General features: G+C 35.3%; 1 protein-coding gene across 1 annotated transcript; it reads right to left on the minus strand.

Annotated features, from left to right (window-relative positions):
* Nucleotides 1-2297: 2297 nt before the first annotated feature.
* On the minus strand, nucleotides 2298-114744 carry Polr2G (DNA-directed RNA polymerase II subunit Rpb7). The gene is made up of 8 exons (XM_090395806.1): nucleotides 114689-114744; nucleotides 98821-98930; nucleotides 68751-68910; nucleotides 59187-59237; nucleotides 39614-39679; nucleotides 18659-18730; nucleotides 9074-9107; nucleotides 2298-3169 (listed from the first exon to the last, which is right to left on the minus strand). The coding sequence occupies exons 1-8, from the start codon at nucleotides 114698-114700 to the stop codon at nucleotides 3159-3161; spliced, it is 516 nt and encodes a 171-aa protein (XP_090251932.1). The 5' UTR covers nucleotides 114701-114744; the 3' UTR covers nucleotides 2298-3158.
* Between the last annotated feature and the right edge of the window lie 29435 nt (nucleotides 114745-144179).

Consider the following 144179-nt stretch of genomic DNA (forward strand, 5'->3'; position numbering starts at 1 on the left):
AGGGACCATAGCTAAATCCCGTATATATGCGAGATAGACTGCAAACGCAGTTCGAGTTAAATTTATAGCTCATAAATAACTTATATTTATTAAACTCTAAGTTTGTTTGCATATACTGCAGTTGCCTTTTGTTTTATAAAACAAATTTACTAAACAACAATAAATTTTTTGTGAATTTGGATTATTATTCACATACATCTATTATATTTGAAAATCAGTTAATTGTTTCATTTTAGTTAACATGAAAATATATAAATCTCTTATTGAAATTTATTTGCTTGTTCGGGTTCCTTTGTAAAAATATTAAATCTCTATGTTAATTTTCAAAAAATACCTAAAATGTAAGCATATTTATTATTCAAAACATTTGAAAAAAAGAGTCATTTTTAAGGTGAATGGCCCAAGACTAAGGGAAAATTTCAGTGGACAACTTTTAAAGTCTAACCAAGTGAGTTAACCTCTAGATGTTATCTGGTGCACAAAACAGGAAAAGACAATTACAACTGGAACATATGACAAGTAACAGACTGATTTGGAGGAAAATTGTAGATAGTAATGATGTAATATTTATCCTGTACACCCCTTGAGGGTACGTGGCAGGAATTTGATGATGACATAAATTGGCTGGATCGCTGAATAAATTTTTAACTTCAGGACCACAGAAAATTCTGACAAAGCAAGTACTCCGTGTAGCTCTACTACAGAAAAAGAGATGACACAAGATAACTATGAAGAAATATTGGATTCCGTTCAGCGAAACCTTTAATGATCCAGGTACTTAGCCGAATCATATAACTGCCAAAGTTAGAGATTGTTTAGTTGAGCATTGCCCGCATCAAGTAGTTAATTTCCCAAAGATGAATCTGGCCTCAAGTTTTCCTATTCATACTATTATCGAACTTTAGAGAAAAACTTTTACGAAGTTGTTTAAGTTCATTCGGTTTTGTTATTATTGCAAAATATTTGGTAGTCAAAATTCCCAACTTACTGACAAATATGGTTGTAACGATTGGCAACATTTGAGTCATATACCAAAAATACATGAGACAAGTTCTGCACACATTAAAAACTGTTCAAAATACGTTGGTTAAGAAATGCACTATTGATTGCACACAACAAAGATTATACGAAACTGAGAAAAAATATTGGCAATCTGTTATAGAATGGTTAATCTACATAACACAATATTTATCAAGACAGTGTATAGCTTTTAGAGGTTCTTCACAAAAACTGCCATTATCATTTTCAAGTTAGTAGAAACTGTCGCTAAATTTGATTCGATAATGGCAGAACACTTGCATCGCATCCAAACATCACAAAAAAAAAAGGAACATTGCTCATTATTTCTTAGGTGATAAAATGAAATCATCCGTATAATTTCTGAAGCTATAAAACAAAAAATTTTAGAAATCATTAAAGAGGTGAAATATTATTCATTAATTCTTGACACTACTCCCACCCAGAACAATTATCTATTGTTATTAGATTTGTTAATCAAAATAAAGATACAAATATAGCAGAAATTCATGAAAATTTTTTTTGCGTTTTCAATTTATAAAAAATTATTGAATATTAACATTTCGAATTTACGCTGCCAAGTATGATAACGATTCAAATATGTGAGGCAAACATGGACTGCAGAAAAAAATCCTAAATAAATTTAAGGGCTTTTCTTATTCCATGTGCTGCTCATTCATTAAATTTGGTAGTTAATGATGCAGCTAAGATATCCTGTGAAACTGTACATTTTTTTGGGTAATACAGGAATTATATAATTATTTTTCAATATCTGTGAAGCAATTCGTGTTTTAAATTTGAAACCACTTTCCCATCTAGTAGAAGCAATAAAGCCACTTAATATCAAGGAAATTTACCAGGCTCTTTTTGATATTACGGAAGATGAAACTAAAGATATCGATTCTAGAGTTCAGGCAGACAACTTAATTCAAAGATTTATTTGCTCTGTTCATGTTTGGTACAAAATCTTAAGTCTCATAAATGTTGCAAGCAATAATGCAGAATCAGACATTTGATATAGGAAACATTACAGAAAATCTTGATTATGTTATACAAGAATTAAATACTCACCGAACAGACCAATATTATTAGAACTGCAAAAGTAGCAAGCAATCTTAATATTGATCCTATTTTTCCAAACATTTGCAAAAGAACAAAAATGTTTGGTTATGAAGCATCAGATGAGACAACGCATGATCCTAAAATAAATTTTTCTTTGTGATTTTAGACACGACAATAACTTCAGTCACGGAAAGATTCATACTCTTAAAACAACATAGCGTGGACTTTATATAAGAGACATGGAGCGATGAAGATTTAATGAAACATTGTAACGATTTGCACTTAAAACCGAGCGACAATCACAGTATTGATGGTATGACTTTTTTTATTTGAGGAATTAAAAGAGTCAGCTCCTCAGGATGTTTTAAATTATATATACGAAAATAAATTAACCAACGCGATTGTGATGTGTATTTATTTAACATTATCAATATTCGTAGCATCAGGGGAAAGAAGTTTTTGAAAACAAACTAATAAAAAAGCAGAAATTTATTAGGAAATGATGCTTTCCGTATTCACAGAACAACTACAATGAGAGGATAATTTAAATATTTATAACTTTACTTCATGACCAAATCTCAACTGGAAGAATGGTCTTATTTTACATGTTTGAAATCCAAAACCAGTGTGATCTTAGTTAGTGGAGTATATCACAGTTAATTCCCTCATACTACTGCAACTTCTATTCTTCCCATCAATCTAGTATAAAGGAGCATTCAACGCAGAGGCCAGATGTGTATTGTTTTGAGGATACCATAAATATTTGACTTCCATAAGATCTGGGAGACAATTAGTGGTCTTAGATTCCAAAACTTAACCTATATTTGGCTTCTACATACATTTTTGCCACTGAAGCACTAACCACAAAACTATATTATAATAATGTTTAAATGAAATATTTGTGTCTTTAATACTGCAATAGACAACAATATTTTTTTTTAGATAAGTGATTTTCACAGTCAGTTTATTTGTTATGCAAGATTTCTCAAAACAATAAATGTACATTTTTTTTTTACAACTTGGTCCCCATTATTTACATAGTCAATGATATATCCTCCATTCATCCAGAACTAGCTTTCTCAACTTAAACCTGAAAAAAAAAAAAATTCTTTCATAAACTGATCAAGAAATGGACTAATTAATGATAAAAATTTTGTATCTATAGATAAAATATGGTGTTTCATTTTTTTTTTTGACCACTTACTCAAGGAAGAGAACTACTGTTGGTCAAAACCAATCAATATTCTGAAAAAGCTATTTTGGTGAAATCACATAGGCTACTTCAGCATTGATTGAAAGGAAACCATTCCTCTTAAGATATGCTACAAATTTTTCCAATTTGTCATGAGGCAAAATCCCAAAAATTGACACATGACTACAGTCAGAGTACATTATACCTTTTGTAAGAAGGGCAGGATCTGTCAGGTCTGATATTCCACACCAAAGGGATATCAGAAGAGTTCAATGCTACCAGACACATCCCTAAGGTTGTAGATAATAGGTTTGTGTGGTAAAAACCTAGGCTTCCTCACAAATTTGAAGATGACAAGAAACAAGTTTTTCTCTCTCTTAGAAAAAATAATGATCCTTCAAGATTAAATATTTGTCTTGCTAAAACTCACTGGAGAAGGTTAGGAACAATGCTATCAAGTTGTGATGGTTGATAGCTACTCCACTGTACTTAGATGTTGGGAAAAAATTCAACAATAATCCCAGAGTATTTTAGTCAAAAGGTGTCGTACCTTATTACTGCTTGTATATAGGAAATATACAACTGCAGCCTGGGTAGTAGCCCTTTCTATAACCCAAAGCATTATGGTATACTAAGATAATTGACAACATCTACTGTTCCATGTTTCCACCTCTCTCATATTGAAGTAACGCAATCTTAGGATAAAGCTCATTTTCTTCTGACCAAAAAAAAAACTATGTTGTGGTCCATAGGCAGACTTAAATAAAGATTTTTAATTTGTTTGGATTACTGAAATATAATGGATACATAAAAAATAGCAGCAGATAATACAATCTCATTCTGCTGCTACAAACAATATGGTTTTATTGCTTCCGCCTTACCTTGCCATTTTGAATTGAAGTAAACGTGTTACCCACATTTCAACCAATTGTTTATTATTGAAAGTTTTCCTCCTTCAACAAAGGCTCAATGATACTTGGACAAAGTGTGTCATGAGTTAACCCCGGTATTTATATATTTTTCGGAAAAGTGGCTTAGAACTGGGACTTTGAAAAGCAAATTAATAGTATCACTTGTTTCTTCTACTTGAAATATAACAGTTCATATTTGGAATTCGGGTTTACTTGGTGTGGAGATTAAAGTGAACAGAAACCTCAATGTGTTTTGTGTTGTCGAACGACTACATGAAACTCCGAGGACATTTAGAAACTAAATAAGCCGATTGAATTTTTTAAGCGATGCTTAGTGACATTACATCATGGGAAAGATATGGTTTCGGCCATGGGTTTGATTAATAGCAAGGCACTGGAAGCATCCTATCTCTTAAGTTTGCACATAGCAAAACCTCATTCTATCAGGGAAAATTTACTACTTCCAGCTATAAAAGATGTTGCTTTCTCTTTCAAATGACACTGTTGGTCGCAGAATTAATGATATGGAAGGTGACATAGAATCTCAGTTAAGAGCCCTTATTATGCGTTACAAATGATGCGCAGTTAATATGCTACATACAATGACTATATTCTGTTTTGTAGAACTTTGTCATTCCGAACAACTGGAGAAGAAACATTTCACACACTCAATAACACACAGAGGGGGAAAAAAATGTATGGAGCTAGTGCCTTTACAGGCAAGCATAGTGGAGTTGTTTCTAAGGTCAAGAAAGTAGCTTCAGTTATGAATTCAGTATACTGTTTCACAGGGAAGCATTAGCCTCCAAAGGAATGCCACCAGAATTTTAAACTGTGTTGTAAAACTAGTTAATTTTATTACGGCATGACTTTTAAATAACAGGTTATTTTCAATACTCTGCGATGAAATGAGCAGTGAATATATACAACTTTTGCTTCATTCTGAAATTTATTAGTACTTTGCCCCTGGAAAGTCAGCGAAGTTATTTCAATTAAGGCACGAAGTTTTATTGCTTGTAATTCTGATTTTGCATCACTCCTTGTTGATGAAGCATGGTTATCAACACTACCCTACCATCTTTCAGACATTTTTTTCAAAATTAAATGAACTAAATCTCTCCCTTCAGGGAAATTCTTCAACTGTTCTTGATGCTTACAACAAAAAAACTGGTGTTATGGATTAGTTATGTAAAAGACAATTTGCACCTTTTCCAACATTGGAATCCTTCTTAGTGGAAAATGATATTTTTATTGATTGAGTTTATGGAAAGGGTTTGTGACCACCTCAAAACTCTGAAACATTTTCCAAATAACTTTGATAAGAAATTTTTGTGTGTTTGCGATCCATTTCAGGCTTACAGTCATGAGAACAACCTTTCGTTATCGAAAAAGGAACAGTTAATTGATCTTCGGGGAATTCACTTCTGAATTCCCTGAAGCAGCACTGAAATTCGTCATGCACTTTTCTACAACCTATCTTTGTGAGAAAGGATTTTCATCGCTCCTTCAAATAAAAACAAAATACAGAAATCGTCTTTGTGTGTGCTGATCTATAACTGAAGTTGGCCAATATCCAGCAAGGCTGAGACGCTCATCCATCTCATTAAAAGTAAACAGTAACCTAATTATATTATTTATTTGTTTAATAAAAATTAAAACTTTGTTCAACGATGATACACCTTTAATCGTTTACTTTAATTATGTTTCCATATGTAGTCAAAACATGCTTTTAGATTTATTATGTTATAAATGGCACAGTTTTTCCCAAATGTTAGTAATTCCCACATAGGTATTTAAAAAAATTACATAACTTAGTGGTCCGTAGAATTGCTTTAGACATTTTACTGGTCCTTGGGCTTAGAAAGGTTGAGAAATGCTTCTAGTCAATATGGTATTCAGATATTCATAGTATATATATCTAACTTAGGACTCAAGTCCAGAAAGATTTATAGAAACTTATAGAGATTTATCTTACATCCTTTGGCATTACCTGGAATTCAACTATCCAAACCTTTCATTAGTATCAATATATTCCTGATTGGAAAATGATTTTCAATCACTTAAACATCCAGAATACTATTTTTAACATCACTTTTGATTCTTACTCTTTTATAGTTTAGCCATATTTATCACTTAGCTTTCCTACCTGCTAGAATTTGTCATTAGGTCTCTTAAAACAAGAATCACATTTTTCCCTATTAATATTTGTATATTTTTATGCTGCTCAGACTTGAAATAGAAAAGGATCACAAAAAAAAAATAACAAACACCAATCCTCTCATTTCCTTAACTGTTGATAATGGTATCTTCAGGTTCCACTATCAACAGTAACATAATTACAGTTTTCTTCTTGCATGCTGAAATACTTACGTTATCAATCTTTAAATATTTCTGTGTTTCTCTTAGCCAAATTATCTATATCCACTTCATAACCTGAAGTACAAATGTTCATCAGTCAGTGGAGAAGAAAATTTATTTTTTTTAAAACTCATGGCAAAAAATGTTTGTGATTATCATCTTCTTTGCAAAACCGATTAATCGATCTTACATTTTACAACACTGCCAATTTATCAAATCATCTTATAAGATATCAGCAAACAAGTGAATGCACCCCACAAACTTTTGGATATTTTCTAACAAAAATGCATTCTTTAATGTTTCATTGTGTTGTAATTCCAAAACAGTCGGATAAAAAAAAATGGATTATGTCTCTTGCATTTATGGTAGATATTACATTCCTTAATGAACCTGCATGGCCAAGGTAAATTATTAGCAGAACTGTTTTCTGACATAAAAGCTTTTGAAGGAACATCTGTAGTTGGCTTTGTACATTATCAATGTTAACATTAAAAAATAATCACATTTCGATGCTATTTTTATGAAAATTGTAGATTTTCTTCCATCATATGTTCCTTCAAAAGCTTTTATGTCAGAAAACAGTTCTGCTAGTAATTTACCTTGGCCATGCAGGTTCATTAAGGAATATAATATCTACCATAAATGCAAGAGACATAATCCATTTTTTTTTATCCGATTGTGTGACAGTATCTATTTCTTCCCATAAAATCTTTAAGTCCTAGCAGATAAACTAATATCTTGAAATAACCGTCTTCTTTTCTGGGCACATTTGTTCTATTAATAAACATCGTTTAATAAATTCTGAATCTGTATGAGGCCTTCCTTCTTTCGCAACCAATAATTTTTCAAGAAGGACAGAAGAATCCTGAATAGCTGGGTACCAACAAGTCTTCTAGTTCAGATTATCTCTCAACAACTGCACTCCAGAATTATTGCTTATTCTATCCTATGATAAGTTTGATGATTAATATTACAAAAGTCAGTAATCAAACTGTTGTCTCAAAAACAATGATGAAAGTTATTAACTGCCAACATCTTGAGGTGCATGCATTCTGTTACTCCATACTAGCTAAGCTACGGAAAGATCTCATATATGGTTTCTCTACACATTTCCAGGGAATTTGAGATCTAAGATAGAGGCACCAAATTCCTGATATGTATGCTTGGGGAAGGGGGAGATTCAGGTATTATGATATAAAAAAAAGGGTTACATCATTAATTTGAAAGAAGACTGAAATATGTTAGTTATTTGTGAAGACCAAGGCATTTCTTACTACATCAAGCCACCTAGATCTTTTTCCTGCCATCCAAGAAAAAAAAACTTTTGCTAATGTTTCTACTTCATTTCTGTTTAAGTAAGCAATACTAACAATGTCAAGATCCTTCTAATAATGGTCTATCTTACACCCTCTGCAATGAGTTACCAGTTTCTTCACTTCAAACTTCTACTCCAGCATTGGTGAAAGATATGTAACTTTCACTTCTTCACTTGATAAAGCAATGCTGCTTCTTCAGTGGGATAAGGGCTACCTTAATACAGTACAAATGTCTTATTTCTCATAGGGAAGATTTCACTTCATTCCCTTACCTAACACAAACACATTGCATCTACACCCTCCAAAAAATTCTCATCTGATATTCCATAACTTGTGTATCAAAAATCTCTCGTGGCATCCAGAAGAGGACTACTGTTGTTTTGGAAATACAGCTAAGGCTATAAGGACAGTGTATTATGATGTAAATTTTTCATGTAGTACTATCATATCCTGTACACCCCTTGAGAGTACATGGCAGGAATTTGATGATGTGGTGTGCCTGTTTTGCAGAAGGAAAAACCTTGTGAGAGACCAGCTAACTTATCTTCAAATGCAACACAGATTCTTTGTGTCCTAAATAGGATTCAAAACCCACTGCTGATATTAACTGAATCACAGAGGCTCTCCAGAAGAGAGCAGTACTCAATAGATGACCTCTCTTTTACAAATTTATCTAATCACTTTTCTACAGGTATTTTCACGAGTACTGCTGCACTATATGCTAACTACATGTTCCTCTAAGCATGCTAAAACAGTTGTTGGTTGATATCCATACTCAGTTTTGCTTCTGCTATCTTTACACTATTTTTCTAAAGGATCATGTCCCTTTTCCCACAATCACCACTTGTTATAAGTTGTGCAGCTATAAAAAAACAGCAAGTTAGGTATACAAGACACTATTTAAATGAATTTTAACATGTGGATCAGAATATTCTCAAGAATAGATGGTAGAAACATGCTAAAAACAAAGATTCAGAAGAAATGTGCACTACTTAAACAGAATGAGAGATTACAAATTAGTGTAACAGGTTTGAGCAACAATGCATAAAAAAGATCTAAAAGAAGCCCAAAATATGGGTGGGTTGACAACATCAGGAGTGGTTAGGTTAGCCTTTTAAAAGGCTATTTTATGAAATGTGTTGGATTTATGATATCTGATACAGCAGGCAATGATGAAGATCAAATTGTACATAAGTGTATAAAAAAAGCATACTCACCAAGATAATCATCCATCAATGTTCCTATGGCAAACTGCAAATAATCCATGAATTAGTCAGGAAAATATATAATAAAGACCCATAAAAATTTACGTTAAATCTTAATAAATTCCTCAGAATTAACTCTAAGTAATACCCACATTTTACACAATGCCAAATCACAAACTGCTAATATGCAGAGTATTCTGAGCATGCCTGGGGAATGAATGGCTTTGAAACATGTCCAGATTAGATTTGTTCCTGCATCCTTCCACTACATTTCAAGTTGTATTTCTCATGTTATTACATGTACCCCAGAAGTAAGAATGTAATAATCAAATTTTTAATGCTCAAAAATGTCTATAACAGACCACTACAATAAATATTACTTTTGACACAGCAAAAGCAACATTTACCAGAAATGACAAATCTGCAATAAACACAAAGATCTTGAGAAAGATTAATTTGTGCTGAGGAACAGCCATTGCTTCTGAGACTAAGCAGGGTCATCTACTTTGATCCTATCTGATGGTTTTTCAATATAGTGCTCAACAAGACCAGTACTTTGCATAATGCATTATATTTGAGATAACAGAAAACAATGTGCTAGATGCATAGCTTTTAAAATACTGTGTCTCCTATACATGTTTCTTTAACATGTATAGTACAGATATTTTTATAACAGCTGACACAATTAAAGAAAATTATAATTTCTTAAACTCCAATTCCCTCAACAGCTCACTTTAGTGAGTACAGGAGTGGCAAACCCGAGGTACCAAATACTGGACTCTTACTTCAAGTAATAAACATCTGTTATATTATATGTAGACTGTACCCCCCCCCCCCAATGCTATTAGAGTATTCAAGGGCTAGGGGTGAATCTTTGCCATTACATTTCGCCTTATACAGTGGGAGCCTGCCTTCTCTCCTAGTAAGCTGAAATCCCTGGCCGACATAGAATAAAATAGGACCAAAACCTTCAAGATATGTGGAAAGGGCCTCTGCAATCCTGTTATTTTATTCCAAAATGCTAATATGGTTTTACCTTATAATACATCTCATGCAAAAGAATGGAATTATAGAGAAGGTCACTTCAAAAGACAGGATGGAAAGGTAGATGTGATAATGAAAGACAGTTCAGGCAAGAGCCCTTGGTTATAATCCCGTTAATGACAGAATACTTTGTATCATCCTACCACAATTCTATGAAAACTTACAAATTGTTTTGAACCATCTACCAAGGAGAGAGAGAGAGATGTACTTTACATCCTAGGGAACTTTAATGCCAAAGTGAGAAAGAGTATGAGAGTTTGGTCTGGGTGAACATAACCCCCATGTTAACAGATTAGTTTGCTACCAATATCTGCTTCCAGAAACACCCACGACAGACATATACTTGGACATCTAACATTGGTAGGTCAAGATACCAGATTGATTACATCCTGCCTCTCCAATGGTGAAAGAAAAGCATCTCTGATGTGCATACTTGGTCTGTACTACAGTCTGCTCCAGGACATCAATTAGTATGAGCCAAAGTAAGACTAACCCTCTGCAACCTTCCAAGTCCCACTAGACTGGATGTCAGAGTAATTCCTAGTGAGAACTCCCATGAAATGCTTTCGGAAGTAGTCAAAGTTACACTAAAGGATACAGCCAAGAAGTATCTCAGCCCAAGAGACCCAAAGATATCATCGAAAGAAGATGGTTGGAGAAACAAAGAGGCACAGGGTCTGAAGAATATAATATAAAAGATAAACATGAAAAGACACAATTATAAAAGGATGTTTCATTTAGTTCATGACCTGAAGCACAAGTTAACCCCAAACTGAATGTCATCAAAGACAGAAATGGAGTAGTACTAACAGAAGAACTGAAAATCAAAAAATGCTGTGAGGTACAGCAGAAAGGATAAGGAAAATTTGAAGAATCCCTCTGACCAGGAAAGCTTTAATTTGGATCCTCCTCCACTTAGGCATGACAAGGAAGAACTATGGCAAATTCTTTGCAAACTTAATGAGATCAGTAAGAACAGAGGACTTAGCTCAATCCTAGCAAGAAAAAGATTATGGTTCTCAAAAGAAATACAAACAGGGAAGCGCTTGAAAAACAAGTGTACCTTAATGAAGAAAGTCAGGAAGTTCAAGTATCTGGGATCTATTATTAACCACCCAATCAGCCATTACGTGTATGCACATCAAAGTTACTATGGATGTGAAGTGCATATTAAAATTGTAATATCATTTTTTATATGATGGATACAAAGCATGAGGAGTGACATATTTTATCCATATTGACATCAATGTGGTTAATGTGAAGAATTGCTTTTCAGAAGATTAGGAATGGCTAAAACAACACCCAGAGACTTATCTGAAAAGATGGATCTATATGCACAGGAACAAAGTAAGGATTGTGGATGCAGCTGTTTTTCCAACAGCAACTCATGGATAGGTGGTAGATTAGAACCTAAAGAAGTCTGATGGGGTAAAGGCTCCTTAACCCATTAACTTCCATGATCCCCATTTGGGGATCAGCAATATTTTTTATGTTGACACCACTAATTTTAAACTTTTTGAGTATTTTTAAGGTTATGTGTGTATATATCAGTCTGCAGTGAAAGTTTTTAGTTTGATTTGATTAAAAAATCAAATGTGAAAAAAGCATCACCAGTAAGTGATGCTTTTTTCACATATTCGATAATTGAAAATCTCATTTTATGTCGAAATAAATCATTTTCCGTTATGGAGATTATGTGCACATGTGTTCTGAATAACATAGTACGAAATTTGAGCAAGTTTCAAATTTCATTACTTGATAAGCTGAAAAATATGATGGTGCCCATGGCTAGTGTAATGTAAAATGATTTACCATTTCGACTTATATCAAATATTATCTTATGAATACCGAGATTGCGATTTTTTATTACTTCTATGACAATTATTACTCTTAAGAATATTTTTATAGTTATTCAATTTATTTTTCAGCATAATCATGAGTAGAAAAAAGTTCTTAACGCTAAGAGAACTTGAAGAATATTTGGACAATGAACTTGATTTGACAGATGATGAAGACCTTGATGGTACTATTAATATAGTGGAACTATCACCGGATTGAGTGGATGATGTTTCAGATTTTGAAGATACCATTCCAGGCGCGAGATGTAATGAAAAGAGCGTAGTTCCAAGAAATAAGAAACCTAAAAAGGAAAAACCCATATCAGATTGGAATCAAGAAAGAGCATCATTCAACATTTCTTTCATCATTCCGAAATCCGTGGGTCTTTTGATTATAGGTTTGACAAAAGAAATTGGTCTTGTTTGGAAAGATAACAACACTGTTAAAATTTTATCAAATCATTGGGACGAGTGTCAAGATGGTCTAGAGCTGAGAAGAAACAAGTGATAATTCCACAGCCTAGTGCTATTGCAATAAGTACATGGCGGTGTTGATAAGCTTGACTGGAATATACAAATTATCGAATAAAAATTAGAGGCAAGACATGGTATTTTCCAATTTTCACTAATGCAGTGGATATGGCTATAGTCAATGCTTATGTCATATACTGCAGTGCTAATGGAAAAATGCCACTATTGGATTTCAGAAGAATGGTTGCAAGGTCCTACTTGAATATACACTCTCAAACTGATCCCAAAAATAGTGGAAGGCCATCCTACAGTGTGAATTCACAGACACATGTACCAGAAGATGTGAGAAAAAATCCTGCAGGGCATTATTTAGACAGAACATTAGATGGAAAACAAAAAAAATGTTAGGTTAAGTGTGATGTCGGGTTACACGTAAATGTGTTGTTCAATGGCATTTATAAAATAATGATATAATTATTTACATGTCATGTACCATGATCCCCAAATGGGGATTTTTTTTTTAAATCAATAAAAATCATATTTTTACTTACTATATTATAAAATTAGATATCCCATGTTTGTTTACATTCAAAAAACTAATTTAAAAAAAAAATCTGACAGGAAATTGGTTAAGGATATTGACAGAAGAAAGTTGAAATACTTTAGACACATTGGAAGGAGGACTTATCAAAACAGTAATAGAAGATAGATTGCTAAATGTGGTAAAATAACTGTTGCATCTATTTTAGAGAAATGAGACAACCTGTTAAAATGGATAATGATTTAAACAGAATTGCAGTAATCCCACATCTCCTCAATTTGAATGGAGCGTGTGACTGCTATCACTTATGCAGAACAACTTTTCTGTAGCCTCTGTGCATACTTGACTGTCATAGCTATTTGAGGCTTTTCCATATCCAAAAAAACTGATAATAAGTGATCTGACGTATAACAAATTTTTATGGAAGCCAGATCATCTCTTCGAAAAATGGGTGAAGTGAAAAAAAATTGTACCCATCCCCCCCAACACCTATTCAAAACCAGTGAACAATGACTTGTTGAAATTTTCAGACACTTGCCTGGATTTGGAAAGGAAATAATTATTACCCTTTGACAGAAACTCATCCACATGGAAAATTGTGTTGTGGAGACAAAGTAGCTGATCCATGGAACACGATGATAGATGCATGAGCAAAATGAATGTCAGCGAGTCCTATGAATTCTCAACATTGAAAATAAGTAGGGTTTTTTTTTTTTTTTCAGCCTGTAAAAAGAGACCAAATGGAATATTTTTCTTCTGCATATTTTAAAAGCAGTAATTTGTGCAGATAAGATGAAGCAGATGTTTTGGCAAAGCCCTAGAAGCATCCTGGAAGCAATTCTGAATATGAAACCAATGTATTATTTGTCAATTATGTGTTCTTCTGGCTAGTTTGCCTTTTGTGGAATGAAAAATATCCAGGTTTCCTCCCAGAACCCTGGATTTCATTCAAACGAAAAGCCCTGAAAAAGGTTCTTTACATCCTGAATAGGATTCACACACAGGCCTTTCCAACCAAAAGGCATCAATATTGACTGAACTATGGAGACTCCCAAGAGACTATCTAAAACGGTATACATCCATTGTATTCCAGAACTGATCTTCATGATTTTGCAAGGGGACCTTAATGCATTGATTTTTGGCAGATCCAACAATTCCACTGTAAGAATGTATTAATTATTCATTTTTGGTAGATCTATCTGGCTTTTACCACACTGTTTTTTTTTTTTTTTTTTTGGGGGGGGGGGGATTTCTTCCCAGCCAGGAAAACATTACTGCTTAGTTTTTGTTTTCTTATTTTCATGTATTGGTATAATTTTAGCATGTTTTATGGAATGAGGTAATATTTCTTAGATGAACTGAATTGCTTTAATGAAAGCAGATTATATCATTTAAGGATGTCATAACAGCACTAAAATACACAAAGATTATTGAAGAAAAAATGAAAGAGTTTGAGAACAGGAATCAAACCTTGGAGATTCAGTGGCAAACTCTGAAGAAAACATTGATTGATTCTGCCAGAGAAGCATGTGGTGAGGTTGTGTGCAAGGATCAAAAAATCAGAACTCCCTGGTGGACACAGGAAGTTAAAGAGGCAGTGAAGGAAAAGAAGAAAGCATATCAAAAGTTCCTGGCAAATAAGTCAACCTTTACTCTTACAGAATACAGAGACAAATGTAAGAAAGCTAAACAGTGTGTAAAACTAGCTAAACAAAAGTCATGGGAGGACTTTGGCAAGAATATAGAAAATAAATATCAAGAAGGTGGCAAAATATTCTGGAGGTTGTTGAAGAAGCTTAGGAATAGAGGAAAGAGTGCTGTAAAAGGAGTTAGAGATGATAAAGGTGAAATGAAAACAGGAGAAAAAGATATCCTTGAAGTATGGAGTAATTACTTTGAAAAACTGCTAAATGAAACAAGCAGTGATGACAGCACAGTGATAAAAAACACTGACCAGGCATGCAGTCAGGAATACATATCCATACTTGAAGTAGAAAAAGCCATCAAAGGCTTGAAATGTGGAAAGGCAGCAGGAGTAGATGATATTCGACCAGAAATGCTGAAGTATGGTGGTATAAAAGTCTTACAGTGGCTGCACTGCATAGTTCAGAAAGCCTGGACTGAGAGATGAATTCCCGAGGATTGGAGTAGAGCTCTCATAGTACCCATATATAAAAAGGGAAATAAAACGGAATGTGAGAATTACAGAGGTATTTCCCTACTAAGTGTTCCTGGCAAGATCTATGCAAGTATACTTGAGAAACGGTTGAGAAGAATTGTGGAAGAACAAGCTGGATTCAGGCCAAATAGAGGCTGTCAGGATCAGATCTTCACTTTACGACAAATAGTCGAGAAAGCATGGGAATATAACAAAGATCTGTATTTAAGTTTTGTCAATTTGGAAAAGGCATATGACAAGGTGCCAAGAGAGAAGCTATTCAGTACGCTGCAGTTATATGGTGTCAATGGGGCATTATATCAAGCAATACTTAGTCTTTATTTGAGTTGTAAGTCAGCAGTTAGAATTAAAGGAAGTACAGGAAGATGGTTTAATGTTAAATCTGGTGTGAGACAAGAGACAAGGATGTACATTATCCTCTCTGTTATTCATTATCTATATGCATCACATTATGAAGGAAAGTGGTATTAAACCTGATATCAAAATTGGAGATGTTAATGTCAGTTCTTTGCTTTATGCGGATGATGTTATACTTCTAAATAAATCCGCTACAAGTCTGCAAGATTCTCTGACTAAATTGAATAGATATGGTATGAAGGTCAGCAATAAAAAGACAAAGACAATGAAAATAGGCAGAATCATTGAAAATGTCAACTGTGTTGTGAATGGAGAACCCGTGGAACAAGTAAAACATTTCAGTTACTTATGCACGATTTTTACTGAAGATGGTAAATTAAATATAGAAATAGACAACAGAATCAGCAAAGCTGGTATGGTGAGAAGTTAATTGAATAAATTCATATGGAATAAGAGAGAAATTAGTCGGAACACTAAATTAGCTGTATACAAGACAGTTTTCAAACCTTTGAATACAAGACTGTATTCAAACCAGTTTTAACTTATGGATCTGAGAGCTGCATCAGAAGTAAAACACTTGACCAAAGACTAGAGACCGCAGATATGAGAGTCCTGAGAAAGATTAGAGGCATGAACAGATGGCATCAATGGCAATATCATATTAAAAATGAGGATATTAGGAAAGAACTTGACATTGTCAGCATCCAGGAATGCGTTAGCAGAGCTAATCTCAGGTGGTATGGTCACTTAAATAGAATGGGAGAGGAAAGATTAGCAAAACAAGTGTTCTCTGCCAGGTTGGCAGGAAAACGACCCAGAGGAAGACCAAGATATAGGTGGATTGATACGGTACAAAGTGCCTTAGACGATAGAAATATAAGATCTGATAATGTTGGAGTCTTGACAAGTAACAGACTGATTTGGAGGAAAATTGTAGATAGGAAGTTAGTAATGATGTAAATTTTTCATGTAGTACTGTCATATCCTGTACACCCCTTGAGGGTACATGGCAGGAATTTGATGATGATGAGGGATGACATAAGAATGTGGTCATACAAGCTAATGTCACTTTTTTTTTTTTAACTGTTGCATTTCAATCATGCAATGAACTTTCTTGTCACTTCCATATGCAGGAATCTTAGGATCTCTTTCCTAATCCTTACAATTATAACATGCTCAGGAGTAAGCTTAAAGTTCTTCCTTGCGGTTGATGCATTTAGGTGTTTAAACCATTCACTTATTCACTTTATGCTCATTATTGACAGAGATTGCAGAAACAGGAAAAATAGTTTGAACATGACCATACTTCTGGTACTTGAGGAGTCCCAAAGGATTCAGGATGCAGTCATACACAGGATAATTCAAGCATACCACTTTTACACTACTCAGAGATTTTTGATGTTCACTGTAAGAATGATATTACTTGATGGAATTGATTTACCATTCCCACATACAAAGATTCTTATGACACTCCTTGATCATTTAATTCAGAGCACACCTCCTTATCTAGAATACTGAGGAGGCTCCACTCTTAGATAGTTTTTGTAATGTTGTTTTTTCAATGCAGTTTTCACACAAGAATATCTCCTGAATGGAGTTTTTTTAGCAGGATTCCCAAAATGAAAACACTTCTAAATCTTTCTTTGATAGGATGGCCACCTGTTGAATGCATCACAAGTAAAGATAGTGTGGTCTGTTTCTTATTCTTAATGTCATCTGATATCCAGTAAGCACTAACTGCACTTAGAAGTGGAATGCCAGAGCTATCCTGGATGACATACTAGCAATGCAGCAAGCAAGCTTTGGATCCTGTCCACAATAACAACAGAAAAGAAACTTACTACAACATTCATGACCCTTGAAGACAAAGTCTACTAACAGAATGATCATGGTAAGGATACAACATAAGATCATCTATCTTGCTAGAGCAATGCACTTGATTCTAACAATATAGCCTGGAGAACAGGAAAGTAAAGCAAAGAATACAACAAGAAAATGAAAATGTGAAAAAAGAGGAAGAATGAAAAAGGCCAGCACTATCACTGGGAAGTCCTCTCTAATATAATATAGATGACCCACATGGAGGGAGTTGAATGACAGACTAAAATCATATTGGAATGCTTTAGGCAAACAGTTTTTTTTTTTATCACAGTAAAATAATTAGAATGGAGCATGTGCTATAGGTTCTACAACTTTTTGTGACAGGAGTGATAAAAATATTTTACCAAAAGTAGCAACTGTAGAGTAATAAACAAATATTATGGCTGAATTTGTTAAATTCAAAATTAGTCTTAGTTTAGCACATTTTGTAGTATGCTAAACAAACTAAGGTTATTTTATCACATTGAAGGCATTTTAGGGTTGATAACAATGTAATGTGAGGTGAGGACAGGTCTTACATCCACCACTTACAGGGGAAAACAAGTTATGAGTGCGAGGTGTGTATATAAAATAATGAAATGGATGTTGATCAGCATTATGAACATACTAGTAAAAGAGCATTAACAAATGAAAAAGTGTATTTATGCACTTTACATAGGAAGTAGTACAAAGTTGCAGTTTGCTTATGCTGATACAATTTTTTCTATTTTTTTTTACTGAAATCCAGTGATAAATTATATTAGAAGCAATGCTGAAGGTCATGAGTGAAATAAACTCATCTAAATCATGGGGCTACTATCAGTTCATAGGCACTGTGAATCTAAACAGCTGCTTTAGTGCATGACACATGCACTAAAGCAGTTGTTTCATATTTTCACTGTTTCACATACAGAGATGTGAGATACGATAAATACCATCAACTCACTATAGCACATTCATGGGAGATAAAGGTGATAGTTTGACATAATAAATTTCCTTACAATGGCAATGATAGTGTGAGCTCCTTCAGATATTCACGAAGGAACAAAATCAGCAATAAAAAAAAAAACTTATGAAAATAGGCAGGACGTGGAAAACATCAGCTGAATTACCAGAAAACTTATATTCTGTACACATCAGAAATCAGATGATGATGATGACTATAGTTAACTATCATATCTCCATACAAAAAAGAATTTTCTATCCAGTTCTCTTTCCTAAGTTTGTACTTAATCCCATTCCTGTGTTTCAACTAAACATGAAAAACAAAAATTTCACTTTATCAATGCAAATATTCATATACTTACAATATCTGTGGCATCAACACGTGTCCCAACAATCTTTAATCTAATTTCATCATCCTGCTGGATAACTACATCCTGGAAATATTTAAAAGAATTCTAATGTTCTGCAACATAAATCACAGTTAAAACTTTTTATATTAACATATCTTTTAATTCTTTAAACAAATGCTGACAAAATCTACACCTGCACTTTTGAAGCAGTCCAGGGAAAAATAAATAAACTGTTCCTAAACACAGGTACAAGGTGTTCCTTCAGTTTGCTGCAGGGGAAAAAAATTGGTCTGTGCAACTTCCTGAAATTTTGTCAATTATGCTTTATTTGCATATGATAATTGGTCACTTCACGTGACTCTTAATGATAAGCAGATAAAAAAAATAATATCCACAAAATGTTTTTATGTTTTTAAAAGAAATATTTTTACATTAGAAATCTGCCACCAGTCACAAGGGTGGTTGAAGTATATAACTAGTGGTGTGCCACAAGGCTTTGTGCTTAAACCACTGCTGTTTAATTTGTAGATATAGATATATGATACAGAAACTAATTTGAAGGGAGCTATTCAGATAATGCAAAAAATAAGTTTAGTAGAGAACTTGTAGGATGATTTAAACAAGATGACAGTAGGAAAAAACATAATGGATATCAATTTAATGTGTGAAAATTGTAATGTTATGCGGTTTGGGACAGATTATTGGTGGTGGTGGTGGTGGGGGGTCTGATAAACATCTAGAATAAAAATATTAAAGCAACTGATATAACCACAAGAAAGAACAAATGAGGATATAAGAACATTAGTTACCTTCATAACTCTGCTACTAGTATGTTCTTTCTTGTGGTTATATCAGTTGCTTTAATATTTTTATTCTAGATGTTTATCAGAACTTTCCAGATCTGCCCTCATACAAGTTGTACCAAACTGAAGGAACCATAATTGGAAAACTGATAATAAAAGCAAGTAGCAATAAGGGAATTTTAATTCCTCTTTATAAAGTCTTCATAATAATACCACATCTGGATTGCTGTGCTCAGCCGGTATCTTGGAGGATGTGGAAGTGGTGGAGAGGATCTAGCGGCAAGTGACCAAGATGGGGAGTAGTCTGTAGAATGCTCTTTATTTGGATAGATTGAGGGTTTGTGGGTTGCAAAAGTTGGATGATAGGCAAAAAAAAGAGGAGATGTGGTAGAAACATTTAAGTTATTTATAGGATTAATACAGAGAACATATTTCAGTGCTTGGCTAGAGAGAGAGTAAGACAAGAGGTCACCCCTGTAAGCTGGATAAGAGTGTGATGACTAGATTTTTCACTTGTAGAGTAGTGAATAAATAGAATGAGTTGTGAGTGCTTTGTCTGTTAACAGATTCAAGGAGAGGTACAATAAATGTTGTGTGAAGAGTTGGGTTTCCCACAATGAGGCTTCAGATTCCATGGATGTACCAATGCAATAATAATTAGAAGTTACTTAAATATAAAGAGCTAATAAGCTTCATTTCGGCAACAAAAACATTATTTAAATTAAGGGGATATTAAATCCCACATTGTTTTAAAACCGAATAAGAAACTCAAAGATTGGAATCAGAGAGTTTCTTGCCGAATATAGTATAGTAAACTATAAAGTATCGGCGATCACTAAGCGTCCGCTAAATGCAAGTGGCCCAGCACGTAGTGCAATACCGGAAATCTCGCAGCAAAGTCGGTAAAGTTCTGATCACTATTCTTAGGTATTTACCATAATGTAAAAACACATTTCCTAGGAAATGTATGCTGTTATTACATTATGGTGGTGAGGTCACTACCCAGACCGGTTTCAGCCTTTTTTGAGGCTTCATCAGTGAGTAGCTAGACCGAGTTAATACCAAAGTGTATAGCGAAAAGAACTTTATACTCTGCTATACGAGTTTCCGAACAGGTGCAACCATTAAGTTACTTAAATATAAAGAGCTAATAAGCTTCATTTCGGCAACAAAAACATTATTTAAATTAATATTAATAAAACATAATTTAAATAATGTTTTTGTTGCCGAAATGAAGCTTATTAGCTCTTTATATTTAAGTAACTTAATGGTTGCACCTGTTCGGAAACTCGTATAGCAGAGTATAAAGTTCTTTTCACTATACACTTTGGTATTAACTCGGTCTAGCTACTCACTGATGAAGCCTCAAAAAAGGCTGAAACCGGTCTGGGTAGTGACCTCACCACCATAATGTAATAACAGCATACAATTTCCTAGGAAATGTGTTTTTACATTATGGTAAATACCTAAGAATAGTGATCAGAACTTTACCGACTTTGCTGCGAGATTTCCGGTATTGCACTACGTGCTGGGCCACTTGCATTTAGCGGACGCTTAGTGATCGCCGATACTTTATAGTTTACTATACTATATTCGGCAAGAAACTCTCTGATTCCAATCTTTGAGTTTCTTATTCGGTTTTAAAACAATGTGGGATTTAATATCCCCTTAATTTAAATAATTAGAAGTTTTTCTAAAATATTTATAGATACATAGAATGCAGAAGATTAATCCTAGCTTTAAATGAATTCAGAGTATGCAACACATCAATTGATTCAGAAAATTTTACTACCACGTTCCACAAGGACAAGTCAAATGCATCAGCATACAGTTTAATTTGCCAATATAAAAATTCAAATATTAGAAAAATGGCATGCAATCATAAATCCATAAACAAATGATAATCAATGAAATGTGTTTTTTTTTTTTAGATTCTCAGTGAGAAATGCAAGTTGATCATATTAAACAAAGAAAATCCCATTGATGTGTGTGTGTGTGTGTGTGTAGTTTAAGTTTCTTTGAAATATGGCATTCTTCCATCATTGGAATGTTGTTTGGAATTGCAACTGAAGAAACAAACCATGAGCCCAATGTTTAAGCATATTAATTGCATGTGCATGCCTGTTTTGTAGGATATATGGATATTTCATTCTGTTGAATGAAAGATGTGTAGCAAAGTGTTTTGAATGTATTTAAAGTAAGCAGTGAGTATTACTTCTGAAGGTATTAGCATCTAAATGAAATTATTAAAGGAGATATCTTACCTTGGATTGGATTATATATCCCTCACTAGGGGGGCTCAACCAGTCCTAAGAGATGGTGGAGGAATGGGGGGGGGGGGGGGGAAATCCCATACAAATAAATAAATAAAATCCTGGATTTTTCATATGGTCCTTGGAAAGAATCCATCCATATCATGCATGTTCCTCAGGTGAGAAATGAGGAAAGCCTTAAGGGTGCTTTTAATAAAGAATAAACAGAAGTGGATCAATGGGATTAGTGAGCATTTCACCCACTCTAAGAAAAGGGACTCTGCAATCTTGCCATCTCTTCTAGCAATGACTTCAGTTCAAAAAAATAACATCACTGTGTCTTATAATTAATCTGATGCTACTTCACTGTCATGCAAAATAATCTGAACTGCATTCAGGGCTTAGGCAGAGGGTCCTGTTCAAGAAATATATTAGTCTCCAGTATAGGTTAGTTATTGTTATAGTTATAGTTAGTTATAGTTAGTGTTATTGGAAAGAAAATTTTGAAAGAGGATTAAGGATACAGAGGATATGAGATTAACCTCAGTGATAAACTTTGCTGTGCATGGAATGTCCTTCAGATGAATTCTCTTGATAGTGACTACAGAGAAAGAAAGACGGAGAGCTACAGAATTAAAATCCAGAATAACAGACCAGATGGAATAGAAGATATTTCAGAAAGCAAGATTGGTAAGCTAATTGTTTTCTTAAGAGAGATTCAGAGCACCACAGGATAGTTGTAATTTTAAGGACAAGTCAGGCAAGATCATTGTGATGGCACCTATTTTCAATTTGACTGTGATTAAGGTTTTTACAAGGGCTAACTTTATAGTTTGCTTCTCTGACATAGAAACAAGCTGTGGTTTAAGAATGAAGGTTTATTTTCTTGATGCTGAGAATTAGTAAGAATATTTTTGATTAATTAATTAATAATAATATATTAGTAATAATAATACTAATATATTTTAACAACAGCAAAGATGATCTATATGATTTTCTCAAAAAGATCAACTCCTTCCATCATTCTATTAAATTTGCTCTGGAACTTGAAAGAGAAAAACAATTATTGTTTTCAGACATCTTAATCAAAAAACAAACTGATGGCAGTATAAATCTATCGTTGTACAGAAAACCGACCAGTACAGGTCGCTACCTACATTTCAGCTCCTCTCACCACATCTCACATAAACTCATCATTGTACACATGTTAAAGAAGAGAATGATTTGCATCACAACAGACAACGAGACCCTTCAAGATGAGTTAACATTAATTTCCAACAATCTGTACTTGAATGGCTATCCAAGAAGACTAGTCAACAAAGTCCTTTTCTCTGAACCACCACAAAAAGAACAAGAAGATATTCAATATATAAAAACTATCACAATTCTGTTTGTAAGTGGCATCTCCTACAAGTTCGCCAGCCTCCTCAAACAACATAAAATAAGAGTAACATTTAAACCAATAGAATCTATTTGTAAACTACTAAGATTTCCAAAAGACAACCACCCTTTCTATAAATATGCTGGAGTTTATAATATTCCATGCTCGTGTGGCTCTAGTTACATCGGACAGACTTCGAGAAGCCTTGAAATCAGGCATAAAGAGCACATTGGCTATGTCAAAAACAACAGACGGGATATTTCTGGCCTATTGTCTCATTTCTCCACAACTAACCATGTAATTTAGTGGGACAAAAGTTGTTCTCCTTATTTAGAGGAAGATTGAAAATTCTTGAATGGTAAAGAAGCAGCCACAGTCGCCCGTTCTACTGTCAAGCTTAACAGAAATCAAGCCCTAATACTCCCAGAGATATGGAAAACCCTAATCAAATCTTTAAAAACAAAAGAAATGATCTTTAATACAAACTACAGAAAGTTCCTCAGCAACAGCTAGCTAATCTTGTACACGCGACACGTGTTTCACGCACGTTCGATACTATTTTATTTGTAATTATTCTAGTCAGTTTTATAGTTACACATATGTTGAAACAATCTCACAATTATATGTAAGTGCCCTGACAACGCCAACAGTTAAAGTTTGGCGAAACTAGTTGGTTAAGTTAATAAAATTGATCAACACTTGATCTGTAAACCAAAAATATTATTACCAAGCTGTGGTTTGTTTAACAGTCTATAGATCTCTTTATCTACCCTCATACAGACAGGTCTGATGGAGAAAATGAAGAGAATGAAACCCCAAACTCATGCCCACTAAGTAGACATGTTCTCTTCATTCTAAGAAATTTCAATGCAAAAGTGGGAAAAAGAATGACTATTAAGGCAAATGTGGCAGGTTTCGCCTAAGAGACATAACATTTGTGGTGAAAGACTATTGGAATTTGTCAAAACCAACAGATTAGTTATTACTAATACCTACATAACATAACTATATTTGGACATCAAATATTGATGGGTCAATGTGCCAGAAGGATTGTATGTGGACATTGCAAAGGCAGAAGACAAGCATCTTGGATGTGCAGATTGTGACACAGGCCAACTAAGAACAAAGTAACACTGAGACAAATTAACCCTCTCATGCATGAATTTTTATATTTGTTTATAAAAAATTACTATGATGATACAGTACCATTTAATCTTACAGAATTCATGAATTTTGCTAAATTTGTGCCCTGTATATGTTAAAAATGATGTCCTCATCTGAGGACATCATTTTTGTGTCCTCATAAGAGGCCCTTATGTATGAGAGGGTTAAACCTAGCAAAGGAGTCCCCATCACACTAGAGAGATCCTAGAGGGTTCACAGATGAAACATCAATCACCTAAAATGCACTGGGTTGTCAAACACATAAAATCAGATGCAGCCAAGATACATCTATGCTCAATTAGAAGACCAACACTTTATCTATCCTCTTGATACTAATTAAGAGGGTAGATAAAGAATCTATAGACTGTTAAACAAAGCACAGCTTGTTTCTATGTCAGAGGCAAACTATAAAGTTAGCCCTTGTAACAATCTTAATCACAGTCAAATTAAAAATAGACACCATCCATATGTCTACCCACATTAAAATGAACTATCCAATTTGGTTATAGTTTGGTTACATAGAAAAATTCCTCAAGGTCAGTAAGATTCAATTCCTAAGAACCAACTTTCTGAGCAAACATAGGTTAAGCACTAGCAGAACTACAAGAGTTCCTTGCTTGATGGGAGAAATCGTGACAATGTTAGTTAACTGTGTTAATGATGGGAATGGTTATTATTATGGAAATGATTATGAAGAGAGAGAGAGAACAATTCTGTGTTTGTCCGGTTCAGACCTATCAAGTATGCGTAATGATGTCTGCATAAGTAAGGAACTAGATAAGAATAGAGATCTGCAAGTTGTAGAACTGTGTCATGCAGACCACAGACAAGTGTATGCAAAACAGCATGCAGGTAATTTACTGTCTGTACACAAATGCTAGGAGTATCAGAAACAAAAAGGAGTAGAGTTTGTTGCCTTGGTTAATATATTGGGGCCTCATGTTGTAGGCATTATTGAAACTTGTGTATCAAAAGCAAACATACTAGCTAGTATCGAATGCAAAGAGTACAGTATTTTTTAGGAAGGAGGAGTGGTCATGCTACTAATGATATCAAATGTCTTGAATCTACTTAGAGTTGAGACCTATGGTTGCAATACTAATAACAATTTTTCATGTGGCAATGAGTTTGAAGCCATCTGGTGTGGGGTGGAATCTAACCAGATTAAATACACATTGAAGTGTTGTTACAGACCTGATGGATCAGTTGCTAGTGACAAAGAAATGCATCAACAAAAAAATACAATGAGTGTGAAAAAAAGTAATCATAATGAGGGGACTTTAATTATCCAGACATTGATTGGGTAGCTATGAAATTGCATGAGAAGAATAAAACTGAGTTTACTGAGCTGTTGCAAGACAATTTCCTCAAGCAGCAGTAACAGAAGGAACTCAAGGATCTGATTATAGTGAGGGGTTTAGTTAAAGATGTAACTATTCTACGTCTAGTAGGTAGGTGACAGTGATCATGCAGAACTCACTTGGGAAGTGGCTAAGTTTATGAATGTTCCATTCAGAAAAGGTTACATGCCATGGTATCAGTTACTGGATGGGAAGGATATCAGCAGCGCAGGGGAAGTGTTTAAAAAATACTTAAATGATGCAATATCAGAATGTGTCTCTCGAGTTCAAAGAATAAATAAAGTACGAGTGAAATGGATGTGTAATCTAATTAAGCAAGAGATTCTTAAGAAATATATGATGTGGAAGGAATATTGTGTACATAAGAATGATGCCAGTTATGATAATTATAAGCAACAGGCCAGAGGAGTCACAAGTGGTGTACAGAAAGTTAAGTCCAAGGATGAAAAGAAACTGGCTTTGCAAGTTAAAGACAACCAAAAAGAATTCTATTGTTGTGCTGCAAGTAAAAGAAAGAATGAATTTGAACTACTGAATGCAGATAATATGTGCGTGACCGATGCTGAAATGATTGTTCAACTAATGAGCAGCCATTTTGCTAAAAGCTATCAATCTGATATAGGTAACATTGAACTCACTGCTATCTCTTCACTGTATGAAAGAAGTACTAGAGCTCTTGCACAAACTGAATAAGAATTGTGCAATAGGAACTGATGGGATATCAGCACAGATGTCAAAAGCTATTCCCTTGACCAGGCTATATAGTTTAAGCCTCAGAACAGGGATGATTTCACAAGAGTGGAAAGAATGTATGGTAATTCCCTTGCACAAGTGTGGTGCAAGACCAATGTATCAAACTATTGATCAATCAGCATCTCAGGAGTGGTAGTAAGGATTTTTAAAAAGTTGGTTAGGGCTTGAATTCAGAAATGGGTTGACAGAGAATCTCTATATTGCAACGAAGAGCATGGGTTTAATAAGGGAAGGTCATATTTTAGCAACTTGCTCACATTCTACAATAATGTTACCACTCAGACAAGAGGAATGGATACACCATGATACTTTTGGATTTTACTAAGGATTTTGATAGAATACAGCATAGAAAACCATTGCATAAATTGGAGAATAAGGGTTTGGATTATAAAATATTAGCATGGATAAGATGACAGCAGACTGACAGATATCTAAAAGTGGTATACAGGGGGATGGGAGTCTGCAAGATTTAAGATAGTGTACCACAAGGATCAGTGCTTGGTCCACTGTTATTCAATCTCTACATTAATGATATTGGGAAGGATTTGACAAAGAGACATACAGCTATTTGCTGATGATGCAAAGATAGGTAGGGTAATCAGGAATGCTGAAATGGAGTACTTGCAGAATGATTTGAATAGGCTGGACTGTTGGATTTCTGCTCAGGACATGGACTGGTTATTACTACCATGTTCCTACATAAAAATGTGCACAAATTCACATGGAGAGAAGAGGCAAGGAATAAGAAAAGTCTCATTGACTATGTTATTGTTGATAGTGATGTTTTCTCCCTGGTGCAGGACACCAGAGTGTACAGAGGATTTGAAATTGGAAGTGATCACTATTTAGTCTTGAGCAGGATAAAATTGAATTTCATATTCAAAAGAATAACATGTAAGAAAGTTTTAAAGCGAATAAAAGTTGAGCAGCTCTCAGATGTGAACTGTAGACTAAAATACACAAAGATTATTGAAGAAAAAATGAAAGAGTTTGAGAACAGGAATCAAACCTTGGAGATTCAGTGGCAAACTCTGAAGAAAACATTGATTGATTCTGCCAGAGAGGCATGTGGTGAGGTTGTGTGCAAAGATAAAAAAATCAGAACTCCCTGGTGGACACAGGAAGTTAAAGAGGCAGTGAAGGAAAAGAAGAAAGCATATCAAAAGTTCCTGGCAAATAAGTCAGCTTTTACTCTTACAGAATACAGAGACAAATGTAAGAAAGCTAAACAGTGTGTAAAACTAGCTAAACAAAAGTCATGGGTGGACTTTGGAAAGAATATAGAAAATAAATATCACGAAGATGGCAAAATATTCTGGAGGATGTTGAAGAAGCTTAGGAATGGAGGAAAGAGTGCTATAAAAGGAGTTAGAGATGATAAAGGTGACATGAAAATGGGAGAAAAAGATATCTTTGAAGTATGGAGTAATTACTTTGAAAAACTGCTAAATGAAATAAGCAGTGATGACAGCACAGTGATAAAAAACACTGACCAGGCATGCAGGCAGGAATGCATATCCATACTTGAAGTAGAAAAAGCCATCAAAGACTTGAAATGTGGAAAGGCAGCTGGAGTAGATGATATTCGACCAGAAATGCTGAAGTATGGTGGTATAAGAGTCTTACAGTGGCTGCACTACATAGTTCAGAAAGCCTAGACAGAGGGGCGAATTCCCGATGATTGGAGTAGAGCTCTCATAGTACCCATATATAAAAAGGGAAATAAAACTGAATGTGAGAATTACAGAGGGTATTTCCCTACTGAGTGTTCCTGGCAAGATCTATGCAAGTATACTTGAAAAACAGTTGAGAAGAATTGCGGAAGAAAAGCTGGGTGAAGAACAATCTGGATTCAGGCGAAACAGAGGCTGTCATCATCAGATCTTCACTTTCTGACAAATAGCCGAGAAAGCATGGGAATATAACAAAGATCTGTATTTAAGTTTTGTCAATTTGGAAAAGGCATATGATAAGGTGCCAAGAAAGAAGCTATTCAATAAGCTGCAGTTATATGGTGTCAATGGGGCATTATATCAAGCAATACTTAGTCTTTATTTGAGTTGTAAGTCAGCAGTTAGAAATGAAGGAAGTACAGGAAGATGGTAAATCTGGTGTGAGACAAGGATGTACATTATCCCCTCTGTTATTCATTATCTATATGGATCACATTATGAAGGAAAGTGGTATTAAACCTGATATCAAAATTGGAGATGTTAATGTCAGCTCTTTGCTTTATGCGGATGATATTATACTTCTAAAAGGGGTGCTTAAGGGTCAAAGCTGTATAACTGAGAGGAGACCTCCACATAGCCTTTAAAGGAATGCGGAGAACCGACCAGGGCTTCTGACCTAATGTCCAATCCTCACCTTCTCGTGGTGCACCCTGTTGGGTATCTACTTTGATACTGAACGAACGAGGATGGGCTGGCAATTTGGGATTTAGCCGACCAAATTGTATTCTTATTGGTTAAACCAAAATAAAAAATGATGGTACAACATGACAAAATTTCATGCCGGCTGGGGCGTCGCCCGGTTAAACAAGGCCCCCGTTGTTTTTGCCAGGGAACCAGGGCGAACAGCGAAAAGTCAGCTACTGGAACAAATCTGAAAACAAACCCCAACTCAACATCCCCAGATTTAAAGATCGGTACTATCAACGTAAGAAGCCTGAATGGCAAAGAAATGGAGCTAGCTGAGGAATTAGATAAGTACCAGATCGACATAATAGGGGTGACTGAAACAAAAAAGACCAAAACTGGTGAGATCTTTCTGAGCAATAAATACAAAATGTTATATTCAGGCAATAACAATCAAGGAAAAGAAGGAGTAGCCATAGTATTCAACACAAAATATGAGGCTAATCTTCTTGAATGGCAGTCAGTCTCAAGTAGAGTAATGTGGGCAAAAATGAGAATGGGGAACTGAACAATGAGACTTATTTGTGCCTATGGTCCCACAGAAGGTTCTACTAAGGTAGAAGTGGAGGAATTTTTTGAGGCTTTAGAAAAAGCAACTGACACAATGAAAAAGGGAAAGTTGGTCCTTGTTGGGGATCTAAATAGTAGAATAGGAAATGATTGTGAGACATACAAAAATATTTTGGGAAAATTTGGAGAAAAGAGCAAAGCTAATAATAATGGCAAATATCTGTTGGATTTCTGCTCAGGACATGGACTGGTTATTACTAACACCATGTTCCAACATAAAAATGTGCACAAATTCACATGGAGAGAAGAGGCAAGGAATAAGAAAAGTCTCATTGACTATGTTATTGTTGATAGTGATGTTTTCTCCCTGGTGCAGGACACCAGAGTGTACAGAGGATTTGAAATTGGAAGTGATCACTATTTAGTCTTGAGCAGGATAAAATTGAATTTCATATTGAAAAGAATAACATGTAAGAAAGTTTTAAAGCGAATAAAAGTTGAGCAGCTCTCAGATGTAAACTGTAGACTAAAATACAGAAATATTATTGAAAAGAAAATGAAAGAGTTTGAGAACAGGAATCAAACCTTGGAGATTCAGTGGCAAACTCTGAAGGAAACATTGATTGATTCTGCCAGAGAGGCATGTGGTGAGGTTGTGTGCAAAGATAAAAAAATCAGAACTCCCTGGTGGACACAGGAAGTTAAAGAGGCAGTGAAGGAAAAGAAGAAAGCATATCAAAAGTTCCTGGCAAATAAGTCAGCTTTTACTCTTACAGAATACAGAGACAAATGTAAGAAAGCTAAACAGTGTGTAAAACTAGCTAAACAAAAGTCATGGGAGGACTTTGGCAAGAATATAGAAAATAAATATCAAGAAGGTGGCAAAATATTCTGGAGGATGTTGAAGAAGCTTAGGAATGGAGGAAAGAGTGCTGTAAAAGGAATTAGAGATGATAAAGGTGAAATGAAAACAGGAGAAAAAGATATCCTTGAAGTATGGAGTAATTACTTTGAAAAACTGCTAAATGAAACAAGCAGTGATGACAGCACAGTGATAAAAAACACTGACCAGGCATGCAGTCAGGAATACATATCCATACTTGAAGTAGAAAAAGCCATCAAAGGCTTGAAATGTGGAAAGGCAGCAGGAGTAGATGATATTCGACCAGAAATGCTGAAGTATGGTGGTATAAGAGTCTTACAGTGGCTGCACTGCATAGTTCAGAAAGCCTGGACAGAGGGACGAATTCCCGATGATTGGAGTAGAGCTCTCATAGTACCCATATATAAAAAGGGAAATAAAATTGAATGTGAGAATTACAGAGGTATATCCCTACTGAGTGTTCCTGGAAAGATCTATGCAAGTATACTTGAGAAACGGTTGAGAAGAATTGTGGAAGAAAAGCTGGGTGAAGAACAAGCTGGATTCAGGCCAAATAGAGGCTGTCAGGATCCGATCTTCACTTTACGACAAATAGTCGAGAAAGCATGGGAATATAACAAAGATCTGTATTTAAGTTTTGTCGATTTGGAAAAGGCATATGACAAGGTGCCAAGAGAGAAGCTATTCAATACGCTGCAGTTATATGGTGTCAATGGGGCATTATATCAAGCAATACTTAGTCTTTATTTGAGTTGTGAGTCAGCAGTTAGAATTGAAGGAAGTACAGGAAGATGGTTTAATGTTAAATCTGGTGTGAGACAAGGATGTACATTATCCCCTCTGTTATTCATTATCTATATGGATCACATTATGAAGGAAAGTGGTATTAAACCTGATATCAAAATTGGAGATGTTAATGTCAGCTCTTTGCTTTATGCGGATGATGTTATACTTCTAAATAAATCCGCTACAAGTCTGCAAGATTCTCTGACTAAATTGAATAGCTGTTGTAATAGATATGGTATGAAGGTCAGCAATAAAAAGACAAAGACAATGAAAATAGGCAGAATCATTGAAAATGTCAACTGTGTTGTGAATGGAGAACCTGTGAAACAAGTAAAACATTTCAGCTACTTAGGCACAATTTTTACTGAAGATGGTAAACTAAATATAGAAATAGACAACAGAATCAGCAAAGCTGGTATCGTGGGAAGTCAATTGAATAAATTCATATGGAATAAGAAAGAAATTAGTCGGAACACTAAATTAGCTGTATACAAGACTGTGTTCAAACCAATTTTAACTTATGGATCTGAGAGCTGGGTCAGAAGTAAAACACTTGACCAAAGACTAGAGACCGCAGATATGAGAGTCCTGAGAAAGATTAGAGGCGTGAACAGATGGCATCAATGGCAATATCATATTAAAAATGAGGATATTAGGAAAGAACTTGACATTGTCAGCATCCAGGAATGCGTTAGCAGAGCTAATCTCAGATGGTATGGTCACTTAAATAGAATGGGAGAGGAAAGATTAGCAAAACAAGTGTTCTCTGCCAGGTTAGCAGGAAAACGACCCAGAGGAAGACCAAGATATAGGTGGATTGATACGGTACAAAGTGCCTTAGACGATAGAAATATAAGATCTGATAATGTTGGAGTCTTGACAAGTAATAGACTGATTTGGAGGAAAATTGTAGATAGGAAGTTAGTAATGATGTAATTTTTTCATGTAGTACTGTCATATCCTGTACACCCCTTGAGGGTACATGGCAGGAATTTGATGATGATGATGATGATAAATCCGCTACAAGTCTGCATGATTCTCTGACTAAATTGAATAGCTGTTGTAATAGATATGGTATGAACGTCAGCAATAAAAAGACAATGAAAATAGGCAGAATCATTGAAAATGTCAACTGTGTTGTGAATGGAGAACCTGTGGAACAAGTAAAACATTTCAGCTACTTAGGCATGATTTTTAGTGAAGATGGTAAATTAAATATAGAAATAGACAACAGAATCAGCAAAGCTGGTATGGTGGGAAGTCAATTGAATAAATTCATATGAAATAAGAGAGAAATTAGTCGGAACACTAAATTAGCTGTATACAAGACAGTGTTCAAACCAGTTTTAACTTATGGATCTGAGAGCTGGGTCAGAAGTAAAACACTTGACCAAAGACTAGAGACTGCACATATGAGAGTCCTGAGAAAGATTAGAGGCATGAACAGATGGCATCAATGGCAATATCATATTAAAAATGAGGATATTAGGAAAGAACTTGACATTGTCAGCATCCAGGAATGTGTTAGCAGAACTAATCTCAGGTGGTATGGTCACTTAAACAGAATGGGCGAGGAAAGATTAGCAAAACAAGTTTTCTCTGCCAGGTTGGCAGGAAAACGACCCAGAGGAAGACCAAGATATAGGTGGATTGATATGGTACAAAGTGCCTTAGATGATAGAAATATAAGATCTGATAATGTTGGAGTCTTGACAAGTAACAGAGTGATTTGGAGGAAAATTGTAGATAGGCAGTTAGTAATGATGTAATTTTTTTTCATGTAGTACTATCATATCCTGTACACTCCCCTTGAGGGTACATGGCAGGAATTTGATGATGATGATGGAATTGTGGGCATGGGAAAATGGATGTCAGTAAATGTGAAGTCATTCACTTTTGCATGATTAGATATCTAATGTTGTATTATATCAGTGGGATTATGCTAGATGAAACCCATGAGGCAAAGGATCTTTGGAGTTTTACTAGACAGGAAGCTGAAGTTCAAGGGTCATATAGCAAAACTCAGAGAATAATGGGAATGATAATAAGAAACGTGACATGTAAAGACAAGGCAGTCATTTTTTCTCTTTGCAAGGCCTTAACAAGACCTCACTTGGACTATTGAATGCAGGTCTGGTTTCCGTTGCGATTCTGATACAGTGGAAGGAGAAGTACAAAGGAGAGTATCAAAAATATCAGAATTGTGGAATAGATTATGAAGACAGATTGAGAACTTGACTGCAGACACTAACAAACAGGAGAAAGAGAGGTGATATGATTGAGACTTACAAACTTCTGAAAGGGTTATACTGAATTTCAGTAATGTAATTTTTCATTTTATGGAAGGTGGGGAAAGAACACAAGGGCATCCATGAAAGTTGAGAATGAATGGTCAAGAAGGGGGGGGGGGGGGTTAGGGCTAGATTTTTCTCTCATACTGAATGGATTGTCATTGGATGTTGTGTGTGCAAGAGTAGCACGAATGAATTCAAGAACAGGTATGGCAGCTGGTACAGATAGCATGGCCTCTCTCGACGAGTTCCTGACTCCCTAGAGATCTCTGTTAATAACAACACAATTTCTGTTACTTAGATACAAAGTATACCAAAACAGAAGAGACTCTCTTAAATACGATAGGCTGGGGGAAAAAAGTATTACCTTATAAAATGAGATCTTCCTTAATTTTTTACTGAAAAAATTTTGATGTTTCTTTTCTATAAAAGCAAATATATTTTTGTTGCAGGTTTTCACGGTAGCCAATCCACGTGATGTCTGAATGCAGCAGCAGATCGTCATTAAGTTCTGAATCTGAAAGCTGTGGAAATTCATCAAAACCTCAATGCATATAGAGCAGAAACATATCAACATCAGAAGGGTTAACAAAATAAAAATGGGAAAATATACTTTTAGAAGATCAGCATAGATTGCAGATCCTAGCACCACAACTGGCAAAAGCAGCAGAAAGGGGATGAATGGATTTCTAATGACCATTGTATGACTGACTGCCAAATCTCTAAGTCTTGATTGTTCTCTGTCAAAGTGATGAAAGAATGACTCAGATATCAAATCAACGGCAACTTGGCTGCTTACAAGAAACACAAGATTTTTCAGAGTTTTTTGAGGCCTACTGCAAACGTCCTTCCTTATTTTGCAAAAGGTGATGAGATTTAGATCTATGAGTCAGTATCCAAGTGCCAATCCCAAAAATGGAATAAATCACCTGGATCAAACAAAATACTTTCCAAGCTACACACAAAACTCTTGGCAATCATCCTTTGGGATAGCAAAACCATTATTATTATTTTTTTTTTTAAATCTAGGTTCTGTTAGAACTCTGAAAAAGACCTAACCTGAATCATCAGTACATCAAAATTATTCTAGACCACATTGTACTCATCACAACAGTATTCCCAATTTGGGTAAACAATCACACTATATCCATCCTTACTTCCAAGTGACTTATTTGTTACCTTCTAGAGTCATTTATATAGACATCATTTTTAACACTCATGATGAAAAGATCAGAATGCCAGAAAAATTTCTGCAAATGATACACCTCATTACAATAATAATAACTTTCCAAACTGCTTAAATGTCTGGATCCAATGTAATACAGAAAAAATATATCCAGAATCAAGATATCATTGGAAGACTGCATGTGTGTGTGGCTAACTGGTATCTTTAATTTGTATAAGAGACAAATTTTTGGCAGTGATAGGCTACTGAGCCTAACAGGAAAAGGAAGAGGAGATAATTTAACCTATCCCATCTCCCTTTCACATTAGACTTAATAGTCTACTATACACAAGGAACTTCATTTTTTAGAAACCTCCTCATTGTTATGATAGTAGACAATACAAATTGGGTTAACCACCTTACGTCTGTAAATTGCACAAGTTCTTCTCACCGAATTTGCCTGTTTTGTGGAATGAAAATCCGGAGTATCCAGGGGGACCCTTACCATCTAACCCACCTTCAGCTGAAAAACTCTGATAAAGGTTCTTCACATCGTAGATGATTCGAAAACAAATCTTTCCAACCAAAGACATTGTTGATACTACTGACTGAGCTAGAGAGGCTCTATTACTTAAAGAATTTCTAGTATTATTCAAAACAGGCATTACTTTTCAGTCTTTTAAATGAACTATTGTATGCCCACACTTCATATAACCGAGTCTGGCAATGTGCCAAGAATAGTCAATTCATGCTGAAGAGGAGAAATAAATAAAGGATGTATGAATTGGTCAGCAACACGCCAACTGTTGTATAAGCAGAATAGTTACCACTTTAAGAATTAGAATTTTCATTCATAAAAGAAAAACTAATTTTCTAACGTATAATAATAAATACTCATCCCACGAAACACATTGATTACCCTAATATCGGAATGAATTCTCCTTCTTTTGACATGCGCAGAAGTGTCGAAAGGTCTGCGCATCTGTGGGCGTACAGTATTTAAAATAAAGAGACTATGTCCAGACCCATATATTTGTCTCTTATCTGTGCTTTCAGGTTTCACTCACTTGATTGATGTTTGAAACTGCTGGTTCTCATCAAATATCAGGCAGAATCATTAAGAGTACAAAAACCCTTTCTTCAATACCATAGTAATAAATGTCAAAAAGTTATATATTTCATAAGTGAACTCTTGGTATGTCAATACATAAAATAGCAGAATAGAGCTTAAAAGGCTTCAATCTAACAAGTTAAATGTAAACTAATACAAAGGATATTATTAATACATCATTGTTAGAGATGGGGTGCTTAAGAGTCAAAGCTGTATAACTGAGAGGAGACCTCCACATAGCCTTTAAAGGAATGCGGAGAACACGACCAGGGTTTCTGACCTAATGTCCAATCCTCACCTTCTCGTGGTGCACCCTGTTGGGTATCTACTTGGATACTGAACGAACGAGGATGGGCTGGCAATTTGGGATTTAGCCGACCAAATTGTATTCTTATTGGTTAAACCAAAATAAAAAATGATGGTACAACATGACAAAATTTCATGCCAGCTGGGGCGTCGCCCGGTTAAACAAGGCCCCCGTTGTTTTCACCAGGGAACCAGGGCGAACAGCGAAAAGTCAGCTACTGGAACAAATCTGAAAACAAACCCCAACTCAACATCGCCAGAGTTAAAGATCGGTACTATCAACGTAAGAAGCCTGAATGGCAAAGAAATGGAGCTAGCTGAGGAATTAGATAAGTACCAGATCGACATAATAGGGGTGACTGAAACAAAAAAGACCAAAACTGGTGAGATCTTTCTGAGCAATAAATACAAAATGTTATATTCAGGCAATGACAATCAAGAAAAAGAAGGAGTAGCCATAGTATTCAACACAAAATACGAGGCTAATCTTCTTGAATGGCAGTCAGTCTCAAGTAGAGTTATGTGGGCAAATATGAGAATGGGGAACTGGACAATGAGACTTATTTGTGCCTATGGTCCCACAGAAGGTTCTACTAAGGTAGAAGTGGAGGAATTTTTTGAGGCTTTAGAAAAAGCAACTGACACAATGAGAAAGGAAAAGTTGGTACTTGTTGGGGATCTAAATAGCAGAATAGGAAATGATTGTGAGACATACAAAAATATTTTGGGAAAATTTGGAGAAAAGAGCAAAGCTAATAATAATGGCAAATATCTGTTGGATTTCTGCTCAGGACATGGACTGATTATTACTAACACCATGTTCCAACATAAAAATGTGCACAAATTCACATGGAGAGAAGAGGCTAGGAATAAGAAAAGTTTCATCGACTATGTTATTGTTGATAGTGATGTTTTCTTCCTGGTGCAGGACACCAGAGTGTACAGAGGATTTGAAATTGGAAGTGATCACTATTTAGTCTTGAGCAGGATAAAATTGAATTTCATATTGAAAAGAATAACATGTAAGAAAGTTTTAAAGTGAATAAAAGTTGAGCAGCTCTCAGATGTGAACTGTAGACTAAAATACAGAAAGATTATTGAAAAGAAAATGAAAGCGTTTGAGAATAGGAATCAAACCTTGGAGATTAAGTGGCAAACTCTGAAGAAAACATTGATTGATTCTGCCAGAGAAGCATGTGGTGAGGTTGTGTGCAAGGATAAAAAAATCAGAACTCCCTGGTGGACACAGGAAGTTAAAGAGGCAGTGAAGGAAAAGAAGAAAGCATATCAAAAGTTCCTGGCAAATAAATCACCTTTTACTCTTACAGAATACAGAGACAAATGTAAGAAAGTTAAACAGTGTGTAAAACTAGCTAAACAAAAGTCATGGGAGGACTTTGGCAAGAATATAGAAAATAAATACCAAGAAGGTGGGAAAATATTCTGGAGGTTGTTGAAGAAGCTTAGGAATGGAGGAAAGAGTGCTGTAAAAGGAGTCAGTGATGATAAAGGTGACATGAAAACAGGAGAAAAAGAAATCCTTGAAGTATGGAGTAATTACTTTGAAAAACTGCTAAATGAAACAAGCAGTGATGATAGCACAGTGATAAAAAACACTAACCAGGCATGCAGTCAGGAATACATATCCATACTTGAAGTAGAAAAAGCCATCAAAGGCTTGAAATGTGGAAAGGCAGCAGGAGTAGATGATATTCGACCAGAAATGCTGAAGTATGGTGGTATAAAAGTCTTACAGTGGCTGCACTGCATAGTTCAGAAAGCCTGGACAGAGGGACGAATTCCCGACGATTGGAGTAGAGCTCTCATAGTACCCATATATAAAAAGGGAAATAAAACTGAATGTGAGAATTACAGAGGTATTTCCCTTCTGAGTGTTCCTGGCAAGATCTATGCAAGTATACTTGAGAAATGGTTGAGATGAACTGTGGAAGAAAAGCTTGGTGAAGAACAAGCTGGATTCAGGCCAAATAGATGCTGTCAGGATCAGATCTTCACTTTACGACAAATAGTCGAGAAAGCATGGGAATATAATAAAGATCTGTATTTAAGTTTTGTCGATTTGGAAAAAGCATATGCAAGGTGCCAAGAAAGAAGCTATTCAATAAGCTGCAGTTATATGGTGTCAATGGGGCATTATATCAAGCAATACTTAGTCTTTGTTTGAGTTGTAAGTCAGCAGTTAGAATTGAAGGAAGTATAGGAAGATGGTTTAATGTTAAATCTGGTGTGAGACAAGGATGTACATTATCCCCTCTGTTATTCATTATCTATATGCATCACATTATGAAGGAAAATGGTATTAAACCTGATATCAGAATTGGAGATGTTAATGTCAGCTCTTTGCTTAATGCGGATGATGTTATACTTCTAAATAAATCCGCTACAAGTCTTCAAGATTCTCTGACTAAATTGAATAACTGTTGTAATAGATATGGTATGAAGGTCAGCAATAAAAAGACAAAGACAATGAAAATAGGCAGAATCATTGAAAATGTCAACTGTGTTGTGAATGGAGAACCTGTGGAACAAGTAAAACATTTCAGCTACTTAGGTACGATTTTTACTGAAGATGGTAAATTAAATATAGAAATAGACAACAGAATCAGCAAAGCTGGTATGGTGGGAAGTCAATTGAATAAATACATATGGAATAAGAGAGAAATTAGTCGGAACACTAAATTAGCTGTATACAAGACAGTGTTCAAACCAGTTTTAACTTATGGATCTGAGAGCTGGGTCTGAAGTAAAACACTTGACCAAAGACTAGAGACCACAGATATGAGAGTCCTGAGAAAGATTAGAGGTGTGAACAGATGGCATCAATGGCAATATTATATTAAAAATGAGGATATTAGGAAAGAACTTGACATTGTCAGCATCCAGGAATGTGTTATCAGAGCTAATCTCAGGTGGTATGGTCACTTTGAATTGGAGAGGAAAGATTAGCAAAACAAGTTTTCTCTGCCAGGTTGGCAGGAAAACGACCCAGAGGAAGACCAAGATATAGGTGGGTTGATACGGTACAAAGTGCCTTAGACGATAGAAATATAAGATCTGATAATGTTGGAGTCTTGACAAGCAACAGACTGATTTGGAGGAAAATTGTAGATAGGAAGTTAATAATGATGTAAATTTTTCATGTAGTACTGTCATATCCTGTACACCCCTTGAAGGTACATGGCAGGAATTTGATGATGATGATGATCATTGTTATAGATAGAAAGAACTGAAACTTAAAAAAATTTACAAAGAGTTCACTTATGAAATATATAACTTTCTGAGATGGGACTGCTACTTCATTGAACAGAAGATTTTTACCCTCTTAAGGTGCATGGTCTTTGATGAGAACGAACAGTTCAAACAGTTATCAGGCCAGTAACACCTAAATGCAAAGGTCATATTTTCATAAATAAATTTTGAAACTTTTCATGTTTCAGCTCTATTTAGCTAGCTATAACAATGATGGATGAAGAATGACATGTTATTAATATCCATATTAATAACATGTCAGATTGAAGCATTTCAGGCTCTGTGTTCTAATACTTTGGTTAAAATTATTGCATAGTTTATAATAGGAAAAAACTTTTGGTGATGTGTTTGCTACAAGATGAACCAATCTTTTTTTTTTCTGCAAATTTTCCTTACAATGTGAGTCACTGAATAAAAATCCGTTGTATTGATTCTGTGAACTGACATTATGATAATTACAATAATTATGTAATATAGAAAATTTGTAAAAATTACAGGAAGTGCTTAAACATACCTCATCCTGTGTTCTATAGCAGGGAGGATTTGTATTAGGATCAAACTGCATATCAGATGGAATAGACTGAAAAAAATAATAAAATAAATATACATATGTACACTCATCACACACACTTTTTTTTTAAGATAAGCATGTTTGTTTACACTTTTGGCTTAAAGAAATTAATATAGCAAACAGGTTATAAATGAATCTGTTTGCTATATTAATTAAGTAAAAAAAGAGTTTACTTCATAACAAATGTTTATACTGTTATGGAAAGAGAATATAAATTATGATCATAATTTATACTCTTAGGTAATCAAACTGTAAATCCCAAATAACTATTTCCTTCCTGTGTTCTGCAGTTTTGCAAAGTACAATTTGTCAAGCAAAGAAAACTGAATTCAGATCTCCATTGCAATGGGACAGATTTTCAGCCTTTTCCTCACCAAAAAAGGCCTAGAAAAAAAAATGTTTTTAGTCTATTTCATTTCATAAGATGGAAAAGTTTTTGTTCCTTCTCCTTAGTTTGATAGTAATTATGTCTAATGCAACAAAGGCAATGAATGTGTATCATGTCTGATTACTGAGTGTATTCTCCTGTCTTTGAAGGAAGGACTTTGCTTCCCTCCATACAGAGTTGTGAATGGAGAACTCACCTCATAAATATTCTTCACATTATCGATGTGTATCCTTCTACAACTCAATAACAACAACGGTCTTTCTGATAGGTAAAAAACCTGTTTGAATTCCATCTAGGATAGTGATGGCGAACCTTTTTACCCAGGTGTGTCAAACATCTTTTATTTTTAAATATTGATGTTGTTGATGTGCCACTTGCATACATGCATTATAAATGTAACTACGTAATCATAGATGGTGACTTATACATATCATATTAGGCTATTTATTTAATAGGACACTGATATAAAATCTATGAATTCATATTATACAGTTCATTTAATAAAGTTAAATTACAAACTTACATTACATTTAATGACTTTTCTGTTGCTGAGCACTGATAGAAAGCTGCTTTATAGAAGGGCTATAATGTGTACATTTTAAAGCTACACAGGCAGTGCTCAAATCATTGCTCAATCTATTTCTTCCTTTCGAATTGATATTATTTAAGGCAGAAAATAGAGTTTCACAAGAGTATGTAGAAAAGAAAATTGTTAGAAGAGCTTCAGCAAAGATTTTAAGAGCATGAAAATTTTCGGGAAGGCTATTCCACACGCTTAGAATTTCACAGTGTGAAATTTTACAAGCGGTATCATGCAGACGTCCCGCTCAAGTTCTTCTAATTCATTTCTAAGAGCAGTAAACTTTCTTTTCCAGATAGGATTACACTGGAAGTCGGCTAATTGCATTTCTAGATCTTTTAAATCCAACCACTCAAAGCCATCTAATATTAAGATCCATGAATTCTGTTTCATTAGGATACTTTATGAATTGGATTGTTTGTTCCAGCATTCGAAATTGCTCAAATCTAGAAGACAAAACTGCTCAGTTACTGACTTTAGAACGATAGATTAGTCAATACGTTGTTCACGATTTTTGGGGCTGGCTTCGTTAAAAAAAATTTTCTTGGGAAATATTTAAAATTGTTACTTTCTAAATCACGTTGAAATATTTTGAGTTTATTCTCAAAGCTTTTGATCGTGCGAAACATAACATCGACAGATTTTCCGAAATCTTGCAGTTGTATATTGCAAGGTTTCAGCTGAAATGAAAAATCTGTGAAAAAACATCAGCTTACTGAGCCAAGCAGAATTGTTCAACTGAGAAAATTCGTGCTCCATGCCCTTCGTATTTAAATATAATTTAATTTCATTTAAACATTCGACAAACCGTTCAAGTACTTGGCCACGACTCAACCACCGAATATTATTGTATGTTAATAGACCATTGTACATACACTGATTAAACTTCGCTTAAAAGTGAATTAAATTCTCGTTTGTTTAAAGCCCTGGCAGCAATAAAATTAGTTACCTTTATCACAATTCTCACCACATCATCCAAATCCTTTCAGCCTGATTTCGCACACAGTGTCTCCTGATGTATAATACAATGAAAACAAACCAGGGGATGACCAACATATTCTGTAAATTGTTTGATGAAACCGACATTACGGACAACCATATTAGGCACGCCATCAGTTGTAATCGAAAATATTTTCGATAAATCTATCTGTTTCTCACAGAACACTTTAACAACACAATCGCATATGTATTTACCTGTCGTGTTTTGAGGCCAATTTTCTAACTTTATCAATTCCTCATGCATAGAATCACTGTGAACATACCTTGCAATAATAGCCAATCGAGCTGATGACGTAATATCTGTAGTTTCGTCAAGACAAATGGAAAAACAATGGATGAGTTCAAGTCTTGTTGTATTTGATTTTCTATACTAGCATTCATTGATATAACTCTGTCTTTAATAGTATTCCTACTTAATGGTAACTCTTTCATGTGCTTTACTATAGCTTCCTTATTATGAAAGTCGGCAAATAAAAATGGTGCACACTTTACGAAAGCTTCTTTAATATAATCACCATCACTAAGTGGTTTCCCATGTTCAACAATAGTATGTGAAATACTGTAACTTCCGGCTACTAAATTTGAAGGTCCTAAAACAAATTTAATTAAAGTCCCGGATTGTGATTCTGCCTGTTTTAGATGTTGCAATATGTATTCTTTGCATTCTTCAAAAGTTTTTTTCTAGGAGCCATTTGTGCTTAGTTTCAAAATGTCTTCTTACATTCCAAATTCTACTCACAGATAGCTTTATCACCTCTATCAATAACACCATATTGTTCAGTCCAGGCATCTTGGAAATTTCTTCCACTTCCTTTCTGTGATAATTTTAGTTTCTTATTAGTGCTAGCTGCCACTGTAAAAGGGTTCACAAATTAAAAAAAGATCACAATTATATACAGCGGTAATTAAGCAGTAATAATTAATAAGAAATAACAATTACTGGAAATGAATTATATACCAGCAACTCAAATTACTTAAGTGGCAGACCATGCAAGACTACCACTACTTCTTTCAGCAGGGTTCCCAGATTTATTATCGGTACATTCGTAGCAACCTTGTTGCATTTTACTCTCTATCATGCTACTAAATAGCAGCTATTTAGTAAGTTTTGTTGCAACGTCATCGTAAGTTGTTACCATTTGCATTATTTAACAAAATTTACTTAATGGTCAAAGCTGTATAACTGAGAGGAGACCTCCACATAGCCTTTAAAGGAATGCGGAGAACCGACCAGGGCTTCTGACCTAATGTCCAATCCTCACCTTCTCATGGTGCACCCTGTTGGGTATCTACCTTGATACTGAACGAACGAGGATGGGCTGGCAATTTGGGATTTAGCCGACCAAATTGTATTCTTATTGGTTAAACCAAAATAAAAAATGATGGTACAACATGACAAAATAATTTCATGCCGGCTGGGGCGTCGCCCGGTTAAACAAGGCCCCCATTGTTTTCGCTAGGGAACCAGGGCGAACAGCGAAAAGTCAGCTACTGGAACAAATCTGAAAATAAACCCCCAACTCAACATCACCAGAGTTAAAGATAGGTACTATCAACGTAAGAAGCCTGAATGGCAAAGAAATGGAGCTAGCTGAGGAATTAGATAAGTACCAGATCGACATAATAGGGGTGACTGAAACAAAAAAGACCAAAACTGGTGAGATCTTTCTGAGCAATAAATACAAAATGTTATATTCAGGCAATGACAATCAAGGAAAAGAAGGAGTAGCCATAGTATTCAACACAAAATACGAGGCTAATCTTCTTGAATGGCAGTCAGTCTCAAGTAGAGTAATGTGGGCAAAAATGAGAATGGGGAACTGAACAATGAGACTTATTTGTGCCTATGGTCCCACAGAAGGTTCTACTAAGGTAGAAGTGGAGGAATTTTTTGAGGCTTTAGAAAAAGCAACTGACACAATGAAAAAGGGAAAGTTGGTCCTTGTTGGGGATCTAAATAGTAGAGTAGGAAATGATTGTGAGACATACAAAAATATTTTGGGAAAATTTGGAGAAAAGAGCAAAGCTAATAATAATGGCAAATATCTGTTGGATTTCTGCTCAGGACATGGACTGGTTATTACTAAGACCATGTTCCAACAGAAAAATGTGCACAAATTCACATGGAGAGAAGAGGCTAGGAATAAGAAAAGTCTCATTGACTATGTTATTGTTGATAGTGATGTTTTCTCCCTGGTGCAGGACACCAGAGTGTACAGAGGATTTGAAATTGGAAGTGATCACTATTTAGTCTTGAGCAGAATAAAATTGAATTTCATATTGAACAGAATAACATGTAAGAAAGTTTTAAAGCGAATAAAAGTTGAGCAGCTCTCGGATGTGAACTGTAGACTAAAATACAGAAATATTATTGAAAAGAAAATGAGAGTTTGAGAACAGGAATCAAACCTTGGAGATTCAGTGGCAAACTCTGAAGGAAACATTGATTGATTCTGCCAGAGAGGCATGTGGTGAGGTTGTCTGCAAGGATAAAAAAATCAGAACTCCCTGGTGGACACACGAAGTTAAAGAGGCAGTGAAGGAAAAGAAGAAAGCATATCAAAAGTTCCTGGCAAATAAGTCAGCTTTTACTCTTACAGAATACAGAGACAAATGTAAGAAAGCTAAACAGTGTGTAAAACTAGCTAAACAAAAGTCATGGGAGGACTTTAGCAAGAATATAGAAAATAAATATCAAGAAGGTGGCAAAATATTCTGGAAGTTGTTGAAGAAGCTTTGGAATGGAGGAAAGAGTGCTGTAAAAAGGAATTAGAGATGATAAAGGTGAAATGAAAACAGGAGTAAAAGATATCCTTGAAGTATGGAGTAATTACTTTGAAAAACTGCTAAATGAAACAAGCAGTGATGACAGCACAGTGATAAAAAACACTGACCAGGCATGCAGTCAGGAATACATATCCATACTTGAAGTAGAAAAAGCCATCAAAGGCTTGAAATGTGGAAAGGCAGCAGGAGTTGATGATATTCGACCAGAAATGCTGAAGTATGGTGGTATAAGAGTCTTACAGTGGCTGCACTGCATAGTTCAGAAAGCCTGGACAGAGGGACGAATTCCCAATGATTGGAATAGAGCTCTCATAGTACCCATATATAAAAAGGGAAATAAAACTGAATGTGAGAATTACAGAGGTATTTCCCTACTGAGTGTTCCTGGCAAGATCTATGCAAGTATACTTGAGAAACGGTTGAGAAGAATTGTGGAAGAAAAGCTTGGTGAAGAACAAGCTGGATTCAGGCCAAATAGAGGCTGTCAGGATCAGATCTTCACTTTACGACAAATAGTCGAGAAAGCATGGGAATATAACAAAGATCTGTATTTAAGTTTTGTCGATTTGGAAAAGGCATATGACAAGGTGCCAAGAGAGAAGCTATTCAATACGCTGCAGTTATATGGTGTCAATGGGGCATTATATCAAGCAATACTTAGTCTTTATTTGAGTTGTGAGTCAGCAGTTAGAATTGAAGGAAGTACAGGAAGATGGTTTAATGTTAAATCTGGTGTGAGACAAGGATGTACATTATCCCCTCTGTTATTCATTATCTATATGGATCACATTATGAAGGAATGTGATATTAAACCTGGTATCAAAATTGGAGATGTTAATGTCAGCTCTTTGCTTTATGCGGATGATGTTATACTTCTAAATAAATCCGCTACAAGTCTGCAAGGTTCTCTGACTAAATTGAATAGCTGTTGTAATAGATATGGTATGAAGGTCAGCAATAAAAAGACAAAGACAATGAAAATAGGCAGAATCATTGAAAATGTCAACTGTGTTGTGAATGGAGAACCTGTGGAACAAGTAAAACATTTCAGCTACTTAGGCACAATTTTTACTGAAGATGGTAAACTAAATATAGAAATAGACAACAGAATCAGCAAAGCTGGTATCGTGGGAAGTCAATTGAATAAATTCATATGGAATAAGAGAGAAATTAGTCGGAACACTAAATTAGCTGTATACAAGACTGTGTTCAAACCAATTTTAACTTATGGATCTGAGAGCTGGGTCAGAAGTAAAACACTTGACCAAAGACTAGAGACCGCAGATATGAGAGTCCTGAGAAAGATTAGAGGCGTGAACAGATGGCATCAATGGCAATATCATATTAAAAATGAGGATATTAGGAAAGAACTTGACATTGTCTGCATCCAGGAATGCATTAGCAGAGCTAATCTCAGATGGTATGGTCACTTAAATAGAATGGGAGAGGAAAGATTAGCAAAACAAGTGTTCTCTGCCAGGTTGGCAGGAAAACGACCCAGAGGAAGACCAAGATATAGGTGGATTGATACGGTACAAAGTGCCTTAGACGATAGAAATATAAGATCTGATAATGTTGGAGTCTTGACAAGTAACAGACTGATTTGGAGGAAAATTGTAGATAGGAAGTTAGTAATGATGTAATTTTTTCATGTAGTACTGTCATATCCTGTACAGCCCCTTGAGGGTACATGGCAGGAATTTGATGATGAACAAAATTTACTGAATTTATTGCAACTATAAAAATGTTTTCATTATTTACTCAGATAAATTCAATATTTAATGCTGCGAATTATATTTTCTGTTAAAGTGGTTTTTAAATATGTTTAGAACTTGTATTGCCCAGTCGAGAGACTTGGAATGCATGCATGAATGAATTTCACACAGAAGTCAAATGAAAACTTTAAGTTTATAATATATTATACGATACAAACTTATTTATAAGTTTGTATCGTATAATATTGATAATAATTTTATAAGTTTTTATAATATCATGACTATGCAGAAATTATGATTAAGAAAGAAAACGTAAACTTAAAACGCTGGTTGTTTATAGGTTAGTTAGAAAATAAAATTGAAATAAGCTAATTGCAAAATTAAATAGAAATAGGCTAACTATAAAATATAATTCTTTCAATGAACCGAAACCTGCCTTAACTGAGACCGATCTTACACGATTTATCGCAGTTTTTTCATCACCAATATCTTTCAACATCCAAGGTGTGTCACCTGAAACCCTCGTGTGTCATAGGTTCGCCATCACTGATCTAGGATGTGAAAACCCTCTTTAACTGAAAAGTTCAGGCATTTAACCTTTTAACTGCCGAGATACTAAATAACCAGTATGACCCTCCTTGCTGAGTTATTTTCACAATTATAAAATATTTTATAATAATATGAATAGTTACTATAATGTATTACACATTTTTGCACTGTTTTCTTGTATAAATTGAAGTCACTGAACAAAACTGTTATATAGGAATTTTATTTTCAAGTTAGGGAAGTCCAAAATTTATTTGTTTATTCCATGTCAAATAATGTCACACACAAACTCAAGTGAGAAACACCTCCCCAAAAATACTTCACTACTTTAGTAGTGTGTGGTAATTTTGAAAGCAGGGGTGTACACATAAGGCTATGCCACATTTGGCACACATATACCATCTCTCTTCTCTTTTTCTTTGCCCCAATGTGGTATTTGAACACTCATGACAATGCCTAGTGGGATTTGCTTTCTTGGGTGTGGGTGGCACAGGTATTAGGAAATGTGTTTCCCTCAGTCTGAAGGGTTCATCACCCTGTGATGGTCATCCAGATGTAGTGGTCGGTCTTGCCATGTGGAACTTTTGAAAAATTTCTCTGATAAGAGTCAATTGAAAATTAGCATGTGTGATATTTTCACCAGTATGTACATTATACAAAATATTTGAATTCAGAACAGTGAGATCCAAGAGATGGAAAAAGAATTTTCTATACCATTTGAAGGACTTTCGCACACATTCAAGAGAACCGACCATCATGTCTGTCCTGTCCACGGCCCCCATATTCCTATTATAATCCATGACACATTCAGGTTTCATTATTGGTGTGTTTGTTGTCCTGTCAACTTTCCCTGATTGTTTCATAGAGTCTGTGTGGAGTGTGATCAACATACAAACTTCTCGTTTATCAATCCATTTTACTACCATCATATTGTCTGGATTCTACCTGTCCTTTGTCTAATTTTTTGTTCAGTTTTGGCAATCCTTTCCTGTTTTATCTAACAGTTCCACATGCCTTGGTACCATTTTTATGTAGCCAGTTGTACAGACGAGGGCCAGAATACCAATTGTCTAACCACAATGTGTGCCCTTTCTGCAAATACTTTGCCACTAGGGTTTGCACCACGGCCCCAGAAATCCCAAATTCACGTTCTGGAATAATGTCTGTAGTTTCCCCTGTGTACACTACAAAATCTAACACATATCCAGTCTCACAGTCACACAACACAAAAACTTTGATCTCGAATCTATGGCTTTTCGAAGGAATGTACTGTTTGAACTGGAGGCGGCCCTTGAACAATACTAAGCTCTCATCAATACATATATTTTGAAAAAGGGTAAATACTTCACTGTAGGTTTTTCTCAGATGATTGATAATTGGTTATAGTTTGTGTAGTCTTTGTCCAGGAACCTGAGTTTCATTGTCATTGAAATGTAAAATACGTAAAAGTAAAAGGAATCTGTTCCTGGACATGTAGTCTGTGAACTGTGGAGTAGCTATGAGGGGATCCTTGGACCAATATTCTGCTATTGTTAGTTTTTTTACCCTAGCCATAAGCATTATGATTCCAAAAATATATATATAATTTCTCTGGGGGTAGTATTTTTCCATTTTTGCAAACGAGATTGGGATGCTGGTGGTAGTTTCCGAGTCAAAAATACGTAATATTTATTAGTTTCGTCAGCAATATGTTGCATTATATGAAGGGGGGAAAAATAGTTTGAAAAAATCAAAAACAGTTGAACCATCATCCATAATTGCTGAAATACCTGAATTATCATTATTGAATTGGTGGACTGTTGGATGAAAATTTGTATTGCGCCATTGAAACAATGAAGCGTCAATATGATTTCTTTTTCACAGATGCACTGGTGCTGGTGGTTCGTTATCTGAACTGTCACTATTTTCTAAAAAATAAATATCATCATCACTGAAATCTAATAAATCAGAAGGTAAAGTTTCTAATACTTCTACTAATTCCACCTCAGTAAGAGAATGCTGCTTCTGCTTGTCGAAGTCATTTTTACTAACCCTGGAATCATCGCGTCACGTGTTCGCCTAGCTCCTATTATCAAGGATGGCTCTGATAACAATTTTTTACGGAGATAGCACAACAAAACAAACAGAAGTTTGAAAATTAGTTCCTTCTAATCTTAAGAGATGGCACTATAAGCCCCCCTCAATTCAAATGCTTTCACAAACTAAATTAAATAAGTATTACACATTGAAAGTTCAAATCAAGTTAACTCGATCGTAGCAAGGTCGCCATTTTTTTCCGCACTTGAGTTAACTTGACCATAACTGTTACAGTTAAAGGGTTAACTGAAAGTGAATTAGCTAATCTCATATAGAAAGTTTCATTTTTCTTTTCAGAAACTCAGGCTTTTCATCTTACTAATTATACTTGATTAGTGAAAAATTAATTCATCCTATCAAAAATTAAGTTTTGAAAGCCAGTGATGCCCATTAAGCATAAATAAAATGAGGATGGTGGTAATATTCAATTATCAAAGAATTTCTTGAATCAGATCAAACTATCCAGTTTTACTATCAGTAGAAGGAAAAAAAATCATCCACCTCCATCTCCAGACGGGTAGCTTTCTATGATCAAGTTTTATGAGTATTTTAACCCAACTGAACATTATGAAATGTGCAGCCTGTCATAGGGGACTTCTGAGCAAGCTCTCTAGCACCATTGGTGGATCAATGTTGTTTTTTTTTTAAATTTATTTTTACACAATCCAGAAATTCTGCTCTAGAGACTAAATGGAAACAATTTCAATACTTCAGGCTCTCCAATAAAATACATCCGGTGGCATTTTCAAATCCAAAGCCTGTAAGTTTAGAGTACTTATGTTAATTACTTGGCCAACTAGGCCGGCACTTTCACCAATGATTTTTTTAACTGACTGCAGATCCTATCCATAGTTGTGATGACAGTGTCATCACAGCTATGGCAAAGTTGATGTCCACAACCAAAATCATATTTATGGTTTTGGTTGCTGATTCCCCCTCCCCTTCCTTTCAACAGTTCAATGGACCATTTGAGTCTAATGCTGCAATCACTAGGTTTCTTCATCTGGTGTAAAGTGTTAATCCAGCTATCTTAGGTCTTTCATTACCTTACCACATGTATCCATTGTGCTTATGATCTTCTTGTATGTCTTTACTTGTCTACTGATTTTTCATACATCCTTAATTAAAAGGGAAGGAGAAATGAAGATATTGTAACAGCAAACTCATAGCAATTCCCCCTCCCCCAATGTTTTTTTTGCAGTGGAAGATTTGTTATAGCAAAAGTTGACTTTGCAATGAAACTTTGCTGCCATCGTGCAAAAGTAGAGCACTTTCCCTATCTTTATCTAGCATAATATCCAAATCATTAATCAAGAACTACTTTCACTTCTTGGATTTATATTAACTTTTTTTTTTTCTTTTGGATAAAAGTACTTGAGATTTATAGCTGTTATGGCCTCCATTTTTGGTCATAGCAATTACTTCTAAGCCAAATAAGTAATTACTCAGCAGTGTGCTAAATTTGTCTTACTTTAGACTTCTGTTGCCATTTAGAAATAATTCCACATCCCAGGCTAGAGGAATGACTGTTGGCAAATATAGAATTATCAACACTTTGGTCCATAAACCCACAGCTATCTGCTCAGATGACATTACTCTGAACTAACTCTACCCAATAGTAACAGTCTTCACAATACTGATAACACTCTATCAGAAGAATATTAAAGCACCCTCCCATTGGAATAATATACTTCTATTCCATATGCTGGTCTATCTTAGAAAAGACAGCAAAATAAAGCAAATACCAAAAACTTAAACTATGCACACACACTTTCCAATAGTTAAGTATACTTTCCCAGAGAACAAATAACACAGACTGTGTATGCCACATGCTCCCCCTCCCCCCCATATTCTACTGTTAACGGGTTGACTGAGAAATGTTTCCTCTTCCAAGGATTCTCTTCATCCTTATCACATTTAGGAGTGTATAAGATACCAAGTATATGCAGTAAATATGCTAACTCTCAATATATAAACACCACTATAACAAAACTTTTAATATACAGAAAAGTGCTGACCAAACCCAGCAAGAGGTACAGTTCTATGCTACAATGGCTTCTCCAAATTAACATGTAGTGAGAGTCAACTGTGTATAAATGATCTATTTTGGAAAAAAAAACTGCAGAATTCTGAAGACCCACTTTTTCATTTGATTTATGTATATTATATAAATTTAATTATCACTACACTAACTAAAAAAATGAACAAAAATATAATTTATATTAAAAATATGTTTGAAATTGTTATAAGGGAAGTTTACATGTATTAGATTAACATTACACATGAATCAATAATTAAAAACAGATGGAACTCTAAAAAATTATAACAATGCAATAGTCTTATTAAATATTCTTAAAACTACACATAACGGTTCCATTTTGACAATCCTCTCTTAAGTCAGAAATCCTTACACAAACCATAGTTAATAGTTGAACAATTAACATGTCTGAATGCTAAAAAATTGGAAGCCATCCAGAATGGTGAATAAACTTAATGAAATTTGGAAAATCAACAAAATTCCTACAACTCAATAAAATTATATGAAAGTATAATACTACCAACAGCTCTCATGGAGCAGAAACTTTGACCTTAAAAAAAAGAAGCTGAGAGGAAATGGTCAGTTTCTCAAATGAAATGCTTCAGAAAAATCAACTATAAAAATCAAAAATCAAATTTTCCCAACAGACCATACTGGACAGAAGAACATAAGACTAATTCTAGAAGATTTGAATATCTGTAATTCAACAATTCTTAAGATTAAAAAAGCATCAACTCTGTTGGCTTGGTCACGTTGTGTGAATGGAAATGGACAGAATTCTTCCCCTGGTATTTGAGGTCACTATGGAGGGTACAAGACCCAATGGAAGACCAAAATTAACATGGCATAAAGTCTTTAGAAATGTAATGGACTTTCTACAATAAACATCCTAAATCAGTATAACAAACTAAATTACACTTTGGTTTGTTACAATGGTTCTCTATAAGAAAATACTAGCCCCATTAGGCCTGGATTTTCCCAAAAGGCAGATCATAATGTGCACACTGACTACATCATGAAGTGAGTGAACAGCAGTGTATACACTGGGTTAGCTCTACATTAGGAACACCCACCCTAATAACATGTTGGTCCACTTCTCTGTGCAATCACAGCTCGCAGATGTCTAAAAACAGATTACACAAGGTGTCAAGTATCTTCCGTATGTAAATCGACCATGTCCTCTGCAGCAACTCAGTCAGTTCACAAACATTCCATGGAAGAGGATTGCGCCCTTCAATTGGAATAGGCCTAAGCTCGATTCTCGTCATGACGGGAGAAATCTTTGTGGACTTTTTCAATCGAATACGAGTTAGCCGATCTCGTACGGTGGTAGCAGGGTTTTTTCTCTCGGAAACTCGGGTTTTTCATCCTGCATGCAGACAAATCGGCCGTTCAGAACACACGCAATTTACAGACAAAAAATACTAGTTATGGGGGTGGGCGGTAGATGGCGTTGATTGGTTGTAGAGGTGTAGTGGTGGAGACAGTTGTACAGTGGGTGTCCTCCCACAATGAGTCCTCGGACTCCTTGGAGGTGTCACGAATAATAATAATAATATAACAGTTCTCACACTCCATTCTAGTATATTCCACACATGTTAAATTGGGTTACAGTCAGGGGAGTTTGAGGGCCAAGGCAATGTGAATTTGTCAGTAGTTGTATGAGCCCAATGACAAGGTATGTTGTCCTATTGAAAAATGGCACTGTGGTCAAGGTAGACCTCCTGCAGATATGGATGGAGATGGTCGGCTAACAGTTTCCTGTAGTGTTCACCATTTCGTGTTTATGGGATTGTTAGGAATATTGTTATCTCTTAAATTTTCCAGTAGCTTATTATGATTGACTTTATCAAAAGCCTTTTATAATCAATGAATAACACATGGGCCTCTAAATTGAATTCTCTTCTTTTTTCGATCAGAAGCTTGAGAGTGAAAAAAGGTGTCTGTGCAGGATCTGCCTTTACAGAAACTGTTTTGTTCCTCTCCAAAAATATTTGTTTAATTTAGTCTTTAAAAGACTTGAATATATTTTATATCCAGTATTTAAAAGATTAATGCCTCTATAATTCTAACATTCATTAACATTGCCTTTTTTCTGGTGGTAACTAGCCATTTAGGCAAAATGAGTGATAATCTTTTTCCAATCGGTACCTTTAGCTGGTTAGGGTCATTTCCATTTTGAGCAGTCCTTGAATTCTTTCTTTGAGACTTAGTAATTAGAATACTTGTGAATTGGTTACTAGCCAAAGCACAGGGTGCCCAATGATAGGGCTGCCTGTGCTTTGGCTGATTAATTTTCTAATTTTCATATTATTTAATATTTAAATTTACATCTTTGTTGGTATGTACCCTCCAGGGTACATACCAACAAATATTATGAAAGTAAGACAATTAAGATTTCATGACTAAGAAATAAGCTTCCAAATTGGTTTATTTGCCAGATCTCTGATTTGGTTAGCTGTTACATTTCAATCTTTTAATCTGCATTCACCAGCCTAGTTAACATATTAACTAGGCTGGTGAAAGTTCTCCAACCAACAGGCTGTAGATTCGAATCTCGTGATTGGCTTCAGGTAGGTGAATTTTTGTCCTGTGTAAGACCACGCTGTAGGCCCAGCTCAACAGAACCTGAAGTAGCTTGAAAAATTACATTTCGTCTCTAGAGCGGGGATTCCAGATTTTAAATACAAATATATATATATATATATGGGGGAGTCACTTAAGGAAAGGGTAGCAAAACGTTTAAGCCAAAGATAGCAGGAAAGAGACCCAGAGCAAGGCCAAGTCTAGATGGATTGATTCAGTCAGAAGTCCCTTAGAAGCACAAAATTTTAGATACAACAATAGTGGAGTGCTGACAAGTAATAGGGGTGTAAGGTATGGGTAGCACCTCTGCCTGCTCTGCAGTCACATCAAGATTTTTGGTGGCTGGCAAGATTTGATCCCCACTGCTCATGCAACTCTCACTTATGGCTCCAAATAGCTGGTAGAGTGCACCAGCAGCCACATCCTGGGACTGTGCCTCGACTGGCATTCAAAACTAAGTGAGGGTATCAGCATTTTATGCTGTAGTGAAGGATAGTGTCTCCTCATTGAAGACTGGAATGGCAGAGTTAACAGACAACCAAAATTTAATTTGACAATGGTAACAAAGGAATGACACAGCACTCTGTGTGACATAGTCCAGGCACACTTCAAGACAGAGCAGAGATGTGGCCAGTCACCATGAAAGAGACAGGAAACTCACCATGAAACAAAAAACCATGTCGGATTTAAGCAATAGAGCGATAAGATTTGACCCTCTGAACTTCTGTCTCTTGGAAACATTCCAGGGAAGAAGAGAAAGAAACTGGGGAATGTAAGACAGATACTATGAAAATAGCATATGAACAGGGGCACACCAGTAATGTTTGGCACTTGTGTGCAAAACTTTAGTTGGCACCCCTATCCCCCCCCCCCCCCTCCAATAAAAAAATCACTTTAAAAAAACGTTTTTTTTTAAAAAGTATTTCCTCTTCTTTGGAACCTGTGTGTATCGCACACATTGCACATATGGCTGGCACGCCCTTGCATATGAAGAAGATAACCCTCCAGGGAGGGTATCTCCTGATCTTTTATGTATGAAAACCAAGAATCTTCTCTTAAAGTTTTCAACCTGGAATGTAAAGACCTTATATGAAGCTGAGAAGTTAGATAATCTTATACAAGAACTCAAAACAATGAAAATTGACATTGCTGGTATCAGATATCAGATGGACTAATAGTGGAAAAATAAACAGTCACTCAATTACATATTCATGCAGAGACAGTCATAGGAATGAAGTAGCATTTGTACTGAAAAAAAAAAAAAAAAAAAAAAAAAAAAAAAAAAAAAAAAAAAAAAGATTGCCCAATCCTTACTTGGATTTTGGCCCGTAAGTGACAGAGCACTTTTTGGGTATCTAATTTGAAAAAAAAATTTTCTGGTTAAAGGTCAGAGGCAGCATTGAGTGTTGATTGCTTGTTTGGAATGGTTGGAGGACATTTATCAAATCATTTATGCAGCATTTGAGACAAAATATGATGCAAAGAGATTGGCTTTCTCTGTGGGTGCCAATGCAGTAGACCCATTTGAGTCAACTGCATTAGCACCTTCTCGCAGTGCAAGGTATTCTACCTGGATACTAAATTTCGGATTTAGCCGACCAAATTGTATTCTTAAACCAAACCAAAATAAAAAATGATTGTACAACATACATAATTTCATGCTAGCTGGGGCATTGCCCGGTTAAACAAGGCCTCATTGTCTTCGTCAGGGAACTAGGGCGAACAGCGAAAAGTCAGCTATTGGAACAAATCCTGAAACACACCCCACTTTTTACCAGAGTTCAAGATTGGTACTATCAACATAAGAAGCCTGAATGGCAAAGAAATGGAGCTAGCTGAGGAATTGGATAAATACCAAATTGACATAATAGGGGTGCCTGAAACAAAAAAGATTAAATCTGGGAGATTTTTCTGAGCAGTAATTTTAAATGTTATATTCAGGCAATGACAATCAGGAAGAAGGTGTAGCTATAGTATTGAACACAAAATACAAGGCTAATCTTCTTGAATGGCAAGCGATATCATGTAGAGTGATGTGGGCAAATATCAGAATGGGGAACTGGACAATGAGACTTATTTGTGCCTATGGTCCCACAGAAGGCTCTACTAAGGTAGAACTGGATAAATTTTATGAGGCTTTAGAGAAAGCAACTAACACAATGAAAAAGGAAAAGTTGGGGATCTAAATAGCAGAGTAGGAAATAATTATTTGGGAAAATTTGGAGAAAAGAGCAAAGCTAATAATAATGCCAAATACCTGTTTGATTTCTGCTCAGGACATGGACCGCTTATTACTATCACCATGTTCCAATGTTTTCTCTCTGGTGCAAGACACTAGAGTGTACAGAGGATTTGAAATTGGAAGTGATCATTATTTAGTCTTGAGCAGGATAAAATTGAATTTCTTATATGTTCTTCTTTACAATAAAAGTTTTAAAGCGAATAAAAGTTGAGCAGTTCTCAGATATGAACTGTAGACTAAAATACATTATTCAAGAAAAAATGAAAGTTTCTGAACAGGAACCAAACCTTGGAGATTCAGTGGTTTCAGACAGAGAGGCATGTGGTGAGGTTGTCTGCAAGGATAGAAAAATCAGGACTCCATGGCGGACACAGAAAGTTAAAGAGGCAGTGAAGGAAAAGAAGAAAGCATATCAAAAGTTCCTGGCAAACAAGTCAGCTTGTGCTCTTAGAGAATGCAGAAACAAAGCTAAACAGTGTGTAAAACTATTTAAACAAAAGTCATGGGAAGACTTTTAAGAACATAGAAAATAAATATCAAGAAGGTGGCAAGATATTCTGTTAGTTGTTGAAGAAGCTCAGAAATGGAGGAAAAAGTGCTGTAAAAGGAATAAGAAATGATAAAAAGGTGACATGAAAACTGGAGAAAAAAATATCCTTGATGTATGGAGTAATTACTTCAAAAAATTGCTAAATGAAGTAATCAGTGACAGTACAGTGGTAAAAAAAACACTGACCAGATAAGAAATCTTGAATACATATCCATACGTGAAGTAGAAAAAGCCACGAAAAGTGTGAAATGTGGGAAGCCAGCTGGAGTAGATGACATTCAACCAGAATACTCAAGTACGAAGACATAAAAGTCTTATAGTGGCTGTACCACATATTTCAGAAGGCTTAGACAGAGGGACGAATTCCAGATGTTTGGAGTAAAGCCCTCATAGTAGCCATATATAAAAAGGGAAATAAATTGAATGTTCCTGGTAAGATTTATGCCACTATACTTGAGAAATGGTTGAGAAGGATTGTGGAAGAGAAACTTGGTGAAGAACAAGCTGGATTCAGGCCAAATAGAGACTGTCATGATCAGATTTTCACTTTACGACAAAAAGTTGAGAAATCATAGGAATATAACAAAGATCTGTATTTAAGTTTTGTAGATCTGGAAAAGGCATATGACAAGATGTCACGAGAGAAGCTATTCAAAACACTACAGTTGTATGGTGTCAGTGGGGCATTATATCAAGCAATACGTAGTCTTTATTTGAGTTGTAAGTCAGCAGTTAGAATTGAAGGAAGTACAGAAAGATGGTTTAATGTTAAATCTGGTGTCAGCTAAGGATGCACATTATCCCCTCTGTTATTCATTATCTATATGGATCACATTATGAAGGAAAGTGGTATTAAACATGATATCAAAATTGGAGATGTTAATGTCAGCTCTTTGCTTTATGCAGATGATGTTATACTTCTAAATAAATCAGCTACAAGTCTGCAAGATTCTCTGACTAAATTGAATAGCTGTTGTAATAGATATGGTATGAAGATCAGCAATAAAAAGACAAAGACAATGAAAATAGGCAGAATCATTGAAAATGTCAACTGTGTTGTGAATGGAGAACCTGTGGAACAAGTAAAACATTTCAGCTACTTAGGCACGATTTTTAGTGAAGATGGTAAATTAAATATGGAAATAGACAACAGAATCAACAAAGCTGGTATGGTAGGAAGTCAACTGAATAAATTTATATGGAATAAGAGAGAAATTAGTCGGAACACTAAATTAGCTGTATACAAGACAGTGTTCAAACCAATTTTAACGTATGGATCTGAGAGCTGGGTTAGAAGTAAAACACTTGATCAAAGACTAGAGACCGCAGATATGAGAATCCTGAGAAAGATTAGCAGCGTGAACAGATGGCATCAATGGCAATGTCATATTAAAAACGAGGATATTAGGAAAGAACTTGACATGGTTAGCAGAGCTAATCTCAGGTGGTATGGTCACTTAAACAGAATGGGAGAAAAAGATTAGCAAAACAAGTGTTCTCTGCCAGGTTGGCAGGAAAAAGATCCAAAGGAAGACTAAGATATAGGTGGATTGATACAGTAAAAAGTGCCTTAGAAGATAGAAGTATAAGATCTGACAATGTTGGAGTCTTGACAGGTAACAGATTGATTTGGAGGAAAAGTGTAGATAGGAAGTTAGTAATGATGTAAATTTCTCATGTGGTACCATCATATCCTGTACACTTCTTGAGGGTACATGTCAGGAATTTGATAATATTATTCATTAATATTAATTTCTAGCACACGGCAACAGTTTTTAATTGTTAAACCACCGACTGCTGTATGTACCTTGTATTTCATTCCTTTGATTTGCTTGTTTCTACACATTGATAATATAATGTTATTTTCAGTATGAAATATCTGTACTTTCATTTCTTTAAAGTTAATTACTGTGGTTATTGTGTAATTTATTGTTTATAATCATGCCACAGGTACCTTAAAGTTCAGTGATCCAAATTAAAATCAGACATATGTAACAAAAGAATCATAAAAGAAATTCAACCTACTATAACAATCCCAGTTCAAAATGAATATAATTAATCTACAACTTTTATTTGACAGTTAATTAACGTCCCTAAGAATTTCAAGACAACCAGACTAAATCCATTGCAGACTTCAATGAGTTACTTCATTCAAAGTGATTTAAAATAATTTAGAAATATAACTTGACAAGAAATTATATTATTATTTCATCCTTCATCCAATTGTAAGCAAACAAAGTTTGCAAGTGAAGTAACTTCACGACTAGGCTACTTGTATAGAGATTAATGTATCCCATAATGCAAAGCACTCCCCCCCCCCCTCGGTAGATGTGTATAATGCTATGCATTATCAAAAGGACTACTACTAGACCAGTTTCAACCTTTTGTGAGGTCTTATCAGTGTTTGCTTCACTTGGATAACGGGATTAAACAAGAACATAATTTCTTGTCAAGTTAAATTTATATTACAAGCAAGTGAAAAAAAATTTTTACATAAATTTAGAAATGTACAGTTGCTTTGTGCTTTCAACATTCCCCTGAGACACCCACTTTGGGTCATATAATTCAAAAAGTTCTGGTTGGTTACTACAGTAAAATACACCTCATATGAAAAAAAAAAAAAAAAAAAAAAAAAAAATCCAATAGAGGTCATTCGATTTAAAAAGTATCAAAAAGGGGACAATGTTAGCCAAGTACTGCTTCTAAACTGTAGACAACTTCCCACTTCCTTGGTATTTGACTCATGTTTTATATGAGTTTAGATTTCATCTTACAATATATTTCTTAAAAGTAATGTTCTAATATAACAAAAGCAATATATATATTTATATATAGGTTTCTTGCAACAAAATTAATACTAACTAGGAAATGTGCTAAAGGTTTTCTCCTTTTCAGTAAAAAGTTTCATACTACAGCATCAACTGAATATTAACTTCAATTTGCAGTCAATTAGTTATTTTTTATAAAACAATAACAAATGATACTAATAATTCATAATATTATACATACATGCCTAGAAATAAAACAAGACAGTGGTCCAATTTCAGTGAACAGTCCAACCTAAATGTAAAAAAGTGAGTCAATACTGTTATAAAACAGCAAGCTAAACAATCATAACTAATATATATATATATATATACTATTCAAATAACAAAAATGATTCTACACTTACGAAATTAGTCTGTATATATTTTTTATATTCATATTTATTGTAACAAAAAAAATCTAGCCATAAAAAAACATCAAAAATCCAACCAAAATAATCATAAAAAACAACAGAAATTCAATCAAACAACCCACTAACATTAATTCTTACTCCCACATCCAAAAATTTCCACATCCGTGGCCTAAACAGTAATATAAATAATGTGCACCACCACCTAGTCATCTAAACCTGAAGTACTATTCCTATCAGAACTTCAACTAGCAACCTCAACAGCCCAAACTACACATTACATAGCTCTTTCTGCCACAAGAGTGGCACTTGTGCATCCATCAGAACTGATATACCATGCCAGAGACTGCAAATCTTTCAAGCCCCACTGTTTGATCTACCTTGGCTCAAAATTTCTCTACCAAACTAACCTGCCCTTTCCATATGCTCCCTCTATCGCTCTCCAAGCTCTGTCAACCACCCTGACCTCTTCAACTATCTCTCTCTCTCTCTCTCTCTCTCTCTCTCTCTCTCTCTCTAAAGCTTGACTTTCTGCAGTCAAAATACCCCAATAGCGAGGTCATTCTTCTTGGGGATTTCAATGTCCACAACTCACAATTGGCTTCCCCTCTCCAGTTTCACAGATTAAGCAGGAAGGGATGCCGAGATGTTTGCCACCAGCAATGACCAATCTTCCGACTAGACTACCTGACAACCCTCTTCAATTTGCCAACACATTTGACCTCTCCCTAACAAGCTCCCCTTCCAGGAATACTGCAGTTGTCATTTCTCCTTCTGGTAATGCAGACCACAACCTCATACAAGTCTCTTTTGCCACAGAACTACCTTCACCCATCAGTTCACAGTCTCATGTTCTTTGACACTACAAGGGTGCCAACTGGGAGGAACTCCATGACTTCTATGCCTCCTTCCCATTGTCTGACTACTGCTTTAGTTCTTCTGATCCAAACATCTGCTCAGACTGAATAACAGAAATCATCCTCACAGGAATGAACGCTTTCATCTCTGATTCCACCCACAAACTCTCAGTCACCATTCAAGGTTTGGTTCTTTAAAAAAAAATGTGCCAATAGAATGTAAAAGGAACATCAAGTCCAAGTCAGACTTTGAAAGGGCCAAATGCCACAAACTTGCCTCTTGTCCAAATGGCAGTCACTCCTTCTAGTCCCTTGCCAAGGTCATTAAGCACAACTTTTGCCCACCCAGGTTTCCATCACTCTCACATCTGGGTGGTACTGTATTTACATCACCTAAAGATAAGGCCAACTTACTGGCATCACTTTTCTCTTCCAATTCCTGCATTGATGACCAGGGAAAAGTTTCCTCCACTCTATGAAGAACAGCTCCCTTCATGTTGCACATAATCTTCCTACAAAAAGAAATCCAAAGAATCCTAAATATCCTGCACACAAACAAGAGCATCTGGTCCTGAATGTTTCCCAACTATTGTGTCCCAGAACAGAACTAACACTTGTGCTGTATCACCTCTTCAATCTATCCTATCAACTGGAATTTGCCCTACAACATGGAAACACATTCAACCCATCCCAAAGAAAGGTGGTGAAAGTCAGCCAACACACTACCATACAATTGCTCTCCCTTCTGTTCTCTCTAAAGCTATGGAGAAGGTCATCAATAACCAACTCTTGAAATACCTAGTCATATCAACTAATCAGTGACCAGCATCATGGATTCCACCACTCACCTCTGGACCCAATCCATGGAGAAATTCATGTGGTTGCCATCGACATTTCAAAGGCATTCGATTGGGTTTGGCACAGGGGGCCTACTTAACAAAATGCCATTCTATAGTCTATCTTTCTTACTCTGCAACTGGATCTCCAACTTTCTCACTGATCGCTCACTATGTCATGGTGGACGGTTTACTCTCCTCAGATTTCCCCATCAATGAAGGAGCACCCCAGGGTTCTGTTCTTTCACCCACTCTCTTCCTCTTGTATATAAATGACCTGCTTCCTCAGACTTCCAATCCTATCCATAGCTTTGCTGACAAAAGTACACTCCATTCCTCCTTTTCATTCGACAAATAATTCTCAAGTATTAGAATCCTCAAGATCTACAACCAGCGACATGAACTCAGATCTCCTAGCTATATCTCAGTGGGACAAGGACAACTGTGTAAACTTCAATGCCACCAAAACTCAGTCCTGTCTGATCTCTCTGAAGAAAGAGCCCCCCCCACCTTCAGTAATACTGAGATATCCACACACAATCAGATTTTTCTTCTTGGACTGACCTGCACCAACCTTTCCTAGCACATTCCAATTATGGCTTCTGCACCCACCAAAAAACTTGGTGTACTTTTTTGCACAAGACACTACTTCACACTTTCACAGCTTCTAACTCTTCTTCTTTCACTACGTGTTATTCCCGCTTCCTATGCAGCGTCTGCGTGTTACTTAGATGCGACTACTTGTTAGTACCACTCCCAACCAACCTGTCGCCTAGTCTGCAGCTGGGGGGAATATATATATATATATATATATTTTTGGCTGTAGAAGCATATGTTCACGGGGCCGGTTTGCCTGCTTGTGGAATGAAAAAGCCAGATAAACTGGCGGAAAAAACCCTGCTGCCCGCACCCAAGACTGGCTAACTTGGTTATGCCCGAGGAAGATTCTCAAGTTTCCTCACGTCTTCGACGGGAATCAAACCTGGAACACTCCTTCCCCAGGCATATGGTTGCGAAGCGCAAAGCCACTACGCTAACCGCTCGGATTCACAGCTTCTAACTCTATCAAGCCCAAATCCACACAGCCATGGAATATTGCTGCCATATATGGGGTGGCGCACTAAAATACGAAGCCTCCATAGCTCAGTCAGTAGAGACGAAAGGAACGAAAGACATGAGGAACCTTTATCTAGTCTCTTTCAACAGAAGCTGAGTTAGCTGGTCTCATATGGAGGTAGGAGGTTTTTTTCACCCAGAAACTTGGGTTTTTCATCCTCCAGAACAGACAAACCGGCCCCATATACACACCTGGATTACAGTGATGAATACATCCCAGTCATATGCTGGTCCTGAGCCCGGATAAAACTGATAGGGTTGGGGTAAGCAACGGCGAACTACTCTGTAAAAAATCTCACTATGAAAACTTCATGGACAATGCCTACAAAGTCGCCTAGGGTTGGAAACGACTGAAAGGGATAAACCACTACTACACTAAAATCCTCTCTAAGATTATTCAATTCTGTAGAGAAGAGGGCAATCCAGTTAATGAATGATCCAATGATCCCTATCACACAGACATTCAGTTTCTGCTTTGTACCTCTTCTGCAGATACTTTCATGGACAGTGTTCTGCTGAATTGGCCACTATTGTTCCTCCAAAATCATTAAAATAAGAGCCACTGCTAACCAACACCCTTTTACAGTCCATCTTGAAACTCACTACTGCAACTTCACTGCCTACTCTTTCATTCCATCTACTTCTGTCCCTTTCACTCTACCTTCCCCAAAGATTACTACCCTCAGATGTTCAAGAAAAATATGAACAGATTGCTTCTTTCTTCTATTCCTCTTGCCCACACATGGCACTAATGTGCTATAGGTCATGTGGCCTTTCGTATGTAGATCAGATAGAAAAAATAAAATAAAATTGAGAGGATAATTGCAAAGCTAAAATGAACATTAAGAAGTAAGGATAAGGGAATCATCCTGCTATTTTACAAGACCTTAAAAGTCCACACATGAGCTTTTGTGCATGGATTTGGTCACCTGGTTTCTGAGGTGCTGCAGAGAAAACCATATAACTTTTTTTATATGATTTTCCATTTTTTCAAAGTCCCCTTCTTCAAATTCCCACGTCAAACAGAGCTCTGCTTTTATTTATCCTTGAAAGTAACTTCACTACATGCTGCTCCTGGATGAGACAATCAATGTCCTGGTCTCTAAAGTTTGAGTCTCGGATATGTGGCAGTGCTTTTCTTCTGGGGAACTCTGGTTTTTCATCCTCAGAACAGGTGTATAATCCTTGGTTTTATCTTTCAATTAATTTGCTGTAACATTTTATTGATGAATATAACAAGGAAAACAATAATTTTCCCTATGATAAAAATCAGGTTTCTATCTGGTTTCAGAAATGCATAAACTATTCGGCAATAAACTGATGAGGTCCTGACTAACTAAACCAAGAAAAAGATAATTTATTTACAAATAAGTAACAAGTAAATACGAAATGATAATTTAAATACTCAGTAACTCTCTCACTTCACTTTAAATATATAATTGAATAAATGTTCATAATTGTACCTAATTTTTAAAACAAATGAATACATTGTATTCATAATCTGGATCATCGTATATGATACTGATTCAGCCTTAACAAGAAATGGCTGAATATAATCTAAAGTTTAATGGTGTTACATTAAAATTTAACACCTTAGAACTTTATCTTCTGTTACATTTTTACATATTTAAGTACTAGACAACAAATTTTCATCATTGTTCCAAAAGAAGAATTTGTTTGCAAAAGTAGTTGAAGAAAAATTTATCCTCAGTCAAATAGATGACCTCCACACGGTTAAGATGGCTCCTACTTCCAAAATAATGAGGGAAAAAAAAGTGAAATACTTTTTTGTTTACAAATGATTTTCAATAACGCAATGATTTAGGAAACATCTCAAGTGTAAAATTCCACTGCTAAAAATAAAGGTAGCACTGTATGACTTTCAAAAATAAATCAGAAGAGGAATTTTACACGGAGAAGTTCCTATGCCTCAATAGCAAAGGATGTGTGGCAGGTGTGGTGCTTAATTTCATGGCCAACTTATCCAAGTTTTTAGGCAGCATTTTTACACATAATTCTTAAACAAATATCTTATTACAAAACAGAATAAAATTCCTATACTGAAAAAAAAAAATTAACCTGGAGTGAATGGTTGATGCAAAACAGAAGCTAGAACTATCCCCCCCCCCCTCTTCCCCAGAAGCTGCAGGATGGATAAGAGTCGATAACTTTCTTTTCGAACTTCAAAGCTTTCCGTAGCAATTAAAGACAAGATTTGCCTCTGTCATAACTTCAAGATCACATATGATCTTGTTCTTTTCAACAATATCACTGTCATATCAAAGTAGCCGGAATCCCATTTTTATTGATGCAGAATTCTAATAGATTTCATCAATACAGGACTCATTCTTATTTGCTGTTACTGCAGCATCATTTAAGGTCTTCATTAGTTAGCTTCTCCATATATGAGTATAGCAATACTCAATATTGCATTCAGCAACCTCATTAAAGCCCACATGAGAAAACAAAAAACAATAAAATCTTTATCAAACATCTGGAGGACTCAATATCAACGTCAATAACATGCACCACCACCACTGCTCATACATATCCAAACCTATCACTGAACCTCAGTGTACAGTAGTTGTGTACATTAGTTTATACCATTGGGATGTTTAAGGGTCAAAGCTGTATAACTGAGAGGAGACCTCCACATAGCCTTTAAAGGAATGCAGAGAACCGACCAGGGTTTCTGACCTAATGTCCAATCCTCACCTTCTCGTGGTGCACCCTGTTGGGTATCTACTTGGATACTGAACGAACGAGGATGGGCTGGCAATTTGGGATATAGCCGACCAAATTGTATTCTTATTGGTGGTGCCAAAATAAAAAAGGATGGTACAACATGACAAAATTTCATGCCGGCTGGGGCATCGCCCGGTTAAACAAGGCCCTCATTGTTTTCGCCAGGGAACCAGGGCGAACAGCAAAAAGTCAGCTACTGGAACAAATCTGAAAACAAACCCCAACTCAACATCACCAGAGTTAAAGATCGGTACTATCAACGTAAGAAGCCTGAATGGCAAAGAAATGGAGCTAGCTGAGGAATTAGATAAGTACCAGATCGACATAATAGTGGTGACTGAAACAAAAAAGACCAAAACTGGTGAGATCTTTCTGAGCAATAAATACAAAATGTTATATTCAGGCAATGACAATCAAGGAAAAGAAGGAGTAGCCATAGTATTCAACACAAAATACGAGGCTAATCTTCTTGAATGGCAGTCAGTCTCAAGTAGAGTAATGTGGGCAAATATGAGAATGGGGAACTGGACAATGAGACTTATGTGCCTATGGTCCCACAGAAGGTTCTACTAAGGTAGAAGTGGAGGAATTTTTTGAGGCTTTAGAAAAAGCAACTGACACAATGAGAAAGGAAAAGTTGGTACTTGTTGGGGATCTAAATAGCAGAATAGGAAATGATTGTGAGACATACAAAAATATTTTGGGAAAATTTGGAGAAAAGAGCAAAGCTAATAATAATGGCAAATATCTGTTGGATTTCTGCTCAGGACATGGACTGGTTATTACTAACACCATGTTCCAACATAAAAATGTGCACAAATTCACATGGAAAGAAGAGGCAAGGAATAAGAAAAGTCTCATTGACAGTGATGTTTTTCCCCGTGCAGGACACCAGAGTGTACAGAGGATTTGAAATTGGAAGTGATCACTATTTAGTCTTGAGCAGGATAAAATTGAATTTCATATTCAAAAGAATAACATGTAAGAAAGTTTTAAAGCGAATTAAAGGTAAGCAGCTTTCAGATGTGAACTGTAGACTAAAATACACAAAGATTATTGAAGAAAAAATGAAAGAGTTTGAGAACAGGAATCAAACCTTGGAGATTCAGTGACAAACTCTGAAGAAAACATTGATTGATTCTGCCAGAGAGGCACGTGGTGAGGTTGTCTGCAAGGATAAAAAAATCAGAACTCCCTGGTGGACACAGGAAGTTAAAGAGGCAGTGAAGGAAAGAAGAAAGCATATCAAAAGCTCCTGTCAAATAAGTCAGCTTGTGCTCTTAGAGAATATGGAGACAAATGCAAGAATGCTAAACACTGTGTAAAACTAGCTAAACAAAAGTCATGGGAGGACTTTGGCAAGAATATAGAAAATAAATATCAAGAAGGTGGCAAAATATTCTGGAGGTTGTTGAAGAAGCTTAGGAATGGAGGAAAGAGTGCTGTAAAAGGAGTTAGAGTTGATAAAGGTGACATGAAAACGGGAGAAAAAGATATCCTTGAAGTATGGAGTAATTACTTTGAAAAACTGCTAAATGAAACAAGCAGTGATGACAGCACAGTGGTAAAAAACACTGACCAGGCATGCAGGCAGGAATGCATATCCATACTTGAAGTAGAAAAAGCCATCAAAGGCTTGAAATGTGGAAAGGCAGCTGGAGTAGATGATATTCGACCAGAAATGCTGAAGTATGGTGGTATAAGAGTCTTACAGTGGCTGCACTACATAGTTCAGAAAGCCTAGACAGAGGGGCGAATTCCCGATGATTGGAGTAGAGCTCTCATAGTACCCATATATAAAAAGGGAAATAAAACTGAATGTGAGAATTACAGAGGTATTTCCCTACTGAGTGTTCCTGGCAAGATCTATGCAAGTATACTTGAAAAACAGTTGAGAAGAATTGCGGAAGAAAAGCTGGGTGAAGAACAAGATGGATTCAGGCCAAATAGAGGCTGTCAGGATCAGATCTTCACTTTCTGACAAATAGCCGAGAAAGCATGGAAATATAACAAAGATCTGTATTTAAGTTTTGTCGATTTGGAAAAGGCATATGACAAGGTGCCAAGAGAGAAGCTTTTCAATACGCTGCAGTTATATGGTGTCAATGGGGCATTATATCAAGCAATACTTAGTCTTTATTTGAGTTGTAAGTCAGCAGTTAGAATTGAAGGAAGTACAGGAAGATGGTTTAATGTTAAATCTGGTGTGAGACAAGGATGTACATTATCCCCTCTGTTATTCATTATCTATATGGATCACATTATGAAGGAAAGTGGTATTAAACATATCAAAATTGGAGATGTTAATGTCAGCTCTTTGCTTTATGCGGATGATGTTATACTTCTAAATAAATCCACTACAAGTCTGCAAGATTCTCTGACTAAGTTGAATAGTTGTTGTAATAGATATGGTATGAAGGTCAGCAATAAAAAGACAAAGACAATGAAAATAGGCAGAATCATTGAAAATGTCAACTGTGTTGTGAATGGAGAACCTGTGGAACAAGTAAAACATTTCAGCTACTTAGGCACGATTTTTACTGAAGATGGTAAATTAAATATAGAAATAGACAACAGAATCAACAAAGCTGGTATGGTGGGAAGTCAATTGAATAAATTCATATGGAATAAGAGAGAAATTAGTCGGAACACTAAATTAGCTGTATACAAGACAGTGTTCAAACCAGTTTTAACTTATGGATCTGAGAGCTGGGTCAGAAGTAAAACACTTGACCAAAGACTACAGACTGCAGATATGAGAGTCCTGAGAAAGATTAGAGGTATGAACAGATGGCATCAATGGCAATATCATATTAAAAACGAGGATATTAGGAAAGAACTTGACATTGTCAGTATCCAGGAATGCGTTAGCAGAGCTAATCTCAGGTGACATGGTCACTTAAACAGAATGGGCGAGGAAAGATTAGCAAAACAAGTGTTCTCTGCCAGGTTGGCAGCAAAACGACCCAGAGGAAGACCAAGATATAGGTGGATTGATATGGTACAAAGTGCCTTAGACAATAGAAATATAAGATCTGATAATGTTGGAGTCTTGACAAGTAACAGACTGATTTGGAGGAAAATTGTAGATAGGAAGGTAGTAATGATGTAATTTTTTTCATGTAGTACTATCATATCCTGTACACCCCTTGAGGGTACATAGCAGGAATTTGATAATGATGATGATGAGTTTATACCTTTACAATTTAGAGTTGTGTTCTATATGCTACCATTTTTAATAAAGTTGAATTGCATTTATTTAATGTATTATTTTTCAATTTTTGCATTGCTAATTTCATTGGTGGGCATTCAAGCCACTCAAAAAGAAATGTTCTTTTCTTTTCTCTTCCTTTTAGATGACAGAGCAACAAACAGATATCTAAATGTAATCAAATGGTCACGACAAGAGCCAGTCAATTGTTTTAGATAACACCAGTGCTCGTCCATCTAAGGTACTTCACCCCCCCCCCCCAGCAAGTCTGACACAATGGCAAACTCCCAGTGAGATATGGATTGCAATGGATAGATTAAAGATAAATATAAATGTTTGCATTCGTCATAAAAATAATGTTGAATTTCCACTGTTTACAAAAGAAAGCTTGAATTAACTACTGCTATGGAACTTAAGTTGAAATTTAGTTGTCTATTCCATAATGCATTAATTTGTTGAATCATTGTTCACTACAGTACAAATTGATTAAGCTATGTTATTGCTCTGAATAAGGTTCCATTTACATCATTTACAGTTTTGATGTTAGTTATAAATATGAAGTATGATACAGAGTTAAGCATAATAAAATAGGCATTAATTTCAAAACATTATTTTCTACAACACAATCCACACCTTATTCACTTGTGTTACAACAGCATCCAACACTTCTCCCTTGAAAGGACGAAAAACAATAGCTTTATACTTCACAGGGTAAACGACAAATCCCCTTCCTGGCTGAATCAGACCAGCACCAATGTTGTCAATAGTTGTAACTGCTATAACAAATCCATGCCTGGAAAGCAATTAATAGCACTGATTAATAATATGCAGGAAATTCTTAAGTAAATGAAATAAGGCAATATTCTTATGGAGCTACAATAATTTTGATTTGCAATGCATATACATTACATTTTTAATGTATACACATATGCAACTAAAGCGTGCCTTAAGCCGAAGGCTTTCAGTTTTTTAGCTAAGTAGTTTAAATGAAAACTCTGCATTGTGATTTAGAAATGTGGATATATAAATAGAGGACTTTTCCTGCTTTAAGAATCTAATGTACTGCTTGAACAGCGGCAATCATTTTCTAGTATTATAGCTACATGAAAATTGCACTTAATTTCCTGTCATTTTGTATCTGATTAAAATACAGAACGTCATATCGATGGAGACTATCTAAATTCCAGGATAACTGGTCAATTTTTTGCAGAATGTAAAAGGCCATTATATATTCTATGTAAAATACGGCTACAGTGTGATCAAAATTAAAGTATCACTGTTTAAGGCCTGTGGAGTGCCACCCAGTGATCCAAATGCTGCCAAACTTTGCAAGTATATATTGTGCATCATGCAGAAGTGATATCTGAGGGAAAAAAAAGTAGTTCCAAAATTCATCATCATGTAGCACTATATGATGCACCAAATGTAGATGACAAATTGAAGCAGCATGACAATATACACACACATATACAATGTACATATATATATATATATATATATATAGAGAGAGAGAGAGAGAGAGAGAGAAGAGGCATGAAGCAAAAAAAGAACATCTATGAGAAGGTGAAAAGTTGCAGGAGTTGAGTGAAATTCTGTGTATAGCTTACCTAGTCTAGCCATAAATACTGTTACAACTTAAACAGCGCATAAACCATTAATCTATCAGTAAACTATTTACAGATTTCGGCACATATGAACGTGTCTAACGTTCATATAGCAGCATTCAGTGTTTGAAATAGTCCCATTTGCCTTCACACACCCGCGAAGTCTGTGAGGTGGCATGCACAACATCCACCTGTAGGTTGGCGATGCCGGGGTTTTGTTTCTTGCAGGCTACTCTCTCAAGCTCCGACCACAATATAAAGTCCAACAGATTCAGATCAGAACTTCAAGACGGCCAATCAGATGGTGATATCTGGTAGGGCAAATTTGCCTCCAATCACTGTTGTGTGGTCCTCGCCTTGTGTGTGCAGGGACTAAATCTTATTGGTAGGTCCACTGCCTACCATGAAACAAGGTGCTGTCCAGGGAAAGCCATTCATAGGTTCCAGCATGGTGTCATCCTCACCAAACCATCACTGACACGGGGTGCTATGGCACGTGTTGTACAACCACCTGAGACATATATCCAATCATTTTTGGCAGCTAAATGACCTCCAATGGTGAAAATCTTCTACATGTGAAGAGAATATCTGTCTCATGTTCGCGTACACCAAAGAAGAGTCTTTGATTTTATCACTCTTTGCTGCATAAGTTGTGGTGTTAGGAAGTGTCCAGTAGAACAATGATAAGCTCTTACCCCCAGGTCATCAGTTAGTATATGTGACATCGTTCTCTGTGAAATGTTCATGATGGCCTTCACAGCCATAACAAGCTGTAATGCAGCATGGTTGACCTGTTCTTTGGCAGTCAAATACATCTTTTGTATCATTATAATGGTTAATAGTCCAATGCACAAACATCCTACTGATCCCAAGTGTTTTTAGCATGTTGAAAATAACAGTTAGCTGCATTCCAATCTTGTGAAGTGCTATTACAGATACATGGTTCTCATAATCTCCCCACTGCATGTTAACTCATACAGCTCTTTCTCTACTGATAAGCATGTGAATGTTGGCTGCACACAGTGTTACTAACAGAACTGAGTTCGTGCAATTCTGTGGGTAGTGCATGGGGGGGGGGAGTTGTAAACAGTATTTATGACAAGACTGTGTAGAAAAGAATCCATTGCCAGATATTTCATAAGAAATAATAAATATACATAAGAAAAAAAATTTCATATCTTATCTAAAACTAAAAAATAAATATTTCAATCCAATGTTTTGTCTATAGTAACAGGCATTGTCAAAGTTTAATAACAAAATAGACAAACTAAGCATAACTGAACAAGAAATTTCAAGTATTCAGATATTTCTGACTACTCTCTGGTAGTAGTCAAAGATGGCTTTTTCTTTCCCTGACAATAGTACTGACAACAAGTGAACTTCAAACTTAAGATAGTAGACAAGAGAAGAGTTTAAATATTGATTGATAAATAGTAATTAAATTTTTTTTTTCAGAAATTAACTGTTTCCTGTTAGTCTACTTGTTATCGAGTGTCAGAGATTAATAATCTTTTTTTTTTAGGATTATATCTATTATTAGTGAAACAATTTAAGATGTACTGTAAATCTTTTTAGAAAATGTCATCATCTGAACAAATCACTCTAGCTCTGTACACAGTGTTTTTATTATGCCCGAGCCATTTGCTCAAATGACATTCAAACAAATTCTTCTCTTAATACTAATGTGAAATTTAAGTTTAGTTGTAATTCGAAACTGTTCAAGCTTTATACAATCTATTACCTCCAATAGTACAAAAAATAATTTTAAAAATTTACAAGTTCAGAGACTAGCCTCAAAACACACTCTTATTACTAAAGCTGACAAAGGAAAAAATACTTCTTCTGAATATTGTTGGAAAATGTCTCTTATTAATGGAGCTACTTATAGACCACTTTTTAATGACTGTACTAAATTGCAAATTAAGAGAATGAACAAAATTTTAGATAACTTCATAGGATCAGCAAATCTATCTTTCATGATGGACCAAGGATTTATGGATTGCCACAAATCCATAATTGAAAATTGTACCTACATATAAAGTTGTGAATTACTACCAATACATATATTTAGTTCTGGAACTTATCCTTTCTATATAAAAATGCTCCTAATTTTATTTTAAAATTGAAACAACATATTAACCCAAAAATACTTCATGACACATTCTGATGTTATATCACTCTTTACTAATATATTTTTACCTGCAACTTTTGAACAAGAAATTTTGCTACTGACATTATTAAGCTTATCTGTTCAGATCATTTCTATACAAAAAGAAATGTTATCAACAAGTAGAATGAGCAGTCCAATTTTGCATGACCTAACTAAATTTATATGATTTGTTTTGAACATCAAATTTTTCTGAATCCCTTCTTTGTTAGTATTTTATGGAGGTTTTTGCCACAAAATAGTACGAGAAAGAATGAAGGAAATTTTGATACTAATTCTCTGGTTCACAGAATTTCCTCCATAAGATCAAGAGCAACCATCAGCATATCCAAGTGATAACTCTTTGCCTTATTCAGAAATGTCTCATACATTGTTTTCCCGATGAATCTTTAAATTTTTCATGTTTATAAAAATCCCACATTTGCGTAACTCTATCATCCTTTCAGCCAAAATATTTAACAATGTTAAAACTTGCCAACTGAGCTCACATTATTTGTTCTTATGAGAATATATGAACACACAAGTTGATCTGTTTAAATATTCATAAAATACTAAATAATTATTAGCTTAAATAACCCTCTGATATATATCAGAATCAGATAAGTGTTTAATGTTTCAAAACAAGCTGCACATATCTCCCCTCTCACACACACACACAAAAAAAATCCAGTTTTCTACCTCTTACTCTCCAGTTCAAAACCTCTTTTCCTTTTTTTTTTTCTTTTACAAAAAATAAAACGCATTCTTGGTATCTTTCTTGCATGCCTTGCTGACATGGCCTCAAACTACTACAGTCAAAATCATTCAAGCTCAGGTTATGTAAGAACAACATATGAATTACATCTGTTTCTGATAACTTGATATGTTCAGATAACCATGGAATTAACACTGACTGCTATATTAAATTAGCAGGAAATTTTTGAATGATTCAAAAGAATCCTGTGAACATTTTCTACATTAACAATATCTTAACAAACCTAATTCTGTGTCAATTTCATTTGTGAAATAGTTAAGTGAAATATGAACATCCATAACTGTTCTTAAAAAACATTAGTGTATATATATATATATACACACACACACACACACACACACACACACACACACACATATACATGAGAGTGTGCTGAAAAGTTGTGATAATCATCATGAAGGAATTGATTTAAAAAAAAAAATCCTAAAAGAAAAAGAACAAATTATTATAATTTGATGAAACAAGGGGGAAGAGGGTTGAAGGTTTCAAGATATGCTTTTTCTTGTGGTTATATCAGCAGTTGCTTTAATATCATTTTTGTTCTACGTCAGTGATTCTCAACCACTGTGCTGCGGCACTTCGGTGTGCCGCGAGATTTTTTAAGTGCCGCCACTGTGAATACTACATAAGCGGCGTCAGACAAATGGTTCAATCAGTTCTACCTTCCTAGCAGGGACTGGCTGAACTAATGCGCATGGCTGTTATAGTTCTGGCTACTGGCTAACAAAGCTACATATTAGTTTAGTCTACTAGTCGCCTGCTTGATGTGTGCATATGGTTAGTTACAACTTATATATTCGTTTTCGTACATGCAATACCACAATATTGTGTAGTCAAACTTAATTAAAACGGATGCAAAGGCAATATACAATATGTAGTTTTTAATAATTTTTTGACAAAATTATTTTTATTTTCAATGAACCCCCTAAAATGGAAAAATGGATAAAAAAAAGAAAGCTTAACGACGATAATGATGATGCTAGCGATCATGCTAACGAGCCCAGTACAAGTAAAGATGTTTCTTCTGCCAAAAAATGTAATGTTCATTGTAAGTATAATGATGACTTCTTAAAATTTGGATTTACATCTACAATGGAAAATTATAAAACTGTTCCCGAGTGTGTGGTATGTGGTTGTAAATTATCAAACAGTGCTATGGTTCCGAGCAAGCTCCAACGTCACCTGCTCACTAATCATCCTTCGCTAGCATCAAAAGACAAAGCCTACTTTCAAAATTCATTATCTGCAAGATCCAAACAATTAAAGATTTTTAAAAAACAAATTAGTGTGTCTGAAAAAGCTCAGATAGCTTCTTATGAAGTGGCTGAATTAATTGCTCTCAAATTAAAATCTCATAATTTGGCTGAAGAAATTATATTACCTGCTTGTCGTAAAATTGTAAAAAGAATGATCAGTGAATCAGCAGAAATTGATGTTTGTAAAATACCACTTTCAAATGACACAATTCATCGCAGAATTATAGATCCCAAAATATTGAAGAAAATACTGCTAAAACTCTTGCAAATTCAAATTTTGCTTTACAAATCGACGAAACAACTGATATTACGGGAAAAGCACACTTAATTGCATTCGTTCGATTCATTCGCGAAAATGATATAATTAATCAATTTTTATGTTGTCGTGAATTATCTGATTTCACAACAGGAAAACATATTTTCGATGAAATTAATTCTTATTTACAAGAAATTAAAATTTCGTGGAATTTGTGCATTGGCATTTGTACAGATGGTGCTCTGGCTATGACAGGATCTATAAAAGGATTTGTAACACATGTAAGAGAACATAATGCAGATATATTAGTTACCCATTGTTTTTTGCATCGGGAAACACACATTATGCCAGGCTATGGAGTCTAAATACGAATCATTGTTACTACACACAGAAGTCAGGTGGTTATCCAGAGGGAAAGTTTTGTCTCGCGTGCTTGAATTAAAAAAAGAGATAAAGATATTTTTTGAACAAGATAATAATGATTCTGTTGGTTTGTTGGATGACATAATATGGTGTGCTAAGCTGGCTTACTTATCTGATATTTTTATTTTATTATATAATAAAATAAAAAGAGTTTGCAAGGACCGAAAGAAAATATTTTAAACTCAACCAATAAATTGTTGGGATTTCAAAAAAAATTACTTTATGGAAGAATAAAGCACAAGAAGGTAGTTTAGAAAAGTTTGAGTCAGTTTTAAAAGATTGTTATAAAATAATTCATAAAATAGTTATCGATCATTTGACAATACTAGAGCAAAAAATTGTTCATTACTTTCCAAATTTAGAAATAAAAAAATTTGATTGGATTCGGAATCCATTTGTGATAAATGACACATCGGTGTATGAACTAACTTTGAAAGAAGAAGAAGAACTGATTTCTGTGTGTAATAACCGAGATTTAATTTCAAAACATTCAGAAGAATCAATTAATTCGTTCTGGATTAATCTTAGATACAATTATCCAACAATAGCACAAAAAGCTTTAAGTGTGTTATTACAATTTTCCACATCTTATTTCTGTGAATTCGGATTTTCGGCTTTGACTGATATAAAAACGAAAAAAAGATCCTGGATCACGAAATGAGAGTAGCATTATCATTTATACGCCTAAATATAAATGAAGTTATCAAAAAAAAAAACATGCTCAAATTTCGCATTAAATGTAATTTATCATTAAATAAACATTTTGTTTACTTTGTAATGCAATTTCATTTTATATTTAATTGCAAATTATTATTGTATGCTATTTTTACAAAATATATTATAGGTACATGAATTAATTAACCAAGTAAAATTCTTTTAAATTTATCTTATTGTTAGTGTGTCGTCAAATTTTAAAATTATTAAAAGTGTACCGTGACGAAAAAAAGGTTGAGAATCACTGTTCTAGGTGTTTATCAGAACTTTTCAGTCCTCCCTGCCCATATACACTCACATTTAATGTCACTTCTAAATTTTAATGTTTATTTAACTGATTCAATTTTACATGTGCTGTTTACCTCACAAATCACTTTTGGTCTGGTAATGCTAGTGTTACACAAGAGAATAAGCAATTAAGTAATAAGCTTTAGTTTCATCGTTCACATTTTTTATGAATTTAAATTTATTGTAATAATGTTACAAGAACACATAAGCTTGAAAAGTACAATTAAGTAAATAACTGAAGATTTGCTTGTTTGCTTTGGCTTTTAATGACATGTTAGCATGTATGCTTAAGCATTACAGACCGAACATTAAAATTTAGCAGATAACAAAACTACTGGCAGAAAATTAATATATTTCTAAATAAAATTATACAAGATGTCTAAGTAGTTCTGTGGAAATGGTATTTGCATCAACAGGCACTAGTCAATTATAATCACCCTTGTTAGTAGGTATTCATTGGGTACTGAACGAACAATGGGCTGGCAACTTGGGACTTAGCTGACCAAATTGTACTCTCTATTTATTGACTTGACCACAAATACATATGATGATATAACGTAAGGTTTCATGTTAGCTTGGGGGGGGGGTCACCTAGATAACAAGTATCCTACTGTTTTCATCAGGGAATCATCTAGAAGAAGACCAAATGCAAAGTCTGAAGATGTCAAAGTCAAAGAACTGAAGATGGAAATCATCAATATAAGGAGTATTAATGGAAAGGAAATCAAACTTGCAGAAGAGCTATTAAAGTATCATATGGACATAACTGGTATTACTGAGATGAAGACAAAAACAGGTGCAAGCTTACTAAATAAGCATAGGATGTTATATTTAGGCAATAATAATCATGAAAAGGATGGAGTGGCGATAGCATTCAACATCAAACATGAAGATAAACTTCTTGACTGGAAGGTAGTTTGAAGTAGGGTTGTGTGGGCTAACTTCAAAATCAATGAAACATCTGTGCCTATGCTCACACAGAAGCTTCACCTAAAGAAGAAGTGGAGAAATTTATTGTGGAGTCATTAGAGAAGGCAGCTGACTAAGAAAATGGAAAAGTAGTCCTTGTTGGAAATCTAAACAGCAAAGTAGAAAATAAATCCCACGAGGCATATAGGAACATTTTGGAGAAAAGGACAATGCTAATAATAATAATGGTAAGTATCTGCTGGATTTCTGCTCAGGATATGGACTAATCATTACTAACACCATGTTCCAACATAAAAATATGCACAAGTTTGATGGAAAGAAGATGCAAGACATGCAAAAAGCCTCACTGACTATGTCATTGTTGATAATGATCTTCATGCTGGTTCAGTGTATTGTAGAGAGGATTAATATAAGTGGAAGTGACCATCACTTAGTGCCAAAGTAGGATAAAAATGAAGATATCAACATTGAAGAGAATAGTATGTAAGAAAGTTTTAGGAATTAAAGTGCAACACTTTTACAGGTAAACTGTCAGCTTAACTATACAAACATTATTAAAGAAAAAAATAAAGCATTTTGAAAAAACGGTGAAGTCTCCATGGTAAAATGAAAAAAACACTGATATCCTAGGGAGGTATGTGGTGAAGTTCCCTGCAAGGATAGAAAAATAAGAACACTGTGATGGACAACAAGATGTTAAAGAAGCAGTCCTGGAAAAAAGAAAGTATACTGTAAGTTTCTAGCAAATAAGTTGGCAGATGTCCTAAAGGAATACACAGAAAAATGTAAGAGAGATAAGCTATGTTTAAAAGTAGGTAAACAAAAGTCATGGGAAGACTTTCGTAAGAATATAGAAAATATATATCAGGAAGGTGGCAAAATGTTCTGAAGGCTATTGAAAAAACTAAGTAATAGAGGAAAGAGTCTGTAAAAGGAATCAAAAATATGATAAAGATGACATGACAACTGAAGATAAGGGAATCATTGATGTCTGGAGTAATTACTTTGAAAGACTGTTAAACAAAACAAGCAGTTACAGAACAATAGTAGAAAATTAAAATTTTCAAGAGAAATGCAAATAGGAGTGCACATCAATACTTGAAGGCTAGACTTGATGTAGAAAAAACCATCATAAATTCGAAATGTGGAAAGGCAGCTGGAATAAATATTTGCCCAGCAAAAATATGAAAGTATAAAAGTTTTTTAATGGCTATACTACATAATCCAGATGATTGGAGTAGCACTCTCTCATAGTTCCCATCTATAAAAAAAAAAGGAAATAAAGCTGAATGTGAGAGAGAGCTGAAGAGGAATTTCTCTAAGTGTTCTAGGTAAAATTTATGCAAGTATACTTGAAAACACATTGAGAAAAATTGTGGAGATACTTCAAGAAGAACAAGCTGGGTTCAGGCCAAATAGTGGTTGTCAAGTTCAGATTTTCACTTTATGACAAAGAGTTAGAAATTATGGGAATATGACAAGGATCAGTATTTAACTTGTGTAGATCTGGTCAAGTGCCTAGAGAAAAGCTTTTCAGAACACCACAATATTATGGGGTAAATGGAACATTATACAAACCAACATAGTTAAGTTGAAGTTCAGTAGTCAGAATAAAAGGAAGTACAGGAAGATAGTTTGATGTGATAACAGGGGTATGACATGAATGCACATTATCTCCATTCTTATTCATCATCTATATGGATTGCATTATTAAAGAAAGTAACATTAAACCTGATAGTAAAATAGGAGATATCAAACTTGGTTCTTTGCTTTATGCAGATGATGTTTTACTCCTAAATATATATCCGCATGTCTCCAGGATTCTCTAACTAAATTGCATAACAGCTGTAACAAATTTGGCATGAAAATCAGCAATAAAAAGACCAAAACTAAGGAAATGGGCAGAAACAAATTCAGCTGAATTCTCAATGAAGAAGTAAAATATTTCAGCTATTAAGGCACAGTTTTTAGTGAAGATGGCAAATTAAATTTGGAAAGAACAACAAACAGGCAAAGCCGGTATGGTGGACAGCCAGTTGAATAAATTTATTTCAAACAAGAAAGAAATTAGTCAAAACATGAAACTAGCAGTATACAAAACAGTGTTCAAACTAGTCTTAAGTTATGGATCTGAGAGTTGGGTTAGAAATAAAGGACTTGATCATAAACTAGAGACAACAGATATGAGGATTATGAGAAAAATTAGAGAAGTGAACAGATGGCAGAATCATATAAAAATGAAGATATTAGAATGGAACTTAACACTGTTAGCATTCAATAATATGTAAGCACAGCTAATCTGGTGGATGGTCACTTATATAGAATGGGTGAGGAAAGATTAGCAAAATGTGTTTGATGCCAAGATGGCAGGAAAGAGAACAAGAGGAAGACCAAAGTCTAGGTGGATCAATACAGTCAGGTTAGAAACAACGAAATGTTAGATACAACAATTTTGAGTGCTGACAAGTAATAGACTAATTTGGCAAAAAACTGTTGATAGGAGATTAGTAATAATGTAAACTTAATCATGTAATGCTGTCATAGTAGCCTGAACACCAGATGAGGGCACATATCAGGAAATTGATGATGGTGATTATAATCATAAAACAGAGGACTTTTCTAAACCTTTGACTGGTTCCCAAATTTGTCACTTTCAGGCACACAATAGGGTCTTTTCTCCCTAGAGACTCCAGTTTTTTTTTTTTTTTTTTTTTAATGATACACATCAAAAAAGTGACCACAGAAATCGCTATAGTACAGATAAAATAATATAAATGTTACGGTCCAAGTCCACAAGTGGGCTGATATGAAAAGCTTATTTCACAAATAGCCTGGATTCACTATGAATGAAATCTTGAAAGATGAAGACTGGCTGCCCATTTGTCTTTAATTCATTTGGGACAAATGGAAATCTACCTGTTCCCTTTGAATAATAAAAAGGCAAAGGATTTATTTTACACTACACACCCACTGAAAGTACATATCAGGAATTTGATGTATAATTTACATTATTGCTCACTTCCTATCAACTATTTTCCTCCAAATCAGTCTATTATGTGTAAGAAATCCACACTGTCAGATCATATAGCTAAGTATTTAAGATGCTTCTAACTGTGTGAACCAAACTAGATCTTGGTCATCCTCTTGGTCTTTTACTTGCTATGGTAATGTTTCCTCTCCCATTCTGTTCATACCACCAGCAAATAGCTCTGCTTACACATTCCTGAATGCATGATTAGATATCCAATGTCATATTATATTGGTGAGATTATGCTAGAAGAAACTGATGAGGCTAGGGATCTTGGAGTGTTAGTAGATAGGAAGTTAAAGTTCAGGGGCCAGGTAGCAAAGATTGCAAATACAACTCAAAAGATAATTGCAATGCTGAAAAAAACATCCACATGTAAAGATATCATTTTGCCTCTTTACAAGACCTTGATAGACACTTGAACTACTGAGCGAATGTCTGGTCTGCTGATTTCTGTTGTTGTGATTCTGATATACTGGAGAGAGAGTGTTAAAAATGATATCAGGATTGTAGAATACTGATTATGAAGACAGATTGAGAATTTATAGACTGCAAACACAAGCAAACAGGAGAAAGAGGGGTGATATGATTGAGACTTACAAACTTCTGAAAGGGTCATACAGGACCCTTTATTTATGGAGAGTGGGTAAAGGACAAGAGGGCATCCTTGGAAGCTAAGAATGAATGCCACTAAGAAGGGAGTGAGGGCTAGATTTTTCTCTCACAGGGTGGTTTGTATGATTGGAATGGATTGCCATTAGATGTGAGTGCAAGCAGTGTGAATGAATTCAAGAATAAGAATGATAGCTGGTGCATGTAGTATGTAGCCTCCCTCGATGAGTTCCTGACTCCTGGAGGACTCTCTTAATAATAATAATAATAATAATAATACCAAGTTACTTTTTCCTAATATCTTCATTTTAAATATGATTCTGTCACTGATGCCATTTGTTCATTTCTCTCATTTTTCTCAAACTCTCAAATCTGTGGTTTCCAGTCTTTGATGAGATGTTTTATTTCTAATCCAGCTCTCAGGCCCACTAGATACAACTGATTTGAATGGTGTTATTCAAGTTCAGTATTTAGTGTTTTGAGCGATTTTTATCTTTACTTTATGCAGATAATGTTATACTTCTGAATAAATCCAGTACAAAATTGAATAATTGTTGTAATGAATTTGGTATGAAAATCAGAAATAAGTAACACATTTCAGCTATTTAGGCACAATTTTCAGTGAAGGTGGTAAATTAAATATGGAAAAGGACAACATAATTAATAAAGCTGGTATGGTGGGAAGTCAGCTGAATAAATTTATATGGAATGAAAAAGAATGTCAAAACACTAAATTAGCTGTATACAAAGACAGTGTTAAAACCAATTTAAACTTATGGATCTAAGAGCTAAGTTAGAAATAAAACAATTGATCAAAGACTGGAGACCTCTGACATGATAGTTCTAAGAAAGATTAGTGAAGTGAACAGATAGCCTCTATGGAAGTATCGCATTAAAAATGAGGACATTAGGAAAGAATTTGCTATTGTTATTCAGGAATGTGTGTTAGTAGAGCTAATCTTAGTTGGTATTGATCACTTAAACATTCTGTTTAAGTGATCAATACCAACTAAGATTAGCTGAACAGAATGTTTAGCAAAATAAGTGTGTTCTTTTCCAGATTGGCAGAAAAAATGTCCCAGAGAAAGACCAAGATGCACATGAACTGATAAAGTAAAAAGATATATAAAATCTGATAATATTGGAATCTTGACAGATAACAAATTAATTTGGAAGAAAATCGATCGGAAATTAGGAATGGCATAACTTTTTCATTTAGTACTATCATAATTATCCTATGCATCCAACCCCCAAGAGACACATCAGGAATTTGATGATGATGATATATGATATGCCATCTTTGCTAAATATCATAACTAAATTTGCCCGGTGTTGTACTACCTTACCCCCAGTCCTGAAGATACTTTCAGGTACAACTTTGTTTGCTCACACTTGGATAAAGGATTAAACTAAATTTAGTATCATAACTAAATGTTTTTCATTCAGGATACTGATGTTTTCTCAATGTTGCTGCTAATCTTCATACTCTTTTTATTGCCAATATTGCTCTTTTTTTTTTAAATTATTTTATTGCTCTTTTTATAAAAAGACAAAGACAATGAAAATAGGCAGAAACACTGAAAAACATCAACTGTATCCTCCTGAATGGTGAACTTACAGAACAAGTAACACATTTCAGCTATTTAGGCACAATTTTCAGTGAAGGTGGTAAATTAAATATGGAAAAGGACAACATAATTAATAAAGCTGGTATGGTGGGAAGTCAGCTGAATAAATTTATATGGAATCAGAAAGAATGTCAAAACACTAAATTAGCTGTATACAAAGACAGTGTTAAAACCAATTTAAACTTATGGATCTAAGAGCTAAGTTAGAAATAAAACAATTGATCAAAGACTGGAGACCTCTGACATGATAGTTCTAAGAAAGATTAGTGAAGTGAACAGATAGCCTCTATGGAAGTATCGCATTAAAAATGAGGACATTAGGAAAGAATTTGCTATTGTTATTCAGGAATGTGTGTTAGTAGAGCTAATCTTAGTTGGTATTGATCACTTAAACAGAATGTTTAAGTGATCAATACCAACTAAGATTAGCTGAACAGAATGTTTAGCAAATAAGTGTGTTCTTTTCCAGATTGGCAGAAAAAATGTCCCAGAGAAAGACCAAGATGCACATGAACTGATAAAGTAAAAAGATATATAAAATCTGATAATATTGGAATCTTGACAGATAAATTAATTTGGAAGAAAATCGATCGGAAATTAGGAATGGCATAACTTTTTCATCTAGTACTATCATAATTATCCTATACATCCAATCCCCAAGAGACACATCAGGAATTTGATGATGATGATATATGATATGCCATCTTTGCTAAATATCATAACTAAATTTGCCCGGTGTTGTACTACCTTACCCCCAGTCCTGAAGATACTTTCAGGTGCAAACTTTGTTTGCTCACACTTGGATAAAGGATTAAACTAAATTTAGTATCATAACTAAATGTTTTTCATTCAGGATACTGATGTTTTCTCAATGTTGCTGCTAATCTTCATACTCTTTTTATTGCCAATTTTCATACAAATTAGTTATTAAATTTATTTAAGGAATCCTGAAGACTTGTACTGGATTTATTTAGAAGCATAAAATCATCTACATTCAAGAGCTGAAATCCATTTCCAAATTGGAAATGTTAATTTCAATTCAAAAATGTTAACCTTACCTAATGCCACTTTCCTTCATAATGTAGATAAATAACGATATAGATGAGGAGATAGCAGGCAACCTTGTCTCAACATAATTTTACAAACCATTTTTTTTTGCATCTTCAATTCAAACTGCTAACTTACAACTTATATACAGACTACTTATTGACTGTTATAATTTCCTATTTAAAAACATACCTATAGTGTTTTGAAGTTTTCTCTTCACACCTTAGCATGTGCCCTTTTCAGATCTACAAGAGTCAAATAGATTTTCATTATATTTTATGTGACTCCCACTCATAATAGGTTGTGAAAGCTAGAGTACATTAGCTCTGTGAATAGGCTAAGGATTTTCTTTCATTTTTGATTCTTTATATTTTTAACAGACATTATTTTTTTACACTTTCCAGAACCAAACATTGAACTTTATCAAACTATTTCATGTCTCTAATAAAGAAGACCCAACGCAATCACAAACAGCCATGCTCACGGCATCAAATTCTATAGCCTGTTTGATAAAGCGGGTAGGTAAGCCATTTTGCAAAACAGATTGGCAAATTCCTGATTTCTTGATGCAAGAATATATTTGCATAAATCTTACTGGGAACACTCAGTAGGGAAATTCCTCAACAATTGTCATCCAGCTTTATTTCCTCTTCTTAATACACAAGTATTATGAGAGCTCTATTCCAATCATCCAGAAATCAACCTTCTGACCATGCCCTCTGAAATTACACAGGGTAGAAATTAAAACTTTTATACCTCCAGATCTGTTCATTTATGGTTGAATATCTACACCAACTGCTTTTTTCACATTTCAAGATCTTGATCACTTTTTCAAACTTAAATTTCTATTGAATATTTTCTATCACTTCTTATTTATTTAACAAGTAATTATCCAAAACATCTGCAATATCTTTATCTTTGGATTTCATATCATTTTATCATTCCTTTACAGAACTATTTTCCCTATTTCTAAGCTTGTTTAATAGCTTCCAAAACATTCTGCCATTTTTTTTTTTCCTGATATGAACTTTGATGAGAATGTCTTCCAGCAACTTTTGTTGCTACTTTTACCCACTGCTTTGCTTTCTTACATTTCTCTGTATTCTATCAGAACACATGCTGATTTACTTGAAAATTTTCCATATGCATTCTTCTTTTCCATGCCTGCCTCTTTAACTTCCAGAGTTCATCATGGAGTTCTGAATTTTCTATCTTTGTAGACTACTTCATTAAATACCTCTGTGGCAAAATCAATTCTGTAGGGATGAGGCCAACCTAGGTGCAATATCTGCACCCCATTTTCCTTTTTTTTTTTTAGATCCAGCACAGTGAATATCCAAGGAGAGGCTTCTTAGTTAATGTAAGAAATATCAGATCCAAGAGATCAAAAATGCCTTGTAGTAAACTAAGGATGTCTGTAAAAATTATACACCTTTAGTAGCTTTACAGTTTTATAATAATTTTAAGCAGTATTGTTGCTACATTTTAGTTTAGCCTGATTAGATATTATGCTCTCTGTAAAGAAAGCAGGAGTTCAATTAAAAACTCGGATGCTGTTTGTGTAGGCAAGGGGAAAAAAAGGGCCATCAGAGGAAGGGACAGGGTTTCCCTAAGCTGCACACAGAGCAAACTAAATGGCAGAGTGTAAAAGCATGCTAAGATGGAATGTTGTGGCATGTGCATGCAGTATTGTGTACCATGATACCCAGAATTTGCAGATGTTAATACAAAGGAGTATTAAGCAGTTCAGGCCAAAAGAGTGCAAAGCAGTCTGACATGTGTTGTACCAATTTTTCTAGCATAGATACCAACACAGGATGATCTGACAGATATTTTACATTAACACCATAATGAAGAGACAGCTGCTGACATCAAAATTACAGTGATGGTTCAATGTAAAGTCCTGACCAGAAATAGGCAATATTCTAAACACACCAGCTGCTATTCTGATTGCTTGATGGTGGACAGGATTTAACCACTGAAGTACACTATTTCTGACAGTGATACAGACTTGTGACTTAGTGCAGAGCAGAAATGGAGCATAGAACATCAATCTGCACCCAAAGAGATGGAAGATAGAATGCAATATTCACTGTTCTCCTGCATTTATCACTTGGCTCAGGCATGTAGAAAAATGTTTTAATTTTCTTTGACAAGTATGAATCCCAACATGATGCTGATTTTGTAAGGGATAAGGTCAACTTAGGTGCAATATCTGCAGCCCAATTTGCTTTTATCCTAATGTAATGTGTGGGATCCATCACAGTGAATGTCACAGCAACTGGGATTATTGTTTGGCCTAATCTTCATTTCTGGTCAGGATAAGGATTACCTGTAGCAAAAGTCCACACAAATAGTTCTTTGTGAACTTAAATCCACATGCAAGTGATCAGGATGAAAGGTGGTCAGTGGCTTGCTGCAGCTGTTTGTGATCTTCAAATGATAACTCTTCTTCAAAAGGCTGATACAATATGACAAAGTTTTAACATACAACACATCACTTATGAATGGAGAAAGCTGCTCTGTTACCAAATTAACTTCGACAGCAAATGGTGTCACGGTTAATTTGATAAAGAAAACCGATACTAAATGCTCATTTTTAGAAAAGATTGCTAATATGTATACAGTTTAAGTGGGTTAATTCTTCTTCTTCATGTAGCTTCCTTAGTGCATGGAAGGACATGGTGCAGCACCATGTCCTTCCAGTTCTCTCTGTTGGTGGCTTTCCTTTTTGTTTCTGCATAGCCATGTGATCCTGTCCATGATCTTATATCTTCAAGCCATGTCCTTCGTTTTTTTCCTCTTGATCCTTTTCCCATAATTTTTCCTTCTAAAACTGTTAGTATCCTGTCCTGCTGAACCTCTCAGTACATATCCTGCCAATCTCATCTTTCTCTGTATCATTTCCTGTAATAAATTCTAGTAGTAAGACTTATATGTTGGTTAGACATAACTGGTAATTAATTTACGGAATTGACAACGCATATAAAGTAAATAAATTAAAGATAACTTTAATAAATCACTTCTATATTTCGGGAATGTCACATTGCCATCTTCGGGAACATAAAGATATGGTATGTGCACTAAGGAACTAACAAAGCAAATGAGGAAGAAAATAAGAACTAATTTTGTTCCTAAAGTCCTAATGGTGCCCTCTTGCAGGCTAATTTGGTAGTCTTGGCAGTTGGGCTGAAGTTCTCAAAATGAAAGTCTCCCAAATTTGGGGCAGTTTCATGCACCCAAATTTGTTGAGGTTAGGAACGTTTTTTAGAGCTGCTGAAGATTCTTTGAATAGTCTTTCGTATTTAAACTCTTGCTGCGATGGATTATTTTTGTCTTCTTCCAACGAATTTTATGGTGGGTATCTAAGGCATGGTCTGCCAGTCCAGAGCGGCTGTACTGGTGAAAACGGATGTAGTCTTGGTGTTCTGAAATCCTGATATTTGTTGTTCTGCCTGTTTGGCCAAAGTAGGACAATTTGCGTAGGACTTTCACGTGGTCACAATTTCGCCCTAGCTCCTAAAAGGATACCTGCTGAAGAAATCATGATCCAAATAGAGCGTGGAATACGCCATCTGCCTAACCACATCGCCAACAACGTGAGATTGGATGTAGTCGGTGTTCTCACTAAAGCCAAACCTCCAAAATCCAACTTATCCAAAAACGAATATACAGCCCTACAAGAATTAAAAAACAACAAAAAAATAGTAATCACCAAAGCTGATAAGGGAAGCGCCACTGTGGTACTTAACCAAAAAGACTACAAAGGTAAGCTAAATTCTTTAATACGAGACCGTACCACTTACCTCCCCATTGAATATAATCCGACCAACTCTCAGATTAGAACTATCCACAGTCTCCTTAAGAAAGTCACTTCTTGGCCTGTGGAAGTCACCAACAAACTTAAACCTTATAACTCTAGACCCCCCCGATTATATGGACTCCCAAAAATACATAAACAAAATGTGCCATTACGTCCCATAGTGGATGGCATTGATTCCCCCACATATAAATTAGCCAAACATTTAGCCAAAACGCTCACACACTACACTGGCAACACACCATCACACATAAAAAACTCGGCCCACTTTAAAGCCAGTATAGAAAACCTCACACTCCAACACACTGACATAATGGTCAGTTTTGACGTCTCCTCCCTATTCACTAATGTCCCACTCAAAGAAACCTTTGAGCTCATCCAAGCCAAGTTTCCTCCCGATATCTCAGCCCTATTTCAGTTCACAATGAACTCAGGCTATTTCGTTTGGCAAGGAAAGTTCTACAAACAGATAGAGGGGACAGCCATGGGTTCACCACTTTCCCCACCCTTGGCCAATTTCTTTATGGAGAAATTTGAAGAGAAAGCCTTAAACTCCGCCCCACAAAAACCCACTATTTGGCTTCGTTATGTGGATGATGTATTTGCTATTTGGCCACATGGCTCAGATACACTCCACTCCTTCCTAACACACTTAAACAACCAACATCCCAGAGTCCAGTTCACCTTAGAAAAAGAGGAAAACAACACCCTCCCCTTCCTAGACACTTTAATCACCCGCCAGCTTGATGGATCTTTGGTTTTCTCTGTTTACAGAAAACCCACCCACACTGGCAGATACATTCACCAGCAATCCCCCCCCCCCTCACAACAATATGGGGTGATAAAAACACTATATAACAGGGCAAAATTAATCTGCTCAGATGACAAGGCCCTGACTATGGAACTAAACCACATCCTCAACACTTTCTTAGTCAATGGCTATAACCCCAAAAAAATCCAAAAAATACTAAAACCTGTAAACCACAAACCCCTCCCCCCCTCTACAATAAAGACTACACCAAGTCTATCACTATCCCCTGCATCCAGGGCACCTCTGAAAAAATAACTAATATCCTCAAAAAATATGACCTTACTTCCTGTTACAGACCATATAAAAAGTTGGCATCCCTTATCCGCTCTACCAAAGACCAACCACTTCCCCTAGACCTACCTGGTGTATACCAGGTCCCTTGCAGCTGCAAATTGTCCTACTTTGGCCAAACAGGCAGAACAACAAATATCAGGATTTCAGAACACCAAGACTACATCCATTTTCACCAGTACAGCCGCTCTGGACTGGCAGACCATGCCTTAGATACCCACCATAAAATTCGTTGGAAGAAGACAAAAATAATCCATCGCAGCAAGTTTAAATACGAAAGACTATTCAAAGAATCTTCAGCAGCTCTAAAAAACGTTCCTAACCTCAACAAATTTGGGTGCATGAAACTGCCCCAAATTTGGGAGACTTTCATTTTGAGAACTTCAGCCAAACTGCCAAGACTACCAAATTAGCCCGCAAGAGGGCACCATTAGGACTTAAGGAACAAAATTAGTTCTTATTTTCTTCCTCATTTGCTTTGTTAGTTCCTTAGTGCACATACCATATCTTTATGTTCCCGAAGATGGCAATGTGACATTGCCGAAATATAGAAGTGATTTATTAAAGTTATCTTTAATTTATTTACTTTATATGCGTTGTCAATCCTGTAATAAAGATCTCTGTGTTCTCATTTCCTGTAATAAAGATCTCTGTGTTCTCATTTCCTGTAATAAAGATCTCTGTGTTCTCATTCTCTGTAAGACATCTGTATTTGTCACATGTTCTGTCCATGAGATTTTCAGAGCTCTCCTACAGCACCACATTTCAAAGGCCATTATCTGTTGTTTAACTCTCTTCTTGAATATCCAAGTCTCACTTCCATATGTGAAAACTGGTCATACTAATGTTCTTATCATTCTTTTCTTTGTCTCGATACTCACAGAACTTCTGAGCAGATCTTTATTTTTCCAGAAGGCATCTTTAGCTATGGCTGTTCTTAATTTTATTTCTTTATCTTGCTTTCCATCTGTAGTAAAGTAGGTGCCTAAATATTTGTATTCTGTTGTATGTTCAATTTTCATACTGTTTATGAATATTTCTGGCTTGGATCTGTTTTCTTTCGAGATTTTCATAAATTTGGTCTTTATTGCATTTATCATCATCAAATTCCTGCCATGTACCCTCAAGGGGGTGTACAGGATATGACAGTACTACATGAAAAAATTACATCATTACTAACTTCCTATCTACAATTTTCCTCCAAATCAGTCTGTTACTTGTCAAGACTCCAACATTATCAGATCTTATATTTCTATCGTCTAAGGCACTTTGTACCATATCAATCCACCTATATCTTGGTCTTCCTCTGGGTCGTTTTCCTGCCAACCTGGCAGAGAACACTTGTTTTGCTAATCTTTTCTCTCCCATTCTATTTAAGTGACCATACCACCTGAGATTAGCTCTGCTAACGCATTCCTGGATGCTGACAATGTCAAGTTCTTTCCTAATATCCTCATTTATAATATGATATTGCCATTGATGCCATCTGTTCACGCCTCAAATCTTTCTCAGGACTCTCATATCTGCGGTCTCTAGTCTTTGGTCAAGTGTTTTACTTCTGACCCAGCTCTCAGATCCATAAGTTAAAACTGGTTTGAACACTGTCTTGTATACAGCTAATTTAGTGTTCCGACTAATTTCTTTCTTTTTCCATATGAATTTATTCAATTGACTTCCCACCATACCAGCTTTGCTGATTCTGTTGTCTATTTCTATATTTAATTTACCATCTTCAGTAAAAATCGTGCCTAAGTAGCTGAAATGTTTTACTTGTTCCAAAGGTTCTCCATTCACAACACAGTTGACATTTTCAATGATTCTGCCTATTTTCATTGTCTTTGTCTTTTTATTGCTGACCTTCATACCATATCTATTACAACAGCTATTCAATTTAGTCAGAGAACCTTGCAGACTTGTAGCGGATTTATTTAGAAGTATAACATCATCCGCATAAAGCAAAGAGCTGACATTAACATCTCCAATTTTGATATCAGGTTTAATATCACATTCCTTCATAATGTGATCCATATAGATAATGAATAACAGAGGGGATAATGTACATCCTTGTCTCACACCAGATTTAACATTAAACCATCTTCCTGTACTTCCTTCAATTCTAACTGCTGACTCACAACTCAAATAAAGACTAAGTATTGCTTGATATAATGCCCCATTGACACCATATAACTGCAGCGTATTGAATAGCTTCTCTCTTGGCACCTTGTCATATGCCTTTTCCAAATCGACAAAACTTAAATACAGATCTTTGTTATATTCCCATGCTTTCTCGACTATTTGTCGTAAAGTGAAGATCTGATCCTGACAGCCTCTATTTGGCCTGAATCCAGCTTGTTCTTCGCCAAGCTTTTCTTCCACAATTCTTCTCAACCGTTTCTCAAGTATACTTGCATAGATCTTGCCAGGAACACTCAGTAGGGAAATACCTCTGTAATTCTCACATTCAGTTTTATTTCCCTTTTTATATATGGGTACTATTAGAGCTCTACTCCAATCATCGAGAATTCGTCCCTCTGTCCAGGCTTTCTGAACTATGCAGTGCAGCCACTGTAAGACTTTTATACCACCATACTTCAGCATTTCTGATCGAATATCATCTACTCCTGCTGCCTTTCCACATTTCAAGCCTTTGATCGCTTTTTCTACTTCAAGTATGGATATGTATTCCTGACTGCATGTCTGGTCAGTGTTTTTTATCACTGTGCTGTCATCACTGCTTTGTTTCATTTAGCAGTTTTTCAAAGTAATTACTCCATACTTCAAGGATATCTTTTTCTACCGTATTCATGTCACCTTTATCATCTCTAACTCCTTTTACAGCAATCTTTCCTCCATTCCTAAGCTTCTTCAACAACCTCCAGAATATTTTGCCACCTTCTTGATATTTATTTTCTATATTCTTGCCAAAGTCCTCCCATGACTTTTGTTTAGCTAGTTTTACACACTGTTTAGCTTTCTTACATTTGTCTCTGTATTCTGTAAGAGTAAAAGCTGACTTATTTGCTGGAACTTTTGATATGCTTTCTTCTTTTCCTTCACTGCCTGTTTAACTTCCTGTGTCCACCAGGGAGTTCTGATTTTTTTATCCTTGCACACAACCTCACCACATGCCTCTCTGGCAGAATCAATCAATGTTTTCTTCAGAGTTTGCCACTGAATCTCCAAGGTGTGATTCCTGTTCTCAAACTCTTTCATTTTCTTTTCAATAATCTTTCTGTATTTTAGTCTACAGTTCACATCTGAGAGCTGCTCAACTTTTATTCGCTTTAAAACTTTCTTACATGTTATTCTTTTCAATATGAAATTCAATTTTATCCTGCTCAAGACTAAATAGTGATCCCTTCCAATTTCAAATTCTCTGTACACTCTGGTGTCCTGCACCAGGTAGAAAACATCACTATCAACAATAACATAGTGAATAAGACTTTTCTTATTCCTAGCCTCTTCTCTCCATGTGAATTTGTGCACATTTTTATGTTGGAACATGGTGTTAGTAATAACCAGTCCATGTCCTGAGCAGAAATCCAACAGATATTTGCCATTATTATTAGCTTTGCTCTTTTCTCCAAATTTTCCCAAAATATTTTTGTATGTCTCACAATCATTTCCTACTCTGCTATTTAGATCCCCAACAAGGACCAACTTTTCCTTTTTCATTGTGTCAGTTACTTTTTCTAAAGTGTCAAAAAATTCCTCCACTTCTACCTTAGTAGAACCTTCTGTGGGACCATAGGCACAAATAAGTCTCATTGTCCAGTTCCCCATTCACATATTTGCCCACATTACTCTACTTGAGACTGACTGCCATTCAAGAAGATTAGCCTCGTATTTTGTGTTGAATACTATGGCTACTCCTTTTCCTTGATTGTCATTGCCTGAATATAACATTTTGTATTTATTGCTCAGAAAGATCTCACCAGTTTTGGTCTTTTTTGTTTCAGTCACCCCTATTATGTCGATCTGGTACTTATCTAATTCCTCAGCTAGCTCCAATTTCTTTGCCATTCAGGCTTCTTACGTTGATAGTACTGATCTTTAACTCTGGTGATGTTGAGTTGGGGTTTGTTTTCAGATTTGTTCCAGTAGCTGACTTTTCGCTGTTCGCCCTGGTTCCCTAGCGAAAACAATGGGGGCCTTGTTTAACCGGGCGACGCCCCAGCCGGCATGAAATTATTTTGTCATGTTGTACCATCATTTTTTATTTTGGTTTAACCAATAAGAATACAATTTGGTCGGCTAAATCCCAAATTGCCAGCCCATCCTCGTTCGTTCAGTATCAAGGTAGATACCCAACAGGGTGCACCACGAGAAGGTGAGGATTGGACATTAGGTCAGAAGCCCTGGCTGGTTCTCCGCATTCCTTGAAAGGCTATGTGGAGGTCTCCTCTCAGTTATACAGCTTTGACCCTTAAGCACCCCTATTGCATTTATATCTAATCCAAATGCTTTACTTTCTTCAATTAGTAGCTGCAGTAGTTAATTTATTTGTTTTCTGCTATTAGAATGGTATCATCAGCATATCTAAGATTGTTGTATTTTATACCACTGATTCTAATTCCTATTTTTTGTTTTTCAATCTTTTTTCACTGTCTCACTATAGATATTAAATAGATTTGGTGAAAGGATACAACCTTGTCTAACTCCTCTTTTTATTTTCACTTCAGAAGTCTCAGAGTTAAGCAGCTGCATTTTCTGTTTGGTGTAAATCATTTTTATAATCTTAAGCACGTGAACTTCTATGTCTAATATATTTAATATTTTATTATATTTTACCCGGTCAAAACCTTCTGAAAGTCTATGAAGCATATGTAAATGTTCCTGTTTCTTTCAAGTGATCTTTCTATTAGTATTTTTAGTTCCATGATAGCATTAATGGTTCCCATTCCTCTTCTGAAGCCTATCTGTTGTTCACTCAATTCACCGATTAAGGCTCTTTCAATTTCTTTGTGAACAATGGTGAAAATAATTTTAGATGCATGGGATTTAGGCTCAGAGTTCGGTAATCCTCACAATTTTGTGCTTTCTGTTTCTTTGGAATTAGTATACAGATAGATGTTGTAAAAACTTCAGGTAATTCTATTGTTTTATAAATGTCCTGAATGGATTCCACTAAATAGTTATTATTGCCAGTCAAAGCTTTCAGCAGCTCAGCCAGGATATTATCACACCCAGGGATTTATTATTAGGAAGATTCTTAATTATGTGTTCTATCATTATGTGTTCTATCTCCTTCCTTATCGGTAGAGTGGTATCTGTTGTTACGTTTAACTTAAGGTGTCGTGAATCATCTAACATGTTACCATTATCATCATCATACAGATCTGATAAGTACTCCACCCATCTTCCATTTATCTTTTCCTTATCAATGATTATGTTTCCATCTTTGTCCTTGATGTTATTAGGCTGTGTACGTTTTGCTTTTCCATTAAGTTCTTTCATTTTCAGGAATGCTTTTCTGGTTTTGTTCCTATTTTGTAATTCTTCTATCTCAGTGCACTGCCTATTTATCCAGTTTTCTTTCAATCTTCTGCATAACGGTTTGATTCTTTTATCCAATGTTTTATATCTTAATCTTTCTTCTTCATTTGCTCCTCTTTTCCATGTTCTTCTTTCATCGATAAGGTTGATTACTTCTTGTGTTATCCATGTTTCTTTCTTTCTTTCTTTCTTCTTGTTTATTGATGTGGTTTTTAGCAGATGTTATGATAGCTGCTTGTAGTCTATTCCACTGAGAATGTTCATTTTCGTTTTGCAAATGTGTAAACAGCAGTTCTGAAACATTGTCATTAAATTTTGATTTTACTATTGGATTTTGTACCATTTGCAGATCCCGTTTTAGGAATTGACTTCTTTTAATTTTTATTGTTTTCAGGCAAATATTCATCTTCATAAAGACCAGTCTATGATCTGATCCACAGTCAGCACTTGGTATCACCTTTGAGTTCCATATTCCATTGAAGTAATGTTTACTGACCACAATATAGTCTAATTGATTTTTGTATCTTCCATCTGGACTTTCCCATGTGTATCTTACTGTTGGTTTTTGCTCAAAATGTGTTAGTTATGATAAGACTGTGCTTGTTACAGAAATCAATCAGTTTTTGTCCTCTCTCTCATTCCAAATTCCAAGTCCAAATGGACCCATGTGTGCAGATGTTCTCTCTGATCCAACTTTTGCATTCCAGTCACCCATAGCACAAATAACTCGATCTTTCTTGCCTCCAACTTCCTTTATACACCATTCTATTTCATCATACATGTTATCTATTAGTTATGTGGGTTAATGTAGAATAATTTTTATAAAAGCTAGGTTAGTCTTGGAAAAAATCTTATGGACAGATTAGCTGTTAGTGTAAGACAGCTACACACATGCCAGCCACTGAATTAGAAACCTTTGTTTAGATATAAACAAACATCAGTTATGCAAAATATATATACAAAATACTTGGTCACATGCTTCACCATGTGTTCTAGGCAACTATACTGCTGGTCAGTAATAGTAACTATCAATAGTGTTGATCACGATGGGAAAAACAAAAGATCTTTTTGGAGTTCGATCAAGGGCTTACTGTGGGTACTCATCTGGCTGGAGCAATGATTCTGAAAACAGCAGAGCTGATTTGTTTCTCAAAAGGTGAGATATCATGGGTTTTTAATCAGTGGAAAAATAACCCACTTTGCTTGTCTAAGAGGTGTGACTGTGGCTCTAAAAGTCTGTCACGAATGAGATCACCGTCGTCTGGGAAGACATGTACGGACAAACAGAACTTCCTGTGTGCAGCAACTGACCGAAGCATTTAATGAAAGCTGTTCCCAATCCATATCTCACAGAACTATGCACAGGAAATTGAAGATGATCAGTACTGGCAGTTGCATGCCTACAGAAACCACTGATTCCTGTGAAGAATTGGAAAGTTCGTCTACACTGGCGTCAGGAACACTATGACTGGACACTGGAAAAAAGTCGTGGTCCTGCGAGTCATGGTACACCTTATGCTGTACTGATGGTAGGCAAAGAGTTTGTTGGAAGCCTTATGAAGCAATAAACCCAGCTTACCTTGTAAACACAACTCAAGGTTCTGGAGGTGGTGTCATGGTATGGGCCATGTTTTGTTGGTACGAAACAGGTCTTGCAAGGAATATCTGAACATTTTAGCCAATCAAGTCCACCTGCAGTGTTGACTTTTTAATCCAGCAGGTGACAGCTGTTTCATGGATGACAATGCTATTGTCCATTGCACAAGAATTGTTCAGCAGTGGTTCAGGAGCAGTGACTTTCACCATCTTCCCTTGCCACAACAAAGCCCGGATCTGAATATCCCATTGAGAGTGTATGGCACATGTTAGAAAAACAGATCTGGGAGCAAATTACTCTTTCATCAAATCTAAGCCAGGTAAAGGATTGTCTGATGAACATTTGGTATACTGTAAACATTTATACAATCTAACACCCTGTGGAATCTATGCCAAACTGCATATGTACTGTAATACGGGCTAAAGGAGGTCAAAACACAGCATTAAAAGTTTCATAATTCAGTGGTCAGTATTTTTTTGTATTTTCCATAGACAGCTAGTCAGAGCTAAAAGATAATTAGTTTGAAGTTTTGGATACTTTGGAAAGGCAATAATAATTACCTTTTGCCAAGAATTCAGAAATCCATCATGAAATGAGATGCTGTTATAAAGGCAGAATAGGTGAACAAAGAATGAAGCAGAACAATATTGTTCATGATTGAAACAGAGCACTTTTTCAATTCTAGTTTCCTGAATGATCCTACTATGCGTTTCCAACTGTTCAAAGAGAAGATATGATGTTTTTCCTCTTTTTTTAATCAGCAATACAGGGGAGTGCAAAGATGTCAATGTTCTGGCAAAACTCTCCAAAAGAGTATCTTTAATTGCTTTCTGATCAGCAATCACGCATACATTGCATAAACATGACTGTGTTCCAGATGTCCAACATGGAAGGATTTTTACTTTTACAAAACATATACAAAGGAACTAAAGAGTGATACTGACTTAGATTTTCCATAAGTGGATGTTCTTTGGTCAGAAGAATAAAGTAGAATACAACTCCATTATGTGGATGCAAAATGCATGAATTGACATTTTTAAATCTTTATAAAAGTATATAAAAGAGAAGTAGATAAGTTAGCAACTGAATCAAGGGAAATTAAGATGGATAATAGATTGGTGATTTCGAAAGGACCGGATGAGTAACATATGTATGAATATAGTGGAGTTTTATCTCAAAGAAGAGTGACAAACAATTACCACAAGAAGTACCAATGAAGTCTGTATTTCAGCTGATAACACATAATTATGAAAAGGCAATTAAAGCCATAAGGCCAGAATATTATGTTCAAGTGAATACATTTTCTGGTTGATGTGTGTGATGACAAAAGGGAGCAATTTCAGTTTAAATGATCTCTGGTGAAACTAGCTGGTCATCTATTCACAACATTGTTGATGTTGCAGAAGATCATTGCAGTTTGGACCAAGGATTGGTTAGGTATTGACTGGAATTACGGATACAGAAGCTAAGAATGACCCCAGTATATTAATGTCTGTTCCTGATGTGTTTTTTCCAGCCAAAAAATCCCCATGAAGACTGGTCTTATGAATGAAAAGAAAACAGAACAGGAAGGAAGATGAAAAGCTGAAGATGGTACTAAAAGAGAAAAAGGAAATAAAGGATTTGAAATGTAAATGAACAGGGAACTGAAGGTCAGAGAATGCATACCATAAATGATTAAAACAATACACATCATTAGTAGATGGAAGAATGCAATGACAGTCAACAGTTAACAAATAAGCAATACTGAATGAATTTAATGTTTGATTTGTATTATCGATGCAATGAGTCAATGTAAGCATAATTACCGTATTTGCTGGCGTATAAGACACCTCCCCCTTTTTTTTATACATTTTTTAGGAAAAAAAGATTTTTTAGATCGCTTCCTGATTCTGCCAAGTTCTTATCATTTTCTCAGTTAGGGGTGGCCCGAAATGCCTCTCTGCTGCCCTGTTTCCATGTTCTTTAGCATAAGCAATCACACGTAGCTTGTATGCAATACTGTAGCAATGCCGATGTTTTTCAGCCATAATTTGCCAAGAAATTCAGAGAAAATTTATCACCATTCGAAACAACAATTGGAAAGTTTAAACAAACAGAACACAGTTGTGATCATCGATGACAGTGAATGCGCATCCACTGAACTCTACATAACTGGAATGATCTCACACACCGCAAGGAAGCAAGAAAGAAATTGCATACCTCGGAACAGAGAAAATTTCCTGAAATGAAAGTAATAAAAAACTGACTATCGGCGTATAAGATGCACCCAGTTTTTCAGACTTATTTTCAAAGAAAAAAAGTGAGTCTTATATGCCAGCAAATACAGTAATATTGTAAATGAGAGAAAATATGAAGAATTGTGCAAACAAAATATTCATGAAAGTACCAGTGGCATACTCGACCGCCGTTATAGTTTAAAATATACAGGATGTTTCAAATTTAAGTACCCATCAGAGCAATCTGCAGAGACCTTCATTTTCTATTTGACCTTTAATAAGAGGATTACTTCTAGGCCACAAATTAGAGAACATCTCCAGTATACAAAAAACCCTCGAAGTTGCAACTAGATCATGGGGAAGAGATTTTAAACACACACAAAAAAAAAAAAAAAAAAAAAAAAAAAAAACCTGACCAATAGTTGAAATATGGCACTGTGGGCAGGAGAAAATTACATTAATATGAATTGAATAGTATGTGACTGCAAAATGATTCAGAGTTAATGAGAAATGAAGTTATTTCATGAGGTTTATTTCACTTATTTCATAAAATAATGATGTCATACAAAAAACATATTGCATAGAGCTGACGAATGCAGCTTATAATGCCATACAGCATTGTCTACAGTCAAACACAACTGATCTGTCAAAGGGTTTCCCACATGATGTGCGATTTTGTCTTTCAAATCTGCCAAGTAAAGAACTTTAACCTGATACACCAATGCTTTTGAAGTAATCCCCCAAAGCAAAAAGGGTTAAGGTCTGGCGAATGCTGTGATCACCATTTCATAGAAAATAAGGGACTGATTACTCTATTCCCCCTCCCCTGTAAAATGTTGATGCAAATATGCCAGCCTGGTTGGCCGAGTGGTTAGCGTATCCACTCTCCAGCCAGAAGCTTGTGGGTCCGAGTCCCACTGTGGCCATGGATGTTTGTGATTGTCTGTGAAAATACTAGTGGTGGTAGATCTCGTTGGTGTAGATGATGAAGGAAGATGCAATTGGTGGAGACGAAGATGAGTTCTTGGACACCCTGGAGGTGTTAAGTAATAAAAAATAAATTTAAAAAAAATTGAACTTCATATGTGGAAAGGTGCTCCATCTTACATCAACAATGTTAATGTAAGATGACTAAATATACACACGTAACCACAGTAATAAGATTTTTAATAAGTAAATAATATATGTTTAGTCATGAATGCTCCACGGGTTTCATTATACAACAAAGTTAATGTAAGATGTTGAACAAAATAAACAGTGAATAACTTCATTTGTCACTGACTCAATCATTTCAAAATCACATACTATCTGGTTTACATTAATGTAATTTTCTCCTGCTCACAGCACCACAATATTTCCCCATCAGCTATTTTTGAACTAATTTTTTTTTTATTATCAAAATCACTTCCCCGTGATCTTGTTAGGGTACCCACCAAGTCTGAGGGTATTTCGTCTACTGGTTCTCTCTACAGATAAGGGTACTTTAATTTGAAGCACCATGCACATTTCTGAATATATATATATATATATATATATATATATATATATATAAATAGATAATTCTCATAGTAGATGTGATATTTAGAACTGTACCAATTATAGAATATATTTCCACAAAATAACAAACAAAATACTTAGTCACCAGGTGATATGGCACACCCTTATGACCACACTATAACTTTCATTATACAAATAAAACTAAAATTCAAATAAACTCACATGTACATAAAGACTACATAATATGCATATTAATAAAACATACTTTCCTGTGCATGTTCCTTCAACTTCAGTAAAGAGTTTTTGCTTGACAGTCTCTAAAAGCTGAGGACCAAAATAGCGAGGATGGAGGAGAATTTCATGTTCCAAAGAGATCTAAAAAAAGTACTTTCTAGATGAAAATACCCACAGAAATATCTACAGAAAACTTATTGAAATCATCAAATAAATTCATTATAGTCTTAAAATATTACTTAACTATATTAAGCATAACTAGGATAAGTCCAATAATTTTTTTTTAAACTATAAATATAATTATTTTTAACAGAGGAAAATAAAACTATTCTCATGTTATTCGTGTGATTAATTTTTATTAATACATACAGTAAAATTCTATTGCAATATATTTTATCTGGTAATATACAAATTAAAAATTCCTGGAATAAGGGAAATTATTCTGAGAATCCTAATCTTGACCTTTCCCATTCATTTTTTAAAATTCCATTCATATTAAAACCAGAAATAAGTGTACGTTTCTTTTTTTTTTTTTTTTTTTTTTTTTGTGTGTGCATATGTGTGTGGAACCCAACTGAAATAAATTTACAAGAAATGAATGAGACCACAACATAAAAAATCTGATATCCCAGATTTAACTGATTGAACAAAACATGCCAAATATATTCATAAAAACTGAAAATGATCAGTTAGTTCTACCTCATAAATAATAATACTTTGTAAATGAAAAGCAAAAGCCCATAGTACAATAATGTGTGCATATGGGACAAATAGAGAAACATACAATTTGAGTAAAATGAAAATTTTCTAGTTCTGCATAACATTTTAAATAAGTTGGAAGTTTTCTGATGTATAGTCTTGTCAACAGAAGTAAATACCATAAGTAGGCTTAAAGGTCAGTATATGGAAATTCTGTTCTAGAGACCAGAGAGAGAGAACTTTCTTCAAGTCTCCACAGGGTAGTAGTCTCACAGCAGGGCAATGAAACTATTACATGAAACAAATAATACAGAAACAATCATAAAAAGATGTATTCTACAAGAGTATTCTTAGACAGTAACATTATTCAATTTCATGGTAACAGACCTTTGGCCACATTTTTATTTTATTTATTTATATATACTGTTTATTTATTATTATCTGCAAGATATAAATGTGCATCATTTTGAGAGGTTTTCCATATTTTGCACTTTAAAAATGACCAATCAGAAAACAGATGCCTCTGAAAAATTTAAGTAGTTGCCACAAATACCAAATTTTGAGAAAATATGTTTAGCAAGACAGTCAAAATTAATCCCATAAGTGCTTACACAATTGGCAAGATACATCTTTAAAAAAATACTATAGAATAAACTCTTTAAAAGAGTGTTTATTCTATAGTAGCTTTCCTGGGGAGAATTTTTATAAACTTTCATGCCTTCTGCTGGATTCAAACACAGCATTCATGGTCAACAAGCAATGCAATTTTGATCAATTGAGCTAGCCAGACAAATGAGACTTCGTGACAATCAATAGAAAAGTGACTGAACAATGATTATTATTTCAACGAGTTGTAAAAATGGCAAACTACAAATCAAAACTTTTATTTGTAGCACAGAAAAAAAAGCATGCAGTATAAAAGCACAGAAAAGAACTCAATACAACCACAATGGAGTACTGCTTTTTACATACATACACTTTACACAAAATGGTCAACCAAACTGTCTTTCCAGACCAAAAATTGAGTGTGGCTACACTTTAGTAACTAGTCAAAGTGAATTAGCAGGACACACACTGGATTAGCATTACATATGAAAATGGCAAGGTTTCTGCCAGAAACCTGGGTATTTTTTTTTTTAGGCAAATGAGCCACTAGACAACATGCAATTAATAGACATAATACACTGGCCTCATAGCCCCAAACTGCTTCAGCCATAAATCCAAAACAACTGACCAACATATCATTTTAAGAATCAATGTTGGCCTCATATTGATATTATGTATTCTGGATATGAGAATATTTTTTCTTAACTTTGCAAACTCTATATATATTAGGCTTGCACTGCACTCTGTTCCATGTAATTAACCAGTACTCTAATGCAATCTAGGAACATAAAAACTCTAGAAAGAGGGGGAAAACAGCATTCCTAGATTTGTTCTCATAATACACAAATTTGTGCCTGATAATAGTTTTATATATAAGCAACTGGTGGAAAGTGGTAGCTATATAAATTATGCAGAAAGCAGCTTTTGTGTATAATTTAATGACTTACTAATATAGGTATGCCATTGATTTTCTGCAAATGGATACCACCTGACTAGTTCAGAAACCACCACAGATGGCACTGCATGTGACTCATGCATGCTTAATTATTTACATCTGAAGTTGATTGCAATCTCCTGATTGTGTTAATTTTTAGCTTATTTTGCTTACATTTAACCCTACCAGGGACTCTTAAGCAAGTACCAGTTTACAGTGGTGGTGGTATGAAGCACAAGCCATATCAATAGACAATCAAGATAGAAGTATCAAAACAACTTGACACATGGAGTTTTGGTGCAGAAACTGTGTACATATGATATTGGTTCATCTACTGTTTTTGATATAAAGAACAAAAGGCACAAAATTTTGAAATTCTTCACAGACAGTGATTCCAAGCAAATGAATGTTAGAAAAAAAAACTATGAAAAATGGTAACACTACTGAGCATGAACAAGTGATAACGGAATAATTGTGACATCATCAGAATGATGGGGGTGGATTTGTCTAGTAGCATATTAATGGAACATTCCATAAAAAAAAACCTTAAATTAGAACATGAGTGAGACTGCAGTGAAGAATGGCTTCAAAGGTTTACATAGCTTCTTGAAATTTCTATCCACAAAGTGTATGGTGAAAAAGTTCTGCAAATCACAGAGAAGCTGCCGAATATCCGGACAAATTTGTTATCCTAGTTGTCAACAAGCTTCTCGATCCTGAACATATATAATGCTGATTAAACTGCATTATATTGGTGATGCATAATGCAGAGAACATTCACACCAAAAACAAAGGAAAGCCTACAGAATTCAGGCAATCTAAGGATGGAGTTACTTCTTCTTAGGGTGCCCAAATGCAGTAAGCAAGCACAGATATAAGTCACTGGTGATAGGATATGCCCTATGGCCTTGAAAGGTGTTAAAATTTATTCCATAATATACCATGCATATAGTATATTATGGAATAATATAAAAATATAATATAATATAAAAATGACTAGATTACCACCCAAGCTGTCAGAATGGTTTGAAAACTTTTTTCTGCTTGAAGCCTGAGTGTAAAAGCACACCTTGGCCTACTGGAACTTTGAAAAATTCTTCTCATTCTGTTCAGCTAGCCTCTAGAGTCTAACTCCTATGTAAAAAGATGTTTAAACAGTGTATTTACCACCAAAGTGTACACTTTGGTGGAAAGAAGTCTTTGGCTTGCTACTAGTGCCTGGAGAAGATACAAGAGTCAATAATAAAGAAATAATGGCATAAGTTGTGGCCTGTCTTCATGTTTGTAATTCTCATGATGAAAATATTGGAAATGGCTTATAAGATTTATTATTATTATTAAGAGGGAGATCTCCAGGGAGTCAGGGATTCATTGAGGGAGGCTACATATTACATGCACTAGCTATCATACTTATTCTTGAATTCATTCACACTGTTTGCACTCACAACATCTAATGGTAATCCATTCCAATCATGCACCACCCTGTGAGAGAAAAATCTAGCCCTCGACTCCTTCTTAGCAGCATCCAATCTCAGCTTCCAAGGATGCCCTCTTGTCCTTTCCACACCCTCCATAAACTGAAATCCCATATGACTCTTTCAGAAGTTTGTAAATCTCAATCATATCATCATCCCTCTTTCTCCCTGTTAGCTAGTGTCTGCAGTCTACAAATTCTCAATCTGTCTTCACATAATGAGTATTCCACAATCCTGATATCATTTCTAACACTCTCCTTTGCACTCTCTCTCTCTCTCTCCAGTATAACAGAATCACAACAGAAACCAGACATGTGCTCAATAGTTCAAGTGAGGTCTTATCAAGGCCTAGTAAAGAGCCAAAATAACATCCTTATCTTTGTGAACATTCGCTTCAGCACTGCAATTATCTTTTAAGTTATATTTGCAACCTTTGCTACAAGATCTCTGAACTTCAACTTCCTATATACTAACACTCCAAGATCTCTAACCTCATCCAGCATAATCCCACCAATATAATAAGGCAGTGTTTCTCAAAGTGTGGTACACATACCCCCAGGGGTACACGAAAGGTCTTCGGGGGTAGGTGGCAATTTTCGGCTATGCATCATTAACGCATGGAATCATTATTAAGAAAAAAATAAGTATTTTTAACGTGTATATTTCTCAATAAATTATATATTATGTATGAATTCTCCAACTGAAATTTTGAATTACTATTATCACCATGATGTTCACATCCTGGCGATAGTAACTTGCTCCCTGCGGGAACAAGTAACACGCCCTCTCCAGCAGTGTCACTATACTGAAGATGTAAGAAAAACAAGTAGTTTTATTGTATCACTGAATAAGGTACAGAGACATTTGTGTAATATATTTCTGAACAAATAGTGCAATTAGAGACACCTGTTTTTTTTTTTAGTGGAACTTGTGGCATAGTAATTAAATAATAAAGCAACACGTAAAACCACGGTGATATCTTTAATTAGTTAAAGGACAGATATTTCGTACTAAAATTAATAGTACATCTTCAGTGTCTGTAACAGTAATAGGAATGGAATACAAGCGAAACATTCGGTGGATCACCTATTAAAATACAATCGTTACCGCGTGCTAGGAAATAATAGAAATAACAAATTTAATCTATTAAGATAAATGGTTTTTTACATAAGATAAAAGTCTCCCAGATCTCTGAGAGAGACATACAGTCATTTCTATTTAAATTCGGTCAGTGTAAGATAGTTTCACAACTTTCTTTGAATAAGCGTTCATATTTGAATCTGCATCTATGGAGGAGAACTGCTTTATCCCACTGGACACTATGCGTAGAGTCAATACTGTGCTGCGCCAGACCAGACTTCAGAGGTTTGTTATAATCAATATAATATCGATGTTCTTTTATTCTTTTTTCCAAAAAACGGCCAGTTTGTCCATTTTTAATAAGAGACATCATATTCGCAAGGTATTTGGTAAATGCCGGCCAAAGATAGAGAAGACAGTTTATCCTTTGTAGAAGGTAATAAAGAAGAGATTTTGTTAATAGGAATATATGTTGAAATCAATTGATACTTTTTCAGAATTCTACCTATAGGTTCTGTGATTCCTGGAATGTACAGAATAGGAGCTCTGCGGACTGTTGAAGAAACTGTAGGTGTTGGAACATAAGAGTCAAGTATTTGTTGGATTTGATTGGAGTTGTAATCATTTGATTCCATTAACTTTTTAATGATGGAACGTTCTTGTTGTAAGATTATTGGGGAAGAGCAAACTTTATGTGCTCTATGAATTAGAGATTTAAGAATGCCAAATTTTTGAGACATGTGGTGCGCAGACTTTTTGTGAATGTATCTGCCAGTAAATGTGGGTTTTTCGAAAGACACTTGTAGATAAAGTACCAGAAGACATTCTAATAAGGAGGATGTTCAAAAATGGTAAAGTACCAGAGTTTTCTTTTTCAATAGTGAATTGGATGTGTGGGTGAAGCTTATTTATCCGTTGTAGAAAAGTAGAAAGTTCATCTTCAGTGTGTGGCCAAACAGCAAAAATATCTTATATAAAAAACCATTTATCTTAATAGATTAAATTTGTTATTTCTATTATTTCCTAGCACGCGGTAACAATTGTATTTTAATAGGTGATCTACCGAACATTTTGCTTGTATTCCATTCCTATTACTGTTACAGACACTGAAGATGTACTATTAATTTTAGTACGAAATATTTGTCCTTTTACTAATTAAAGATATCACTGTGGTTTTACATGTTGCTTTATTATTTAATTAGAGATACCTGGGATAAAAATGGCTCTAACTAATGAATCATATCTCCCTCCAACAGAAACTGCTGTATAGACTCAAGCAAAACCATATGTCACCAGTGAAACATATGGTTTTGCTTGATGCCACCCCGTCATGAATGCATTAAAACTAACAAATATATAGTGAATGTGTTTCAGATATTATGGAATTCGGTTGAAGAGAATTAGCATTTCAACTCAACTTTTGGTTTGCCTTTGTCTTTGGTTCGTGCAATCTCTTGTTAATACCACACCGATCGTATGCACTTCTTCATAGCTGCTCTATCTCTACTGGCCTACCATTAGCCATTTGTGAAGGATTGTTCATTACGCATCTCAATTTTTGTAAATTACTGGTAATTTTTGCTTGAAATAATGGGAAAGAAGATAAAGCTATTTGGGTGGATGACTTTGATGATGCACACAAGGAAACTGTTCTCAATGCCAAAAGTAGGATAGCAAATAGGAGCTTCTTGGTAAGTCATACCATTTTCAGTTTTTTTCTGAAAACTTTAGTTTCCGAAAATCCCCCCATATATCTCCACCACAATTTTTTGGCTTTAATTTCGGGTTATATTCGAGTAAATACAGCAATTTTTTTAGCTCTCAAATTCTTAAGTATAGATCATTGATTAAAGACTGGATTTATAAAATGCACAAAAGAGAGCAACATAGCAAATACAAGTTTGCTATGTTGCAAACACTTGTAAGCAACAAGAAAACATTGATATTGTATCTGGATCAAATGAAATTGATAAGGGTGTGTCATCTGACATCTCCAGAGAATCAACTAGGAAGAAGATGAAAAATCTTCATATTATATGAATTACTTGAAATGTGGATTTTCATGGACAGGAAATGAAGAGGAACCTATTCCAAATTTTGTTCTATTAAAAATAAATCATATTTTTTTGTTTACATGAACATATATATTCAAATAAAATAGCCATTTACAATGAAATAAACTTCATTCTTTTGATTAGGGGGTACTTGGTAATAATGAAAATTTAAGAAGGGGGTATGCGGATAACTGAAGTTTGAGAAACACTGTAATAAGACATTGGATATCTTATCACACTAAAGTGAATGACTTTGCCTTTAATGACATCAATTTTCACATGCCCACAATTCCAGCATATTCAAATCATTCTGCAAGTACTGCATATCAGCAGCATTCTTGATTACTCTACCTATCTTTGCATCATCAGTGTATGTCACTTGTCAAATCCTTCCCAATATCATTAATGTACAGGCTGAATAAGAGTGGACCAAGAACTGATCCTTGTGGTACACTATCTTAAATCTTGCAGACTGACATTCCCCTCTATATCACATTCTGATATCTGTCAGTCAGCCATCCTCTTATCCATGCTAATCTAATACAGGAAAACCTCACTTAACGCAAATTGGATATGCACGATAATTAGTTAGCACGATTGAGCGAAATGATACTATTTCCTGCTTTAAGCAAGTGATTAATCAGTTAACATGATTTTTTTACGTTATACGAAATTTTACTTACAGGAAAAATTTTGTTACCAATCTGCAGAGAGTGGCCTCACTTGTCAATGTAGCAGGCAGTGGCTGGCGACACTCGGCAGTTGACTCAAAGTTATCATCACCAGTTTTTTTTTTTTTTTTTTTTTTTTTTTTTTTTTTTTTTTTTTCTTGCAAGTAAGCAGAAATTAATTGACTACTATTCCAGAAAACCTGTTTGACTTATATAACAAATATGTATATGTGCAATGCTTTTGCAGTCTAATACATATACTATAATCTGTTTCTGTGAAAACATTTTTCACAACTAAGAGAGTATGAATTGCATCTTTGTATAGGCCTAGTATCACTAAACAAAATTTTGATATTTGTTTCATTTTTTTTTTAAGTTTATATTTTTTTAAAAAAACATCACGTTTAGTCAAGGTTGTTTCTTTGGTTTGTTTTATGAATACAAATAATGTCCTTCACAAATAAGTATTCAATAAAATACCCTGGATGCACACCCTAACGAAATGTGCCACCAGTGACTGATCATCATCATCGATGCCTGATAGCTAGCATTAACTCATAGCGATGAGTTAATACTAGCAAACATTCATTTTTGAAATTAAGGATTCTACAACCGTGTTAAAATAATTCTTTTTATTATCCCGACATTTCAATCTCCAAATCGATCATCATCTGGAGCATACATAAATATACAAGACAAGCTGCATTACATTTCAAACTGAAAGCCAGAGAAACAATGATTTGATCACATACTATTCACTGGCATGACCTCTAGTGGAAAAAATAATAATAATAAATAAATAAAAATTACATCAAGCTAGATTTAATTCCAGTAACAGTGATGTCCTATTTCTATTATTACAACTGTCATTTCTGATTTAAAAAATTATTTATAAATTACAACATGAATAAACATTCTTTCTTACAGATTTTTTCTTTAACAGTGATGGACTATTTTTTAGTATTAAAGTTGTTATTTAAGATTTAGGATCCTTGATTTTCTACAGTCCTATTTATAGTTGTTCTTAGAGAGGAAGGATTGTGGGACGAATATATGCCTTCCATATGTATGGGATTTTTAGACCATCATTTATTGTTTAGACTGGGGCGATTGATAATGATCTCACAGGCTTCCTTAAATTTGCGTTCAAACCATGTTTTGGTGTGATGTAGACAACTAGTGCTTTTCCAGTCAATTCTATGTAAGGTGTTCAAGGGCATGATCAGAAAGGCCATTTTCACCATAATTATTATATTTGATGTGTCGTTTATGTTCTTTTTGTCTGATCAGAATTGTGCATCCTGTTTCTCCTATGTATGGTATGTTAAAGGTGCAGTAAATACAGTATACTCCAAGGTGGGCCAGCGGAGGGAGTGGATTCTTTTGGAATCCAGCTTGTTCATTAGGCTGAGTCTCATCCAATGATCTGGTGATTCTATTTGTTATTTTTATAAACAATTTATAAACTTGTGACAGCAAGATTATAGGTCTTTAATTTTCTATCTTTTTCTAGTTACCCTTTTTGAATAAGTGTATCATGATAGCACTGTTCCAGCTGTTTCTCATCTTTTAGGCATTTATTAAATAGATTTTCATTTCTAATGTAAAGTGAATTACATATAAAAATTTTATCCGAATATTCTTAAGTAAACAAGATTGACATTTAGATGCTGTAACTGCATGCAATACAATTATCCTCATTAAGTCTAGCTCCATAATTATACTAATGAATAAAACAACAAAATTACACAATAACCATGGTGATAAACTTAAATAAAGTGCAAATATTTTGTACTGAAAATAACAGTACATCAGTGTGTGAAAACAATAAGCAAATCAAAGAAAAGGAATATAAGGTACATACAACAATTAGCTTACCAATTAAAAATAGTTGTCACATGCTAGAAATTAATATTAAATAATTAACACTAATATTTTAATATTAAATAATATTAAACTATTTTTGATATTTACATAAAATGAGAATCTGCCATACTTTGGTGGGAGGGGGGGATCATTTTGATTCAGGTTAGGCCAATGTAAAATGGCTTCACAACTTTCTTTTTAAAAGTGTTCGTATTTAAACCTGCTTCTATAGAGCAGACAAGTTTCATCTCAAGGGATAATGTTTAGTATCATGCTGTGCAAGACCAGACTTTGAAGTTGCATGTGTTCAAGTAGTAGATGTTCATTAATTCTCTTTTTTTCCCACAGAATGGCCAATCCAATGTATGTAAACCATACACAAAACATAACTTATTTTCATATATAAAATATGGAAAAAAATTTTATGTTGCAAACAGTGTTTAATATCAACTTTCGCATATTGCTTTTAGGTGGTTGTTAGAATAACTGAGGTTTAAAATACTGTAAGATTGGATCAGACTTTCATATATCATGAAAAATCAACCCTTGGTTACTATTATGGGTACCTACTATATGAACAAATCACTTTCAATGGATTTCTTTAAGATGAAGATAAGAACTTTTCCTCCAAGTATGACATTTCGGCTACATTTCACTCTGAGTCACGAAAGAGATGTGTGCCATTAAGCTTCCTGTTATGAGCAATGTCACTGCAGTATTTATCCTCTCTAATCCCACAAAATTTGTCCTGATCTATTTACTGTTCATATGTAAAGCATTCCATACGAACATCAAATTTTGTAGACAATAGATATTTTTGGAAAGGACTGCTAATAGATTTAATAGTGAAAAAGCAAAAAAAAAAGTATACTAAAGTTTGGGAGGAATACAGAATCTATCTTTTTTTTTTTTTATGTTGAGCCCATACAGGAGAAGTTGGTAGATCGACCTATAGTACCGTGTATGAGTCGGAAAAGAAGGTACTTGCTGACATTGAAATTGAATGACTGTATATTGTATTCCTTAGGGAACACATCAAGGAGAAGATTGTTCCATAGTATAGCAGCTGCAGGGATAAAGCAGGAGGAGAAGAAACTTGTTCTGTGAGTTTTGAGGTGCACTGTGTAGGGAGATGTTGAGCAGCAGCTGCACGTATTCCAATGAGCTTAGTACTAAGTGGGGGAATTATTGATGCTATTTCGGATAAACATTTTCCATGGAAATATTTGTAGAAAACACATAGTGCAGAGACTGATTGTCTGTGCGAAAGTGGGGGGGAGTGAGTTTGTAAGAGATGGGTCATTAATAAGTCTGATTGCTCTCCTCTGTATTGAGTCGAGCATTTTGAGGGAGCTTTTTGGGGCCCCGCCCCATATGTGGGAACAATATTCGATGGTTGGGCAGATTTGTGATTTGTATAAGGTTAACAGCTGTTCAGGGTTGAAGTAATGTCTTGAGCAAAAGAGAAATCAGAGTTTTTTAGAAGCTGAGGATGCAATGGTTGTTATGTTGTCAGGATAATTCCAAGAAGAGAAATCTCAGATTGTCTGGAAATTTGGGTGTTGTCAAAAATAATACTGGGAAAAAATGGTTCTTTTTTTTTTTATGAGAAATTAGACATTACTGGATTTTATTTGCATTGAAATTGACTAGATTATCTGAACCCCATTGGAGGATGGCTTGGAGGTCTGAATTGAGGGAAGCGGTGGTTGCTGTTCTGTAGGTTGAAGTGACTTGTGTGGAGTAAGGTTTATCAAAAGAAAGGGAGGAGTGCAATGTGCTGTGGTCTGCAAAACTGTGTATTGGGTTGGAGGTAAGCTAAAGTAGGTCACTGATATATATAGTAGGAAGAGGGTGTGAGAGGACAGAACCTTGAGGAACCCTAGCATTAGCTGAATAGTGAGAGGATAAGGAGCCATCCACCATTACACATAGTGTGTGTCTAGACAGAAAGCTGGCAATCCAACTATAGAGGTCTTGAGATAGAACAAACAATGGCAGCTTGCTTAGTAAGCCCTTTTGCCAGACCCAGTCAAACGCCTTGGAAGTATCAAGTCCAACTGCTTGAGATTTGCAAAACTTCTCCATGGCATTTGTACAGAGATAGGTGACATACGTGAGCAGATCTCCTGTTGATCGGCAGTGACAGAATCCATACTGGCAGTCGTTTATTAGGCAGGTAGCTTCAAGGTAGTGTAGGAGTTGGGAATTGATGATTTTTTCCATTACTTTAGACAGGACTGAGGTGAGCAAGATGGGGCAGTAGTTGGACGGCAGTGACTTGTCACCCTTCTTGAGAATGAGCAACAAGTCACCCATAGGCCAATTTCCAGGCTGTGGGATAGATACCAGTGCAGTACGACAGTATATATAAGTGACATAGGACAGGAGACAGTTCTGGACAATTGGAGGAATGCCATCAGGGCCAGGAGACTTTTTGTGTCTAATTTGGACAGTATTTTGCTGATCTCTTTCTGGCAAAAGGATATAGTGGGCATTGTATGTTAGGCATCTGGAATGGTTGAGGGACATTTGCCGTTGTCAATTATGCGTGCATTGGAAGCAAAGTGTGAGGCCAGGAGATTGCCCTTTTCTGTAGGTGATGATGCAATGGAGCCACCTAGGTAGGATAGAGGTGGGAAAAGTGTTGGTCAGAAGTTATGACTGATTACTTTGGCAAGGGACCAAAAGGCTTGGCTGCCATTTAGACAGGCTCTATTAACTGAACATCTGTTTTAAATGTGGTAGTTTTTCTGTATTCTATAGTTTACGGACTTTTTTTTTTTTTAAAAAAAAGGATAACCATTAAGGATAAACACTATAAAAGATGTCTAATTCTTCCTTCCTTTTGTTGTCATCACATATGAAGTAAAATATCCTTCAGAACACTAATGCTGCTAGATTTTTGTGTTTGCTTTGATCCATCAATCCTTCAGTACTGTAAACTTGTTAACATATAAAAAGACAACTAACTTGGTCATATACTTTATTACCAGCAGAATTTAAAAAAAAAATAAAATAAAATAAAATACTCAACTCAAATCATATCACTTTTACTTCCATGTCCGTAGATAGCTTACATTTACCTAAATGCTTAGAAACATACTTTTATAACTCTTATATAAATATATAAAACTTATATAACTCTCTTAAAATCTTACATATAACTCTCTTAAATACTCTTATATAAATATATAAAACTTATATAAAATCTTAAAATCTTACATATAACTCTCTTAAATACTCTTATATAAATAATGTACTGCCTTTAATAAAGGAGTGTAAATACTGTAATACCCATAATATCCATATTCTGTTTATGTTGACTTTCTTAGTCATTTGTCAGACACAAATGACAAATTTAATAGCAAGCAAAGAGAGGGGAGTATTTACTATCTCTTCCTCCTTGCTTTCTATCGCAAGATTTGTTTTATTTGTTGATGTTCATGCATTTATGGTGGTGCTACAAACTGATTTTTCAATACAGAGAGATTGTATTATTATTAGTGCAAGACATGGAAAAAAAAAAAAAAAATTTCGTCACTGTGGAAGATCTACATTAGGAGTCAAAGTGCCCTATGATGCAGTATGACCTTTGCTGTCTTGCGTAAAAATCTCACAATCATTTCACATCTTCCATGTATTGTCCTGTGTCCTTATCCCTGTATCCTATGAAAATTCTCCATAGTTTCCATCTAGTAAATGCCTCAACTACTTAATATTCTATCCACCAAATTGAAAATTAAATTACCTGAATTACACAATATTCCCTCCAAACCTGGGAACCTGAATCGCCCAATGTTTGCTTCATCACAGTAGTTAAGATGTGGTCTGATTAAAGCCTTATTAATAGATGCATCACATTCTTATTTGCTGGTCAACAGCAAATAAGGATATGATACCAGACTATTTTTTCATTCAAATTCAATGAAATTAGATATAATATTGATAAGTCTTCTATACATTTTTAAAATTATACCATCCAATACTTTCTGCTTCTGCAGCTATAGCACATGTTAAAGTTGACTCTTCTTGGGGATGAGGCAGTAGTGGAGGATCCAAAGACAAGTAACCAAGATGGTGAATGGCCTATGGAATACTCCCTGTGAGAATAGATTGAGGATTTGTGGGGTTTTAAAAGTTGCTTGATAGGTAAGAAAAGGAAATATGATAGAAACAGTAAATTATTATATAAAATTAAACATTAAATTATTTATTAGAGGGTACAACAAGAGATAAATCCCTGGACATTGGGTAAGAGTGTGGTTAGCAAAGGTGTGAGGACTAGCTTTCACTTGGAGAGTGCTGAATGAATGGAATGGGTTGTCAGTCAGCTGTGAGTGCTTTGTCTGTTAATGATTTCAAGGAGAGGTACAATAGATATTATGTTAATGGTTTAGGTCTCCCACAATGATTCGTGGGTCTCCATTGAGGCACCCTTGCAAGAGTAATAATTATAGTGATTATTAATAAATTAATAATAATTATTAGCACAAGATCTTCTGCCTTCTCTAATCCCTCCAGTATTATTAGCCTTCTATCTGTGAAGGGCTGATATTCCAAAACTTCAAATTCTTATGATTACTTGGCTACATCACTGGAATTCCCATTCATTTACCTATCCTTCTTACTCAGAACTTCCTAAACCAACACATTGGCAATATTAATAACTCTCCTCAGTTCAGTGGTGTAACTAGGTTTTTGGCACCTTTGGAAAATTCGTACTGATGCACGAGATAAATCCCTGGACGTTGGGTGAGAGTGTGGTTAGCAAGAGTGCGAGGACTTTTTTTCAGTGACAATTTCAATAAATGATAAAATATCCTGTCACCCTTCTAACCCCAGTGCCCTTGACAACTTCCCCAATGACACAATGTTTCTACACCTCTAACTTAGCTCACACTGATCACAAACAAATGAACATCTCACTACAACCCATTGACAATATCAATAATATAAAAGGTCTAATAGAAATTGTTCTGAGTTGTGTGGAATCCCATGTAGCCTTTATTGTCCTCGATACTCCTCCCCCCCCCAATGTACACAATTCTGATATGATATTTTCTCCACCAATTCTTGCTCAATTTCCCTTGTCCTCCATTTCACTCCATGTCCATCTTTCTCATTTGAAGTATACAAACCCCTCATTGCAGATAAACATTTCTCAGCTATCTAACATGCACTATAAATCTCTTTATTTCAGGTTTTTCATCCATGTAATTGTTTAAGCTAGTTCCTAAGTCATTATAACCACCTGCTTCATAATTTCTCAATTCCTTCTTCTAAAGACCTGCATACTACCTCCACTGGAGTCAAAACCATGTGATCACTCTCACCAAATAAAAGCTAGAATGACATCTAGGTCACAATTAACTCTTCTGATCATCAGAACTAGGTTTTTGAATTCAGAGCTATGCACCTCTCTTTAGTGTGAAAATTTCAAAAATCGTTAAGATATCCTATCATTGGTGTCCTAGGCAACTGCCCCAGTGCCATAACATTACTATCTAGGCCAGTGTTTCTGATACTGCAAAGAAATCAAACTACTTTCATGTTCCCTTCACTGCATGCAAACTATCCCACAAAAATTTGAGAAATTAAGTTCCCCTTCTTATAATATGTTATTTCTAATCTACATTACAATAGATGAAATCTCTTCTTCTTCTAGAATAAAAGCAGCAGCACTAAATTACAGAAAACCTGGAATTAAAAAAAAAACAACTTTGATCTGAATTACAGCCAAAGCAACTATGAGGCCTACATATTAAATGTGCTCAGTGTTTCTCATCATGAAACTCAGATCACCTGGGTTTCATGATGAGAAAGTGATGGATGGAGAGGATCCAGGTGAGTGACAAAAATGGTGAGTCGCCTGTGGAATGCTCCCCATGATGACAGAGTGAGGAGGTTTGTGGGTTGGAAAAGTTGGTTGATAGGCAGAAAACGGGTGATATGATTGAGACATTCAAATTACTGAAGGGTTTATATAAGATTAATTCAGAAGATATTTTTGAGAATAGGACTGGTGGTGGGAGGACTAGGGGCCATACATGGCCCCTAGTCCTCCTTAGCTGGGCAAGAGTGTGGTTAGCAAGGGTGCTAGAGCTAGGTTTTTTACTTGGAGAGTGGTGAATGAGTAGAATAAGCTGCCAGAGTCTGTTGTAGGTGCCATGACTGTAAATGAGTTCATGGCGAAGTGTGATAGATATTGTGTGAATCTAATAGTTGTTCTTGACATGATGTTAGGGCCTAGTTCATAGACTCCAAGGAGTCTATGAACTCCTTGGAGTTGCCCGTAATAATAATAATGAAAACTATGAGTTCACATATCCTCAATATCAACTATTATAAAAAGAAGGTTTCCGCACTTCCATACTACTAAAAAAAAATTAGTGACCGAGTCGACCAGTTAAATTAAATACAGTATTTTGCTCATAAATCATGTATCCTGAATGTCATTTAATCACTGAATATAATAAAAATAATAAATAGATAAAATATAAAACAAACTTACATGATAAAACATAGCGAAAGGAACACAAGCTTCTCAAACTAGCGAACGACTTTCTGATATGTGCGCCCTCTATAACTAAAAACTTTGATAGTGAAATTACGAACTAACAGTAATTTTCCAAATAAGCTTACGTTCTATTTTTCATTTATTGATTTATTTTTAAATGGACAAACTGCTCAACATCATAAAAATTCAACTCAAGATGACTAATAAGCAGCTTTAATGAATGAGTCCTAAAAATTCTTTACTGAAGTGTATGAAGATATTACAGGAGAAAGTTTCACTGAAAAGTCCTTTGTTTCATCTAATATGTCTGTGTGTGTGTGTGTGTGTGTGTGAGTGATTTTGATATCACGGAAAAATATATTCTATGAAGATGCTAGGGATGGATGCCACTAAAGTGCACACTGTGTAACCTTTAAATTCTGGAAGAGCAGCTAGTCTAGCAAAACTCTAATTTCGAATTAACAAGAAGTTTCTCCTCTCTTCATAAGATACTATTTACACCACCTCAGCAAGACAACTTTCTCCATGTAGCTCTCATCCTACTATAGAACCCAAGAGACCCAATAGGTTCAAACTCTTGAAGATTGGAAAGATAATCACAAATGAAGGGAGCTTGTCTTAGAGTTGCACAGGAACACAACGGTAGTCTAATAGGCCAAATGCTGATAATCATCAGATAATTACATCTGGAAGAAAGTAATGTGGAAATATATGGAAAATAAATGCCCATAGCTCACAATTTCTTATGGTAACGCTTGCGTCAATACTTATAGTACCATTTAATAGTAATAATATTTATATTGTGTATCTTTTTCTTCTTTTATTATGATTTTGTTACTCTTGCTGCCTGTTTTAATAGCTTCTTGTCATCATTGCCCTTGCTGGTCAACAGTTTTCATGTCTAATCTTATTGCGAATCTTCACATCTCAAGGTTAAATGCCACTTGCTGAGCTAAAAAAAACAACAATAAAAAACTTAGCAATTAAATTCCGAAATTCTATACACAAGTTCATATGTCCTCTCTCACAACATTAGCTGGTATGATCAACAAGACTCATATAATTTACTAAAAAATTTGGGAGTTTTGTACATCGAAAATTGTAAACTATTATTGTAAGTAAACGTTGTGCAAAAAAAGGAGATAAAGTAGTCTGCATATTCTTGTGTTTGAGAGAATCGCACTCAATGTTATTTGTTGGCATGACAAAGACTGAATAAGCACAAACAAATTTAAAGGTATTATACCTAAATTTAGAAAGAGATGCTAATTTATCAATCAGTGGTAAACAGTTAAAATAAAAATCATACGGAGAAATAATGGTAATTAAAGAGAAATGTTCAAAAATTCGAGCAAAAAATTCACAGGATAATTTCATTAATAGCGAACTTTTAGAAGTTTCTAAAAAGTAAAGTTTCTAAAAATTGCTTTTAGATTTAATACTAATGCTCTTAGTTTTAATAATACACCATTAAAATGGCAGTCTAGCCTTCTGGTCCCTGCCCATGGCTGTGGGATGCAACTTTTGCATGTACATGACTTTCTCACATCCTGATGGTATAATTGCAATTCCTAAAGATAAAACATGCCTCTTGGCATCACTTTTTACTTCCAACTATTGTTCAGATGGCCCAAGCATATTTCCTCCCACTTAATGCGAACCATGCACACTCCGAAATTTTAATAGGAGGGCATAAATAGAATGCTCAACAGCCTCGATACTAAGAAGTTTCATAATCCTGATGGTATTTGTCCAGTAGTACAAAACGTCGTACTCTAGAACTCACCCCATCTTGTATCGTCTCCTCGTGCTATGATACTCATCTGGCATCCAATTAACACCCTGGAAGCATGATTTTATTAAGCCTGTTCCCCAAAAAAGGGAGATTAAAACTATTGCTACAAAAATAATAGAAAAGATCCAATAGCCAGTTCCTTCCTTCATTAATCGGAGACTTCGATTATTTAGTAACCACCAGTATGGATTCAGCCATTCTTGTGCTATAGCAGATATCCTAACAAACCTCTCTCACATTCAGACAAAATCAATGGAGAAGTTTGGAAAAGCCAAAGTAGTCGTTCTTATATTTCCAAGGCATTTTATCGAATCTGACATTGTAACTTATCAAGCTATCATCTTATGGTATTCTTCCTTCCTTTTGTGAATGCACTGCTAGGCTCTGCTCTGGTCATTCATTAGTGATCACAGTGAATGGTTTCTTTTCATCAGATTTTTTTAATCAGTGAATGTGCACCCAGGGCTCTGTGCTTTCACCTACACTGCTCTCTACGCTATACATAAATGATCTTCTTCTTCTCTCTCTCTCTCTCTCTCTTTCCCTCCCTCCCTCCCTCTGATATACGATCCTATTCATAGCTTTTATGATGACAGTGCTCTCTGCTCTTCCTTTCGCCCCCTGTTCTTTTTTAAAAATTTGTAGTGCATGGATAATTCATACTTCGCGACCTTCTTTAACATATACCTGAAATACTGAGGTCCTTGCCATTCACAAATGGAATGATGATAACCAGACGAATTTTAATACCATCAAAATACACAACTGCCTCACTACCAAGAAGAAAGACTGCTTTGCTCTCCCTCCCTTTGATAATATTTGCTCAATATAAAACCAGGATCAGGTTTTCCTCTTGTTTGGATGTCTTTCACATCTAGCCTATCCTGGCACAAGCACACCTGTCCACATCCTCTTCAGCATACAAAAGTTTGATATTTGGTTCGTTCTAAACAAGGCTTCTGTGCTGTTCAACTGAAGTCACTTTATAAAGCTGAAATCAACCTGATCTTAGAATACTGTACCCATAATTCTATGATGCACCTAGGGCATCTCTTTCGGAACACTTGATTATCCTCAGAAAGAAAGCAATTTTCTTAATTGATGGCAGTTCTCTCACTACATTTCCAGTTGTTTTCCTAGAGATATTATATTGCTGCATTGTCTTTTCTTTAAGTATTACCATGGGCGCTGCTCCACTGAGCTGTCCACTACCATTCCTCCACTTTGCACTCATCATATACGAACACGAGCAGCTACTGGTTAACACCCATATATAGAGTTCAGCTCCAAACTTATCTCTTCTACATTTATTCTCTGCTGTTAAGAACAATGTTCCCCCATACTGTGTTCTCAATGGTTACAACCATCAGGTCTTCAAGACTTGTAAAAAAGAAACATATCCACATATTCCTTTTTTTTTCTAAGCACTTACCCATACACAGCATTTTTGTGTTATGTGCCTTAGGACTTCTTCAACTAAGTCTTCAACTTATATACTGGTATACTGCAAAAATATAAGTTACTGTTATAATTATCCTTATTAGTATTATTCAGGTATATCCATGGAGGCCGAAGACTCATCTTAGGAGATCCATTTATTCACGCACTAGCCTTCATTCACGCATTACCTATCATAGTTCTTAAACTCACTCATTCACTGATGAAACACCGACAACCATCTCTGGCAACCGATTCCACCCATTCACTACCTCCAAGCAAACAAAATAGTCCTACCAGCCTTGCTAACCGCACTTTACAGAGCTTCCACTGGTGACCCCTTGTTCTCTCCGTTCTTGCCATGTGCTGAAAAAAATACTTCAGTATCAATCCCATGAAACCCTTTTAATAACTTAAATGCTTCTATCATGTCTCCTCTTTTTCGTATATGAGCTAATTTTTAAAATCTATAGATCGTCAATCTATTATCATAAGGAGCATTTTATAGACCTGCCACAATACGAGGCCAAATCTGTGCACAATAATCCAGTGTGGCTTTACTATAGCGTTATACAAAGGGACATCGACATGAAGAATATCGACAGGGCATGGGAAGTATTTAAAAAAATACTTAAATAATGCAATATCAAAACGTGTCTCTAGAGTTGAAAGCATAAATAGAGTAGGCAAATGGATGTCCAATCTTATTAATAAAGATATTTGTATGAAAAGAATGAAAACGAACACAGTGTGCATAAGGATGATGTCCATTATGAAAATTATAAGTACCAAGCTAGAAAAGTGTCAACTGTTGTACAGAAAGCTAACACGGCATGTGAAAAGAAACTGGCTCTGCCAGCTAAAAACAACCCACGAGAATATTATCGATATGCTACAAATAAAAGAAAGAATGAATATGAAAGAATAACTCTTCTTAATGCAGGTGGTGTGACAGTAACAGAAGAATAAGAGTTTGTTCAACTCCATAAGAATTCAGCAATAAGGACTGATCGAATATTAGCACAGATGATAAAAGAGTGTTTAGATGAACTGGCTGTTCCTTTGACCAGGCTATATAATTTGAGTATCAGAACAGGGAAGATTCCACAGGAATGGAAAGAATGTATGGTAATCCCTTTATACAAGGACAGTGCAAAGACCAATGACTCCAACTATCGACTAATCCGTATCTCAAGTATGGTGGTGAAGATTTAAGAAAAATTGATTAGGGCTCGCATCCAGGAATTGTTTGAGCTAATCTCTACTACTTTGCAATGAGCAGCATGGGTTTACTAATGGAAGGTCACGTTTTAGCAACTTGATCACAATCTGTAATAATGTTACAGCTGAATTAAACAAGGGGAATGGATGCACCATAATACTTTGGGATTTTGCTAAGGCTTTTGACAGGATACAGCATGGAAGACTGTTGCATAAATTGAGAAATGGGTTTGGGATATAAAACATTAGAGTGGATAAGAGGATGGCTGACAGAGATATCAAAAAGTGATATACAGGGGATGTTCGTCTGCAAGATTTAAGGTGCCTAGTGTATCACAAGAATCAGTCTTTGGCCCACTGTTATTCAATCTGTACATTAATAACATTAGGAAGAATCTGAAAGGCGATATACAGCTATTTGCTGATGATGCAAAGATAGATAGAGTAATCAGGAATGCTGCTCATATGCAGTACTTGGGGAATGATTTGAATAGGCTAGAATGGCAGGTGTGGGGAAATGGAGTAGAGTCAATGTCGGTAAATGTAAAGTCATTCACTTTGGCGTAATTAGATATTAGTTGTCGTATTATATTGGAGGGATTGTGCTAGAAGAAACTGATTGGGCTAGGGATCTTGGTGTGTTAGTAAATAGGAAGTTGAAGTTTAGGGCTATGAAGCAAAGATTGCAATTGCAACTTAAAAGTTAATTGCAATGCTGTAACGAACTTTCACGTGCAAAGATAAGGATGTCATTTGTCTCTTTACAAGTCTTATCAATGCCTCTTTACAAGGCATTGATAAGACTTCACTTGGACTATTGTGTGCAGGTCTGGTCTCCTGGTTTCGTTGTGATTCTGATACAGTAGAGAGAGAGAGAGAGAGAGAATGCAAAAGAGATTCTTAAAATGGTATAAGGATTGTTTGGTACTAATTATGGAGGAAAACTGAGAATTTGAGGACCATACGCTAGCAAACAGAGAAAGAGGGTGATATGACTCACCTTCTATATGATTGGTGAGGGTTAGAGTTTTCTCTCATAGAGTGGTGGGTGATTGGAATAGATTGCCATTGGATGTTGTGTGTGCAAACAGTGTGAATGAATTCAATAATAATTATGATAACTAGTGTGTGTATCATGTGGCATCCCTTGATGAGTCCCTGAATTTCTCTCTTAATAATAATAATAAACCTTACTAAAGTCACTGGAATCTTAAGGATTCGAATGATTTAAACCTTAAGGGTGTTCGTTTAGTGCAGGTATCATTACACAAATGTATTGTTATTGACAATGGTCTAAGTAGCAATGGGGTTTACACAACCTGACTGCTAAATATAAATAGGCCCCATCTAAAACCTTAAGGGGGTTTCACTTCCTAATAAATATAAATTATCCACTAAGAGAAGTCCAATGCAAGCATATTGCATGAGCAAGGCTGTGGGAGTAAGTTGGGTTAAACTTACCACCACAGGAAAAAACTAGTAATAAAATCTGCTAATGCCTTTCATTCCCTATAGGAAGCAGCAGAGGCCCTGTTTTACCGCTATATTTGATGTTATGGACACTGAGCAACAGTTCAATCTCCAGCAGTAACCATAAAGATGCTGGCCCAAGACTATCACTAATTATAAACCACAACCAGTGAAGAGATGGCTGACTAGTGTCAGCCATCTCTTTATACGTTTTATATGACCTTCGTGCAAAATATTCCTCTGAAATAATGTGGATTCTGTGTCGATTTTTTTGAGTTCACGGGTTTTATCCCGAGTTTCTAGGATAAAAAACTCTCTCGCCCATGTCCAAGATTGACAAACTTGGGGACAGGTCAAAGAAGGGATTAGAAAAATTCCTCTAGTTAGGGAGTAGATTCGAACTCAGAATGACTTTCTTCAGGTGGCCTAGTGCAATGGATGCAAACGTCACTTCCACAGAGCTACACAGGTCAAAACGCATGATACTATTAATATCTGTAGAAAGTTTTTTCAAGTTGTTCCAAAGCAACTTACTTCTCAAGAAATTATATTCTTATCGAATCCTTTACCACTTATAAGTACGCAAAGTTTCCACATGAAGTATCTTTACTTCACGATCTTGAGATAAGATCTGTGCATCAATTCATTCCTTGGTATCGTCCTTATTCTGGCTCCTACTCGTAAGATCTCAGTAGTCTCTCTCTAAATGCATAGAATCATGAATGTCCAAAAGAAAGCATGCCTTGCATAATGGATTTGAAGTCATCAGTCTCTGTAGACAAGTAGCCTAGTCGTGAAGATACTCGTACTTCATGTGCAAACTTTGTTTACACTCAGATAAAGGAGTAAGAAAAAAAACATAATTTCTTAGTACATTTAATAATTTAATATTATTAATAATTTAATATTATTAATATGGCCCTTGAAATCCTTTGGAAATGACTTTGCATCCAAAGAATGACCATATTATGAGTTCGATTGGAGTCTCTGACAAGAGGAACTTCTTCTAACCCTTTTTCGACCGATTAAGTCGAACTATTTCAAACAATAATATATAGTTTTAAGTACCACGAGATGTGGGCAGCTATCTGTCATACTATTATCCCCAGATTCCAATTAAAATCATTGTTATTCTTGGGAAAGCTATCTGTGATTGGCTAAGGGTGGAGAATTGGTTTCCCCAATTCAAAAAGTTAGGACTAGATGGCAGATCACCTGCTCCCTTTGGGATTAAAAGGCCTTAGCGGATTTTTATTTATATGTTAATAAAAATGTTAACAATAATAATTGGCAGCCTGTGCAGCTCAGTGAATGTGGCGTTTGCATATCACGGTGCTTGACCGCACAAAGGAAGACTTTGTTTCGAATCTGGTCGTCGACTAGAGGAAATTTTTCTAAGCCTTTTTTCGACCAGTTCCCGAGATAGTCGATCTCTGGCACGAGTTTTTTCTCCCAGAAACTCTGGTTTTTCGTCCCGTAAACTCAAGGAAATCGACCGTAGAACCCACATTATTTCAGACATTAAATATATTGTGTTAGGGTTAGGGACAACGAGATGGCGGCACTTGTTGAGCCGTCTCTCTTCACTGCGTGCACTTAGCCTTAGGCCAACTATCTCTGATTGGCTGCCAGTGGAGATTGAACTGCTTGCTCAGTCTCCAAAAGTTAGATAAGACTAAAACGGCCTCGCTTACACCCTATACGGGAATAAAATGGCGTTAGCTGATTTTTTTTTTTTTACAACAATAATCTCAACATAACAATTTCTAGGGTATTGCTTTACTACAGCCTAATCTCCAATAACTGAAGTATCAAGAGATCAGAAGTCGTGTCAGTTGCTTTGCTTTATGGTTTTACCAAAGGATTTGTTTTTAATGTTCAGAATGGTTTTTTCTTTACTTTTTTTCGTGAAAATGGTGTTTTTTTTTATGAAAAACCCGACATGAAACTCGGAATGAAACACCCTCGTTTCCGATAGAAAAAACCCTGCTACCTCTGTATGAGTCGGCTAACTCATCTTCCATTGAGAAAAAGCCACATTAATATGCTCCATGTCAAGTTGCATAATAAAATTACGAATGCAACAATTGTTTAATATTCATATATTTCAAGACGCAAAGCAGTTCTATCAGTAATGGATCTGTCATTCTATCAGTAACGGCAACCTAAACTAAAATAAAAATCGTTCCTTGAAGTAAACATTATCCTACTTTGCACTCATTATTGTGTATGTGTCAATTTGCATATTATTTCTACGGTGCGAGATGAAAAAATATAATTTGTTTTTAAATCATAATATGACAAGGGATCAAAAAGATACTCTTTTCGCACCCTTGCTTAAATAAGTAAGAGATAATTTCCATGCAATAGGCGTCCATAGTTGCTGCTATTATCTGAGAAAATAATATGTTATTTGGTAAGCATTTTTATGCCAGTAAAGTATGTTCAAATTAAGCTGCTCTTCTGGCTGCTTTTCACAAGAATGAACAAATACGAAGCGCATTTCAAATATTTTTTAAATTGGAGCTATTCATCATCTTCTCAGCACTGACCCCTTTCCCTGTCACTGATGCAGCGAATCTACTGAACTTGCTGCATTAGGTTGGGGGGGGGGAGGAAGTACCTTGTCTGAAACAATACTGGAATTTTGAGTGAAAGACATCATTCAATATCTGATTCCAGCGAATTTCTGTCTACGTCCCTAGAACGAGGCCTTTCAGCGTGTTTTTCAATTTTGGTTGTTGTTGTTGTTTATGAATTGGGTTGGGTTGTTTTGATTTACGAAACAACTTAGGCTATCAGATCAGTATAGTATCCCTGTAAACTGCGTGTGTTATTCTGACCGGTTTTCCTGTTTTGTGGGAAGAAAAACCAGAATTTCCCAGCAGAAAGCTCTTCACCATTGTATGAGACTGGTAACACATACAAAGACCTTTAGTTGAAAAGTTCTTATAAAGATGCTACAGGTCCGATGGATTCGTACCTAGGCGTTTATCATTTTCTTTATGTAAACCCCAACCACGAATGTCGTTGGGATTCATTAAATGTGCTGTTGATCAACAGCACATTTATTACTATGTGGGGGGGGGGGCTACATAATTTTCCAATATTCCAATCGGTGGCATTGTGGAAGTTGCCAATCCGCCAGTGTCAGAATGACGCCAGTGAAAATTTACTTTACCTGTTATCAACTGTTTTAGTGCAGCAATATTGTTGCACTAAAAAAGGTACATAGCTATAGCTAAGAATTCGCCAATGGCGCCAAAAACCTAGCTATTCTTCTGTTCCCAGTTCCAAATATTTCCTTTTTTTCCAATTTTGTCCACCAATATAGTTTCTTAGAATTGTTGATCCAATTTCATGAACATTTTTTGCTTTTGATAACGCATCTGAGACCGGTGTATGAACAATCCTAAAAAACTACACTAGTAGATTGAATGACTCGCCCTGAAATACTCGAAGACCTTGTTCAACCAGTAATGTCCCTTGTCACTCAAAGTTAGAAGAATTTCCTAAAACCGAACCTCTTATGTCCAAGCCCTCAGAAAATCATTAAACCATTTCAGCTTGAATAATAACAAATTCGTACACATTCGTACAAAATATGAAGGGCAGAATTTTCAGAGGAAATTAGGCGAAGTCATACCGGCATCATTTCAGTTCATTCCAGTCAATGAAGTGCATTTCATATGTGTGAACGTGAAAAATTAAATTGCTCTGTAGAACAAATATTTGCATACGATGAATGAAATTAGTCATTATTGGGAACTTAATGTAACTACTATACTCAGCAGTACCGAGAGCATAGATGCTCCAATGGAGCTCTAAGGGATAATACAAAAACGAAAGGGGGCATTTAAAGGTATCTCAAGAGAGCCCGTTGATTTTGTTTTATGTTGGAGGTTAACCACAGCTACGCCAGATGTAATATTTACCTAGTTTTCCCTTCATGAAATCTTAAATGTACATGCAAGATTTTGCACATTTTGCAAGTTTCAGAAACCATTTAAAGGGAGTCAAGCGATCAGCGATTCATTATCAGATTAACCTATTTCGGAGTCGCATTTTTTGGGTTTAGATATGAGAATTGACACATAAAGCGGAAAACGAAGATTACGAAACGAAGATTATAATCATTTTATGTAGTCCTCTAGTAAGTGTAGTGATGGACTGCACAGGCGATGAAATTATTTGCAACTGAATACATTCAAGAATGTATTCAGTTGCAAATGACTACTAGGGATTCGAATTCCGCCGCATTTTATTATTATTAAGTGACATCTCCAGGGAGTCCAAGGGACTCATCGAGGGAGGGCACCTACTCTACAATTCTGTATCCACCACTTACAACGAACCACAACTACCATCATCATTTACACCAAAGCCATCTATCGCTCACTACTACTGGTATTTTCACAGACAATTACAAATAGCCATGCCCATGGAGGATTCAAACCCGCAACCTCTTGGCTGGAGAGCAGATACGCTAACCGCTCGGCCAACCAGGCCGGCATTTTGCTATAGAAAAGTGAATTACTTTTAACTAAAATTTGTGAGTGTGTCCTGGAAAAAAATCTCTGGCTTTTTGACGAGATTAGAACTTAAGTCCTTCCATTTATAGTCCCACTCTTATACTCTTTAATAAGTTACGACGATGTAATTTTAACTGCATAAACAGAGATTTCCTCAGAAGCAGCTATTATTCTCAGAATTATATAGTCTTATTAGCCAACTATGATCTTCAGTAATGCATAAACATTCCAACGAATACTGAATCATACATTCTGGAGAAAAAAAGTACAAAGCGTAAAAAAGTATCCTAGTGATGAATGGTATCGAAGTAAAACGATTATTCCGTAACAAATCTTTAAAATGGGAAAGCAATGCTAAAAAAAAAAAAAAATGGAAACTGTAAATGGTGTGTTAACACGTTCATTGCCAGATAACATATTTCTACGAGTTAGCAATGCTAGTTGCAATCATGCAGATTTAAATAGCAAAATAACGTTACCTCATAAATCTAACCATCATTTAGTCATGCTAATAACCCAATAGTAAATTGTACTGCTTAAATAATTATGAGTTCATTCACTTCTTTCTTCCTTGCAAGAATGAGTGAGGAATATTATAATAAGACTTTAAAATGTTCTGACTCCACCCCAAGATGACATAATTATCAGAATTGTGAGAAAGCTTCAAATATATTTATGAAATCCTTCCATGTGTATATTTAATTCATCGCTGAATGACTGGAACGTTTCTAATAGAATTTAAGAATGATATACCGCTGTTCATAACAAGGGATGCAAAAATGTCCTTAACATTTTTAGATTATCTTTCTTCTTCCGGTTTACTCTACCGGATTTTGTAAATACTGTTTTAGGGAAATTAGTCACACTTAGATTAGTGAATTGTTTTAGAAAAAATAATAGCTTCTAGAAGAATTATTGGGTTAAAAACAGAAAATAAATATCCATCATGCATTGCTGAAGCTCACAAAGTCAATTTATTCTTTAAAAGATCGACATAAACTAACTTCAGCGATTTTTACAAAACCCACAGAAAATTTCTTGACATGCCTTAAGATATTAAAGAATTGGGCCATAGAAGTAGAGGTAATTCTCTACTTAGAAGATATTTAACGTCTAGATCACAAATAATAAAAATAAAAAACCTCGTTAGTTTCATTTAAGTTCCCCAGGGTTCTGTTCTCCGACCAGTTTTGTTTATAATCTAAACAAACAATTTCTACGACGTGCAGTTGTCAAGTAAAATTAACACCTTTGCTGATGACCCTGCGCTGATGTTTACTGCAGATTGTATAAATGAAATGCAGAGTTACGATAAACAGACCTGAAAACAGTTAATAAACTAGTTCCGCTCTAATAAACTTACATCACTATCAAGTAAGAAGTTTTTTCATCCACATTGTCTTATATAATTGAAATTTCAAAGATAATGCAAATTGCACTGCATAGAGAAAATGTGAACTTATTATTTGAACTTATTATGACTTATTTAGAATTAAAAATTTGTAACAACTTAAAAAAGAAAGCATTTTAGAGAAGTACCTATAATCGGCGTCACTATCACCCATCTATACCCATGCCATTTACTGCCCAGGAATATTATTTTTCTCTGTATGGACGGTTTGTCTGTATGCGGAATAAAAAACCGAACCTTCGAAAAAAAAAAAAAAATTATGCTCTCGCCCTATGATTAACTCAACTTCAGTTGAAAAGTCCACCGAAAAAGATTCCTCAAGAAAGACTGTGGAGTGTATAAATTTAGAAATTAAGTAATGCCACGTTAACTAATGCCGTAGTAAAGGAATCAGCTGATGTGCAGATTCTTATTTTTTTTTATCCATATGTTTATTGATGTTGTTTGTTACCAGGGGTAAACGATTGCTTATTGGTTAAACATATGAGGCCTTTTAACTTCGAACATGTAATTTGAAATTTAAAAAATAAAAATAAAAAATAAACTTCAAGTGGGTTTCTCTCGTTAAAGCACTTACCAATAGCATACTTTGACAGAAGAAAACATAATTTTAGGATTCCAAGTCTAATCTTCTCCCCCCCCCCCATACTGGAGGTGTCACTTAATAATAATAATAATAAATATATCCAAAAGCTCTCTTCATTACTTTACTTCAATATATATATATATATATATATATTATATATATAAAAAACTTTCTACACACACACACACACACACACACACATATATATATATATATATATATTGACGATTTAGATTCTCGATCAAATGTCGAGAGCAGTCGTATGCATGCCTCACAACCGTTGGTATCAGACTATCAAACAAAACCTTTTCATAAATACGCATGCTTGACGATCGCTATTTCGTAATTACTTCTTTCAAAATTAAATTAGGCGACATGCCATCGGATGCTAATATGTTATCAACAATAAAACGCAATAGGTGAACTGCAGCAAGAGAACAATACGAATTACAAGTTAATAACATATATATATATATATATATATGTGTGTGTGTGTGTGTGTGTGTGTGTGTGTGTGTGTGTGTGTGTGTGTGTGTAGAAAGTTTTTTTACCTTGGGTATAATATACGTTAAAGATACCAAGCTATTTTAAATATAAACTTGGTTTTAATCCATTTCCCAAGTAAGCAAACGGACAAGTAAGTCAAGTTCGCGCCTGCAAGTAGTGCAAGTCTGGGTGACCCACACGTAGCGCAAGTCTAGGCAACTCGTGGTAAAGGTGGAATAAGCTCTGATCACTATTCTTGGTATTTACCCTTAATGCAAGGCACATCTCCTTCAGGAGATGTATGATGCTATGCATTAAAGGCAAGGGGCCACTACCCGGACCGGTTTCGACCTTTATTGAGGTCTCATCAGTGGTTCACAATTCTAAGCGGCTCCCCTTTTCCAGAACCACTGACCAAAAAAACAGAAGTATAAGGGTATTATTTCTGTAAAATTCCTATGTTACTCCTCTTAAAAACTATTATTTTTACATCTATTTTTGCCTGTTTTCGTTTAGGAGTGTTCCCTTATTTTAAATACATTGGCTTTTTACTCAAGATTTCATAGGGTATTATAAGTGTATTTAAAGGGTAAATATATGCAGACTAATAGAGGAAGAAATTTTGCACATACCTTGTTTGGATGTCAGGATGTCTTGGTTCTCTATACTTCTGTTGTTTAGGCTGTTGAAGGGGGGGGGGGGGGAAACGGTGGGGGTGTTTGAGGTGGATCCCTGGTAACCCCCCCTTCAACACCCTAAACAATAGAAGTATAGAGAACGAAGACATCCTGACATCCAAACAAGGTATGTGCAAATTTCTTCCTCTATTAGTCTGCATATATTTACCCTTAAAATACACTTATAATACCCTATGAAATCTTGAGTAAAAAGCCAATGTATTTAAAATAAGGGACACTCCTAAACGAAAACAGGCAAAAATAGATGTAAAAATAATAAAAAATGAATTATAATTTATATATTATATATAATTTTTATATTATATATTATATTATATATTATTATATATTATTATATATAATTATATATAATTATATTATATATATTATATATAATATAATTTATATATTATATATATATAATATATTAATACTGCGTAATATTTATTTTAGAAAAACAGGTAATGCAATGAAGAGAGCTTTTGGATATATTTATTATTATAATAATAATAATTATTATTATTATTAGGTGACACCTCCAAGGAGTCCAAAGACTCATCGAGAGAGGACACTCTACTTCTCAAATCTCCTGCTCCACCAACTACACAGGACCGCTACATCATCATCTGCACACAACGCCATCTACTGCTCTCAAGGCCGATTTGTCTGTACATTGGATTAAAAACCTGAGTTTTCGACAAAAAAGAAACCTGCTATCTTCATTTAACTCACCTTAAATTGAAAAAAAAAAAAAAAACATAAAAATTCTTCTCGTTACGACGAGAATCGAATTTAGGCTTCTTCCAACCGAAGGGCGTCACCTACTGTCATTCCAATTGTCTCATGCGGAGGAAACTGAATTATGTTATAATATTTAATTCTGATCTAATTATTTTGCTTATACTAATTCCAGTTAATACCTGGTGCTTGTTCTACTGTTTTGCACGTATTAAGACTAATTGGAATGATGTCTCATGAAATCACGAATCATAGCGATGAAATTTCAACATTACAAACGTATGTGTATATACAAATAGTACTTTTGTATGTCATAGTGTGCGTATTATGTACTGGCTTGTTTCTATGTACTTAGTTTTGAAAGTTAATGTTTTAATAAACATATTAAAACAAAAACATACAACGTCATCCCACTTATCAGAGACTAAAGGTAAACAAACTACTTTCTGCAGATATGGACCTTATTTACCTGACATGGAATGTTTCGAGTACATCAAAAATTATGAAGTCACGATACATTTTGCTAAATAGCAGCACTCTTATTACTTGTGAATGCAGTAGGAAAAGTTGCGGTTTTCTTTTGTTCTTTTAATTCGCTTTGAGTTAACTGAATTACCTCTTATTCAATATGCATTATTAAATGGTGAAAACAGTGGCGCACCCAGAGGGGGGGGGATGGCCACTTCCCCCCAAAGAAAAAGGAAAAAAAAAAAAACAGCAGAAAAATTTCCAAAAATCTTTTCCTAGTTAAAATTCTTTTTTTTTATTTATGTTGTGTCGTGTCTTCTACTTCTATACTACTTATGAATTAGCGATCATTACAGACACTCAGTCATAGGTCGTATGCGATGCGTAGTGTGTATTCTCAAATCGTCTACTGAACTCTTCCCCTCCCCCACAAGATTAAATCCTGAGTATGCTGTTGGGTAGAAGTTCTTTCAATATTCATCAGTGTGTTTTCGATTACTAATAATACACAGACAGTATTTTATCTAAATTTAACAAAAAGAAAAAGAAAAAAAATTCTTTGACACAGTTGCTTACTATAATGAAGGTTTATAGGAGGGGGGGGAGGAGTTGTTTTCGTCTTCAGCTCCAATTTATAATTTTCTGAATAACATTGAAAACTGATCACTGCCTTTAAGCGTTTCTGTTTGAATGTTTAGTGGAGGAAACTCTCACAAGATGGCACTGCCTCTGCTCGTGTAGCTTAAACAGAGAGAAGCCGCCGGCAGCTGAACTCAATCATAACAAAATAATGTTATTATGGTTTTGTTTTTATTTTTTAAACTTCTGCTAGCAGTTGTATTGACTGGGGTCACCATTACTCGTCTGGTAGGTGACCACCTGTTAATCGACTGTACTTGCTAGGAGGCCTTGGCTTTTTTAAAGTTTCTTTTTATTCTTTTTTCTTTCATTGGCTTCTGTTTAGTGAATGACATTGAACTTGGGGTCTCTTCACTTGTCTGATCTTAGTGCACGTTTTTGGCTAACTTTTAAAGCTGTCTCATTCAAGCATCTGCTTTTCTTAAAACTGTTATGGGATACGTTCTTTAAAAAAAAAAAAAATACAAGGGAAAGATAATTTCTACCATATTAAATATCTTGATGGTATAAACAAGAAATATTATATCGGGACATGTATATTTTCATTAAAAATTTTTTTTTCCAATTTTAACGGACAAATGGTATTCAACCATCGTTATCAATTAAGCCATTATTATTTAAAGTAATTAATTATCATTGTAATTATTTATTTATTTATATTTTATTTTATTTTATTGATTTGTGTATTTTTTTGCAAATGAAATTAAGTGATCTTGATGTATTTCGAGGTAGCGCGGAATCCAATCTGAAATTCCAAAAATCCATTTAAAGAATCAGTCAGTAATAATACTAAAATTGTCACTTAATTGGCCTTTTATAGCTGTCGTAACTCTTAGGACAGATAGTGATGGGTTGAATAAGAATAGGGTCATCGTTTGAATACGTCTGTACCTCAGTCAGTTGAAGTTCTCATCTACTGAGGCTAATGATTTTGAGAGAACATATATCATATAACAGATTGTTATTTCTTTGGACTTAATATATCGGATTTTTTGCTGAAAAGCGAGCATTTGATATTGTATAGAAAACTAATACCAGTGCCTCCCATTTTAGATGTTCCAGCATCTGCTCCACCATCACCGCTATTATATATTGCCGAATGATGGACCTTCTGCTTCCCGTATGTTGAGGACGTCATTGTCATCCAATGAAAGCATTTGTGAAGTGAACAGAAAGAATTAAACGATTTTGTCAGATAATTGAATTTATCTCAACAACAATCTGAACAGTTTGAGAAGCAGCATTCTAGCTTTGTAATTTGAGACAAAGAATGAAATTTGTTTGTGACGTAGATGGCTATTTTAAAGAAATGAATAAAAAATTCACCAGGACGTAATGATAATGGATCACAAATACTAGAGAAAATGAAATGATTAGAATGCCGGGAAGAGATTGTTTTATTTATCTTTCAAAGAGGAATATATTTGAATTTCTGCAGTTTATTTTCATTTTATAAAATGCAATTTTTTCCCTCGTAAACACTTTCTTTAATTATTGAACTGAAATTGGTTTGGCTAGTTTTGGAGATGAAAAATTAGAAATTTCGGAAGAAAAGCCGTTTTATTCCATATGAGAGACCAGCTTACTCACCATCAATTAAAAAGCGCGTATAAACGATCCTCGTGTTCTAGACAAGTTTGAACCCAGGTTTTTACGACAGAAGAGAAAATGTTGCATCACTTCGCGTGTGAGCGCTGCGGAAGCCTCTATTAAAATAAAAAAAAAAGTGCTGGTGGGAAAAAAGAAGATCTCCGTTTTAAAATCCTGCATCCTAAAATACATAAAATCCGTCTGTTTGTTTTGATCCTAATGGGAGATGAAATTCACCCCTCACGTAATCACGAAACATTAATACCAACAGTGGGATTCGAATTTACGGACGATTAGCTGGGGAATAGTGGCCAGCCAGCCTGCTTATTTTACTGGGTTTAAACATGTGATGTGCACAGGTGTAGCTCTAGCACCATGCTTGTGTGTTTACTTGACAAATAAAAATAAACGAAAAATATAAATGAAGTGCTTTTTTTTGCGATTTTTTGTCATATTAAAGGTTATTATCGAAGAAACATTCAGTTAAGGTCAATGGTGTGCATTTTGCAATATTTTTTTATGACCGCATAACATAAGTGATATTAGGTTGTTCAAACTTTGATACACTCCCGTAAATAAATAATTTATCTAAAAAAACTTAAATTTTATACCACCATTACAAAGTTTCTTCTGAGCAACAACATTCGCCTCCCGTTCCCCCCTTCCTCCCTAAGAAACAGACCGCATTGAACTGGCAATGTTTCATGCTATGTCTCTTCAAGAAGTTCTTTTTTTAATGTGGTTACCACGAAAGGTTATTAGTTAAGCTATAAACGTACTGATATGAATTTATTCTCGAAGATTCAGTAAGGAATTTGAAAATCTTCAAGTTCAGAGCTGACTGGTAGCAATAACTTTATCCAAAGTCTCTCACAACTTCACTTATCTAAATCTACTGCTGTTTACCAAGAGCAGTACAAACTCAACACTGCATAGTGAGGATGTTTTAGGCATCCTTACTGAAGAGTGAAATTAAGATGAGTCTTAAAAAAAAAAAACTGATGTCAATTTTTGCACTGAACGCTTTTATTTTTTTATGCTTTTATTATGCGCTTTTATTTTTCTGTTTGTTGGGTATAATTTCATTTAAAAAATTATCATCACCTTAATATTAGTCTGAAATATAGTTTCTTCCGTTATCTTCCCCCCAATACCAACACCTCTGAATAGCTGTATTCAAAAGTTTAAGCCAAAGTACTTGTACGTAATCATCCTTTATACAATGTCACTGTTCCTAGACTTCTGATAAAAGTGACATTATGGCAGACCTTGAAAGGCTCCCCGCCTAGGCATTATGTTACAAAAATCATAACTAAATAGTACCTTTAATATTTCCAAATACCGTATATGTCGGCGTATAAGAGGGCTCTCAAATACTACAGAAAAACCCTCAAAATCATGGGTTGTCTTATACGGCGAGTATAAAAAGAGAAGCTTAATTTCTTGGATGAACATTTAGGTAGTTACAATACATCGTTACATAAGAAAATAGGCAGTGTTTATAAACAAATCAGATTAATTTTTTGTTACATAAATTTATTTAAAATATTACAATACTGATGTCAATTTTTGCACTGAAGTCTTAAAAAAACAAATAATAATTATTAACCTCAATTTTCATGTTAATTTTCTTCATCATCTGTTGAAAATAGTTCTTCAGATTCATTGTTTAAATGATCGTCATATGGATCCCAGTTCGAATCCGGTGAATTGGTTTCGTTTTCATCATCATCATCAGTGTCCCACAATAGATCATCTTCCTTACCATCCATAAGATTGGAGATACCACACTTTTTAAATGATTTTATTACATTCTCTACTTTTACTTTATTCCATGCTTTGATCACAAAATTGCACAACATATCAAGTGATGCAGCGCGCATAGATCCACCTTTTGTAAATGATTTTTCACCTGTCAACATCGAATTATTCCACTCTTCTCGCATGTGATCTTTAAATAGTTTGTTCAAGCAGACGTCTAGTGGTTGCAATATAGAAGTTAAACCACCTGGTATAACAGCAATTTTTGTGTTATTTTTTTTCTAGAAGACTTTTAGTATTTTCCGTTAAATGACTACGAAACATATCCCATATACTAATAAACTGCGTTTCTTCATTTTACCGCCTGGTCGCCTGTTCCACACATTATTTATCCATAATTTCACACCGTTTTCGTCCATTCATCCTTTTTCGTGAAAATGTACAAAAATACCTGAAGGAAATTTTATCTTAGGTTTAGTTTTACGTTTGAAGATGATCATTGGTTTTAACTTGGTTCCATCAGCCAAACATGACAACACAATCGTAAACCTGTATAACTTCGAACTAGCACACTCTTACTACCTGTAGACTCCACTGTTTTATTGCTTATCGTATCAAACCTCATAGGAGTTTCATCCATATTTCCAATATTTTACAATAGAAATTTATGTTCTTGTCTCAGCTGAATAATAAATTTATGGAAACTGGTAAGTTTGTGGTTAAGACCTGCTGGTAGTTTTTGAGCAATTTTCGTATTCTGTCGTATTACCAGATTTTGTCTGTTCATAAAACGATTACACCATCCTGAAGTAGCTTGAAATTCTATACTTTCATCCGGATTCAATCTTGACCATTTTAGTGCATATGCTCTAATCATATTTCTTGTAACAAGATAATCGTTCTGCCTTTGTTCGAATATCCATTCTGCAACGTGATTTTCCAGTTGCGGCCATCGGGTGATCCCTGTTCTCATAGCACATCTTTTCTTTGGCAATTTCTTTAAAATATCTTCTTTCTTCCTCCATTCTCTTACCTCCATTCTCTCATCTTCTCGGTTATGTCAAACTTTCTTGCAGCAGCAGCAGCAGTTATTAGTTTGCTTTGCCATTTCAATGACCCTTATTTTAAATCGAGCTTCATACTTTCTTCGTTTTGTTGCTGGTTCCATGATTTTAAATGATAACAATTTTAATAATCCTAAAATTTAAAACAAATGCAAAATTAATAATTAATTAAAATTGGGGCTAATCACTTTTAATTAGGGTAATTCGCGTAAACACTAAATCTATGCTATGCAAAAAAATAACGGATATGCATAGATATATACAACCGACATAAGCTTAAAACCTAAAAATAGCCTAAAATTCAGGCCTCGTCTTATACGCCGGTCGTCCTATATGCCGACATTCTTTTCTATAACTTCAATTGTTACTCTGTGATTTGAAGTTAATGAAACCGAACTGCGTTTGTATTCAGCATTTTTGAATGACTTTTAAGATTTTTAAAATATAATAATTTCTAGAAAAACGCTGTGGCTTTCTGACGTGACCTACTCTCCTTTGTCACAGTATTGACTCTCCGGTATTCCAACTCCCAAAGAGTGCGACATAATTTAAAGACAATTTCTAAGAAAAGGAAGCGCTCACAACTGCTTTCGTATCTTTTTTGGAACTTTCTTCTAGAGCAGATTGAACAATGGACGGGTGAATTAATGGTCTTATTTCGTATCATTTCGAGCCGCAGACATTTCTGTAGGGCATTTGAATAGTAAGCGACACTAGCTGACCATGAAAGAAAATATTAAAAAAAAAAAAAAATCATTCAGATTACATTTAAACTGATGCGCTTATAAAATATGAGGAACGAAGTCACAAAAAAGTTTAAAATGCTCGACTTTGTTCCTTTAGTGCATAATTTTGCAATAAAATTGTGTTATTTGTGGTCTCCGCGTGGAATCAAGGACGTGAGAGCTTCCTCCATGGAAACCTCTGCAGGTCGCATGTTCGACTGATTTCGACAATTCCGTTTATAACTTGACTCTTTTACTTCCTTCATCTAAAAAAAAAAAAAAAAAAAAAAAAAAAAATGCGATATTTCATAGAAAAAATTCTCCAATTTAGAAGCACCTAGTTAGCTATCATTATTTATATTTTGAAGATCTAAAAACCTCTGAAATTCTATCTGTAATATAATATCAGCAACAAATTATTAAAAATAATATCAGTAAAGTATTGTGTATTTAAAGGAGGTATTTGCTACTTTTAGTCGGGCAAATTTTTGGGAATTTTACAGATAAATGTTACATTTTTTAAGACAGGAAACCGTATACTTTAAAATGAGTTAAATATTTTCGTCAGCACTGTCCATAGTTTTGCTTATTTATTATTTTTAATATTTATTATGTATTATTTATGTTAAATAACTTTCTATGCTAATAAACTAGAAAAATGGTAAACATTAGAAAACCATAATACAGCAAAATCTTTGATAACTTACAGTCGTAAAAATCTTTGTTACTTTTTTTTACGAATATCAATTTTTGTCAAACCCAATTTTTCTATGTCTATCTGTGAATTAGCTTCGGAGAATAAGCGGTAAATTAGGACTGGCCTAATTCATACATTAGGACTGGCCATTTTACCGCTTTGTTATAAAAAAGAGAGAGATGGTTGCTGACATTCATAGCGGGGTTTTTACTCCGGAAAACTCCAATTTATCTTTTTGTTAAAGAACTCACGCAATTTACCAAACACACAACATACTGACGCTCATAACTTGAGTTATCTCTTGGCTGTTATCCAAAACAACTCTAACATTCTATTTTGCACTCCCCATTCTTTTAGCATACAAATCTGAATATTTGTTCAATGAACTACAATAGTTTGACTGACTCTCTCTCTCTCTCTCCCCTCATATTTGCATGAAGAATAGTTTCCTTGTGCCACATCACGAGCCTTCGATTTCACTTGAATAATTAAAAAATTGCTTTTCAAACAATTAACTTAAATCTTTTTTTTTTTTTTTTTTCATTCGTCTGCTGATCGCGTGCAAGAAGGAAAAGTTCGCGTGACATAGTCTGCACGCACCATACGTTTTCTATGTAGATGAAACAGATACAAGAGTGCAGACAACAGTGTTAAATCACAAAGGAAGGTTAGGCGACAGTATACGACAAAATTTTTTAATGTGAATATGCTCATGTATGTACTGCGTGCTATTTTTCTGCGCAGTCATAACAATAGAACGGTTAGAGAAAAAAATTAAATGTATTAGAGAAAATTATGAAAACAATTGTCTCCGTATTCTAATTTCTTCAATAAAATTTGTCAATCTCTTGATGCAGAAAGCTCAGTATTTATTCCTTCATTAATGTATGTATTATTTCTTTTACATCTGATTCGTTGTATCAGCTGCACATATCAGCTTCATGAATAGTTATACACGAGACGAAACACAAATTCTAAGCTATAGATGTTTTCATTTTTTTAAATTTTATTTTATTTTGAAACTGCAACAGAAATAAAATATAATCTTTATTCGTGTACACGGTAGTTAGCAAAATTTGTGTGTGAGTGAATGAGTGAAAATTACATTATTCGGTTACTATTAATAAACAGAACAAACGAACAAAAATAAAAAAAAATCAGAATACAAAATTCCTTGGCATTTATTTTTTGTCGGAAGCGAAAATGATTAATGCTATTCGTCGCCACAACACTGAATAGTGCTTTATACAAGGAAACGGGCGGAGTCATTTACAAGTAGCCACAAATAACAGAAAAGAAGTATTATTCCCTCATTGATATCTTGAATTAAATTATCAGCACCACTCTAATAATAATAATAATAATAATATTATTATTATTATTATTATTATTTGTCACCTAAAGGGAGTCCAAAGACTCATCGAGGGAGGGCATCTACTCTACAACTCTGCTTCCACCACTCACAATCCACCAACTGATCCCAACTACGCCGCCACCACCAATTTTTTTTTTTATTCTCTTCTTTCCAGCACCATTTATCCCATAGCTTCGAATATGATCTACAACCACTCTTCCTAAAAATAAAGATTTCATATCCAATTAAGTATCGCACTATTTTCTCTCATTGATGCTTTTTTTAGAAAAAAAAAAATAATGAAACCACCGTTTACATAATTTCGAAACTTCCAACTTAAATAATAACTGCACTTCAACTTGTCAATGTCTATCGATAATCCACAAGGAAATTCAAGAAGAGGCATCTCAAAGATATATAATTAGGTTTGAAATAAACGCCTTCAACCTCAATGTTCTTCTTGTGGTTGGTCATTTGCAATGAGGTCAATTTCACGACGCTGGATTAACAAAAATTCTGGATGTAAGTTTTTTCATCCACCTATTGCTCCATGCTATATCTTTCAATATACATTATTCCCTTGACATACAATCCCACCGTTCATGCTATTGTTGAAAACATTTTCAGAAATCAGTCATGTACAGTAATTTGAACTTTTTATCTTCGTTGCAGTTTTGGAAAAAGAAAGAAGTCGCAGGACGCCAGATCTGTGGACTAAAGAGGATCCAGACAACAGATGTGTCGTTGGCAGCCAGAAGCAATGTCAACGTGTGTCAAAAGGTTTTGTCATGATCCAAATAAAATTACCCAGCATTTACATATAGTAATGCGTCTGTTTGCATGGACAAGATCCATTCTGTTAATGGCAGACGTCCTCGGCACTCAGCGTCATGAACAGCTTAATATCCTATTGGAAAACCAGTCAAACGTCTGCTCGTGATTCCCTCTTCAAAAGTGAGTTTAATCACCTCAAAAGGCTTGTCCAACAGTTATTCCCAATTTAAAGTCGAACTTGATGCACGCGCGCTGATCTTTGAAGTCTGCCATTTTTAATGGAGCGGAAATCGCAAAATAGGACACGCATAATTGCACTTTACAAAGTATTACTTCCCAATAGCGCAAGCTACAACTCTGAAAACAACGGTGAATGACCCTAGCAGTTGCTACACTTAGCGGAAGAGTGTTGTAGTGACTCGAGTAGTGCCCTCTGGTGGTCAGTCCGAAAATTTTTTGATTGCACCTCATACTTGAGTTTCCTAATATGCTTAGCTGTTTAAATTATTTCATCCAGCCTTTCTTTTCTGTTCATTGCAAATTCCAGCCGTGGTTTGGCATGAGGACATACACCTAACTACATTACGCTAAGATGGTCAAAATCATCGCCAATAGTGCTGATGATGTACCATGGGCGAGATAATAAATATTTTATCATTTTGTTTATTAGTTTTTTTTTTTTTTTTACATAGTCCATAAACTCTTCTATGGGGACTAAACCATGGAACTTTTTTTCAAGCCACTTCAGGTCTCCAATAAGCGCGGTCAGTTGTCTATGAATCAGCGTGCAATGAACTTTACTCCCTAAAGACAATCATAAACATCTATCCCCCAGCAGGATTCTAATCCTCAGTCTGTTGGTTGAAGAGCGGGTACGTTAACAACTCAACCAACCAGACCACAAGGTTAAGGTTCCTAAAATATCCCTCACTTGGTATCGACGATGCCCTAGGTTGGAAAGGGCTGCATTCGAATCTCAACTAGGGTGAGAATAATCGTTATTGGGGATTTTCCAAATGAAGGTGAGTTAGCCGGTCTTATACGAAGATAGCTGAGTTTATTATTATGATTATTATTATTATTACGTGATACCTCCAGGAAATCCAAGGACTCATCACGGGAGGGCATTCCACTCTACCTCGCTAAATACATCTCATGATCTCTATTAGGACACTACTACAATCAGCGCCATCTACCGCCCATCATTACCAACAACAGTATTTTTTTTTCTGTAAATTGCGTGTGTTCTGAAGGCCGATTTGTCTGCACGCGGGATAAAATGCACGAGTTTCCGGAAGAAAAAACCCTGCTACTCCAGTATGAGATCGGCTAACTCACCTTCAATTGAAAAAGCCCATATAAGGATTCCCTTCGTCACGACGAAAATCGAAATCAGGTCTTTTCCAATCGAAGAGCGCAATGTTCCGCTGTTCTTCCAATTGCGCTACGGGGGCATTTTTTCCTCGCGAAAAGTAGGGGTTTTCATCCCTTGAAACATGTAAACCGGCCAGAAGAACACATGCAATTAAAAGACATAAAAACTGACTTCATAGCCTTAGTTGCTTCGGGCGTAAATCCAAATCAACCAAGCAACTTAAAAGTCTGTTTAATTTTGATTTTTTGGTATTGCATGTTAAACTTCCCTTTTATTTTCTGATGAATTACGGCTATCAACAGATTTCTGTTATTGTTATAGAGACATAATTCTGTTTCAGTTTCGCTTATCTTTAATATTCAGGTCCTCATACAGTTTGCTACTATCAGTTGATGAGTCGTTGTCGCCTTTGTTGGTGCATATCCCTTGTTTCGTTGGCTTCCAAAGAAAATACAGGCTATTTATATCTAGAAGGGAGCAAAGGTTAATCAGCTCACTACTCAAAGACATTGAATTTTTTCTGGTCTCATCTTCTATGAATGAGATGTCTTCATCAGAAATCAATCCACACGGACATCTATAATTCCATGGATTGGCAGACAGGCTAGTAGCTGGGTTGATATCCTATTTGCTTTGCAACCAACAAGACGAGAGTCTGAATCCAGTTCTGGTATGGTTGTTTGCGAAATCTGTCGTGGTGGATGATTTTCATCATGTGGCGTGAAACCTCTACTCTACTTGTTAAGACTGAAGTGACTTGAATGTTTAGGAGGGGATGGCCTTCATACCAAACTGGTATATCTGTTGAATGTCTGCGTTTATGAGTAAACAGACAACCACCCAGCCTGAGTTTAAGAGAGTTTACCTCATACGGAAGTGGTTCCGTATGAGACAACTCATCTCGTCTTCAACTGAAAACCTCTTATAAAAAATTGCTCCAGTCTAAGACGGAAATCAAAACAACCTTCATCCACTTAAAGGGCAAATTCAGGTCGTCCTTGCATCTGACAATGCAGGCTTTTCTTGTAAGTGGACTGTTTGCTCTGGAACAGGATTCTGGAAATATCTGGCCATTAGGTCTCCAATGATACCCACGTGTATTAGGATTACAACCTTTCGCTAACGGGTTACTACAGTGAGGAGAAAATGTGATCCCATACGCAGTTTTACTTACTTTTTGTCTAAACGCGAACAACAAAAAATTTTCTCTCTCTCTCTCAAGTATACTAATATAAACTTGACCAAAGCACTGCATTTTATGCCCGCCCGACAGCCGATCGAGCAGCAAACAAAGAATCTGAGGGACTGTAATGGTTTGCCATTGTTTAACTAGTGACACTAATAGCAATGCTCTTCTGTTAATTCAGTTGGCGTCTTCATTGATCCATTCGTTATTCACGGTACAACCGATCTTGAATGAAAGAGTCAGTTAGGGCGACTTCACTTGCAATTTTCATGACCTAGAGCAGCGCTGTAAAAAGCACTACCCCCCCGGGCCACATTCGGCCCGCGGTGCGATTTTGTGCGGCCCGCCTGTGGGTTTTGATTTTCACGAGCGAAAAAATAAAACAACAATTGAATCGAATGCGTATTAGATATTTTAATTCTATCACTAATCGATAATCTCGATGTTGGTAATTTTATTTGGTGTTTTTACGTCACTATATACCCACGTGTTTTTCAAATATTAGATGTGTCAAAGAAGCGTTCTTACACTGTATTGTTCCAATGCGCATGCTCCGAGCGCTTATGGGGAACGTGAGCGCGCGATTAGTGCGCAATTAGTATTTTTCGTTTGTTCAGCTTTCGATGTGTGTGTGTGTGTGTGTGTGTGTGTGTGTGTGTGTGTGTGTGTGTGTGTGTGTGTGTGTGTGTGTGTGTGTGTGTGTGTGTGTGTGTGTGTGTGTTGCTGCTCACCAAATTACTAGATACGCATTGCTATGCGGCCCTCGGATAATTTTTTTTTTTTTTTTAATGCGACCCTCGGATTACCTAAGGTTGGACAGCCCTGGCTTAGAGGATTGCAACGAAACGAAACTCATTGGTAGTTTACTTAAGTTTATATCCCCGTAAGGAAAAAGATAATGAGCCCCTCCCCCACTGACGCTTTTTTTTTTTTTTTTTTTTTTTATCCAGATAGTTCTTGACGATATCTAAGAACTGTGCGTCCAAAGTTAGTGTTTAAAGAAAAAATAAATAATTTTATTAATACAGTATATATTTTAAAAATGTAGCATATAAGTTATTAATATTCAGTGTTAATTATATCTGTTTTTTTCTAAATCCAGCCTCCATCCATTAAACAGAAGTTCTGCAACTATTGGTGTCCGCATAAAAAGTCTGTGTTATTACTTCCACAGTGATAATACAGTGGATTGACCATTTGGCTTGCAGCTACTGATCTTGGTTCACACTGCGAACCTGGATGAGTTACAATACAGTGTCTTTACTCAGCACGTAATGATATCACTTGAAATGGAGCAAGACGTTGTGATGCAATAAGAGTGGGCAAATAGAAAGGAACAATCGGTGCCGGAGAAGCGGATTCAACTTCCTGTTTATTTTGGAGGTTACGATACGATTTAGTACGATATATTTATGTATGTTTTCTTCCAGTAACTCTGAGTTTATAAAGCAATACACTGAGCCTCAGAGAAATCGGTACGTCAGTGATAAAGTTTAAATAACTTATCGATTGAATAACTTAAATTATGACTAGAAAAGTCACAGGTAAGTTCCATTCCTGTAAAATATTTTATTGTTCGTGTTTAGAATCTCACTGAATAAAACGCCTGTTACTTCTGTAAAGGAAAGCAATATTTGCGAAGGAAATTTAGGATCAAAGACAAAACTTCTCCGTCCGTTAGCAGGTGATGTGGAAATGGATATTGGGACATATTATGTTAGGGAACACCGTTACAACCACCGTGTCAAGCTCCAAGGGCCATTTCGGGCCTCGCCGACCGCAGGAATAAAACTCGCGTTAGTCAACCACGAGAAGGGGAAGTAAAAGAGCAGGGAAAGGAGAGGGGGGGAAGCAGAATGTTTAATGCCTTTCCCTAAACTACCGTGCGCTCGGTGTCGTTATTGAACTGTAGAATTAGTTAAGCAAGAAGGGCCGTCAACTGGACAAGTAGGCTACAGTCTCACGATGTCTTTTAGCCGTGAACTGCATGACAGAATTTTAAATTCCGATATTATACCACGTCAGCTGCGGCGTCGGAAAAGCTGTAAATTATTTAGAAACCTGCGACGAAAACGATCACACGGACGCTCGGAGAATATGCGATTGGGCCTGCATGACCAGCATCGCTGATGACGAAAAGCAATGTTCCGGTGGGAAGGAAACGTTTGAGACAAGGGAAATTAGGAAGAGGCTGCAAGAAAACAGAAATTTATCAATAAGTCCAAGGGAGACCATCGGAAAAATTTTAAAAAGAACGCGTTGTCAGTACAAGAGCAAACCGTATATCGCAAGTCGTTCGTCACCTGTGCGGGAGAGGGAGGGAGAGGGGGGGGGAAACAGGAAAGACAGTAACAGTATAGAAAAGAAAAAAAAAAAGACGCAAATGTGTCTTCGATGCTATTTGAAGTTCGGTTTTCTTATGCTCTATTGTGATATGTGTACTAGTGGAGTTCAGTTGCCGGTGGTTATGTAATACCATCCCATTATTTCTGTTTCAGTTATTTTTATTTATGTGATTGTTTGAACAATTGACTCTTCAAGAATTTTACAGAAAACAAGCAATGACTGTTGATACAGAGTACTTTTTCTTTTTTTGAAAGAAAGAGAGAGACCCAAATGACACTCTGGCATGGTATTAGGAGGCGCCAAATTCGTGGTGAACCAATAATCGTAGGATGTTAAGTCAAGCCCTAGAGACATATGATACGATATTTGAATTCTGTAGTGTAAACCTGACCAAACATAAATAGTCACTGTCAGAAGTTGTGTAGACGGTCAAATACGAAGGTAAGTTACTGAAGTTATTGTTGGTTAGCATTATGTACAGACAATGTAATGTCTTGGAATGGGTGTTTTACATGTCTGTCAATTGCATACGTTATCCATCTATTTTACCAGCGAAGTATTATATCTAACTTACCATCAGTTGAAAACTGAGGAATAATTCCTGGTATCCAGGACGGAATATGAACCTGCGTCTTTCCAACCAAAGGTTGCGTATCGTTCTGAATGCGACTGGGGTGAGTTACTAGTTTTTAGTAACTCGCGTGTTATACACAGATTTAGCTCCTCAATAAAGCCAGTCTCGGCTGTTTTTGCAGTACTCACAACCGTCTACCACCTAAACTTAGAGCAGATGATCCTGAGTTGGTGTCGCAACGGAACTCTTGCACAATCAGGGTCATAGAGTAGAAATCATCACACGGTCTGCTCGCCAAATAGCTGCTGCGCACAACAGTGCTACAGTTTGGAGTTCCATACTTGTACGTTGCTTTGAAAAGAATAAATGGATTAATATTCGCCCTACAATTTCATTAAAATAAGTTTAATTTCAGGGACAAAAAAATCAATAAATGAATAATATAGAATGCTTAGCAGCTCTTTCTGTAACTAAGAGCGCTGTGGTAGTGTTTTCAGAATAAGTTACGCGTGGAAATTCACAATATCATTTGACTGTTGTTACTTATTAAACGCAAATAAAATAAAAACAAGACATGCT

Source organism: Typopeltis vanoorti, chromosome 7 (genome assembly GCF_054136105.1).
Source record: "Typopeltis vanoorti isolate ZY-2024b chromosome 7, IOZ_Tvanoo_1.0, whole genome shotgun sequence".
NCBI classification, from domain to species: Eukaryota; Metazoa; Arthropoda; class Arachnida; order Uropygi; family Thelyphonidae; genus Typopeltis; species Typopeltis vanoorti.

Excerpts from the sequence above, each read along its gene's own strand:
- Polr2G (XM_090395806.1), bottom strand. Across the intron at positions 18,731-39,613 it reads GCTATAGAACACAGGATGAG|GATGTAGTTATCCAGCAGGA; the intron begins GTATGTTTAAGC and ends AAATATTTCCAG. Across the intron at positions 9,108-18,658 it reads GTGTTGATGCCACAGATATT|TTTGCCATAGGAACATTGAT; the intron begins GTAAGTATATGA and ends GATTATTTGCAG.